Source organism: Megalops cyprinoides, chromosome 22, assembly GCF_013368585.1.
Source record: "Megalops cyprinoides isolate fMegCyp1 chromosome 22, fMegCyp1.pri, whole genome shotgun sequence".
NCBI lineage: Eukaryota > Metazoa > Chordata > Actinopteri > Elopiformes > Megalopidae > Megalops > Megalops cyprinoides.
Genome location: NC_050604.1, coordinates 16260556 through 16383830, shown reverse-complemented (window position 1 = coordinate 16383830; position 123275 = coordinate 16260556). Strand labels below are relative to the sequence as shown.

The 123275-nt window shown below is 40.9% G+C and overlaps 2 protein-coding genes across 11 annotated transcripts in view; one reads left to right on the top strand and one right to left on the bottom strand.

The window, feature by feature from the left end:
• Positions 1 to 8862: 8862 nt before the first annotated feature.
• On the bottom strand, positions 8863 to 68705 carry LOC118769340 (mineralocorticoid receptor-like). Its single transcript, XM_036516371.1, has 9 exons — positions 68329 to 68705; positions 64305 to 66068; positions 29398 to 29534; positions 21565 to 21681; positions 18688 to 19005; positions 17285 to 17429; positions 15187 to 15317; positions 10384 to 10541; positions 8863 to 9765 (listed from the first exon to the last, which is right to left on the bottom strand). The coding sequence occupies exons 2-9, from the start codon at positions 66047 to 66049 to the stop codon at positions 9610 to 9612; spliced, it is 2907 nt and encodes a 968-aa protein (XP_036372264.1). The 5' UTR covers positions 66050 to 66068; positions 68329 to 68705; the 3' UTR covers positions 8863 to 9609.
• A 37111-nt stretch (positions 68706 to 105816) lies between these two features.
• LOC118769437 (serine/threonine-protein kinase DCLK2-like) overlaps positions 105817 to 123275 on the top strand; it is a 53690-nt gene continuing 36231 nt past the window's right edge. For all 10 annotated transcript variants that reach the window (XM_036516530.1, XM_036516528.1, XM_036516533.1 and 7 more), the window contains exons 1-2: positions 105817 to 106982; positions 116567 to 116901. In XM_036516530.1, the coding sequence (XP_036372423.1) occupies positions 106580 to 106982; positions 116567 to 116901 (738 nt within the window). In that variant the 5' untranslated portion in view covers positions 105817 to 106579. The remainder of the gene's footprint in view (positions 106983 to 116566; positions 116902 to 123275) is intronic.

Here is a 123275-nt window from a genome sequence, read left to right as displayed (position 1 = left end):
ATGTTTGGAAGGCCTGCATGAGTTTAACCTTTGGTTATTTCGTTGATTCAGTGCACACATAATGTAGGAATGGCACAGAAATATACACAGTGTCTAATAATACAGTATATCTATTCTTCCAAATAAAGACACACTTCATCTATGTAAATAATAGTCAGGCTTGTGGTGTTCACTGCATCTGGTATAAGACTAGTTTAGTAGAAAAGTGATTAAATATATGATCCTGATTTGGCTCTGTTCAGGGATGCTGAACAGAGAACACTGTCCCAAAATGACTATAATTGGCAGAAGTATAATATTTAGTGTTTACACCCTGAAATTGACAGTTCTTCTAATTATTATTGTTTTGACACATTTTGTGAAACACGGTTTATCGGTCGTATTTCTGTATATTATATTGTCATATGAAAAATACCTCATATGCATAGTCTGCAAAAAGTCCTCCATTTTGTTTTAGGGGATATTTCATATTCGTACACTCACGTCACAAACCAAGACTCCGCTGCAATGTAAAGCAGCTTCAGAGCATCTGTTCTCTGTAATGTGTTTGTTTTCAAATGATACTGTGGTCTTTTAAAATGTCCATTGATTGATAACATTCAAAGAAAATATTGTATATGTTTTGGTTGTTTTGTTTATTTTTACCATATATCATAAAATTGATTCAACTTTCGGTATCTAATCTTTTTTTTTTAAGTTTTTTTTAAATTCTGAATGCTTTTTGTTTCTTAATATGTAACTACAAATAAAAAAATTATAATTTGTATGTGGGGTATTGTGAGTGCATTATTCTACAGAAATATTTCTAATTATATGTGACATCACTGGCAGCAGAAGAACATGGTAGAAGAATGGTAGTGCCAGAGCTTTATTCCAGACACTGAGCTCCTTCCCCTACAACAGCACACTGTGTCTGTAATGTAAACCGTACCACAAGGGGGAAGGACTGTTTCCTGTGCATGATAATCGGTAGGGGTAGAGACCATACTGTGACCAATAATACTGTTGCACTTATACCTCTCAGATAAAGTAATGAGGAAGATGGGCAATCTTATTAAACAACATGGCAATCACAGCATCCTCTGAGGGGATACAGGATCTTTGCCAGAGTTTGACAAGTCCATACTGTTCACCTACACACACTCCCAGCTTCCTGGGGGAGAGCTCAATACATGACATCATATGCCTTTTTGAATGCTTAAGCACCTTGATTGGTACTGGCCCACACCCAGAGAACTGACTGATGAGTTAAAATTCAAACTGCTTAAGATGACTGGTTACCAAACATCCAGTGCAGGAATTGAAACGTGTAAACTGTTCAACCTACACCTGATATACCTACATACCTGGTCCTGAGAATTAGCCAAGATATGCAGCAACACCTTTACAGCTCACAAACTATTGTAGTATAGGGACATCTTGCTAAAATGTACTTTATTCAAAAGACTAGTACCACAGCTCCTGATAAAAGGCTGGCTTCATGGGCTTCTTTTTCATCTGTTATCAAACTATTATTCCTTTTGCTTTGGTGTCAGTAACTCCTTTCCTGATGTAATCTAAGAAAGACATAATACCTGTGCTTTAGTCTGGATTCACTGTGAGTGGTCATATTGTTTTTTTGCTTAATGTATTATTCTCTTATGGTACTGTCTGTACTGTGAATGAAATTACAGAGCGGACAAGATTGTATCCTGAATAGTAATACAGGGGAGGCGAGACTGTTTGTCTGTACTGTGAATGTTAATACAGCAATGTCCTCTCAACAGAAATGAAGAGACAAACGAAGAAGTTTGTATTGCATCTCCCAAATTGGTCTGCAACTTATGTTTGTTTTAAATTCCTCTCTCGCACTTAAAATGCAGAGCACTCTTGTATTTTTAAGAATTACAAAATGACGCCATGAGAGGTCTGAGCAACCTTTAAGGTTGCGTTATTCTTTGAGACCTCAGTATTGAAGAAGCTCATTAATGACTTTATGACAATGCCTTTTTTGCTCATTTCAGTGACAGCTAACATTTACAGTCACTGAGCCGGCTCTTTAATAAGTGTTAACCTTTGTTGCCACACCGTGCACAAAATGGCAAGTGCAATTATTGGATGATGAGGGAATGTTTCTTATGCTGTTCACTGAACATTTCCCCTTGAGCTCAGAGCTACTTGTTTTGACTGGACCATGGTTTTCAGAAGTCTCTCCTCTCCACTGTTCCACTGTTACGATGTGAGTGGAATGTGGTCATCTCTGATGTCCTGAGTGACATGAGGTAATTTCCCTAATACAAGATTTACAGGTGCTTTGTAGAAGAGGAAGTTCATCATAGGTTGTATGTTAGTGTCTATCACATAGGCCTGTTGAGTGTTTTTGCTTGCTGTTGTGTGGTTCCAGAAACATTAAAGTCTGTTAAATACAGGAGGATGTAATCCCAAACCTACATTTCTCTCAGGGTCCTACTGGCATCATACTTGTTCCGACCATGTCTGAGCTCAACAGTTTGCCAGACAAAAAGATCAAATGTGTAAACAGACTGGGCTCAATTTGTGTAATTAATGTGCAACTGACCTCCAAGCCAGTGGACTGCAATGTGTTATGTAATAATTATGAAAAGGCTTCCACAGACAGCTAATATATTATATCTGACTGTGCTAAAAATAATCAGTGAGTTTGGATGGGCACTGGAGCTCATATCTGCTGCTGTAATGCACTTAGTTTATCATATGAGATACAGTTAATGAAATGGTCTAATGACTCTGATCATCAAACGTTCATCCTTGAAGTGCCAGGGCTGTGCTGTGGGTACTTATAAAGTTGTATTTGTGCAGGTATGTATAAAAAGATATATAGTTGATATGAAAAGGAGTAAGATGCTCCATATTTTGAACAGAATGAATGATTGTTTGCGAAATGATTTCAGATTTGAAATACTAGACCCCGGCAGTGTAAAAGCAGCCCTGGGCAATGCTAGCGAGAGAGGGCCTTATTGAAACCAGTACAGCGGCTGGATCCAGCTCCTGGCCAGCACACCCAGCTGCCCACAGCCTGGACCGAGGGATGTTTCTGACACATTTACAGTACACCTCTGCTGCACAGAGACTGTTTCATCCAAACAAATATCTGCAGCTTGGCATCAAACGGGAGTTTGGACTTGAAAGTGTGTGTGTGTGTGAATGCTTGATTTACAGCTCACAAGCCCTGGTGTGTGTGTTTTCCTCTGATTCATACCAAACCCCTTGGCTAGGTGTCTGCTCTCTTATGATAGTTTATTCCCTGTGCTGAACTTGACCACACCCTATCCCCTACAGGGCCTGAGACCCCTGCGGGGCCAGCAGTGTGAACACTGTGTGTGTGTGTGTGTGTGTGTGTGTGTGTGTGTGTGTGTGTAGGTGTGTGTGTGTGCTTGCGTGTGCGTGTGTGTGTGTGCGTGTGCGTGTGTGAGAGAAAGAGAGAGAGAGGGAGAGAAGGTGAGAGAGAGAAGGAGAGAGCAAGAGAGAGAGAGAGAGAGAGAGAGAGCGAGGCAGTACAGTGATAGTATTACAGCCCAGCCCTTATTGTGGTGCACTGTCACTCCTGCCCACACAGCCACCTGCAGTGTTTCCAGGCCGTGTTAAGGTAATGTTATCTGCTGTCCTTATATCATCATTATATGAAGCTTCAGATTCAGCTTCTAGGATATAAACCACTCTAAAAGAAATACAATCCCTATTCAAAAAACATTTACTTTTTGGGAATGTTTCCACTCCTGCCATTACTTACTTTTGCTTACATTTGAGAAGGAAAAACGATTATTTTCTTGGGTGACAGAGCGGCAAAGACCGGAATATTTCCACCTGACAAAAAAGGCCCCAGTTATTGAAGAATATAGTACTGGGAGAGGGGACAATAGAGCGGTCGGAAATGTGTGAACAGAAGCCATGGAATTGGATAGATCCAGTGGGTTCTGTTTATCTGGCCCTGATACACAGTGAAAACTCCCTGAAACCTGTGGGAGATTAGGGGCGAGATTGGAAGGAGGCCTGTAGATTTTAGAAAAGAGCAGCGGCACCGCAGTCTGCTCGGCCGTCTGGCAGGCAGGCAAATTCTGAGATTAGTCTCAGAGTGAAGATGAAGGTGACTTTCTCCGGAGAGGCTGATCAGCGCAGGAATCTCTCTCTCTCTTTCTGCCTCTCTCTTCCTGTAGAACCTCTCTCTTTTCCTGGCATCCTCTCGCTGTTATTCCAATTCTTTGTGCCGTCTCACCACCCACACTGTTTTTTCCAGCCCTGGTACTGTTGCAACTGGAAGACTTGTCTGCCAAAGCTACTGTAAGCCTCTTCGAACTCCTCTCTTCCACTACCCCCTCCAGCTGTAAAAAAAAAAAAAAAAAATCCTCTGCCTGCCTGTCTGATCCTCCTGTATGCTGGATTTTATCCAAAAATCCTCAAAATTCGAGGATATTCCTCTCTACGTGGATTTAGGGGTTTTTTTTTTTTGCTTGTTCATTTGTGTTTGATTTTTGTTTTTTAGGTCTTCAAACTAACATAACACAGTAATTTCTAATTCAAACTGCAGGTCCAAATGTCAGAGCTGTAACAGTGCTCAGAGCCGTGAGATTGAAACAAAAAAGTGATTTGCCATCCTTTGCACTGTCTTTACGCTGTAATTGAGAGGGAAAATAGTAGGTGCATAAATATAATGAGATATTGTTTATGGGAGTAATTGAGCAGATGTCTAGCTGCTGTGGTCAAGTTTCTTAGGTGTCTTCAAATATGTAGGTGACACTACCACTGATTTGTGTGTGTGGAAGGAATGCTATTGTAGTCTGGCTTCTTTCATATTCTGCTGATACTTTATCACTGTAGTCTGTGACATAGTGTTACTCTAAAGGTTATTTTTGTGAACAAATGCAACATTTTACTTATCAAACCCAACAATTAATATGCAGGATTTTTAACTGAATTAAGTCTATGTAGGATCGAAAAAGCAGAGCACCCAATGTTACCTATCTGAAAGCTATTTGAATGCATTGAGCTGCAAACCAGTTAATAACATGGACAGATGGCTGTGTGCCATTCAAAGACACTGTTTAACTGTGTAATGTAGCAGGAATGCTAGTTTGGCCACTAATAAACAGTATGAAATGCAACCAGTCAGGTGCATGTTAGTTAACTCCAGTGCTAGCCGGAGGAGCTGAGGTCATGTGATCCCCTCTGTGTTTGCCGGTCTGTCTCTTAGTGAACATGACTGCTAAAAAAAATATGGATAGATATTTCAACACAGCTGATTCAAATGATCAACTCCTTATGAACTCCTGAAACTGCTTAATAACAAACTGATCGTTTGAATCAGCTGTGTTGGAGCAGGGAGAGATCTAAAACATGCAGGGCATGGGGTCCTCCAGGAGAGGGTTGAGAAACACTGATTTAGAGGAATGCGAAGGGGAGCCTTCACACCTCCCTACAGAGTAAATGCTAATTGTGTGTTAATCATTTGTTAAATCTTCAAGGGCTCTTTTTCTTCAATCAAATTCCAACTGACCAATAGGAGATCTTATGTCATCAGCTTCATCAAATCTGTTAATTGTTCACGTTTGTAATTTGTCTGGGAACCAGCCTGTTGGTTAACAAGCCACACCTAATCGAAGGCTTATTTAATACAGGTGTGGCTGGAGAGCAAAGGGGAACTCATTTTGTTACTGCTGTCAGTTTATGTAGGCTGGTTTCTTTGTCTTTGTTGGGTTTTAAAATATTTTTTTAACCTCTTTTATTTTCTTCTTGTTTTATGTGAGAAGTGTTGGCCAGCTTCTCCACAATGAACCTTGCTGAAGTTCCCCCATGGCACAGAGAACTACTTATTTGATCTTAGGGGTGATACCAAGGGTCGCGGAAGCGTGTACCTTTTAGAGTGCAAATCTGGTTTAGTGCTGCATTAAAATGAGTGCAGTGTTGGTAAAGTTGTCAGATCAGATGTCTGTGTGTAGGAAGTGAAGGGGGTCAGTGGCTTGCGAGATACAGAAGTGTCAGAATCACACTGCATCGGTTCCAGTGACTGTACAGAATGAGGAAGGAGGAGAAGTGAGAAGACATTCGTTAAAGGATTTATTAGAATCCCTCCATATTTCTCCAAACACAGTTATGGCAATAATCTGCTGCAAGATATACAGTAAATTTTGTAGGAATGGTTTATGTTCTTTTGTTTTGTAACGAAGTATTAGGCTATTGCGTTGTAGATTGTAGCAGACACATATTGTACAAAGCATCGGATTAAAACAGCTTTAAAAACGAAGAGGAAATGTCAGGAATGTTAACGAGATATGGCTCAGATACTCTGGAGTTTTCATTCAAACACTGGAGAAATTGCATCAGCTCCATTTTTTTTAATCAAACAGAAGATCTAACAACATTCTATAATATCCGCTATCATGGGATGGTAGAGTTTGTAATGTGTTCATTGCACAGAGACAATGTGAGTTGTTAGTTCTCACACATTAAGTTGGTTTTTGTTCTTATAATGCACTGAAAAGTTAAGTTAAAGAGTAGGTCATCACTAATGCTACTTGTATTTTTGTTATTTTGAAATATGAAGAATTCATGAGCCGAGTGGAAGTACAGTTACCTCCCACTGTCTCTGAATAAAAACAAAAGCTTGGTATTCTTCAGTCAGCTCACACTGACATACTGCTGAATGCAGGAAGAATGTGAGTGTGGAACAAATGAAGAAAAAGATGTTTTTTTAAAGTTTATATTCCAATTAAAAGGTTGAACAATGTACCTTGGACAGACTGTAGGCGTGGATGCTGTACTGACAGGAAGAATCACTCTTCCTTGTTTACATTCTTGAAGATCCTTGGAGTATTTGCTCTACAGGGACATCCTATGACTGGCACATGACATTCACTGCAAAACAAGATTTTGCAAAATTCCTCTGCATGATCGCATCTGTTCCTTCAATATTCGCATATTCCACATTTGTTGAACTTGTGAAGCAAACCCATGAACAAACAACTGTTTTTGCAGTCAGGATTAACACATAATTGAATCCTGTTTAAAAGACTGGATTCCAGGACGACCTTAAGTGAGAGAATTGCTTTCAAAGCAGGGAAAAAAATTACATTTGCTTCAACTCAGTTAATCCATTGCATGGTGTCTACCTGTAGAACTCAAAGGCCTTTCAGATCTGCCATTGTTGACAATCACATTGAAATAAATTTAAGAGTACAAAATCATTTTAAAAAATCTTTTCGGTAACATTAACGCAGAAAAAAAAAAAGAAAAAAAATATCTTTAAAACGCTCAGGTAGTTTGGTGTAGGTCTGACAATATTTTGTACATTCATTTCTTTATCAAGACGTTCTGGTTGGCTATTCTCCTGCCTGGCATTACCTCTATAAAAGAAACAACCTGCTGGAACATTGTTATTAGAGGGAGACACACAAGCTGCAGTTATTCCAACAGCACATGTGAAGAGGAAACATTTACACTACTCAACATAAAGACTGTCTTACTTACAACAGATACTGTAAAATGGTAAATCATATCAGATAAAAAAGGCACAGTTTTCCCTTCTCCAGTACACTGTAAACATCTCTTAAATGTGCATGCATAAACGTTTCACTTTACAAAAAAGATCGTTTTTATACAAAGTACTTAAATATTGTTTCCAGCAAAATAGAATTCTTTCAAAAATACTTTCCCATTCTCGCTATGAACCATTGACATTTAGTCTTGTTTATATAAAAAAAAAAAAAGAAAAAAAAGAAACAAAAAAATGAACATCTTTACAGCTTATTTCAGGTCCTTCACAATTTACACACACGGCAATATATGAAACAACAAAAGACTGGAAAATAAATCCGTAAAAAACCTGGGGAAATGCCTCCTTATCTAATTTGTATTCTGTTGTCACTTTGTAATTTGCTGTGATGTCATATTCTGTACAGGTTTCTCAATACAAAGTGCTATGAAGTCTCCCTTCCCCTCCCCTCCACACTGTGGTTGTACATCAACCTCACATTAAAGCAACACTAATGCCTCAATAATCACATTTAACTCTTCTGTGCAAATTTAAGGTTGGCAGTGGGATAAACCCAATCCCATACAAACAGAGAGGAAAAAAATGCCCTGAAAAAAGAAAGCTGGTCAGCTTTGCTCTCTCTCTCTCAACAAAGCCCCACGTGGCCCTACTCCACACCTCTCCCAGATTGAGCACATAACAGTCTAACAGCCTTGCTCTCTCCCACTGGCCAGTAGGAAAGTAGTGTTCCACCGCTACTCAGTGGTCATTCATACATGATACATGAATGGACAAAAAATCACTGGGCATACCAGTGCTGTTGACCCAAATGGGAAAAAAGAACAATGTAAAATGCTAAAGGAACACTCAGGGTGGTTGACAGATCGGTTTGCAGTATTCATGTATAACAAGCTTCCTCTGTACAGTATCTAAAAGTGTTATTGAATTGATGCCATTTACAGATATCTGCCTAGTACATTGATATACATTTGTTTCATATAGCATGTATAATATAGACTACTTACATTGTTAACTTTTGTAGGTTCCAGTGTTGATGTCATGAATGTTACAACACATGTTCAACAGGTTTTTTGTCTTTTTTTTTTTTTACAAAAACAGTATTTCCACATGTGCAGAAGCCTTCATGTCTGCTTTGAGAAATTGAGCAACTTGTTATAAAATTTTGTCTGAACTGGTTTGACAAAAACATTACACTTATAGAAATGGTTCTTTCATTTCTTCTGGAACCTCAAAATAGTCTGTTTCTGTTTCACAGAGCACTGATTTTAACTCAATTCAACTGAATAATTGACCATATGACTACAAATGGTAAAAATAAATTGCTCTTGTAAGTATACACAGTATCGCAGTGAAAGAGATTAATTATAATACAGTCACATTTCATGTCAAAAGAAAAAGCCCAGTTGAATATCTCACTGAAACCAGCTGAGTTTTGCAACTTCTTTTGTCCTACTTTACAATTATATATGGTGCAGTATGCATATTTGTGCATCTCCAGCCTCTTTCTGTGACTGTCTCAATTAGAACACACAGCGTTAGTACCACTTTCCCCTTCCTCTGGTATGTATATGCTCTGTTTGCATATCACTAAAAGCTTGCATGTTGTATTTTCCTCATAAATGAAGTGTGTGTGTGTGTGTGTGTGTGTGTGTTTGTTTGTAGGCATGTATGTTCCAATAATACTCCTGTAGCCCTTACTCAGATGTTCTTGTCAGATGTACAAATGTCCTGTATTCGGTCTCACACATTAAAGTGCTACTGAATGCTTCTTACTGAAGAGTTTCTGTGGCATAGACATTTGAAGGCCATGTATAACAGCAATAAGCCACAGTGACCAGTGTCAGTTTCCATGGGTAATTAAGGGATATGTCTGTGTGTGTGTGTGTGTGTGTGTGTGTGTGTGTGTGTACATGCGTGACAGTCTGTGGTTGACATATCAAGCAAACGTATGGCTTTCCATCCATTTAAAACATTGCCATCTTTGGGGTCAGGGCGCTATGCTTCCAAGTGTTCTTCCCGAATCTGACCGGGCAACAGGGCGCGGGCAAGTGTGCGGCAGGGACCCAGGTCACGCTAAGAGTCCTCCTGCAAGCAGCTCCTCTCCATCACTGCTTGTGAAAGTAGAGCGTGTGGGTCAAACCCGACTCCACCTTTGGGATCTGGTCGCTGATGATCTCCACCAGCATCTCCGGGAACTCCACCTTCAGGGCCTGGGATTCGCGGAAGGTGTAGAAACAGAAGTCCAGGAGATTCCCCACCAGCTGCACGGAAGACATTACATCACATTACATTCATTTAACAGACGAGTGACAAAGTACAAAAAGAACAAGCAATCATTGTTAAATCTGAGCAGAGCAGTCCTTCCTTCTATGGTTAGTCATGTTACATGCCTTTTACTGACACCTGGGAGAGGTCAGTAAAGTAGCCTTCATACTCAGCCATGTACAGCTTTGTATATTTAAACGTACATTTACTTGATTGACTGCACAGCTAAGCATTTCATTCCATTGAAAGTTCACCTCTTACCTGGTTATATGTAATCATGCAGTTAGCTATCACACCATTTTGATCCAAGATGCCACTTTGATTTTTACCAATATACTAAAATTGTACATGGAATAATGAGTTAAAACATATTTGACAGATATATTGGCAAAAACAATTTACATCATTTGAAGGTAGACAGATTTTTGTAGTTTCATCCAGAAGGGACCTCAGACTAACTCCAAGGTCACGGTTTCTGATAACACATATCCTGGTATTTTGATGCGTCAGGATCCTGGTGCCTGACCGAGACACACAATGTGCCAGTCTGATTGACAGAGGGAGAAACTGAAGCCTCTTGCTCAGGGTTGTGGCTTGTCTGGCATGTCACTCACATCGTGCATGGCGTCCAGTAGTTTGGTCAGCTGGAAGAACCTGTGCCAGGTCTGGCCAGAGCTGCTGGTGGCCTTTGCCACGGACCGGCGCAGCTCCTTGATGTAGTTCATCCTCATCTCCTCGAACGCCGGCTGGTTCCTCAGACCCTCCTTGGGAACTGCAGAAGGCAGACACACATTTTTGTTTGGAATTAATACTTAATACAGTCATGATCACAGAGATAACAGTACTAGTCCTCAGGGTGTGAGGGTGAGAACAGACAGAGTGCTTAAACATGCACACAGAGGCCCCTCAGATTTATGTGCCAGATGAACTGCCATTTGCTGCTTTGAAGGACTTCTGAAACAAGTTGTCAGTGATGTCAGTTTTATAGATGGGAATGATGAATATGCAAGCTCTAAGAAACAACTGGTATTCTTTGGTTTAAAAAAAGAAACTTTGTAATTTATAGTTTTGGGGAAACATAATTTAAACAATAATACCACATAATGGACGCTAATGAAATGTGATGGACATATTTTTCCTAAAGCCAAGAAAATTCCAAAAAAATCATGTCATTCAAGAGACACGAAATTATATATTTATAGTATATATGTATAAAGATATATATATACAATCCTGGAATTGTATATATATCTATATGCCTCCTAGCATGGAACTAGAGATACTATAACTTCATGAATGGTTTGGAAGACAAATTTTTTATGTGCATTATATTCAGAAAATTTTATTAGTGATGTACATAGTGAACTATTGGCACTTTTGGAACAAAATTTGTCGGGTGGAGGAAAAATGTTACTTTGTCATAAACTTAATTTTACTCAGTTTCAAGTTGGTTTTTATGAAATTTATAAAATTTGTTTTTTTTTCTTAAGATTTTAGGATAGTAGGTGCACCTCATGCAAGGTATAACTGACTATGGAGAAAATGCTGAATTAATTTAGGAATGATGGCACATGGTATTGACAGGGCCTTGGCGCCGGGGCTAAGTGAGTGGTGAAATGATGGCACAGTTTCCTGTGGAAAGATTGTAATGGTCTTGCATGCCTCGGAGGGGAAAGCCAGACATCTCAACAACTTTCAGGCACAGAACTATTTAGGGAAGAAGCACATCTCTACTTTTACTTTTTATTTTATCTCTACTGAGATTTGCAACATCCACGGTGCAATTAGTTCACTCTTCAAAAGCTTTCAGAGTGAATAACAAAACTGTATGGTAACAGTCTGTTACATTCAGTTAGTCTGGAAGTGGGTTAGATCTGGTAAAAGACTTATCTCATTAACAACAACAGAAAGATATCTTACAGCAAGGCAGTTCAGAAAGGTAGGTCGCTACATCAGGATTGACATCAAATGGCTTATGACAAACAGTAATCATCATATACTGAAAAGGCCATCTGTTTTAAATCGGTTTAAAACCCGCAGGTTGGTCATTCATTTTAAATTTATAATGTTGGGGTTATAACTGCATATGCCATTATGACTTGACCAGCAAACCCTCTTCCTAGGACAATCATGGGCTAAGAACCCACAAGGGTCACCTGCTGTCACAAGTGGTGCGGCCCACTCCTGTTTGGTTAAAAAAATCACTTGAAGCATTTAGCCACAGACATACCCCTTTAGTGACCTAAACAACAGACATTTTTTTTAACGGAAGAGTCCTGTTATAAAGCGTCAGTTCTGTGAAGTCAAATATCGGAAAGCAAAACATGTTGTTGACATGGAAGTACAGTCGGGCCCATATGTGTCCTGCACACCTGGTGGAACGACTACAGAGTTCCGTGTTCTCATAAAAAAAAAAAAAAAAAAAAACACAGACAGTAACAATGACGCACTGCACGGCCAAGGGACAGGGAGAGTCGCAGCCAGCATGTGATGTCCTTGCCTTCACCCCGCTGTCTAGCCAGAATGTGCTAAACTCCAACACATCCGTGCCTTTGGTGCCCCCCTCTCTGACCCACATAGAGCTCATTAGACAGCAGCTGGCATTCCGGTCTGCCCTGTACAGAAAGTGGGGCCATTAAGTCTGGGTAATTGGTGTCATGGGAATGCTCTACCCTGCAGGTAGCAGAACAGTAGTGGTGGTATGTCCTAATGGTTAAGGAACTGGAATGATAACCAGAGGGATTCAGGTTTGAAAAGGTACATAGTTTGCAGTGGCTGAAATGGCAACCCACAGTATCCTCTTCACTTTTTGGATTCATGTTTGGAGTTATAGGTGCTTCAAAAGAATAGATACCTACTTTATATCCCATTGAGACTCAAAGGCATTTTAAATTTGACTGTTTGCAGACTTTCAGCTTCTAGCTCCATGGTGCTGAGAGGTTTTTGGTGTTGGTTCAAAGCACAATAAAAAAATAATATAACCAGTGAAAGTGCAACATCCAGCACATAACTGCCTGAGAAAGTTTAATCACCACACAGAAAGGAAGGGAGGAAAGTTACATATAGAACAAGAAAGGTTGCGTGTATAAAAATCGTTATTTCTTGTTTGCTTCAACAAAATCGTTCTCTAATGCCTGAAGGCCAAAAACCTTGAATCTTGAAAAGTGGTTCAGCTTGCGCTAAGCTGTTTGACCCTTCCTGTGTCGACACAATAATCCGTTTGAAAACTTACATTCCCCGCATCCTGCACGAAACATGCCTGACCTCTCATGGCCTCACTGTCTCCACATCCACACCAGGGTAAACACCTGGCTAACCCTCACTGCTGTTGTTTTTAACCATTGGAAATAAAGCATTTTCCTGAACAAAGCAGTTATTGTGAAACCTGCCAGGAACCAGAGTTCATTTACAGCAAAGTCACAGATATTATAACTGTTTGAGCCTCCTCTGAGTGACAATAGGACTAATGTTAGGGGCATGCTATTGCCAACAAGGAAGGAGCTGCTCATTCAACACCTCACTGTGTTTATTCTACAAAGTAATGAATATAGAATGGTAAAGATGATAATAGATGAAAGACAGATGTATTTTATGAGTCAACAGTGCTCCTTGGAAAAACTGAACATTTCTTTACTCGAGAAATATATCCAAAGCTTGGCTTGGCTTGTGCCTCAAAGTGACTATGATCCATTCCTCAGAAAGAGAAGCTGTTGTTACCAAACACTCATCACCAGGAAAAGGGGTTCCTACCAGAGAAATACATGATTCTCAGCCTTTGAGCTATGTTTAACCAGCTGTCACTCTCCCATGGTTTATGGTTTTTTATCACTAGTTACATGGCTTTAACTGTTGAACTGTCTGAAACCTGCATCATAATAAGTTATCCCTTTTGGCCTCATCTCCTGTGAAAAAGACATGCAAATACTGTAATCTCATCTGGGATGTCCTGGTAAAAATACAGGTCAAAAAATAAATAAATTACAGAATTTACAGAACTAACATTTATTAATATTGATGAGTGTGAATACAAAATTCTGAGCTGCAGATAACATAATGAAATTTGCGTTTACAGTGTGATGTTTCAGGAGAACACTGAGAATGTGTGTGTGTGAGACGCAAATATGTTCAGTGTATTAATATGTATGAAATATTCTTTCATACATATTAATATACAGTATACTGTCTTCATGGTGCATTTAGGCCTCTGGTCTGAGTGTGCTGTTCATCACTGCAGTGTCACTGTGAATCTCATCAAGCAGAGACACTTAGGGCAGACACGCTCCTGCATGTTGTACCAGCTGCATGCAAGCAAACCAACAGCAAACCTCTGGGTTTGGAAAGTTCCATAATTCTGACTTTTAGTCCTTTATACAGTTTGTTGTGTGGCTTGATGCTTTGGAGATGGTGAATTAATCCTCCAGGATTCTGGTTCTTAACATGACAAATTTGGTATCATTATGTTGTTGTTCTATCCATTTATCTCAGTAAATGGAATTATTAAGTATGGCAAATATGACACATCGGTATACTGTGTTTTTGCAGAATGTAAACATATAAGCAAGTAATTAGAAACATTTTTAAAGATCCTCCAGTAATGTCATTATTAATGCAAAAGAAATCAGCTCCTAAACGACTTTGGTGAAGTGGTCTCTGCAGTAGCTGTAGCAGTATCTTCACAGTCATCTCCCTTGCTTCAGTGTGGTCACTGATCAATTGTGTCACATGACCACTAAGGTCCAATCAACTGCACTATACGTACAAAATATGAGTGCTCATGATTACTATTGATCGGGAACAGTAAAAGTCAGTAGCAAGTAATATTATTCTCACATACACACATATGCATAGAGAGCTGTATAAACAGCAGGGTCCATTCTGGCTCAGAGCTCACTGAGAAAGCCGAAGCCTCTCTGCAAGAGCTGAGCATGCTCCGTGCAGAGGGCCTGACAGCTTTAATAAATATCTCTATAAATCACAGTGTGGTTCACAGAGGCCAAGGCCTGGACCACCTCTCCATTCTCTAAACACCTCCCACTGCTAGCCCGGCTCAGACTCCTTGTTCGGTTACTTTCAGCTGGATACCATCCTTTTGTCCTTGCTTTTCTCATCTCCCAAACAACATCATTACGCAGAGGAGATTACTGCCTGTCATTGTTCCAGCAACCTCCTCAACCCTCTGCGAGCAACACAGAAGGCAGTACATACAAGACTGCTCTTTGATCCGTAGGGCAGGTAGGGCTTTCAGAGCGGTGCAGTTGACTCTCCATTCTTTGTCAAGACCCCCCCCCCCCCCTCCCACCTCCCCCGGGCTAATAATGCGTGTTCACATTGCAGATAGTCTTTGAGAGGAGGTAATAACGCGTGTCCTTGTGGAGCGGGAGGGGATAAGACAGGGACGGCTCGCAGAGCTGCCTCACCTGTGCTCAGCAGCAGCAGGACCTTCATGGAGAGGAACTCCTCGTACGTCAGCTGCAGGCGGACAAACTCCTGGCTCACCTGCCGCATGCCCACGCACAGCTCGTACATGGCCGACTGCTGCATGCGCTGTCTGCGGGATCAAAAAGACAGTGATTACCGCACGGTTAACACATTACGCGGAGAGGGGACAGTGATTACAGGAGAGAGCGTTTCCTAACCCGTGCTCCTCGGAGCTGAAATTCACATATTAGAGTCATTTACTGGTTGTCAGGTGATCCGAAACCTAGTCATGCGAAAGACCTGGCAAACATGAAAACGTTAGGCCAAATCCCTCGAGAGAGTCAACAGATGAATCATATCACAGGAGATCTGAAAGTTTTCAAAGAGATCAGGGGAAAAACGCTAATGCTGAGAGTCAGTGGAAAGATGATATAAGTGATGTAAAGTGTCAGGGGACTGGTGGGTTTGGACCCACAGCTTTCAGTCCTCACAATGGCAACCACAAATAAATCAAATGCAAGCCCCGAAGCCCATCTTGAAAGGGCCCAGGCTTACATCTCAGGCCACAAACCACATCATTACAGACACAGCCACAGAAGAAGATACAGTACACAGGCTCTGTGTCTCATTCTGAAAGAATATTCAGGCTCTGTGTCTCATTCTGAAAGAATATTCAGTGTTCATGCTCTGGATCTTACACAGAAACAGTTTACATGGCCTGTGTCTCCTTCTAAGCGAGTAAACATGCTCCGTAGTTCACTCTGATACAGTGTAAATGTTCAGTGTAAACACAGGTTTTCTTTCCCACTCTGATACAGTACACAAGCTGTGTTTCTCACTCTTACATAGTGTACAGGCTCTGTTTCTCACTTGGATACAGTACACAGGTTCTGTTTCCCCCTCTGATGCAGTACACAGACTCTCTTTCATTCTAAGACAGTACACAGACTTTGCTCTGGGACAGTGCACTGCAGACAATAGGGGTGCTCCACTCTGTAAACAGCTGGGGTTTTTTTCTCAACAGATAGAAGGGGTGTACCACTATGAGGACAGCACGGTGTTCCACAGTAAATATCTATCTCGATAAATGACAAACACCTCTAGACCTCCTACCTCATACGTCATCCATGTGAGCTCAACAGCACCCCTTGTGACTGACGTGCAAGTAGTTGAAGTGTTCTACAGTTAGTGTCTGGGTGACCTTCATCAGGAAATGCAAGACCTCTTGACACATAAGGACATATTAGGTCATTTAAAGGCATGCATGTACTTAAATAACCTTTTTAATTTTAAAAGAGATAAAAATCTATGCAATAATGTACCGCATATAAATAGTCTTTACAGTAGAAATTTAAATAGTTAAAGATTTCTAAAAATATATATGTATATGACAGTCATTTGGTATTTTATTTATATACATATGTTACATATTCCAGAGGTATGTTTCTGTGAATTTTTATTTTATGTTTACCATGAACAAAATACCTATTTATTCACATAAGAGGCTATGTGTGTTCTTAATGAAACCCTTTCGAGTAAAATGAAAAGTGTTTAGATATAAACTGGGTGCAGTTCTATAAGTGACCTGCAGGGGCCAGTCTCTTCTTACATCCTTTCCTTCCTCATCAACTCAGCATGGCCCCATCACACATTCCCCAGTTTTCTCACAACGCCGCTGAACATGGCACACCTCCCCAGTGCTTTTCCTCTCCAAATGTATTACAGCGGATCACTCGCTCCATTTCCTTCACTTTCTGCTTTGATCACAGGCACATGATTGAGGAACAACGCCAGTGTGTGTAAATGCTTCCTCTTGGAAGAGAGTTCATTCAGGAACAATGGGCCCCGTTATGATGCCATAATCTTCGTAGTTGAAAAAAACAGCACTAAGATTCCAAGGAGCTTCAACTTCTCAGTATTCTCACACCTTCTGAATTCTGGCGTTCAAGTGACAGACTGGCAAATAGTTTCATGAATTACTCCAAGACTTGTGTAGTATGTGCAAATATTGATCCACATTACCGCGCAGAGCTGACTAGCTTTTTAAAATACGGTGAAATGTCTGAAATATGACGTGCTGTGTGCGTCACAACTTACTCGTTGAAGACGAGATCGGGAGCGAAGTAGAGCATCTGTCCGTTGGTGTGTTTGTAGGACCTCCAGCTGAGGGCAAAAGATGACAGGCACATCCAGGAGTACTGTATCAGGGTGATCTGATCCTCGATGGGCAGGCTTCTGAACCCTGGGGGAAGAGGCACAAAAAAGGGGCAAGAAGAGTTTGAAAACAGAGGTCTGGGGGGGGGGGGGGGGGGGCAGTGTTGGTGACATGGAACCTTGAGACTCATTTCTGAGTCCAAACATAAGAGAAAGCAGGAGCGTGAGCGCTCCCTCATTTCCAATGGGAGTGACTTCACTTACGCATTACTTACATTGGAAAATGGCCAGAGGCATTCTAATCTGTTTATGCACTGTAAACTGCTGCGGCGACTGTTAAGACCTGGTTTTACATGATCCCCCTCCAGGGCTACATCTATCATCCCGTTGTCTGCATTGCAACATGAAATACAATTTAGGGCCGATAACTCACCCAAACCATGAAATGTTTCACATGTGATATCATTAACACCGTGCCCTTAGTTTAATGTTGTACAGCCCCAGTACTCAAAATTCACTCCCTGTAGTTTTGAAGAGCAATCTGAATAAATTCAAGTGAATCCCATTTTATTGCCAAATGACCTTTTCTTGAAATAAGAGAAGGCAGATAAATGTTATATGCTTGCATTTAAGGGAAAGAGTAAAAGTTTCAGATGAGTCATGGAGTTCCAGCTCTGTCTGGGCCGCTCACAGCAGGTATAAAGTCCTTCCACACCTACAGCAGCCTAGGCTAAATTCATTTGAAATTAACTTTGCTCTCTGCAATATGAACACCGTAGGCTGAAGACATGGTGCTTCTGACTTTAGCTAGATATATTTTCTGACCTGCTGTTGCCATGGTCTATTTATACAACCGGATAGAGCTAGCAATCACTGTGAAAAGTACTACATATTTATGATAAAGAACATTGGACCTCTAAGAAAAATGGAACAGAAAATGTCCATAGGATTTAAAATTTAGGAACTAATAAAACTTAATTTTCATGTGTGGACATATTTCTGCAGTCTGGTGCCTTAACTAAATACTGTATACTGTTGCTGTAGTAGGTTCAATTTTTCCTTAAAAAATTAAAAAGAGAGATAGAAATAGTTTTACCATTGGATTCAATTGATTGGATTCAAAAGGAATATGATACAAGAACTGCATGACGTATTTTTGGTTTAACAGATATCTGCTGATATATGACAGAGAACTGCTGGAAGACAGGGCTTTTACATCTATGGTTTTTCATACATTTTTTGCTGAATGCATACAATCTATCACAATTTAATGACCCACACAGGGCCTGGTCACTGAGAAAATTCCACGAAAAAATGCATCACACCTCAGTGAACCGAACTCTGACCTGGAAGTACTTTGGCCCACTTGACGACTCGGATCATCTGCTTGCCGGCGAGCTGGTTGAGGCTGGACAGGAGGTGGTCGGTGGTGTCGGGCTGCGTGTTGTCGTAGCCGGCGTACACCACCTCCGGCTCGATGAGCTCCAGGACACTGCAGATGGACGGGGACAGGAATGGCGTGACGCTGGGTATGTGGGGGACCAGGGCGGCGGCGGCGCTCAGCTCCTTCTCGGAAGCCAGGTACACCTGGCCTTCCTTGGAGCCCTGCAGAGACGTCTCCTCGTTCACTCCTTTCAACTTCCCCAGCTTTTTGGACTTTCGAGCTGCAAGATCAAAACACACAGACATGTTGTGCTGAGCCCAAAATAGAAGGAAAGGACCAAATTCAAAACTTGTCTCAGAAGCAACCCCCCCCCCCCTTTTAACAGTAAAGATGCTGTGAAAATATCCTTATGTATTTACATAATGCCAGTTTTCCAAAATGTTTTCATATGACCTAACAGTGACCTAACTATGAAACGTCTGCTAAATTGCAAATATTACAAAACTGAGTTTAACATTTGACTGAAGAAAGGTATACATGTAAAAAAACATGTTTATAATGTATAAAATGTTGAGTAGTATTTGTAGAATTTCTAGAAAAAACACAGATGTTTCATTGATACATTTGTCTTGAAAACATTTCTGAATGCTTACATTTCTATGTAGTTAGCACTTAAGATTAGATTAGACAGATCAGAGACTTGTAGACATGTACAAGCAACATGACAATCAAAAGAAGAACAGCCTTTTCAACATGCCGCCCTTGATTAAAATGTGATCCTGTAACACTGAGAATTATTAGAATAGATATTATTAATAGATATTATTCTAATATCTTAGAATTATTTTATTTTTTTGACAAACATTGCTCTATGTAAATCCCCACTGTGTGCTAAATACAGAGAAAATCAGACATGGATTAAATGTCATTATCAAATGGGTTTCCTTGGAGATAAATACGCTTAACTACACATTTTTGCAGATATGGAACAGCCTAACTTAAATTAAAGTCTACAGAACTGCAAAATTAAACCCCATGTATCCTCTATGACATTCTCAGAAATTACATTTCTAAGAGGTGATGAAAGTGAATTGAAATAAAATAAGACAAAACTTTAACAATAGCAAAAATTCAGCGTTTGCAGTATATGTGCAGGTTTTCAAAGGTAACTGTAACTAATATTCGTGTAGTGTTTTACCTCATCAGAGGGTTTCAGAGAAAACACAGCCAACCTGAGGCAGTAAATAGAGATTGCTGGGAGCTCAGACAGAGTTGGGATTTTACAACAAGAGACGGTAAAGCTGGTCAGATATGGCCAGATACGTGGAGTTGAGCAAAGGCCCATGGTTACGAAGCTTGTGGAAGGGCCAGCAACTCCTGCTTAAAAGTAAATGTTTGTTATTTTTTACATTTTTTTAATCTGTTTCCATTAGCAGCAGTTAATGTTTGTCTCTTCATCGCCTTCAACCACTGACTAAAGGCTCCAAAATTTAGAGACACGTCCTTTTTTCTGTATTAACTTCTCCAGACCCATGTCGGTTGTTTCCACCTGCGGGCCCTGTCAGTGGAGCTGTGTTTACGACAGGATGGGTCCTGTTTGTGTGACACAACAGAGCCTCTAAAAGAGTGTATCCAGTGGAAATGTTCCACAGAACTCTTTCTGCCTGGCCTCCATTGATGTGGCGGGCTGATGTCAACTGAATCCTCTAGAACCCTTCCAAAACTGAATGGCACACACTGAGCCAACTGTAACCTTGGGCACAGGCTGTGTTCCGAGTTCTGGTCCACAGCCTTTAGAACTCATCATATATTCCACACAGGTGTGCCTGACAGCAGAGCTCTCTCATGTCCACCCTCCCAGAGTTAAATTCTATTCAGTACAGTTGTTTATACATATTATATGAATACATGTACGTATGTATGCATGTGCATCTGTTTTCATAATATAAATACATATATTGTGCTGTTTTGCACGCTACACTGATTACAATCACACTTTGCCTCTGAATTCCACTTCCAATGACTGTAGCAGTAGCAGTTCTGCAGCATGAAAGCACAACTTCTCTGTTGCTGATTGGTTACTGATCATGTCTTTGTGCTTTCCCTCTCAGGCGAAGTCATCTGTGTTAAGCGTTAGTGAACCTGAATGAACTTCTGCTTGAATGTAAACATGATATCATGTTTAGATATCATTTAGATATCATTTACTATAATGGAGGGGGAAATGCTGTGATAAGCCAGCTTGCATACTTTAACTTGCTCAGGTTTTTTTTTTTTTTTTTGTACAGTTCTGTTTTTCGACTGTACATTGCACATGAAAACAGTCTTTGCAGAGACGCGTATCCAGGAACGCAGATGCAAAGACAGATGCAAAATGGCATTTGTGAAAGTGCTGGCTGCAGTAACACCTGCCTTCGTGTCTCGTTCAGTGAACTCTGCAGCTGTGAGAGGAACGCAACCAAATATATTGTGAAGACACCATCAGATCGGATAGAGGAGCTTTGGTGAAATGTTGTGACTCAGACATAAACAGGCCAGGCCACAGTCACACACGTTTTATCTCATTCCCTGTGAAGTTGCACCAAACCAAAAATCCATACTCCGACCTGATCCATCTGTCCTTCCAATTCCTGAGACACACGGTCCAAACCCGTAAGTCAAATGGACTACATGAATATAGATCGTATCTGTATTAGTTCGATGGATCCCATTTCCTGTCTCTCTGGTCCCTTGTTGTCTGTTCTGTGTTATTGAATTCAGATGTTGACAGAGAGCACACTGCAGCTGTATGCTGGTGTGTTTTTGACGGATGGGCAGAAGGTGTTGTTGACTCCCATACCTCCGAGATTCATTCCTGCCTGAAGACACTTGCGGACTCGGCAAGCCGGGCAGTTTTTCCTCCGAATTTTGTCAATGATGCAGTCGTTCCGTCCGGCGCAAAGGTAGTTGTGCTGACCTGTAACGAGGCAGAAGGATGTCAGCATTGTGAGAGCCAGGCTCAGACACACGGCCTGCTGTGAAAGGCACAATAACAGCGGAGCAGAGAAATTACATGTCTATCAGTGAACAACGGCAAACTCCAAAAGAGAACACGTTTAAATATTTACAACACTGCAGCAACCTCAGGGGGTCAGTCGTGATGGTAAGAGTGAACCCTGGCCTCCAGAGTAATAATGTTACTTCATTGCTCAAAGGATTCACTTCCATGGTACTGCTGTATACAGCTGCTACAGGCCTTGTGCATGCTAGTTCATTCCCCCCTTTAAAAACAGGCTGCTTCTCTTCATGATCTTTGCCTATTTCAGTGACAATGACACATGAAGCACAAATCATGCATTAAAATATAACTAAACATCATGTGTAAAACTGTATTTATAAATTACCAAAACTGTTGTGTTATCCTATACCCTGACGTACCCATTTTAACCCATAGTACTATTTACGGAAATCAGCAGTAATACTGTTGAGGGTTAATGGGAAAAGTTATGTGGGAAATGCTGTCTTTGTCAGGGGTGGTCCGCCCTCCTGCACATTCTGTGTTCCTGTTCCCTCTCGCTTCCTTTTCCACCTTTGTGGGTGGCTGAAGGAATGGAAGAAACTGCAGAGGAGGTTTACCTTTCAGCCATTAGGATGTACACAGCATATGCATCATTTCTCCTGGTTTGTTTTCACAGAGACTCTTTGAAACGAATCACTGAATGACGATGAACAAAGACAATACTTTACTTTACTATGACTATAGTACAAGGCATTCTGAACAGTTACCCTAAGAAATTTGTGTGCTTCAGTGGCAGATTATGAGTGAGACGCTGAAGAGGACAAGAGGGTACCTTAAATTTATGTTTCTTGAAACTGTATCCCTTCTTGATGATTAACAAGCTTTCCAATTTAATCATTTTAATAAGTTTACCCATAATCAGCTCGTTCCTCTTCTGTTTGTCTGAAGTGACAATGTTTCTTTGTTCAGTTCACATAAAATCATAAAATATGGCAAGGCCGTTGTTGCACTGAATATTTTTGTCACAGCAAAGAAAACAGATCAGTTTTAAATTAATGCCAGCACGTTAGCCCTCTCAAGCAGAGTGTATACACAGGTATAAAAATAACAGTCTCGTTCTCGAAACCCCAAAACCTTTTGATTAATTTTTTTCCCCTCATTGCTTCTTTTAGGAACATGTTTGCTTTGTTGTGTTCAGTGAGTCTCTGCCAGCTCTCCTCTCTGACTGTTTATTCTGCTAACGGCTTTTTCCTATTGTGCTCTTCAGAGGCGCTCTGAGACAAATGGGGAAAAAAAAGCAGAGGGATTAATTAACTTAATTAACCACAGAAGCTAAAAACAAAGTTCCACTTTGGGACATCATTCTGACCCAAAAAAAAAGAGGTAAGATACAAAAGCTTTTTTTTTTAATTTTGACCATTTTTAATTATGTGTGCATGAAATGTGAAGACACAATTAAGTGAAACGCAGTCAGCTTCTGATGGATGATAACATCTCCTAAAACTGGAAAGCTAGACAAAATCACAAAGAACAATCAAAAACAGGTTCAGGTCCCACTTCTTGCTCACGGGCTTATATTGACGTGGTGATTGATATATGGGGATTGACATTGTGACAATAATTGTAATGAGCTGAGAACGACTGGCACGCCACCTACCCGAAAGCTAATGAAACAAGCTCTCGTTTGAGGCCCGTTGTACGGCTGTAGCCCTGCAGGACAGAGAGCTACACGCCCACATTCTCTCGGAGCCAGGACTGACCTCAGGACAGCGAGCCGCACGCCCACACTCTGCTGGAGCCAGGGCTACGCGTCTCCATCAAACACTGGGTCTTTCTCTGCGCGTTCGGAACCCGCAGAGTTCAGACGAATTTCACGAGAGCAGCGGCGGAGGAGAGCGCAGAGATTCGGGGAATCATTCTCTGGGTTTAACTGAAACAGGCTGCGTCTGGAGGCAGGCGAAGGCTGTTTGGTAAGGACGAGCGCGCGCCGCGTCCGTCTGTCTGACGGGGGGCTGGCGAGAGCCAAGGGCCAGCAGGAGGAACAGTCAGAGCTCAGACGCTATTTCTGTCCGAGTCACATGACCGTTACATAAGGCCATTTTTCCTGCTCTAAAAAACATTAAACTGCAACACAGGAAACACAACGCAGCCCCGCGTTCTGATCAAGAGCAAAGTCAATGGAGATAAATCTGCAACCTCTCTGAAGAGTCCCCCTCCTTCCCCTCAATCTGGTTAATTATTGTCAGCAACAATTGTACACTCATGCATCATCAAACTTCCTGTGTGTGTGTGTGCGCGCGCGCGTGTGTGTGTGTGTGTTTGTGTGTGTCTGTTTTTCACAACGTTTGCTCAACATTTGTTCACAGAGGGTGAACTCACTGATAAGGGGTAGCTTTTCCCCGGATTACTCATGTGCATTTCATATGGATTGGGAAACTATTTGTTATGAGTTCTTTGTAAAAATGCTTGTTTGCGGTGTACTCACCCCCCCCACACACACACCTCCCACCCCCACCCCCAATCCCCACACACACATAACCTTTCATAACCACAAGTCAGACATTGCTCAACTTGATTACACATAGCATTAATGGGAAGTTAAGACAATTACCCATTACTCTTTCAATACATATGTACACTTTTTCATAATTTAAACATCACAAGAAAAAAACTGAAAATCTTATGTAATTTTTGAAACTCTGATTAATCTGAAATAAATCAGTCTGCAGTCTCAATTCTACAAAAAAGTGTGTTGATCCAGTGAACTCGGAGTGCACGTTTGCACTTTCCTGAATGGACCGATGACTCCTTCTACCCAGTAACATCAGCCTCTGGCAATCGAACGCAGAGATAGAGAAGAGAAGATTAGAGAAAGAGAAAATTCTCAGAATAAGAAATCCTTTTGGAACACAAATACAAGACTTCAGTGTTCTGACTACAACATTCAGTGCTCCCTGGTGAAGCTGGGACTGCCACATGTAATGATCTGCCAAAACACAGCGTCTTTTTGGGCTGCGCCGGCCTTTGCAGAATCATGAACTCACTTTTCATACTCCGGCCTGGCTCCCATTTCATGAAAATATCTTTTCGCATTTTTCATATTGTTCCCCAATATTTATCTTAATTTTACATCTTGGTAAAGCGCTGTCCTTGAAAATGTTGTGATAGTCCCATTGTAATTATTCCACCATACAAACAACAGAATCCAAGGTTTTTTTTTTCCTCTCCCATAAAAGATTCAAGAAGATGGAGAGGTTGGAAATGAAATACAACTGTAAGGTCATATAATACATATGTGGCTCACATTGCATTCCTGAGTCATCGTTGCTGGTGTTAGGTAAAATACGAGCTGCTTTCCGATTCTGTGATTAACAAGAGAATTGGAGAAACAAAAGAGCCTCGGCTTGACATCAAAGGAAACTGACTTCTGTACACTGAGGATTCATGGATTTTCAATGGTGTGTTTTTCCACTCCGCAGATGTAAACACCTCTCCCTTGAAAACTCCCCAGCAGCTGCATCCACAGATCCACCGAGGTTCAAATGCAGTTTTCATAATTCAACATCAAACCAGCAGAATAAATCATTTCAGAAAGTTGGATATTTCCTCATTGTATCAGGGTCAGTTCTGCTGCTTGTTTTGTATTACCTTGCTGAGGTAGATATTTATCTAGCTTTTATCTATGTATCTAGCTTACAACATCAGTATCAGTGGACTTAATACAGAACAAACCACATCAGGGTCTTGTGTGTCTATGTATCTGCATCTATAACCCTGTCTTACCTAATGAATAACTGTTTGTCTGAGGCTTCCCGCCTACTGTCCAACATCACCTCCTCCTCAAGAAAATATTCATTTAAAAGCCGTATCACAACTTACCAACACACAAGCTAATGGTATTACAGGTGAAAGACAACTGTAATTACATATTGGATGTAAAGATCAAGCCCAAACTGCCAGTCATGAGCCTAAAGCAACTTCCCTTTAACACACAATCTACTTTCCAAATGTCTCTTATATTATATATACCATATTTTCATTCATCTTTCATATCCATGGTCTTCTGAGTAGCTCAGTGGTGAAGACGTTCACCCTGAACACAAGCTGAGCTCCATGGTGCAGGCTTGATCCCAGCTTGCAGCAGGCTTGATCTCAACCAATGATGGCCAGGAGCCCACAGTGGTGGAACAAACTGGTTTAATTTCGCCAGGAATAGGGCTGGGTTTGCCAGTAAGGGCTGCTCATCTCACTGATCTCAGGCATCCTATGATTCATCAGGTTTCTATGAAATGCTGTGATGTCAAAAGAGTAACGCATGTACATGAATTGCAACAGGGGAACAAAGACCCAAACATCCTTTTAGGACATGAATCTGCTGTTATTGGGAAACCATCAAAAAAGAGCTTTATCAATTGGAAAACAATCTAGGATTCAAATTCATATTTTATGACACATTCCACAGCAGAAGCATTAACCGGATTTGCAAAGAGGAGTGAGAACTACAGCAACAAAAACAACTGTATTGCCATTAAAATCAACCTACAGTTGAGAACAACACCTCTCAGCTCACGGCAGTGTGGTGTGCTGGTAAGGCCCAAGGCTTACAACCCAGAGGTTGCAGGGTTGAATCTCAGGTTGAGCACTGCTGTTGTGCCCCAGAACATGGTGCTCATCCAGAACTGCTTCAGTAAATACTCAGCTATATAAATTGACAATATGTAAGCTATACAAATCACTGTGTATGTACAAACATGTCTGTGAAGCAAATACAGTTAATGTAAAAAGTTCTATTACACACAATGTCAGAAAACTGATATGCCGTGTCAGACAACTCACTTATAACATATACTCACATATAACATAGCATCAGATACCCTCCATCTCATTTGCTTAAACACAAAGGCACATCCTCTCAGCATTCTTACATTTTGCATTGATGTCAAAGAACAGTTATCACCTAGGAGGCGTAAGAGATCACAGATAATTAAAACATTAGTGCCTGGGGCGTGAGTGACACAGGTCAGATCAGGCCAGGGAGAATTAAGGACACCGTTAATCTGTCTCACCATATTGTAATCACCGTCCAAACTACTCTTTCTACTCCCACGGCACTTCCATCTAGGGGATGCTGCAGTGAGATTTGGAGGTCTTCAGGCGAAGGCATGCCTGGGCAAGCCTTCAGGAAGCACTGTGATGGAGTCTGGAGCTCCTGGCATCTCTGGGTGAGAGACCGTTCGACCAAAAGAAGGGCTGGCACCATCAGGGTTTTACCCAATGGCATGGACACAGAGTAAAGAAGGCTGCTTTCTCATGCTGGGAGTTCCCCTGATGTTCACTGGGTGGTGGATACAGGAGGCATCACATACACACAGACATTATTCCCTCTGGTGTGGTACTCCTGATGGAGTGCAAGTGTCCAAAAACTATACTTTTTAATTTGAAGAGTGAAAATGAAAAGAAATACGGGGCAGCAGTGTGGTGTGGTGGTAAGGAGCAAGGCTCACAACTGAAAGGTTGCTGGTTTGAGTCCCTGCTGGGGCACTGCTATTGTACCCTTGGGCAAGGTACTTATCCCACCACTGCCTCAGTAAATATCTAGCTGTATAGCTGGATAGTGTATCAAAACTGTAACCACGCTGTAAACTGCTCTGGATAAGAGCTAAATGATAATAATGCAATGAAATGTAAATATCACATCACTTTTCAAAAAATGGCTGGTAACAGCATGTGCTATGGTAACAGCTTCTACCTGTACAGAAGACGCCACAAGGATCTCTGCCCCCACAATGACATTTGCTTTCGACAGACTATTAATGCCATTAATAGATATGGTAACCAAAGGGGTAAACATGGAACATGAAGTTCACACGCCAACTGCCGATTCAGCTTGCTCTCTTCTTGATTGAGATCTCAGTGGCTAAGCGTAGCTGAGCATGACTGTCAGTACCTGGACAGATGATGCTCAGGGAAATCTAACTGCTGTCGAAAGTGATGCTGGTTAGCTAGTAGGTCATTCTTCCTTAGCTGTCAAATGACTCCTTTGTACAACTGCAGTGATGAGGACACTGAACTGCAGGCTATGTGATCATTCAAATGAGAATTTTAATTGAGGTCCAGAGTAACTCTGGTCATTAAAAATCCCACGGTGCGTATGCTGCAAGAGTAAGTGCATTCTGCGTCCTGGCCAAATTCCAAACTCAGCTCACTAAAACAGACTTCTTATTCCTTTCCTACAGTTGAATGGTTGCATATTCCCTTGAACCGCCCACCCTGAACCCCCGGGTAGTTGCTGAAAAAGACAAAATGACTCCTCAGTGGACCTGACTGGTTAATTCGGGGAAAACAAATAATAAAGAGCAGGGAGGTTTTTTGACATTGTAATTTGTCTGAGTCAGTATATTGCTAGGCCTTCCTTCTTTGGAGGGAGCAAAAATAGCTCTTTCCCCCGGAGAGGACAACGCCAACAGAAATTAAGCAATAGCTGTGCTAATTCCCACCTGTATCCTTGGCTGTGTCCTGCAGTCTCCTCTCATATATCATGGACTGAACACTTTTTTTACCACAGAAAGGAGGAAGCAGATTGTCAACTAATGTCCCTCCTGAACTCCAGATCTCAGTGCTGACTCATCGCTTTAGAAGCAAAACCACTCTATCTCTCCCTCTCTCTCTTAACCTATCTCACCTCACCATCCTTCCATCTATCTCTATCTTTTTTTCATACTTCCGTCACTGCTGCTGTACTGAGGTCAGCTGAGGTAGCCGAGCCAACAGTATGCATCACTTCTACTGTACAGTCTACACAATACCGTAGGTTTAGGGTTCAGAGTAGATTGTATCTCAGTGTCCATGGATAGCGGTAAGCCCGTAAGTACATCTTTATAAAGGACAGAATACTATGGCATGCCTAGTAACTTACTTAGAAATAATAAATTGTTCTATGTTATGAGTGCACAAGCCATCTGTCATTGAAGCAGAGGGAAGATTACAGAACGTTAATAACCAGAGAGGCTTCTGGTCTCTGAAGTGAAGTGCTCAAAACTGACATCATCCCAAAAAAAAAAAGTTAAGCTTTTTCTTCACTTTTTATCACATGAAAATCACACTGCTATTGGTGATATTATGCCAGATTTGTGAATTATTTCACAATATTTGTTTTTTTTTCAAGCTGCTAATGAGCTTCAATATTTATCCACACGTATGAACTAAAATATAGCTCAGGCATTATTATTTGGAGACAGACATAGCTAATTATGACCTAGCTAATCTTTATAGCTAACTATCAGATCCACACCTAGCATTACTGGTCTGTCCGACATATGGACTGAACTTGGACTGTCTTTATGACCAGTGTAGCATTATTTTGTAAGACTACGAGTTAAATACAGATTCAGTTTTATGTACAGCAGTGTAACATAGTGATAAGGAGCATGACTCACAACAGAAAGATTGCTGGTTTGATCCCCCACTGGGGCACTGCTGCTGTACCCTTGGGCAAGGTAGTTAACCCCGGATTGCCTCAGTAAATATCCAGCTATATAAATGGGTAACATGTAAAAAATTGTAACCTATATAAATCATTCTGGATAAAAGTGTTTGCTAAAATGCCAATAATGTACATTATCTGTAAATGCCTGCTAGCTATGAGCAGTGTTTAAACAGAATATAAATACATACCTTCCACGGCTCTTTTGAAGAAGACCTTGCAGCTGCCACAGGTTACAACTCCATAGTGACACCCTGACGCCTCGTCTCCGCACACCAAACACACTTTGGCTGAAGAGGAGCCGATGGATGTGTGCCTTAAAGATGTGCTGGAAAGACAACACAGGGCCACAATTCAGACTTTCAGACACACAATCTCCCAAGGAAGATAAAAAGAGCCACTAAATATTGATCTTCAAGCATTTCAGCAGCTCCATGATTTAAGGTGCCTGAGACCTTAAAAGTTGTGAGACGTTGACAATTTAACTATATACAGAAACACTGCAATAAGGTCATCTGTCGGGAACAAAATATCACCAGAAGCTTCTCTTATGAGTTTTGAAAGGAGACATTCTTAAACCCTTACACAAATATTTGAGCATAATCTTCCAGGCTGAAACAGAGGAAAACAGAAAATAGAAACCCTTTTATTTTATTTATGCCTTTCTCCACCCTGATTGCTAGAAGTATCTATAACATCTTGATACAATAACTTTGACTGACTTGACAGCTCAGACTGAATTGGTCCCTGTGTTTGGATAACTATTTGCCTTGATGTTACTTCTGCCATTACTAACGAGTCTCCTAACGAGAATCCAATGTTAGAGATATCACTGTGTGAGAGGTAACACAGTCAGGGAGATAACATTGTCAGCGTGAGATAACACTGTGTGAATGATAAATGACTGTGAGAGATAACACAGTTGACAGCACAGTGCGAGATAAAACAGTGAGATACAAGGCACAGTTTGAGAGTACAAGTCAATGTAGCTTAAAGGTGCACACTGGAAGAAATAACAACACGTGAGAGATAAGTGTGAGATCTACTGCACAGTAAGAAATAACAGAGTATAAATTACAGTGTAACGCAACACACAGTGAGAAATGGTGTAGAGTGAGAGATAACACCGTGGAAGAAGTAACAGATTATTTAGTCTGAGAGTTGATACAGTGTGAGAGACGCAGAATGATTGATAGCACAGTGCATCACTGTTGCTTCAGTGGTTAATGAGGCACTCCACGCTGTGGAGGATGGATTATATTGAGAGCTGAATACAGAGCATTTATCACCTGAGTGTTGAGGTTGTGTTTTCCGTGTGTATCATTAACCACAGAGTGTCCAATGAGCATCCATTCCCGCTCAAGGACCCTGCTTCTCTATTCCTCTGAACTGTGAAGGCCTCTGGATTATACGTGAATATGAAGGCTGTAGGCAGCCTATATGAATATAATAAAATGGAAAACTGTGCTATTAATGACTTTAATGGAGGTTCAATTGTTAGCTTGAATAGCTTTCCATCAGTAATTAACAGCAAAATCACAAAGGCTTTTAGCACTTCTGCAGCGGTAAAGAGAGGGAGGGAGATATCCTTTGCGTGACATGCCCTCCAGCTGAAACACAAATAGTAGAAAATGGACCATGCGCTCCAGATAGCTTGTCTGATTCAGCAGAAAACAGCCTAAACCTGACACACTTTCAGGGGAGCATGCACAAGGATACCTTTTCTGATGACTGAAAGTGACCCTTTCCAAAGACACAGAGAGCATAATTTCACCTGCATGAAAAAAAAAAAACTTGCTCTGACTGTATATCTCTACACCAGCTTAATTCATTAATAGGTGTTATTCTAAAACCAAACCATTCATTTATCAATATTGCTGATGTGCACATAATTAATGTAAAAGCGACGGCTTATGAGTGGATGTGGCATTGTGGGAAGGCTGGCTGATTGCCATAAACTGGAACGAGGGGTTCATCTAAAATTACTGCTAAGTTGCACCCTCTTGTCAGTCAAACGATCACCTTTCCTGGGTCCTGTCACTGCATCCTTTTCAGCTCTGAGAGGAATTACTGTAGAACAAAGCTGAATTTCGCAGCACGAAAACGGCTTGCTTCCGCCTACTCCACACTAGCGTATGAAGAGGACACAGCATTTGGAAGGCAAAGAATTCAGTACCTAAAGTAAGACCCGTCTCACATGGTACACAGCCACAGAGCAGACACACCCTTTCGTTGTCTGTTTCGAATGCTCTCAGTGATGCATTGTATGAACCAGGGTCTGCAGCCTACCTATACTGCATAGATCCCCTCTCAACTACTTTTTGATTATTATCAAAAAATCTGTAACATGCAATCTGGACCCCAACCAACTCTGCTACCCCTGTGATCTCTCTTAAGTATATAGTCAGTATGCAGGGTTAGTCTGGCTAGCAATAATCTACAGATCTGCTGGGCTTGTTTTGTCTTCTATCTCTCTTCTTTAGGGTCATTAGCAAAAACAAGCCATTCAGTCGATAACACTGGCTGATGGGTCTGTTTAGGATGCTGTATCCATCCCTCTTTAACCAGACTGTCTGCTCCCAAAAGCACATTCCCCTCAAAATGTGACCCCACTGATCTAGCAACAGTTCGGATGCAGTCTGGAGGCCAACGGGGCGTAATTCTACTGCATCCATCTAAAACACAATCACATCCTGTTGCCTGGCAAAGACCTTGGTTAAGTGTATACCCTGCGTGCCTGTCAGAAGGAGGTCATGTTACAGCACCCTGTGCCTTCAGCACCTCACATCTCATTCCAGTTAAACTCTACAGCCGGCTCTACAGCCGGCACTGTTTCAAACTCTCAGCTTCAACAATTAAGGTGACTTTTGTGAGCGAATCCTTAACCTGGAGAATAGAGAGAACCTTGAACACATGCAGGTCCACACGGAGGATGTGGACAAGAAGAGGAACTCACACCTTCGAAAGATGTCTAGTGCTAGCAATAGATGTTAATTCCAATTATCTTTCTCTTTCGTAGTAAAGATGGACAGCGGCGCTGGCCTTCAGATGTGTCCTACTCTAGCCAGCTCTGGAGCTGTCCGTGAGAGAATGTCAACAAGCTCCAACCACTATCCACTAACCAATTTAATCCAATTTAATAGGGAAAGAATACAAAGTTAAGTTTATCTCTGGAAACTTTTTGTACAGATCTCAAAGGGGGTTTGTTTAGATTCATTGTTCATCTAATTAGAACCACACTGCGCTGTATGCGATACCAATGTTTGGGTAAACTCAGCTGCAGTAACTAACAGTGATCCACAGCACGCCGATGCACACATATGCCAAATCCTGCAAACTTCCTGTGAAATGAGTACCTGTGAAAACAAGTCAAATCCCTGTTCCCACGCCTCTTCTCACCTCCTTGATTTTGTTCATGGAGCACTTGTTCCAAACTCGGGGGAATTGCACAGGTAGTGTTATCAAAGGTGTGCTTTCTTTTATGTATCGCTCGGGGCAGCAGTATCATTGTTTACGTGCCCTTTCATCTTAGGGAATGCTGTTCAAACAGAACAAAATAAAACCAGTAACACTTTATTTCACAAGACCTCTGCAGAGAGCTGGAGTAAAAGTAACTTTCTAACTTAGGTACCACAAATTTAAGATATTGCTTTCCATATCAGTTTGGCCTCAAGAGATTACTAGCTTTCCCTGGTGTAATTTGGTGTTCACACTGGCAGCAAAAAGAAAGTGACCCTCCACATTTTGATATACACATATATTAGAGGAAATGTTTTTTATTCACAGTACCCATGTGAGTTTGAGTCCATTCCTTAGAGATTAGTGTGGACAGAAACCTTCAGAGGCATGGGATCGTTATACCTGTACAGAATCCATTTGAGTACATCAGTGCTAAGACAAAAAGGAATCATCTCAATCCAGCTTCACTCCTCATCTAGTGTGCTTCATCCCGAATGCCCTCATACCTTAGCCTATGGGGTATTACTTCACACACAGGCATCCCATAGGTATTTGTCTAAACAGTGCTGTCTGAACCTCACATTCATGCACCATCCTCCTAAATAGGCACACCTTAGTGTAGAAATAAAACGGTTGTCGTACTTTCCGAGTATGAAAATGAATGCAGGCTTCAGACTTTGTTTCGCTGTTTCACAAATAGGTTCTTTAATACAGTAAAGGAACTGTACTAAAGAAGACAAGCACCTAATGCATACTGGCAGGGCACCTATGACCATTCATTTGTCACTCCACTTTTAAGAATCATCCACATTTTTGAATCAACATCAGATATAATTAAAAGCACAATGCATAATGTATGTAGACATAAACAAAAGTGCTGATAATGCATGCATCTATTCTTGCAAAAGCTAACCAGCTAGCCACTTTGTCCAGCCATGGCTGCCTCTGTTCAATGTGCAGCTCATTGCTAAAATGACATAGCTACATTATATTTACAGCAAATACTGGGTAATGATTATGCTGACTGCCACTAAGCATAAAAGGACAGCTATCGAATTTCCAAACAAATCGCCAGCACCTCATCTAGACATAGGAGTTCAGGATGAGGTCAAACCGGACGACACCGTGTGAGATGGAGTCTGTTTGGCTGAGGTATGAAGAATGAAGCAGAACAGGATGATGGCACTCAAAAGGATGTCTTTCAGCTGAGGTACGAAAATCCTCGGAATGAGACCGTAACGGATAAAGAATGAAGCCGAGTAGGACAGCGGCATGTTAAACGAAGCCTTTTTGCTGAAGGTTTTCGGGCTTTTCTGCACTTGCTTGACAATGTGCTGAAATGGACAGCACAGTGCTGTCAGTGTGGAAGCCCTGTTGAAGAGAAGGGAACTGATATTATGAGCTGACATTATGAGGAACCCGACTTAAATCCCATTGAAAGCCTGAGATGGGCCAAACTTCAGCCATCGAACCCCGGGGAGCCTGAACTACAGAAAACACCACACGGGAAGAATGTCCAGCAACAGGCATAGTATCAGTGTCCGAGACCATGATCAAGCAATTATTTTCAGGCGAGGAATTCTTTCTGGCCGCCGACGTATTAAAATTAGAGACACTCTAAACATGTGTGTTTACTGTGGGGCAGATGTTCTGCTTCACTAGAACACATGGCTTATATTTGGCTCATGGTCTATATTAGATGTTGCAGCGGGAGCATTTTCCACATAGTTTGGATTCTGCACCTCACAGCTGTCCGAAGAGTGCTGTATCAGCACATACTCTGTACAGTTGAGTAAGGGAGGGAGGACAGTAATACACTGGTGGCAAAACTGGAAACCAGCTACATTCTCTCTCCAGCACATCAGGGTTACATTTACTGAAAGTACAGGACCAAGGCTGTACTTGCTGAAAGTAAACAACCATGGTTATAGTTGCTGAACATACAAGTCCCAGGTTCTGGTTACTGAAAGTACAGGACCATGGCTGTTGTGACTGAAAGTACAGGATCATGGGTGTAGTTGTTGAACATACGAGACCATAGTTGTAGCTGCTGAACACAGAGAACCACGGCTTTACTTTCTGAACGCACAGGAACAGGGTTGTGGCTTCGGAGCGCTCATGATTAGGGTTGCTGTTTTTGGCCCAGCTTGGTTCCCAACCTCATTAAGTCAATCTGGTCCACAGTGGTGAACAAACACTGAGAAAATGGGACTGCGCCAGGGGTCAGAGCAGGGGGTCATATGAACTCCCGAGGAGATGTGGGAATGCTTGGGGCGGAAACAGACCCCAAACCGCTCTGTATAGAATCAATGCATTAAGAACTTTCACAGGGCCAACGCTGTTTGTAAAAATAACTTGGAAAGACGGCGAAGAGGGGCATACACAGCCCTGTAAAATAATCAATACCACAGAACAGCACCAGAACTGATGCGATTCTGATGAGAGAGCATGAGCAACAGCAACAACAACAAAACAACTCCCACACAGATCAACATCAGCTGTTGCTGGTCGGGTAGCTGCATTTCAAAAGGAGTGGATCCCCTTCCAGTGCATTTTAACTGAACTTACTGTACGTTATATAAAAGAAACTGTACTCGTTTTGAGGAATGCGGTAAACATGATCCAATGGCACTCACAATCATACAAAGACAAAAAGAAGCATTTAAGCAAGACAGCTCCTCTGCTGTATCCCACTACAAACTGTTGCTTAACAATCAGTGCCATCAGACATCCACTATCTGAGAAAAAAAGTTTCAGTTTCATCACACTTAACTCTGATGGCACCTTTTCAAAGCTGAACATATTCATTATATCCATGACATGTTGCCTATTACTGGATTTTTAGCTTGCAGTCATTTCTGACAACATAAAAGACCTCACTGGTTGCATCCATAATTACCGGGTAAATAAAGGAAAAGCGCCCCGATTTGTAAAGTTGGCACATTTTGACGATTTATACCCTGAGATACAGCAGACATCCTCCATGCAGTGAGCCCTGGGGACATGGGGTGACACACAGTAGAGGGTGTAGTCTGCTGGCAAGCCTACGAGGGAGGAAACCAGAGAGTAAACAGCACGGCCCCTCACTCTCCCCTGGATCCAGCTGCCATTTGTCCTTGTTTTCAAAATGCAACGCAAGTGTCACCATTTTTTTTTTGTTTGGATTTTTTTTCCACCCCACATACACAGGTTTGCAAGTTCAGCAATCACCAAACTTCAACAAAATTGTGAAAAAGGAACATTCACATTTATTTGTCAAAGTAAATGCAACTGTAACCAACAAAATGTGCGTATTTTAAGTTGTTCTTTAACTGAAGATTTGGTCAGTATTAAAAAAAACCATTCGAGCAGCAGAGAACTCCCTTTCATTTCTCAGTTCGATGCGTGATGCTTTGATGGGCGAGAGTTACCCATTTCTCCCTTCCAATGAATGCGTACTTGATTTCAAACTCCCTGAAACAAGTCAGTACTTTAGCTTTCTCAGTGCGAGTTCTCTAAACATTCAAGTAGCTGGAACAGACTTATCAAGCCATTTATGTTTTTACAGGTTATGATTTCTTAAGATCTTGACTGTAACAGAGCCCTTTGCTAACATTGCTCCTCCTCACCCTTGTATGAGAACCTCCCTCCAACCTAACTAGACTATATAATTGGCTAGCTTTAATGCAAGCAAATTCAATAAGGTCTCTTTGATGTTTATTCACAGTATAGTAAGGGTAAGGGAAAGCACACATGTATAAACCTGGGGTTGAACTGAGTTCAAACTTTTGAGTTGAAACTGAGTATCTGTCTACTGCTGGGTGTCTCAATACGTAATACTCAAGGAGTGTGATTCTTTGTGTTTGCAAATGTTATTACTTTATGCAAAATATGTGTTTTGTACTAACAGTTCTTAAAACCCACCCTACTTCTACTTTGGCCCAAACACGTTTTTGTTGCCTTCCTTGAGGCGAAGTCTGGGGATCCCCACTGTTTTCTGTTAATTTGAACTTCCTTCCAGGCATCACCATAATAGCCCAATGCCCCAAACATTATTTTGACACACTGTAGTTATGCATGTCACATCAGATAACATCTGCATCTCACGTCATTTCAGCTTGCATGGTGCATTGGTGGAACAGGGTGAAAATGACATCTTTGGTACACAACAAAAGAATGTACTGCAATCACAGCAGAACATAGGTGCTTAGATGAACTTTTGCCAAGTTTCAGTGCAGAAGTGTAACCTGTACAAAATACATTGTGGAAAAAGTACAGTAGTCTATAATAACCAACGGCCGCAGGAGAGATTTTCTACTCTAATGCTCTTCAGAATGGATTATACAGTTGTAATGAGATAGTGTAAACATTATCTCCACACAAAATCACAGACCCACAATATTAGGTTCCCGGGCCAACATTGGAGACCACAGGGGGCGGAGGTCTCCTTCAGCCCCAGTAATGAAGGTGACCCTTGCTAGGGGTCATCTGCAAAGTGCTTGAGTAAACAATAAATCACACGCATTTCACAAAGGTTTAGATTACTGTTGCTTCACTACAGGTGCCAGCCTGCCTCATGTCTCCACAGGTAAAGGGCTCTCTCTAGAGGGTACAGGAAGGACATCCACAGTACTCATCATCATGTAAATATTGCAGAATACAATGAAAATTCTCTGAAAGCTAATGAATACTGTATATGTCAATGCTATGTACACATCTGTGTCCCTCACCCCAAGGACTATATGGCCTTCTTTTGTGTATAACTGAGAGTATATTACTAAGCCAAATACAGGTCTCACTATCTGTATTTGCTATGCCTCCAAAATGCTAGAAACACTGCATATGTGTATAATGTAGTTGTGACTTCAGTATGCAGTGTACTGAAAAATATCTCTTATGAAGGTTATAATGTGCAACGATATGGCAAATGGTAAACTACTTATGATTACTTTAAATTCAAGAAAGAGGGATGGCGATTGTCTATGATTATGATTGTCTCGATGATTATTATATTCTTCACTGTTTCTTGCAGTTTCCTCTTTTAAACTCTGCCTGACCTCTTAGAAAATGGAATTTTATGGACAATGTGCTGCTTCTGTAAACGGCACCCTCTGCACTAGAAGGACAAGTTGCTGTCACAGGACCCATCAAGGCCCACCTTTAACACCCACCCCCTACAAGCGGGACCGTTAAAGACAGGTACAAGAGTGAACAAAAGTGCCATTAAAAGTTTGTTGTGATGGTGAACTGAGAACATCCAGGAACAAAGATGTTCTATAATACTGCGTAAAAAGCAGCATCATCTTGTTTCTGTTACGTATTCTAAATTAAGTGACTTAATATGCCTGGTGGAAGTTCAGAGATACTACAAATACAAGCTGCTGAGATCCTTTCCCTAGAAAATGAGAATCTTTTGCTTAGAAAAATGTGATTTTGAAATATGCGATAGGGGATCAAATTTCCCCTGAGCTTACACTCAGTCTTCTTTGGGTTTATGTGCAGTGCACTGTGCCTTTGACCTCCTCAAGCTAAGTTCAATATTAAGTTGCACCTCAAAGAAATCCCTTAGATACAAACTTCTGGGCAGAGTCGAATTGTTCTTGAGCTTCTGAGGTACTCCATCTGGACAGCTGACAATATTTGTGTTTACTGTGATGACTGGCTGATCAGTTCATGAACCTCCTCTATGTTTAGTCAGCATCTTCCTGGAATTAGCCATCATAGGAAACAAAAAGGCCTGGACAACAAAGCTCAGTCAAGACCAGCTGGCACTTTGATTCATTTGTTCATGAGTACACTGCTGGACATTGGATTTGCTTCCAGATAGAGGAAGAGCCAGACCAAACTAGACAGTTGTGTCACACAAGACAGAGGTTAACTACACAGGGGGCACAAAATACCAAGCACACAAGTTAATCGTATCTTCCTTCTGAATAAGCAGTGTTCCACGATAACCACGTGAATAATTAACCTGATTGGCAGAGCAGGGAACCAAAACACAGAGGGGCCGTTACCCAGATCTCTGAATAACATTCCACGCTAATTGCCCTAATCTGGATCAGCGGAATTTACCTGAGCAAAAACAGACCTGCGTCTGAGCTTTGTAGGTAAATCTCTGCCATTAAAGCCCAGATTCTTAGCTTTCGGTGACACGGGGGTGAACTTTTGAACTCGCTTCCCCCCTCCTTCAAAGCCCTTAGACTCTGGGACAGTGGTGTGACACGCAGCGGCAGTTCAGTGGAGACAGATTGGCCTGGATTCTGCGGCGACCTCCAGAACCGGATTACAGCGGCTGGGGCAAACAAGAGTGATAAATCCCTCTAGAGTGAGATTAACTTCGAAGGATAACTCCAGAGTCCCCGTGACCCAGCCCTCTCTCCACAAACTCTGAGCCCCCAGTCCTGCGGCAGGCTAATCCAAGTCTGTGCCACGTCCCCTGCAGATTTACATCTGACTATTTTAATATGCATCCGGAACGTGTGATAAATTGCTGCTGATGTGACACAACCTCAGTATATGTGCACAATACCACCCCCACCCCCTAATTCATGAGGACATTTCCACTGGATGTTTATTCTATAGAACAATACACTGTGGGTTCAGATGGGGTCACTCTCTTTGAATGTCCCTGACAGATGGATATACCAGTGAGTAGCTGCATTAACAGGATGTGAGAATATGGATGCCCATGAAGATGTGTGTGTATGTATGATACAGACAGACATCTGGAGGGAAACCACTCAGATAAAGATAATCTAGGGTCACACGAATGAAGTATCTAAGAGTTCCTTGCCTTCTGTGGAAACAACACAGGAAGTAGTACAATGCTACTCTCTATTGTTGTAAAAATCCACTGTACACAATCGTAGCCAAACAGACAACCAGAGTACCAGGGAGCAGATATCTGATTAATGAGTGGTTAGAGAGCAATGGCCATCTCAACCAGCACTCCCACGGCACACATCGACGCGTGATAAGTGCAGTGCATTAACCTTCATATTCTTTCACTACTATTGGAGTTTGGGCTGCACTGCATTGTTGAGAATATGTTCCTCATCATCTTTTTTAAACCTCTCAATGCATAGTGATAGTGACAGTAAACTCCTTAAGGGAGGTGATCTTTCATGTAATGACAGTATGTATTGCATTTGTGTCAAATTAGATCACAGCTTTTGCTTTTCCATGGAACTGTTTTTTTTTTTGTGCGCAGAATCCCGCTCTACCCATTTTCACTCCATTGAAAGAAAACAAGGTATGCAATGCAAATGACTGATAAACCCGGTCATGGTACCCTCTTCTTTTTGGAAAGAAGTCACTTTTAGGGAGGTTTAATATTTATCCTCTGTTTTACTTTGGTCATTTTGGTCAAATGGGTCATTTGTTTTTGTCCAGCAGTCTGAGAATCATCCATTATTTTGAGAATAGTTCCCCTTAAATGAAATGTATGCCAGCATTTAAAGATGCAATGGTAACCATGAATAAACACTCATGCAAAGGAACTAAAGTGGAGGAGAAAGGTGTTAGGCAAACAGCTGAGCATTCAGTTCAGTTATGCACTGAGCAGTTACATGTACACGCAAATCTCACCATTGACACTTTTTAACAGTACCAAGCGGTCCTACAAAAAGTGTATATTGCATCCACAGTTGATGGCTGAGTGGCTCACAGAAGTCACAGAGTCTGAAACCACAGCCCCAAGGAACGGCCCCTGAGTGTGGAGTGACAGCCAAACCATGCCTGGCAGAGCCAACAGGCTCCACACATGGACCTCACTGCTGTTTAGGTTTCCACTCAGAGTTTATTTAACATGTTCCCCACAGAGGATGAAATATCACCCTGCTGCCCGGCAAGGACCATCCAACAGCCACTTAATCTCTTATACCATTGCCCAACACTCCAACTCAACATCACAGCAATGCGCTAATGAGCAAATGACAAGTCTTGAACAACTTACTGTTGTTTTAGGTATGCGGCTGTCAAAAATGTGAGGTCTGAGCACTGTCTTTTTTCAATGTGAAAACTGAGTTTGGAGCGAGGGAGGAAAATGATGACCAGTGACTATGTGACCGTGTGTATCATCATAAGCTCATAGGAAAAAACTGGTGGTTCAGGACCAGAACAGCACAATCTCAAAGCTTGTTTGGGATATGTACTGTGGGTGCAGAACTTGTGTGTAGCTGGTAAACTTTAACCAGCATTGTTTCTATTTTGGGCATTAGTCATAAAAATGACAAAATATTTTTTACTGATGACTTTATACCGGGGCTGTCATTTTTTTTTCTCCTATTTGCAAACCCCAAAATGCATTACTCCATTCTTTATGTTACATTTCCAAACACAGTCAGTTCATTGACTGAACGACTGAATGCAGTCTGAAACACTCTTCCTTAGACTTAATACATAAACTGAGAGGGCAGAATTAGAAGGGCAGAGACACAGTTTGATTTTCAGCCATATTCATTATCAGCATCTGGCTTTCCTTGATGGTAAAATTGAAGATTTTGGCTGCAAACACAAAATGATCCAAAGCACAGATACGGCATAAAATGAGACCGAGGACATTGCCTGTCTTACCATTTTCTAATTTGGTTTGAGCATATATTAGGATTTTTGGACCATGTGGTCACTGTATGAACAATACAGCACCTGCCACAGAGCCACAATACAATGAGAAACAGACAGAAACACTGAAAATATACAGTTCTACACAGTCGATGATGATGTGCTCCACAAATGCTCTCCTTTAGCCAGACAGTCAAAGTGTGGTTTAATACTTTCTTGTAGTAAGTGTGATAAATATGAGTAACCAATTTAAATAAATAAAAGCAGCAAGATTTTGAAAAACTGAAACTGGTATGATCAAGTCGGTTCACCAACATCAACCCCATTTGCTTAGAAAACAGTTCACACGTTGTGTTTGAAATTACAAAAAGGTTTTTTCTGGTAGTCAAAGCTTGAAAGAGAGGTTCAGTCACTGATGTGGTCACATTTCAGAGCAGACATTCACATTCAGATGCCACATTTCTGTAGTCTAATTTTTAAGCCTCGTTGCCTTTTGCCTTCTTTATGACTTCAGTTCAAATGCCTGCTGTTAGAAAAAATCAGAAAGTCATGGAAATGATAAATAAGGTAAACATGAAAATTTGAATAAGAATTACTGCACAAATCAAACTAAGAGGATATGCAATACATCAATGATCAATATAAAAAATATAACTAATAACTTAAACTTTAAGAGCCATTTATGTTATAACCTGAATTTCCGTTACTCTTCTCTCAGACTGGGGAACAGAAGAGAATTAATTTCAGTGTGAGAGAGAGAATGCACACACACACACACACACACACACACACACACACACACACACACACACACACACACACACAGACGCGTGCACGCGCGCATAGCCTCAACCATGAATAAATCACACCTTCTGTTCACACAGAGGTCCTGCTGATCCTACTGTATTTCCAGCTCACCATGGTCACCGCGATTTACTGAATGTAAAATAGCAGGGGGAACAGGAGGCATGGTTATGCAACAGAAGAGACCACACCCAAGCAATGATTTCCAGTTTAGTCGAACTGCACCATCCTCAGCTGATCTCCCTTGCTTTGCATCATTTTTGGTTTACATCACATCACACTCAATGAGCCCTAGTGTCAGGCTTTACAGTAGAGGATGTACAGTTATCCAAATTAAAACTGAAATGAATTTAAGAGGGCTTAGAATTACCTGTACACTCTCCATCTGAGTCTAATATTTTACCATTGTATATCTTTTTCTCACAAGCCAGACGTTTGTTTGCGGGTGCACATAAGTCTTTGGTATAAAATGGTCACACACTTTGTTTTAGTACATACAATACACACCAGCCTACTTTAACGGACCTGTAAAGCAGCCTACTGATGGAATACGATAGAATCACATTCATTCATTATTATTTTTTTTTTCTCTTTATGCAACCCTGTTTTGGAATCACCACTTTTATACTGGGATCATCTCACTCTGACAACCTCTGACCTATAGCAGGAACTCTGATGAGATGAATGCAATCATCCCATACACTCGCAGGCCACCAAAAGCTATTTGTCATAATTACAAGTCACACAACATGCTACAGTGAAGTGGGAGCTCATTGGAGGATGGACAAGTGGACCATGGCTGACCTACTCACCCCCATCCCCGGGAGAAAGCAGCCAATAGGCTATGTCCCATTACTGTGGACTCCTAGTCATTGTCAAATGATGACATGGTTGGGATCAAACCCAGGCATGAGCTCCTTAACCACTGGGCTACTTAGGCACTCCTCATAAAATCACATTCATGAAGGTCAATGACTCTATAAACCAATTAAAAAATACTTTCCATAGCAATATTCTATAATTGGTTGAAGTTGGTGAGTCACTCATGGCACAAGATAGCTCCACCCCTTTGGGGGCAAACAAAAATTTAAACCCAATGGCTCCAAATTCAAATGTCACCATAGATTCCACGGACTTTAAAGGAGGTTCTAGTGGAAAAATAGCAACATGAGCCTTTTGATGGCTCATGACAACCAGATGATTTGATCATACATAACCAAAATCAGGGAATCATGGACTCTTGGTCATTTTAAAAAGTCTTTGTTCAGGAGTATTTCGGTCTCTGATGAGACTTTAAGTGTGTAAAAACATGACGCCACCAGATATTGTTTACATAACAAAGCATTTTCCGTTGAAAAGAGGATGCTTTGTTTGAAAGAAAAGCCACTTGAAGATTCTTTCTTTCATTCTTTTGTATGTCGCATTATTGTTTCAGCTGCATGTAGAGCACTCTGTTGCCAATGAGCGGCTTCATCACAGAAAAATAACAGACATAATTATGAAATATAACAATACCAAAGGCGCAGTGGGAGGGCTACAAACCCCTCAGATACAAAAGAGCCATCACAGGGAAGAGGCCTTAGTGTAACATCCTATGCTGTGCTGTGCAACTTCTTCAGCTGCCCACATCATGTATATTTGGGGGAAAAATCTGCATTTTTATAAGTTAAATCTGCAAGTTGAAGATTAGAATCCTCTAAATAGCAGCTACATTATTGAAATATTGAGTCTATGAGAAAACTGTATTACAGCATGCTGCAATCATATGCAACACAAAACCCTGGCTCTTTTTAAGATATTTTTTTCTGCCTGTCGTCCTTAGCTTCTGAGAGAGAAACTGTCAACATATTACTAAGAATGGAAGGTTATCTTCTCAGCTTCTCTGGCCTCACACTAAGGCCTACATATACAATCTGACTGCTGTTACCAGCACAAATCATATGGGCTGTCCATCTCTATGTAAAAAGGTTGTGTCTGATCTTTGTCCATCTTTGGAAGGGCATTGGATTTCACACAGACATAGCAGCGTGAACTTGCTTCCACGTCAACTACATCCCATGCCTCTTAGCGAAAGCTTTCAGTATCAGTCAAGGAGCCTGCTGCAGTAATATGCCTTCCATACCAAGGGACACTTTCCACTGACTTTGGAAAGATGTACAGTCAGAGGTGTCTGCAAGGCATTCTTCTGTCTACAAGATCATCCAGCTTGCTGCAATATCTTTAACATCGCTTGGTGATTTCTACCCTACCAGAGTAGGAATCCACAGGACTACCCTAAAATCAAGTATACTTCACGGCGCCAGCATGGAAATGCACTACCATAATCACAGCTATTTTTTATGAAATACTGCATACAAATCTTGGTGTAGGAGCCCTGTAAGACACACACGGACACTGTGGCTACATTGGCACCAGACACACTCAGTGAACAGCCCTGATGAAATCGCACTGGATTGGGAACGGACCCTAATATGAGATTAACGATGTTGCCATGATCCAGAAGTCGCAAGAGTGGCATACTTCTTCTGTAGCATCGGCACTGTTTGACGCATGAGGATCCACACTGAGGTAATTGCCTCTTAAATATCAACACCCCGAGCTTGTAGGCAAATAAGGCTTTGGCACTGTCTTTTGTAATTCTCCACTGGCACTACACATTTCAGCTGAGCATTCTGGAATCCGATTTAAAGGAGGCCATATGAAGCTCCATGACAAAACAGAGACCATGAAGAAGCAATTTGTGTGACTGGTGGGCTGAGATGAAAAAACAGGGAAAAAAATACTTGATACTACTAGGAGTTGATACTACTTCCACTTTTTCTTGCTTTCCTCTCACCCATGTCTCTCCACCTCCACTTCCTATCTGTCCATCCATTGAGGGTCATCTCCCCTTTCCTAGTTATACTATATGTCCTGATGGTTCCTATTAGTTCCTATAGTGGTCAAAAAAGTCTCCAGATTTGCTAAATAAAGACATAGCTATGGTAAATCAATCAGTTGCAGCTGGTATTAATACAAATTACTAAAACAATGGACCAAGAGAGAGCTCAATCTGAATCTTAATCTTAATTTATATATATAATATATATAAATTAAACATGTGTGTGTCTGTGTGTATATATATATATATATATATATATATATGTATATATATATTACACACACTAGTATTAGACCCTCTTTTTCACTAAAAATTAAGAGGTTAAACATTTTTTTTTCCATCTCTGTGTTTTTCTCAGCATTTTCCAAATCTTTTTCTTATAATGCCCCCCAAGTGTGAAATTAACTGCCCACTAACATTACAACTGCACTGTCTTCATACACATAGATTTCCATAATATAACCTCAAAAGGGCAGAGAAGTGTAAACATCGAATTCAGATTTGTGTCATGTACAGGAAATTTCACTTGGGGAGTAGCAAATTTGATTGGAAAGTGAAATGGCGCAAGGACGGATAGAGCAGCCCCAGGGCCTACTTTGAGAAGCCCCGATTTAAACAATAATCATTTCCCCTGCTGTCTATTTCTTTCTCCAATTCTTGCCTCATTTAATGGATTCAATTTACCTGACACTATCTTTTTAATAACACAGATGATTTTTCTTTAAATAACTCTTGCTTTCCTGAAAAGTAATTGCTCCTTGGTTTGTTTATAAACTGAGACATTTTAAATGGCTGGCCCATTAAATGTAATTCAGTTTCTTATTTCATTCAAATGTCCTTTTTATTCTACATTTTGTTTCATGCATTGTACGCCACCCTAGAGAACGCTTTCAGCTGAATGACCCAGGTTCAGTCTAAAGAGATATGCTTTGACATGCACGTTGAATCACACAATTAAGCAAGGTTTTTTTGTAATCACACACCTTTTTATACAATATTAATTTGATTTCAGTGGCCACCAAACTGTGTCGAAGGAAAAAGGAAAAATTTCAGTACCAATATTTCCTTATGGCACTAAAAGAGTCAAGTTCAACTCCAAACTCTGAAGCCAGATGCTTACTGTTATTCTCTGCAAGTTATTCTTTAAGTGTTGCCAAAAAATGTTTTTGGTACACTGATCAAAAAAGACGACAGACGAAAAAGATAATACGTATTGTTATACTTTTTATTTATTCAGAGTGAATGTTTTTCCAGTGCTGATATTGTCAGATTAAAACAAATCAGGCATGATGTGGAGTTGTGTGGATCAGTGTCTTTCACAGTATAAACAGTCAATGCAACTAAGTAAAAGTCATCATGGAAATTATAATTATGCAGAAAGACCAATATCCAGACAAAATCTCTTTTAATATACTTTTTAAATGTCGGACCTGTACTGAGCAACTGTCAAATAATCTGCCGTTCACCTGTTTCACCTTATTCACCTATAAACTGCTGTCTGTTACTCATTCCACCAAGAAAAAAAAACAAAAAAAACAAAACTACCCCCAATTCAAAACCAAACCACTATAAAAATATGTCAAAAATATGTAAAAATTCTTTAAGGTAAAATAGGGATATATAAGATAACAGAGCAAGGAAAAAAGCCTTATATTTTCATACAATATACTAAGAATTTTAAGTAGCTTTCATTTCTCTTCAGTACATCAAAAGCTTGGCCAGCTGCAATGTGCTTTGTCCACAAAATTCTACACAACACAAGGTTTAAGGAAGTGCTGTTCTTATACTTCAAAAACACTGTGAGCTCAACAGTCAGTGACATTAAACAACTAGAATCTAATTTGTATTGAAAATAAGAAAAGAAGATATTAGTTCATGGAAAAAATCCTTCAGTTTATTGTACCAACCAATTAAATGTTGTGCGTTCGCATATAAATATGAAGTATATTGTTACAGGAAATATACTGACTGCAAACTATTTGTAAATAAATCAGATCTGACAGGTTACCAGTTCTAGTCAGCCTGTCATTGGTTTGTGTACTAAGACATACAGATATGCACAAAATTTAAAGAAAAGCCCATGTGTGGATTGGCTATCTCTTCTCAGCCTAAAATACTTCTCTCATGTAAAATACATAACACAACATTGCAATACAGCAGTCACTATCTTTTCTTAGATCAAGTATCTGACAGGTTATCAAAGCGTACACAGCTCCTGCTGTGATCTTGCTTCCTCTGCGTCGCGGTAAGGTCTGAAAAATCAAAGCACTGTCAGGGATACTCACCCTCTGCTGTGACCACGCTGATCTAATTAACCTTTTCCACACACCCGTAAACACCCCTCTCGCACCCAAAGTAATCTGTTTCCATCTCGCCTATTGTGCCAGGCTACGAGATTGAGACTGTCAGGTTCCAGGTATGAACCTTGAATGTATATATGTTGCAGACATACCAGTTAACGTGCATTATCTAAATAGCTGCCTGTGATGAATGACTGTCCTTCTACAGTATCTCAAATACTATGCCACTAGCACATGAAAACAGCAGTGGACCACATGTACCAACGACCTTGTTTGATACAAAGATGGCACTACATAAACACAATCATCAGTATCCCAAATGTTATTTCACAATAACGGTTCAACTGCTTCAAGGCACTCAAACAACTGACTGCCTTGGGAAAAAAAAAAGGGAGGTGGGTCACTTTAAGAGGGGCAGCACAGGATGTTATTGAGTTCATACTGCTAAGGAGTGCTCTTTAGTGCAGACAGAAGGCCAGGCTAAAGAAAGCCCCTAGGCAGTAATGTGATTATTGAGTAATCTGAAAACAAACCAACAAAGACGCCAGCCGCAGGCTCAATGCTGAACATTTTCAATACATAAACAAATAAACCGAAGACACATGAAAAGCCCCAATCTTTCATTGCAAATACACACAGTGATTTCTTTTCATTAATTGGCTATCCTTCAGTGATTGAGAGCTCAGGTTTTCTTTTTTTTTCTTTTTGCAAGCAGAGACATTGCTCACTGTTTGACTATAATCACAATTAAAACTATTTTAAGGCTGATGTAATCCAAGGCCCCTTTCTCTCCGACCGGTTAGCTGCATTACCTCTGACGTGCTTGCAATGGCTTTACAGTATCGCGGGCTATTTATCACATGCTAACAGGATTTGGAATCTAAATGCAACTTAATTGCTGGATGGATTAACCCTTCTGCAGTATTATCAGCCATAGGGTCAGTTTACAGTGAGTCACTTAATAAATCACTTAATTGTAATACGGCAAACCAGGCCAGACCTGCCATAACAGAAAATGAACTCGCTTGCCTTTACACATTCAGTATTGTATACATGAATTAGCTCTCTCATCAACCCACCTCATAACCTCTCATTAACCCACTAAAATGTATGTGCACTCCTACCAGCTGCATTGCTGGTAACAAAATAAAACACTGCTTTCTTACATTATAATCATAATTACTAAAACACTACGCCTTATGAATGGTGCTCAGCATGACTGCATTCTGAATCCACATTTCAGCTATGCTGAAGGGAGGAGCATTTTACAACGGCTGTCCTCTGGGACACCGACGACAGAGTGAAAGGCCCTCATCTGGTTCATCACTGACCATTTCCCAACCTCAGCAGGCGCCTCCTCCCATTGAGCCCTCGGGCTCTCAGTCAGTTCACACCCCTCCTTCCTGACCGCTAGTACACCCGTCAGTCTCCCCTGGGCAAACACACCAAGAGCAGAAATCATTCAGCGCCTCTGGTGAGGGCTGAATCACGCCACACGTTTCCTTTCCTGGGGATACCTCCCATCACTGCTGTAATCCGTAAACTTCCTCACAAGTCAATACCAGCGTAGGAAATGGAATAATACAGGATTAGATCCAATGTGACACCGTGTAGACAGGACATGGAACACTTCCATACCTGGGGCTTTACCATGCCAGTGTGTAAGCAGATGAGTGGCATAAGCCCTGGGTGTAGCGAAGGGCGAGAGCAGTCACCCCACCCGGCCTCAAACCCGGGTCTACTGGGTGCCAAACTTGCAGCTTGACCGCAACGCCAAAGAGCCAGGCTCGTTGGTATGGCAGTCAGAGCGCATACTCAATTGTAGTGACAGCACTCTGTCACACTCAGTCTTCACGCATCATTGCAGACACACACATACACACACCCACACACAAGACATGCACACACACGCACATACACACATAAGATGCTGTGGTAACTAACTGTGGGTCTATTTCATCAAAATGTTTGTAGATTTGCATATTTTGTTCTTAGGAGTTTATATGAAAAAGTCGGATTCAAGAAATCTGAAAAACACCCATTTTTGTATTCATTTGTATGATGATGAATCCCAACTGTTCTTAAATTGGATGCTTGTACATGTTATCTGTAATTAGCATACTTAGCATGAGCAGCAAATGCCCCAACAATCCCATATAAAGACATTCTGACTTCCAAGTCGTAGGTGTAGCCAAAATGCTGCCAGAAGGTAAAAAAAGAAAATAATTCCTCTGATTCAGAGATGTAAACAATTCTGACAGAGGTGGATAAAAGAAAAAAAAACATATTTTTTGTAGTGTGAGCAGTGGAGTGTCTGGGACCTCAGTAAATCACTGGTCAAAATAGATTTAAGATTCAAAAAACTTTATTGGCTATCACATAATGATAGAAAATTGTCTTGGGTTATGGGCTCACAAACAACATAAAAACATACACCAATGAAAAACTCACATAAATTTACATTAAAACAAAAACACTTCCATAAATAAGTAAATATATAGTAAAAATAAGCATGTCTTTGACTGCAATGTCTAAATAAATCACTTTTTGAACCAAAGCTTGTCCTTACGGTATCTTGTCTAACAATAATTTCTGTATCTGACACATACAAAGTATGTGGGGGCTTAGATTAAAAGTCTAAATCAGGGGTGACAAGGAGCATTATTACATGTAATTCATACCTTGACTCAAAGATGCTCAGTTAATTCAAAGGGAGTCTGAACTGAAGACCTGTTCTCTGGAGTGTTTCACACATAGGGCCCATTGTTGTTCATCTAATGGTGAACAAATGCCATGTTTCTTAACCATACTGTGTAGGATAAAACAGGCCGATGTGAACTTCTGCACTTCTCAGCTGTCTATAAAAGCATGCCACCTGCCATATCCAAACACATCCCCCAGCCTTTTAGCACACCGATTGTGCACTCCAACACTGAGCGAGTGAGAATATGTAATTGGTTGTATGCAACCTCCCATGGAGTCTGAAGGTTGCCAAGCAGTGTCATCAGCCAGGATTTTGGTACTTTACTATGTATAAAAGAGAATGTCACTGATGAAGGTCACTTGACCAAATCTTTTTCTTTCCAATCCCTACATTTAACTTATTTCTTTTTGTGGCATTATTTAGCCCCAGATAATAATGGTATGTGGGTTTACTGTTGAAACACTTTGCCTAATTTTCGGGCATTCAGCTATACAAGGTTCTCTGGCATTGGCTCCAATTCTTTGGGAGAACGCTCTCACATAGCTTACATGACTCCCAAACCGAAGCTTGCCTGTAAAAATTTAATCATGATGGCCAACGTTGTCACACTGTGTTCACATACCAGAATTGTAAAGCTCAAGAGACTTCAGGGCAGGTCCATGGGTTAGTGACTAAGCGCTGACTGGATTTCCATCCTAGCAGGGTGTAAACCGTCAAGCGAAGCGACACAAATCAAACCAGGCTGGGTGAGTACATTACAGGGAAAGAAGTCTCGTGGTTACAGCAGGGGTGGTGTGGAAAACACCATTGACTATTATGGAATGTGACTCCCTTTTATCCGCCAAAAATCGGCCATTGTTGTGGAAGGCATCTGAGGATAGGGGACAAATACTGCACCGCCCTCCCGCGCCATCCCCCTCAGATGGGGCCATAAGGTTGGCAGAGGGAGGGGCAAAAATGAAACATTCACTGCTGCCCCAGGGAGCAAAGCAACATGGGAAGGTTACATCTGCACGCTTTGCCTTTCACAGCAAGTGGACTAGAGTGACGTTATTGCCGATGCCCCGCAGCAGAGAGTTCATCTGAGAAAACGTCCCCTGTGTTCCTGTACTGTATAGCCTTCAGCACGACTTTAGGGTCACGGCGATCCAAAAATACACCGACGTCCTTTTTCTGCTTTCCAAAATAAGAAATGTACAGTCATGTCTCCTTGCCAGGACTAAAGCGCTGTGTGTTGCTTGCTGTTTGTGTAAACATCTCTCTGAGGTTTTGGGTGGCAGCCTGTTCCACAATCCCGCTCGCGTCTGGGTGCCCACAGGCACCCTTTTAGGCAGTCCCAGAGTTGACTGGATGCAGATGGTCACGAAATGATTACTGGCAAGTATGCTCTAAATAAAAGCATCATTCCTCTTCTGATGTCAAGAAGAAGGATCTTAGTTTGGTTACCTGCAAGGCTATACCACCAGTATCATACACTGTTCCTAGACCACCGCTTACTACAGGGGCAAAATTAGGTTCAACACTGCAGTGTTAACATGTTCTGGCACACCGGTTCATCAAAACCCACATCCAACTACTTGCAATTCAGATGCTGAGATCTTTAGAAATAATGGCACCATCTAGGTTCATGCATAATTACATGAAGAGGAAATAACCTATGCCTCATCATGGGTGAAATCCTGACATCCGCAGACGAACAGTTTAAGAGCCTGTGCAGCTTGGCAAAAACAACAAAATGTAGATTTACTTCAAATATGTATCTGCGGTCTTGAGTGAAGCAGGTTGCCAGTAACCAAAAGCAGTGGGTACATTGACTGACATGTCTTGTGTTGATTCGCTGTGGTCCAAAGCAGACCACAGGGCATCAAGAGAGGGCCACACAGGAAACAGACCTGAGTGGATCACAGAAGGAGGGAACAGCCTCGCAAGGGCCTGCACATTTGCATGTTACTGTGACATATAGCAGGCACTACAGTTACTGCCCAAAGTCAACACCAGCTGGAGGGCTCACACCAGGCCGGTGACAGGGAGGAAACTAAACACACGCGGAGCTGACATGCTAAGCCTGTTAGCGACTGTCAAAACACGGAAGAGGTTGGATTTCAAGAGAAATAAATTGACAAAGTGCATGTGAACGCTCAACCTACAGCGCTAACGGACTTAAGTCTGTGAGGCACGTTTCAATGAGCGACCCGTCTCTGCTGTTGCGCTTATGGTGGGGTGTCCTCCGCTGTAAACGGGACCACTGTGGGACACCCAGAGGACTGTGCGTGCCCTGATTTTACGCCTCATTAACCTTGGGTGGGGACGCTGGAAACTTAAACCCAACCCTCACCTGCTCTCTGGATTCTGAGCTCCCATTCATACTTGTTCCTAATGATCACCAGGACTGAAGTCCGCCCATCCCCATCACCTCCCCACCCCTGCACCCCCCCACCCCCCCCCCACCCGCCTCCCCACTCCACCAGCCTCACCCCTGCTCTCCCCCTCAGCTCTCTTTCTCAGGGCCAGCTTTCACACTCTGCATTACCTGGCTCCTGAAGCAGCTGCTTTGGTGGTCTATTTCACTGGCGCCTTTAAAGGTTTTGGCAAGCAGACTACAGTCATTTAAAAAACATTAACATGGAAGGTGGTTATTATCTATTTTTGTGTGGGGTTTTTTGTATCAGTGAGAGCTGAATGAACATTGATACCCCTTTCACTAACTGTCAGAACAGTGTTGGGCCTATATAGGCTGGAACCTGGCTGGCCTGGGCTGACAAGGCTTGGTTAGTTTTCCATAGCTGGCTGGAACTAGGCTGGAATACGTCAAACACATTACAATAGATAGAGAGGTGTGCTCCCATACTTATACTGGTAAGCAGAAGAAAATTCTTAAGATACGTTTCACTAACCTACATGAAAAATCATAACAGTCCCCTCTATTTTGCATTACTCCTATTTAGATGGGCACAACTTACTTATGAACGCTGTCCTATGAATTTACATGGTTAGATAGTTAAAGCTAGCTAACTGCTAGCTTCTGGTAATGTAACAGAATGCAGGTTCAAGATACAATTACTTTTTTGCTCTGTGAGTGGATGTCTAAAATTAGTGACACAGGGATACATGACTTTGCCTGATGGAGCTTGTGCAGCTGGACTTTCACATTTGTGTTGGCGTAGCTTTCTGAAGGCCTTAATTGAAACAAGAGAAATAAGACACACATGTTGGGAGTGTGTAAGAGTGCAGGAATGAAGAGAACTCTCCAGGCATCTGAAACACTTCAGACGAAGCCAGGAAACAACAGGCCATCTGCAAAAAACGTACGCGATGTTCTTATGAATGAAACGCTCAAATCCAGGACGGGGCTTTAAAATTAAAATTTGCGATTAACTCAACCTTCAAAGCAGAGAAAGTGTGCCTCCAGACGCGTGAAATGCTAAATAAAGCACAAGTCTTTAATGTGAAGGTGATAGCACTTTCATTAGCTTATCCAATTATTGAAAATACCCTTATCGTCAGGAGAGCGAATGTAAACTGACAGTTGGTCTGCACAGGGCGAGAGCAATGCCTGATGCTGCACTGGCAGCATATCGATCAGACAGAACATTCGCATTTCAGCGAGGAGGGAGCCATTACTACCACAAATTAGCACAATGTGTCAGAAACATCCACGACAGCTGTATGTGGTCTAATGTCCTTATCAGCGGCCCGCTGAGTGCATATTTTATGGCTGAATGAGACCTTTCCTTGCATTCCAACCTGTCCATTGACCGTTCGCTGGCTCAGGCGGAAAAGAATGTGGAGCATTATTCCAACTATCTATAAAAAAAACACAAAATTCTCACTCCAGATGTGTTCCCCATTGATGCTTTAAGCCTGGATTTAATGACTATTTGCATTAAGACTTTTACACCAGTTATTACATAAAATTACATTAGATACTAGACATGTGGGTTTCTTGTAGTTTTATTTAATTTTTATGGAGAGGCAGCACTCTCATTCTCTCAAAGTCATCTCCTCGTGTTTATTTGTGATCACTCTAATTATTTATTAATAAATAAGGGGAAACTTTGGAGAAACTGGTGATTACCAGTGAGACTGAACATGTATGTGCTCCTATGGTCCAAGTTTCATAGTTAAATAAAAGTCTCAAGCAGCATTCATGTTATGAAATAAATGAAGGCAATGCTTAAAGTCATGGAAATAAGAAATGGCACAGCACAGTAAGAGTGTGTCAAGGAAAAAAAAAAATAACGAGAATATTAAAAATGTAAAACCTTAATTACAAAGTGATTCCAGAAATCGCTCACTCCCACAGCCTGGTAAAAGTATGCCGTAGCTTGGGTAGATTTGTGGTGATGAGACAGATGCAGCTGGTTAAAAAAAAAAAAAACACAGGCAGACAGTCTACTTTAGAGCAGAGTTGGGACTTCTGATGGCGTCAGACGCAGTAAAACTGAGGGAACACAAACCTGTGCAGTTTTCTGGCTGTAGCCTATGTGTGGAGTAACACGTCTACCAGCTCCGTCAGCGGGAGACACAAACCTCCCTACAGCTGAGCGAGCACCAGGGCTGAACCCCATCTCCGTTCAGCTGACGCGGTGAGGTTCTGAGCTCAAACTCAACTGAGCTCAGAACACTACGTTATTTTTGCATTACATTACATTACCGCTTCTGTATCGTTTCCACCTCTGTACTGAGCCACCTCTTTAAAACGGCCACAGAGACAGGGGGGCAAAATAGCACTAACACCCATACCTTTCACCACACTAGCCCCTGCGGACCTCAACAAAAGGGACACAGGAAAGCTTGCCGTGACAAATCCAAATAATATATCCTGTAATGACTTTCAGTAGACATTTTGGCTCAAAATGGCACAAAAAAACTTTTATTCAGCAATATATATTCCTGTTTTACGCGTTTTGTCTTCTGTCAACAAGTCCATATGATACAGTATGTACCTTTTCTGTGGGCCGTCATTGGTTATCTTCTCTGTTTACCCATTGGGTCAGTGTGTCATTGTACTGTACACCCTGAGGCAAGTGCACTGAAGACGTGCTTGGTAACCTCACTGTACACTGTGTTGTTGGAAACCGGTATTTCAGTTCACTCAGCACAACTCAAGACCAGACAAAGCCCAGAATCTCAGTTCTCTTGTTATATACAAAACTGTAGAGAGAGGCCCCGTGACATTTTTAGGCCATATTCAATACCAATATAGTTTCTAGAATATTTCTGTGCATTACCTGCGATGCAATGTAACAAATGAGAGTTAGTCTGTATTGCAGTCCACAGCTCCCTACTCCTGCAAGCCTAAGCTCCTTCACTGATCTTTGGGGCAGAACTATTGGTAATTTTATCAGGCATTTTCCGATAATTATGAGCAATGTCATATTTATTTCAACTGTTTGCCACAGTTTTATATTTATATATATTTTCTATTCATTTTAAGATGACAATGTCAAAATACTACCTAAGTCTCCTAATAAGTGCTCCATTTTGACTTCCAGTCTCCAACTCAGGTACCCAATCAAGGATTTTATGGAAACCATGCACAAAAGGTCTCCTCACCATTCCCCAGAACCCCTTGCTCTCCATGTTAAAATGTCAAACAGGATCACACATGATTTTGGTATTTTTCACTTACAGGCTCTTGGTCCTTGCACATTAACAATTTTCCTTCAACTAAGTGCCTTCTGTGCCTCATGCAACTTCTTTGCATAATAGATTGTCTTACTTAGATCTTACTGTATATTAGCTCATTGATAGTAATAATATGATCACTTGAAATGTCAATTTCTCCACATTTCAATGAAAGGATATTTAGCAGTATTTCTTAAATTTCATAGTCCTACATCATAGTTCTATACTCTTCATACCGGTGAACATCCACCCACTCACCAAGAACTGCTTCATAAGAAATATTTCCAGTCTGTTGGATCATAAATCACATTGCATCTTGTCTGACATGCTTTTGCTAATGGAAGCTAGTTCTGCTGTCAGTGAATCCCAGCCTCTCCTGAAATATAGGCCAACCGGTTTCTGAATAAACATTTCAGAAGTATCACTGATAACACTAAATAAACATGGGCAATCTTGACATTCTGTATTTGTTCACTCACGTGCACCCCACGGAAAATCATCACTGAAGAAATTCAATAAACATATTACATTGATCTCAAGTCAGAACACGCATCTGCAAACAGTATATCAGATAATGCATATCAATTACCACTTTCATTGTTAGATAACCTTTGGGATACAGCCAGTAAAAATGTACCTTTGTTTTCACAAAAGTAGCAATTAACTCAGTAAGACCTAATTGGTCCAATCCAGGGTATTTGATTGGAGAAAAAAATGCACACACAGAGACCCCCATGAACTCAGTTTTATCCTGTACTGGGTTATTATTATGTGCGATGGTCTGTACTGACAACGTACATTACCACAATGTATTTTTCTTTCATTCTCAGTGCTTACAGTGCTACCATAAGAGAACATGGTGATGGAAAAATACGATTATGAAATGGTGCAAAGATATAAATGCCTTTTCCAAACAAGACACTTAAGTTCAGCCTCTACACTACTCCATCTGCCCATTGAGCATCTATAGCCTTGCGTTTGCAATCTTGCTTTATCATTGCTGTAAGTAAATTTCTGTTGATTATGAGCGTAATTAGTGATAATTATGCTGCAGTAATCACATTTTGTGAAGTACATGCATAATGTACAGTACGTTACAAACAGGACAAGGAACAAGTAACATAAAAGGAAGAAGAAAAAAGGTTCATAAAAGACCCCACAAATGGCTTTTTACATCTTTAGTAAAGAGTATTAAATAACCAAATGCACCTTTCACAGCATTATCAAGTCATCAATGGGTTAAATGTACAGGAATAACAGGGTAGGGTAGCACAGACATAGAAACATGCAGGGATTTTAGGTAAAATGATAAGCGCACAGCAGGGTGTAACCTAAATCTAAACCCCTGGGTAAGAGCAGTTATAAAACAAATCTGATTGTTGGTACTGTCTAAAAACCATCCAATTAAATGCAGTTTTTAGGCTGATTAGTCGCTGTTGAAGTTCTAGTCCCTCAGTGCTCGAGTGGTGCATTCTTGAGCTGCACGACAAAGGGGGGGAACGGCCTCCCATCATGTGGAGACTGGTCAGCACCGCCTAACGGGGGCACAGACTGGCTGAGACTCACAGAGAAGGTGCCCGCTCCATCCTGTTCCAGTAACTGCACCTGGATGCGACAGGCCAGGGCAGCTCCACTACCAGGCACAATGAAGTTGCACGTGTTCCTAAAGTGGTACGAGGAAATCTGTGGCACTGTGGCATGCTCATGTTCTTTTTGTCAAACGCTGTTCCAGGAGTTCAAATGAGGACAGACTTTTTTTTTTTTACCCAGCATTCATTGCCAGTTTTGTTGGTGTGCCCAGAGGCACTGACATGTGTGTCTGTGCATGCCTGTTTGTGTACGCGCGTGTGTGTGTGTGTGTGTGTGTGTGTGTGTGTGTGTGTGTGTGTGTGTGGGGGGGGGGGGGGGGGGGGGGGGGGTCCTCAGACTCAATCAAAATAAAAGGATTATATATTGATTTATGCATTGGATATGTTTAGAAAACAAGCTTTATTAGAGAACCTGTGAACAAGTCATTGCTTGCCTTATGTGGGGGAGGCCTTCTACCACTTCCTTACATGTGACTTACAAAGGAAAGGTGGCCCTTACCTGTAATACAATACTCTTAAGACAAACATTGAAAATGAATCTGTTGTGTCAACAGATCATGAGCAATATGGAAATCCTTGAAATGTAGTATATTTAGCATGTACTATATGCTGCATCCAGTTATGTGATTTTGTTTTGTCTTGAATGAAACAAGAACACACTTGAATGAAAGCAATCTCTTCTGAGTTACAGTGATCTCTTTTTTGTAAATGTATTCCAAAATACTTAATTTTTTATTGTTTGAAATAGCAGCAAGATAAATTACCATATACACATAAGTAGTACTGAGTACACACAAGTTGCTAAGAACAATAAAAACTGAAAAATCCTTCTGACATACTTGAAGAGCCTAAAACCTAAAGGCTGAAGAGACCACTTTTGTCTGAGTGTTAATTTTCTTGCACAAAGTGTATTCCAGGGAAACAGACCAACAAAAAATTTTCATCTACCTGAAGAGTCTGATAGCTATTACAACGAAAAGCTACTCGAAAACAGAACATGACCACAGGCCTCAGTGCAAGCATTTACAAGCAGCTTGTCAGGTTTAACACGACTACGACCAAGGTGGCCTCTACCCAAACTGTACATCGCTTAACGTGTGAGAGCAATACACTGAGACGTAAATCACATGCTTTGGGAAGCCCGGACTAATCTTTCTCACTCTCTCGGCACCCATAAATCAAACAGAATAGGCCTCGCAACAACCTGGGCTGTCAGTCCTCACGTAGCAGCCCCCTTCCTCCTCAGAGTGCATATTCCCAGCATGACTGTGCATGGGGCCTCCTCAGTCCGATCAAGCTTCTCACAATCAGGCCACGCTTTTAAATTCCAGGTGAGTGTCAACCCGGCGGAGGGCACTCTCAGAACCCCTGCACGCAAAACCCGCGCTACGCAGGCCGAACGCACGCAGGCTTGGATTTAATTGGATATTTGTATCCAGTGGTGTATGACTTAATCAAATCAATGCCATCCATTAATTCAGAATAAGAACATACAATTAAGTGCCTATTAGTGTTCCGGCAGGAATATGCGCGTTGATCCCAGTGTAGAACATTGTGTTGGCAGGGGTCCAGTTACAAGTGTTCTTTCCTCCCGAACTGATTCTCCCTCATGGCCTCCTCAGCAGCTGAACCTGAGACAGGGCAGGTGCACTGCTCTGTAGAGGTTCCAGAACTTTCCAAACCCATCACAACTGACTTAATGAGTGAATACATTTACAATGACCTGCCCCTTATTTAAATTATGCGTATGATATATTAGCATAAAAGCATAAAAATACATTTTAGTTTGAGTCAAATGGCCTGCATGTTCACAGACCAGTGCAATGTTTTTTTGATTAGTGTGAATGTCTGGGGAAAGGGAGTTATTCTATGTTTCTCAAACCCCTCTCAGCTCGCAATTTGGGAACCACCGTCCTATACCCACTGCTGAGCCATGTGTTATGAGGGGCCGTTTAGGAAATACAGTATATGTGAAACGCTCATATAGACACATGTGAAATTCATTCACACATATATACTTATGAAATGTTCGTACAGATATACATGAAACGGGCACATTCATACATATGAAACGCTTCACACGCGCATCCATTTCAGTATAACGGGAAGGCATTTCTGCATATCCGGAAGGCATTTCAGTATAACCGGAAGGCATCTCAGTAAGGCATTCTTCCAACCGTCACGCTTGATCGCAGTTCTGGCTAAAACTGTGCATTCATGAACTTTCTTCTTTTATCTTTTACTCCAGTCATAGCTATGTGTTAGGGTAATGAGGAAGACGTGACACAGTTCTTCGCTGATGCACTGCGTTGCGTTGAGGCAGTACAGAGGGAGAGGGACGATGTTGCCCTTGGAAGACTATACAGAGAGCTGGATGACCACACTTGGACTGTGTGCGCATTTTTAAGTGCTTAGTCCCGAGGAGCCTAGACACAGAGCCAACAAAACTGCTGCTTCATAATGCCACTACAATCTTCACCAAGGCACATTTATACAATTGAAAAACATGAATCAACTTCAAAATCCAAACTTGGCAACTCAGTTACTTCATCTTCTATTTCTCACTTTGAAGATACAGAGTACAAGTTATCTAAAAGCAGTAACCTGGTTCAGGACAGTGCCTACTGTTAAAAGACCCACTCACAGTAATTTTGTACTTGAGGATCTGAGAATGGAAAATTACTGTACTTCTCTTGGTGTCAATGTTCAACGATAACCAAAAAAAATCCTATCAGACAGAGCAGCTCACCTGTCCTGAAGGGTACTTTTTTTTTTTTTTTACAACCCACCAATTTCGCTTCAGACTACACAATTTATTTCGAGAACCCTCTGTCTAAAAATACACAGAAAAACACTGAAAAGTTTTGTTAACAGTTTCTGTGTAAATATGCAGAGCTAACCAGTTTCAAGACTCTGTAATGAATAGCCTAAATAACATTCAGGCCCTAATGAGAAAGCATTCTTTCATGAAAAAAAAACTTCAACAGTGCACTCCAGTGTTCAGCAGAATCACTGTCTAAATAGGGTACAACAAGATGTTGGCAGCAAGCACATAAGTCATTTAGAACACAAAAGTAGGTCATGTGGTAATCATTTCTCATTTTATCGTCACTTTGTTGATATTCCATTTAAATGTGTCTGCGGGACAATAATAGCCAATTTTTTTTCCTCCTGCTGCAGGACGGTTTTAACTAATGTACAGCCACTTATTTTTAATGTTTGGCAAAAATGAACAATATTACAGCTTGTTCAACCGGCAATTTGTGAGATGCAGCTGAGCAAAACTAGTGCATTCAGCTGACCACCTGTTCTCTCCCTGCAATGGAGTATGATTTCTGGAGAATAAATTTGGCCTCAGCAGATGTTTTTGCATTTAAATTAGAGTCGAACAGCACTTGCACGGGAGCCAGCTCGCATTGTGTAATCCGGATACCTTAGCTATACAGCCTCTTTTAATTAAAAACATTCCCTCGTTTACAGGCCCACCACAGGCAAACACAGGCAGAGCCAGCATTTCACTCACTCAGCCGCTCAGGCCGTGGCAGGAGCCAAGATTTCAGTTCTACTCTTATGTAATGTACTGTATCGCTGATCGCAGGATATTGAGTGTATGACTGTTAGGGCCCCCGAGTTTAACCAACAGCTCGTCAGACAGGCCAAAAGGACAGTCCCAAGATGGTGGAGTTGACACCAGTAGCTGATGAGGTCACAGGTTCACAGACGCTGCTCAATGTCAATCCTGATAGCCCTTCATGGCATTCCGCCACACCATCTCGACCGTCATCCTGTCTGACACTACGATAAGCTGGATCTTATTAGGACAACATCCCTCTCACCATATGGCTGTATGGAGACAGTGGTGTCATTTCCCTGCTCGGGTAGCTACAGTCTGGATATGAATTTCTTTTTCCCTGATTATTGGCTACACATGTTTTCCAGTCAGTTAGTTACTGACTTAAACACAATGAAATCATGCAAACATTATATAAGAAAATTCAATCTACTTGTGAAATACCCTAGGGCTAATTATTTTTGCAATAGCGTAGTGAGCAAAAGGGAAATTGATTTCATTTTTCCATGAAGCAGCATTATTCATGTGGGTCAAATGAGGCAAATAATTTAGACAAGAGAGATTAAATGAAGGGATGACAATAAAATTAAGATGTCTGTTGACCTATGCGCTTAATTTACTCTGAAAAAACCACAGTAATCTGCTGATTAATGTCTCAGTTTCATCAATAAAATGAAAATTCCTCTGGCGTATATATATTTATACATAGATATTACCCATATAATCTGGGTACCAAAGTATTACGGAACATGTTCAGAAGGCAGGGGGGCTAAGCCAAATTCAAAGCAGCTCAACAAAAACGCCAAAGCTGAAACAGCTGTGAAACAATTACCCTTTTCTGCATGGACATAAAAATAATGTATAAATCCACAAGAATGAACATCTCTGAGTTTTTCTGTTGTTAAACACTTGCCACTCAGCCTCTTCTGTGACCCCCATCCCTAATAATAACGAGGAAAAACACTAAAAAAAAAAAAAAAAAAAAAAACCTTTTTCCCATAGCTGACACAAACAGCAATCAAAAATCAAACAGTGAAAAATCATCAACTAAATGGTTTCATTGTTCTACTAACTGTTCAACTCAATCTATTGATTGGCTGGCATTGTGGCATACTTAGGCAGTATTGTGGTTAATCTGGTGACAGTGTTGTGTATTGGTTTACAAATCGTCCTAGCAACTAGAAGGCTGCAGGTTTGATTTGGTGATGAGGCACTGCTGTGGTACCTATAACCAAGATACACAAATGGAATTGCTTTGGGTATTTACCCAGCTTTGTGAAAGGATAACCTGTAAAGTGTTATGCTATACAAGTCTAACTGGGAGGTGGAAGATGACTTAAGATGACCTAAATGTTCCAAGTAAGTTAACCTATGTTAAGATAAGGCCAATAGCAGGTTGGGGAGAACCTAGAGACGTGCCAGCCATAGGGTCATGGCTGCTGCCCTTGGCCCAGTTTCACTGACACATAGCCTGGCCATGCTGTTGAGAATGAAAGTGTGCATATTTGTTGAGGCTGTAGCGGTGAATTGGGTTGGGAGGTGAGCAATAATTAGCTAAACCTCACTGCGCAGGATGACTGTTATTGTCTTCTCTGGAACAGCAACAGACCAAACATCACAGAAAAAAAGATCACATGTACTACTCCTCTCCAAGCAGCTAACTTTTATCCATGTCTGGTAGGCCATGAGAAGCTTGTGGCTTTGTTAAATGTTTTCTGCATGTTGTCAAAAAATGCATTGTAAATTTAAACCCTGCCCAAAATAACTTTTGACTCTCTAATCATATTTATCAGGGCATTAAGAGCCAAGCCCTCCGATATATTAAAACATGGCAGTAACTGTATATGGATGAAATCCAAAAATGAAAAGATAAGTTCTACTGTAAGTACAGTCATACTTCCTAACCGGATTACTGTGGGGGAGGTTTCTCTGATGACCTCTTTCACTTTAACAGTAAAAACAGATCTTTAAAGACCACGGTCAAGGCTGTTGACTGGTATTAGTTGTTTTTCCTGGATCACAGTGAATTCTTTTGGAATTTAGCATGCAACTAGGCCATCTAAATGCAGTCTGAAAAAAACACTGTATCAAAGTTGCACAGATTGACCTCTTTTAAAGAAACAGAAATTTAAAGCCACAGAAGCCTGGTGAAGTTCCAGAAAGTACCTGTTTACTCCCACAAAATCATGTGACCTATGAGTAATAGTTAATTTATGACACTTTCAAAATTGAGAGACCTCATAAAAAAGATATTTACATGACAAAGTCTCTGCTGGATGTATTTATCATAATGCAATAAAGTAGGTATTGAGCATACACGGTCTCCTGATAAGAGATAGACTTTGGCTCCCTGCTATGGTACAGTAAACGTAATTGTTTACAGTCAGTGTCAGGATCTTGTGTTTCCAGGACAAAGGCACAGTCGTCCTCTCATAGTTGCTGATCTCTGTGTCCCTGTTCCTGCTTCCTGGGTTTCCACACCCAACTGAAATTCTCCCTAATATACTCTAAATGCATGTTTATGAGAGCACACATGCACACCTACTCTGTATACGATCATACTTTTTTTTTTTTTTAGCACATTGTCACACAGAATATTTTTAAAAATAAGCAGTAGCCCAGGGCAACATGACTCAACAGCCTGAAATGACAAAACTAATCCTTGGAATAAATGTCTCCAAATCCAAGGTTTTGGTTTGTTAACGAACAATTTTTACTGCTAAAAGTTTTATTAAAGTCTGCATGAATATCTCCATTCTTTTGATTTGGAAACAAAAAAAAAACCTAGTGAAGATTAGGCACATTGAATAGATTTCAACCCACACCAGGACAAATTAGCATAGCTTTACACTAAGTAGGTTTGCACAGATTAAGGGGAATCAAAACAATATCCATTAAAAGTGGGAAAAATCGAAAATGTAAGTTTCCATTAGATTCACACCCTCCTTTCCCCTGTGATGGGTCATTAACAAAGACTAATAAGATCTGAACAGATGTTATTCTCATACCTGTCTGGTAGAAGACACCAATGACTTGATTTGGCATCAAATATTTCCCTATTAAACATGGATTTATGATCTCATTCCAGGTGGGCAACCAATTTATGTGTCAGTGATGAAACTGTCTAAGTGATACTATATTGTCAACCATACTGAATACCACCCTACAGAATATTTGCTGCTATATGAAAAGCTGACAAGAGTACTTCACAAATCCATACATGTTGGTTCACTAAAACAAACATTTTACGTTGTTCCTGACTTCTTCCCCAAGAGGACTGACACCTTCATGCAGTCTTTCCATGGAGTAACCATAATTCACATCCTGGAAACCATCTTGAAACAATCAGTTTTTTTTTTTTTTTTTTTTATTACACCAAGTACAAAAAAATCAGCTGCCACTATTTATTTCCTTCTCCAGGGTGGAACCGCACATTCTGTGGCAACCTTCAACACACAGCACTCACAATGTGACCTCTTCACATGCAATACCCACAATGCACTCATAGGCCTCTTTTGTACACACACTACTCACTCGCAATATCCCCTTTTCATACACAATACCAACAGCGTCACCTGTTAGTGCACAGCACTCACAAAGTCAGGCCCTCCTGCTTCTTACCTCGACATGGTCTCTGCAGTACAGCTCTGACCCACGTAACCCTCTCCCCTGGATGACAGAGAGCCCTGCGACAGGCCCGGGCGAGGCTTCCATGTCTCCATTAGCGCCGTAACAGGAGAAATTAGATTTAACAAGGGGTTCGTCTGGTCCTTCACGTCGTGCCGCGAAAAAGACATTGTTCCTTGTGCTCCGATCTGGTAATGAAATGAATGTCCACCTGAATTAACACCAACAATGGCTGACGTCGGCACGCAGTTATTCTCTTGGTAATAGCAGCCATCGTTCAACTCCTGCTTAATCCCCTTAGGCAGGACACTGTTGGGAAACACACCAGGTTCGTAGTTGCCATTCATGGAGGAAACAGGGGGTCCTAATATCCCAGAAAGGCTATATTCATCTATGTTATCCCTCAGGGACAAGTATGTAGTCTCTGTCACAGGAAAGAGATTCAAAGCGTGCTGCTGCCCGTTGTATGGAGGATTCAGACAAGTTGCGTCTTTGTTTGATTCGGTTTTTATCTGGGCGGGAAAGACTGCGCCAGGGGCATTTCTGTGCTCCGAGCCCAGACACATGCTCCTTATGTCAGGATCTGGCTCACTTTTTATGTACTTAATTGTGCCCAGTGGATCCAGGCCCACACTGTACATCTCCCTGTCCTCGCTCTCGACCTTTGGGAAGTTGAAGCCTTTGAAATCTCGGCCTTTGTCCCCCGGACTGACACTGTTGCTCTGGACCAAGCCTTGCGCGCCATCGGGGTTAGACACGGGGAACCCCGAGTTTGGGGGGCTCGACATGGCTGCGGTGTTGACAGCCGCGGGGCTGGTGATTGACGCTTGGATGCCGCTGCTGTTATTGTTGCCAGCAGGGCTGGACACCGACAATCTCAGGTTAGCATTGCAGCAGGGCGGAGACCTGACGCTGCCCATGCTCTGGGGACTGGAGATAGGGGACCTCAGAATATTGAGAGGACTCGTCAGCGGGGAGCCCATGGCGCTGGTGTTTGTGGGGCTGCAGCCGGCGGGGTGTCTGGGCTGAACGCGAGAGATGGCGCACGCCGTTGGCGCTTGATTGTTCGGGCTGCTCCCAGACGGACAGGCTTTCCCAAAGTACGAGGGGCTGGTGGTGGACGACGCCAAGCTGGTAGGGCTAGAGAGGGAGCTGTTGGAGTCTTGAGGACTGCAGGAGGCCGGCGTGGCCAAAGCACCCGATCCCTGCAGTGTGCCAGGGGAACCCTTCACTGGAGCCTTCGACGGACAGGACATCGCAGGGCAAGACACAGAGGGAGATTTCAGCTTTGGACTGCCCGCTGCCACAGATGGGTCACCCTCCATGAGTGGGCCAGTGCTGGCATACAGGTTCCCAGGGCTGCAGTGCCCTCCATGGGAACCCTGCTGACTAAAGCCATAGTCTGCCTCTCTAGCTGCATTCATATACAAGCCCATCGACTCGGCCACCGTTTTGGAAAGCTCTGTTTCCAACTTCCCCGGACTGTTAAAAATCGGGAGGGCGAGCTGTTGACTGTGGTTCAGACAGAGAGAGGACTCCTTGATCTTGTCTCCGTTGTTCTCCTTGAAGCTGGCTGCTGCACTGGGCCCACAGCTGATGTTCACACTGTCCATTAAAACATTGCTGTTGGTCTGATTTGGCTCCTCCACGAAACAGCAGAACTCCGTGTTAGGCATGTGTGCCCACCTATGCTCCATGTCTGAGCCCTCAATGAAGCTTTGGTATCTCTTTGTTTCCATGACTGGATCATTGATACACCTGAATGACGGGGGTACAAAGGAAAATAAAATTCATATTGCACACTTAAATAATTTATCTTTAATATTTTGATGGTCACATTTTTTTAAGCCTAGCAATGAAAAGTGAAAACCATACAATACTGAATGACAAAGTTGTTCATAAAAGCTAGACATTTGACGCATTTAAAATGAAGGCAAAATATTCAAACTAGGTCGAATATATACCCAAATATACAGGATTTATGAACCAATTAAATATTCTCAAAGTCTTTGTTAGAAAATGTAATAATATATTATCCATTCCCAAAAACAGCCATGTATTTAATAATGGGCTTCAAAATGTTTTGTCCATTTATGAGTGGAAAATATTTCATGTCAAGAAATATACATTATGGTACATGCATAAAGAAAGCAAGTTCAGCTATACTTGAGTATACTGAATCATAAGAGCTGCTGAAATTTAAAGAACTTCTTTTATAGTTCTCTTTCTTGTAGTCTTCATGTTATAAAATAACTGTGTATAAACTTTACTAACCTTATGATCTGAATAGAATGAACATACTTCCACATCATCACAAAAAAAACACTTTGTTAAGAGGTAAATAAATGATTGCCATATTAAAAATTAAAGATATTTTCCATTTGTGTTCACAAGAAAGCTTGCAAACAGGGCTACAGTACATCAAATGGAAGCAAAGACGCAGGCTAATGGACCAAGAGGAGATCCAGGGTGAGACTCAGTCTAACAGAGGGAGACAAACACTGGCACCTTGGGACCAGTAAAAAAAAAAAAACACATTTTTATTTGAGGCAACACACAAATCACTAAATCACTGACTATCTCTCTCAAACTGTTCTTGGTAGAGTGATGCTGTATTGGTTCCCAAAGGTGACTTTTATTTGTATTGAGTGCATTTAATTATACCTGCTGTACCCATGAAGAAAGAGTGGATATTGACTGAGACTTGTTTGACGGAGTCACATTGACTGAGACTTGTTTTGAACAGTAGTTCTTTTTTAAAATATTTTCAGCATGGGTTATTTGGATTTGTTTTATAATATTACGTAATACCCCCCCCCCCCACTCCACAGTGAAAACGATAGTGTTGCTTTAAATTTTAAAACGACATCACGTGGCTTTGTAGCGTTCTCGTTTTACCCCACCTCTTGTTTGCAACCATTGGACAAAAAGAGACGCTCAGCTTGAAAACTTCATCACGCCACCTACGGATTGGTTTGATTACTCTGTCATTCGTGCACTTATTGGTACTGCAGTCAAAACATAACTACGACGTCCCATGAAATTATAAAATTCGCAAGACTACAGATTACCCCGGAGAAAAAAAACTGTTAATGTGCAACAGGATACTTATGCCCAGTACGTGACAAGTACTGTCATAAAACACGACAAGTTCACTTTTAGTAAGCAGCAAATGAGCTTGGCCAAAATTCAAGTTTGCATGGCTTTGGGCTAGAGAAAAGTGTTCAAAAATAGGTAACTCATCAGATTTTCAACGACCTACATTATCTTGTTTTACAATGGGAGCAAATAATTCAATAGCAAACTGCAAGATTGCGATATCTGTTCAACAACACACAGCAGTGGTATCGTTGAACATAAAACGACCGCGACTTGGGGGAAAGTACTTGGAATATTGTATCCTTTTCAGCAACACCGTTTCATGTCAAATTTTCGACCGAGAGATTGACACTGAACGCCGTTATTGAGCTTTGATGAGAGTGTAACCACAAGGACGCTTCAGACTGCCTCTCCTAATGGGGTAAATTGTTATTAACTTGACGATCTATTAAGTAAACATCAATTAACTTGGATACAATATCTAAATATATCTTAAAACAAATATAATTAAATGAACAGACAGAGGTTAAAGCAGGTACATACAGAAACTGAAACTTGTTAAATAGTTGGAGCATCCTTTTCAGAACTGTATATTAAATTATTGCTGTCGTTGCTGTTCAAAGTGTTACATTGTAGTGCTTTCACATATTTTTATTAACTATATTAGTAGGCCTATTATGTGGAACGTAGCATATACGTTATGATTTCATATTTATCCCTGAGCGCTTTACGATACCCCTGGAGTAGTTCAAAGTGAATATTGCTCCTTTGATTACACTCATAGCAAGCAGTGGGCTTAATAAAAGCTAATAATAACTCGTTCCATTTTAAATTTGATGTAACTGACGTGATCCAAAGTACTCAATTAACTATAACTGATTGGAGGATACTACCTCAGGCCAACATTTTGAGTCCTTACCTGAATTACGACATCCAATTTAGTCAGGTGGCAGTGTTGCTGGGCAGCAATAATCCAAAAAAAAGATAAAAGGGACGGTAACAAACAGATAAATATTTTTTCCTTATTATATTCCCAGTGTTGCGACAGCTATTCACTTCTGCCATACATCCAGTAGTTTCAGTTCTGACAGCTTAAAGCGCAAAAGTGTACAGCTGCGTTTGTCAGTCGTAATCCTCCAAAGCACGGTGCTGTTTTAACTCCACGACACACACACCGACGATTGAGACAGCTCTCTGTGTGTTTTTACATTCGGTCCATATTACCGCAGATTTCCGATTCTGCTGCTTCCCGACAGAAGACTGTTAATAAAAGCGAAGGAGTCAGACAGACTTGCTGCGAGACGTCATTCTGTGCACATGGACCCTCCTACTGCAACGAGTGCAATACAAACTCAGGGGATGGGAAGGGGAGGAGGGGGGGTTCGTTTGTCGGCTGCTGCACAGAGGTACGCCACAGCAAACCTTTGGAAGTAGGACAGGGCATTCTAATTAAGCAGGTGTTCAGACGACTGTTTCAGACAAAGCCATATAAACTAGGAGGGAAATATATTAACAAAGAAATGAACTTGCTGAAACCGAGCTGAACGGCAATACGCGGTAGCTTTAAACGATGAGATTCATTAACGATGATCGAACTGTTAACTACGATATACAATAACGTACACAGTGGGATCAAAGCTATTAGATAATGTGCACCACTTGTATTATTTGTTACTGTTGAACTGTTAGACTGATAATGTTATAATGATTGTTTCATATAAGCAATGACATCTATTAATACTGCAATGCAGCATGGTTGATAATCAAGACTAGTGTCTGTCATCGTTTAATCATGGTTTTGAATATTTATGTTGGGGTTTGATACCTTTGACATGTAGAACCTGAAAGGTCCTCGAAGTATGGTATAATATGACATAGGTGGTATGGCTCTGAACTACCTCCTGAAAGTATTACAAATCTCTGTAGGCTACTTCTTAGAGTACATGTTGTACTTTTAGCTATTGTTTGTATTTTTAAGGAAAATTATTAATTCATATCACATCATACTATTGTATGATATACACTGTTCATATATATGATGATATATGTTAATTTATGTCATGACAGTCTTACTTATGCATATTGAAGGTAGCCGGCAAGAACATTACAATTATCATTGTATAATTCATTTTATTGCTGCAAATAATTTTGGTATATCCTGGTTATTGTCAGCTGACTAAAGTGAACCATCAAATGGCATCGTGTTCCAAGATCAAACAGATGTGGATGTCTCATTTGTTTAATAAATTAAATGTATCAATATTTAAAAAAAAAAAACACATACAGACCCCAGAACATTAGGCTACAAATGAATAGATTTTGTTGCACGTTTTACACAAAATCAAAATAAGCATTTATTACCTGCACATTTTTAAAACTGTATGTTCTTTTTAAAAAAGGCAGAAATGTTTCTGCTGGTCTTGGTTCAAAAGTGCATGCTGCTGCATTGTACTGAATAGATTTCACTGGGTCTGTAACTTCCAGGCGAACTTTTTAAAGTGATATTACATCTTTAATACATCTTTAATAAATTGGTTACCTGTGGTTTAATTATACCGTTACGGAGAGCACTTTTATAATTACATAATTATTTCCAAGCATAATAATGTAGAACTCTGACCTCTCTGTTTACCCAGTTAACCAAAATTTATGAAGCGTACACATAATCTACTGTAACGACTCGACTGTGGAGAATCAGTCCACTAGGGGGCGCTATATTTCTGCATCTGCACTGAATATTGAAGAAACACTTGGGAGCTGAATCATAAGAGTGACATCACAACTTAACGTCACTATACCTCTTACTTTCCTCTTAAGTCCCCGCAGGCTAGTGATACTGAACCAATGTCCAGTACAGAGGCACTCCACTGTATTGCACTGACATCAGTAAAAAAATAATGTGTTTGTTGACATTCCACACACAGCCAGAGGAATGGGAAACAATTGTGATGCTGAGATTTGTTTCCATGTTGGTTCTAAATAAACCGAGTGTGGCCTAAAATTGCACAGTCATTGTGAGGGCTGTTCAATCCTCCCTCTGCGATTTTTGCAAATTTTGACTAATACATTTTAGCAAATTTGACTTTGTTTTCTTACTCATGGACAGTTTGAGTTCAGCAGCCTCAGAGACGAAAGAAAGTGTTTGTGAATGCAGGAAAATGGGGGGCACGCTCTTAAATTCTTTAGTCCAAATGAGCAAAAATGATTTGTCAATACTAAATGACACATCACCTAAACATCAAAAAATTCATGATACAGATCAATGGCAAGGAGAAAAAAATCTTTTTGATCATTGTTGGAAATTCTTTCAGCAAACATGAAACAAAAGAAGTTCACAGAACACATTTGGTGTTGTGTCTTATCTATTTGATCGGTTTTTGTAAATGTGAATAAAATATAACTGAATATTGTATTCTTGAAATCAATGACACCTGGCTGAAATCTCTATGAATTACCACTGGCCACAGCTCCTCATGTGGAAAGGTTTCCACTCAGCCTGGCCATGTCTCTGTCCTGTCCACCTCCTTAGGCCCAAGGGCTATCTACTTTGATTTACATTTACATTTATTCATTTAGCAGACGCTTTTATCCAAAGCGACTTACATAGGTTACAGTTCTTTACAATGTTATCCATTTATACAGCTGGATATTTACTGAGGCAATTGTGGGTTAAGTACCTTTCCCAAGGGTACAGCAGCAGTGTCCCAGCGGGGATCGAACCGGCAACCTTTCGGTTACGAGTCCTGCTCCTTAACCACTAAGCTACGCTGCCGCCCGTGATGAACCGTAAATTGATGAACTTCAATTTAACAGTACCCTAAAAGTCAAGACCTGGCAATGATAGGTGGTAGTAGTTTAAACCATGACAGGTTTTCAGAACCAACAGCTGACTGACTCACCACCTTACTTCCAACGGGTACACTCCTGATTACTTACATGTCAAGTGTAATGGCTTTTAACACAGTAAATTGGACTGTGCTGAAACTCTTTTTAACACGGCCTATTTTCTTCTGCCCGCATATAATCATGTGCCTTGAATGTCCTTGTTCTCTCTCCAAATGATTTCAATGCAGCCATCCAAAAGGGTTAAAGTCCTTGTTAGCCTTGCGGTCTCTCTCCACCCACTCAGTGTCTGTTTAGATGTTGCAGTGGTCTGATTCACTGCATGCTGTTTCCAGTTCATTTGTATATAATCTTACTCTTTAATTAAGTGTAAAACAAATGTTTTTTTTTTTCTTCTTTTTTTCCAGCAGGACCCAGCGGATCCAGGATTCCTGAAGCTGAAAATAACTGTAGTGAGAGGGAGGCAGCTGCTGTAGGAGCCCAGACCTGCAGCGATGCCTCTCATTCATGCTGTTTAAAAGAGCATGAAATTCTCTCCCACGGAGACGATAACCATGGCTCTGTGCCTCGGCCAGGCACTTATCTCTCATCTATCTGACAAGTGACTCCCAGCTCATCCACTTTAACGGGACGCTGTGGTGTTTTCACTGTGATTACTCCAATGGGAAATGGTCATTTCAGACTTTCAACATTTAAAAATTGACAATACAGATGTTTGATACTCAGCATAAATGGATTTGTTTGTATGTCATGCAGGTAATTTTAGCAAGTGGATGTACACATCAGATTGCATGTATGTATTGCATATGCTGCCAGCATTAGGCAGTAGAAATAGTCTGCTCCACAGCAGAAATATTTTGTCGAAAAAGCAGTCCTAGGTATTAAGATAAATATGACTTTTAAATGGACATGTTACTTAAAATACAAAATCTTACTGTTGCAATTTATGATTTCAAATTACAAATTACCACACAATTATGCTACTGAAGTATTCTACGTACCAGTCATTATTTTCTTCAACCTTTTTTAGGTGACTGAAGCCCCTGGCATCATCCCTCACTGTGTGTGGGATCATCCCTTACATTGTCTGATCATCATTACGCTGTGATGTTGTCTTAATCACAGCTCAGACAGCCAGATAAAACAGAAGAACAGCAACTGATAGCAAATGATACTCTGTTCATGCTGGCTACACATCAGTGGGAACCATGTCTACATACAAACAGACAAAATGTGTTCTTTGTTTGAAAGCATTCTTCATACAATGCGTCACCTTGCCTCACAGCTACAATTATGGCAACAGTAATTCTTTTATTTTTATACCAGAATGTACAGTCCTCCACCAACTCTGAGAAAATTGCTTCGTGGATTTGTCAGTTTAATTGTCCAGATAGAGGGTAAGAGCACATTTAGAGGGGGGAAAAAGGTCCTGTATGATTTCAGCACTTTGGACAGCTCTGTGGGCAGTGTTTGTTGAATGGGAACATTGTTGCATACCTATGTACGTGGGCTGTGTACAATTTTAAATGGGATTATATTTTAGACATTTTAAAGAGGATTAAAATGATCAAGACACGTTTTTGGGAATCAAGGATGAAGATCCCTTGTTGAAAGGCAAAATCTTGTACTGGATTTTCTTTTCTGTTTTCAATTACAGCTAACAATATTAGAATTTCCATGGAATCCTTTGTAAGCAGTTAAGCCAATGTTACTGACTCACACATTCATAAATTAATAATAATTCTTTCAGAATGTTTATATGAAGTCAATCAAATGAGTAATAGCAATTGCACAAATAATATTAATCAATTTTAGATACACATAGCTTTAAAAACTTCATCTCACTATTTCATGAGGAATTTGTCAAGGTAAAGGTACCTTTAGTCCATAGCTTTTTTGAGCCTTTCTGAAGTTGCATTTAGGATAGGGTCGAGGTTACCCCCTCACTGTTAGCTCTTGTTCTGGCATTATCAGGTGTCTCTGTGAGAGTGGAAGTGAAGGAGGAGTCTTGCAGTACTGCTACTAATGCGGTTATGGGGTTATCCTGTCACTCAGAGACACATTTGAGTCAGGTTTGGAATCCCCCAGAACAGGGTCTGATGACAGCAATGGTGGCTATGATGACTGCATGTGTTTGAAGCAGTTGTGTGCTATACAAGGAAATGGTAGAACAGAAGTATGGTGCAGTCGAAATGGCACAGGACCGGGTGAATCTCTACTTAAGGCTCAAGTCCCAGGTGCCTTATTTGCTTTTTACGCTTGAGTTAGATTCTTAAGCTGAATTTCTTAAGTAAGTAAACATGTATACTATAGGAAACGTAAGCAATAAAAGTTGCCCTGGATACAGTTGCGCAAATAAGCAATGTAGCAATCCAACACACACACACACACACACACACACACACACACACACACACACAAACACACACACACACACACACACCCCATATATATATACACTCTTCGCTTGCTTGGAGATGCAGTGTTGACCATCTGTTCTGTAACAGGTGACTGTTAGGCCATTTTTATCTACAAAGTATAATGGTAATTTATTCTACCTGCTCCCTCACAACTGAGACAGTTCTCTGCTAAAAGAAGGTAATACCATGATTTCCCACAGTCCTCTTCACCAGGCCTGAGACCCTGTAAAACATTAGCTTGACTGCTCTCATTTCCTGTTGTGATGATGGTGGATAAAACTCTATGGCAGATTTTATAAATCTTCTCCTTGGCTGGGCCCACCCCCCCAGGCCCCTGAGATTTCTACAGGAAGGATTTATTTCATAGATTGAGGGAAATCAAAACAAACTATGGCTGATGCTTTAGCACCGAAATTCTTACCTCGTACAGAAAGAGATTAGCTACATTAATTCCCAGTGGGATTTGATGCAGATAAAGCAGTGCTAACCTGCAATGAGAGCGTGGAGTAACACATTTCAGTGAATCCTGTTGATCATAAAACCTCACAAAATGCATATTCATTGGGGACACAGTGTGTAAAATGTAGTCTGAATTTTAATCTGCCAATTATCATGTTCCCCTTAATTGATGAATTATGTGATGTTAGGTGAAAGGATATCAAATTAGTTTTTTTTTTTTTATTTAAATCAAACAGTCTCTTCCAGCACACATGGTCTGCAGCCTTGTCACTTCTGAATGCCAAGAAAAATACATAGGCATACGGGAAAGTGTGAGCTATCGAAAAACCTCTTTGAAAATAAAAAAACTCTTTTACTCTACATTTCATTACACAGTGTCAGTTGTACACAACTCTGTTAATAAAGGTTGGCCATTTCCGCCCCTGTTGTAAGGAGTTGTGTTGCACTAGCATTAAAATAATGTTTAAATAAAATAAAATGTTAAAATAATGATAAAAAATCATTTATTACATTATAAAATAAAATAACATAATAAAAATAAATAAAAATATAAAATAAATATAAAAATAAAATGATGCAAATATTGTTTAATACAGAAGGAGGATATGAGCTTCACTTCATGCTGGCATCCGGGCTGATCTAAAGTGCTACAGCAATAAAAAATCAAAATAAAATGGCAAAAAACAGACAGACAGCTGATTGAGGGCTGATTCTATTAACTGCCAACCATTTGGCCATAAAGATATCCAAAATAAAAAAAAATAATAAAACTACACATATAGTTACAGGCACTTCCATTAAGACTTAAATGAACATATCCATGAATAATATTATTATTTACATAGAAGCTATTTGTTTCACATAGATTAAAAGAATGAAATATTTCGTAAAGTTGTTTGCAATGCTGTTTTAAATTGATCACTAGCTCAAGTCCATTCTTAAGCATAAGATAAAAAAAAAATCTTACTATCACATGACCTCTGTTTGGTAGCTGGTGCTAATGCCACGTTCATACCTTGTTTTTGAGGTAGCATTATTATCATACTACCCTATATCATATTTTAGACAGATATACTGTATGTCATGTTAATATATAGTAAACACACATCACACACACACAGACACACACACACACACACACCCAACATGTACACAAACACAGATCCTGAGCTGACCTTGTCTGAGCCGAGCTCTGGTGCAGGGACTGTCAGACAAATTGGGCCAGTCAGTCTGTGATGTAACAGTGAGGCAGAAACAGGCTGATTTGCAATAGCAGTAGGGGAGGGGAGATTAGAATAACCACCCACAGCTTCTAACCACCCACAGCATTTTCCTTTTAGTTTTCGTGCAATAGTTATGTCTTTATTAGAAATAATGATAAGGTCTGAACTGTTTTTAATTGGCTTTGTGATGCACCCCACTGTGACAGTAGTACTTCCAGTGTTACCTTCTGAAGTGCAGTGAGGTACAATGTGCAATAGTGCACTGAACAGAGTATAAAGTACAACAAAGACTTTCAAAGTTATGGTTAGGACCCAGGACTGGTTCCAGAGCTGTCAGTCACTCAGTCTTGTTGGGATGTTCATTAAAAAAGAATATTTTTCGATAATAACAAAAAAAAACAATGCTGTTATATTACTTGGCTTGCAATAGATATTGTCACAGAGACAATATTATAATACAATGTAATATGTTTACTGATATTTCCCTGATTGAGATAATTATGTGGCACAAATCCTGATTGTATAATTAACACAGGCCTTATAGTATCAGCAAACAATATTCCTAAACACTGGCAATAAAAATACATTAAGTAACAGAAATTGATAAAGAAAAAAATAACTGTATGTGACATACAGTTAAGATAAATGTTGATACAGATATTATCTGTGTAGTGGTAATCTCCAGTATTTAATATTGATACGACTTCTTGATTTACAGGTGGAGTTAATTGCTTATTAGCTGTTCAAACATTACAGTTGTTTACATACAAGACTTTTAAAAAATCTAATTCATCTTTTAAATTAAGTTGTTAGTTGTTAAGATTTAAGGGAGATGATTAATGTCCCACTGGTCCACATGGAGGAACACTTTATCATGTCCTAAGGAAAACGATGAACAGTGACAAACAGCGTGCCAGAAACCATAAACTATCAGGTTCTGTTGGGAAATTTGTGCCTCCACTTTAATGGGGCCAGTGTAGTCATACACTCTCATAGCTTCACACTCACCGCAAGATAAGAATACGCTTTAGTTAGGATTCTAGTAAAACAGTCTCTCTTATCTCTTCATACTTAGAATTTGATCTAAACCAGTCATAACCTGAATGGAGAGGATCTGGCCCTTGACCTAGCAATCCGCTAGCAGAGAGAGGAGTCTCTCTAGTGAGTAGGGTTCCCTTATGACTCTCCAGCTCTAATTTGGATAAGTTCTCTCCCCTACAATGTCACAGCTGGCTTGCTCACTAGGGAGACTGAAGGTTTTAATGACTTCAGCGTCCCCCTTCTCCAAATGAACTGAACACGCTCTCTATCAGAGACCACCTGTTATAAGAATAATTCCAATATCTGATATCGTGGTAGTCTCATATTTCACTCGGCCTCTGTCATTATTATTTTTGTTTGGTGCAGTACAACGCTTGATCAAAAAATATCATGACCAAAATATTAATGACACAGTCTTTGAGGACCAAAGATTGCATCCACGGTGCATCGGATTCAAAAACATGAAGGCCTACTGCAAACTTGAAACTGAAAAGTGAAAAGTGAAAAACCCTAGAAACAAATCTGTCCTTAACAGGTAAAAAAAAAAGGTTCATTTATTGATACATACATAGTACCTCTGAGAAACTATACTCCATATCCAACAAAGTGGGGCCGACACATGGCTTGTTAAGAGGAATAGCTATGGTGGTTTGATAAAAAAAGTTGATGTTAAACATCAAGGACTGACGTGAGTGTCATGATTAATTTTGCAGATAACACTCTCAGACATGTCAGTGGTAATTAATCAGGCCTGTTACATAAGGAGCCATACTGTGTGTCAGGGTGGGTGGCATCTGATTGGCCCCTGCTCTGAATCACGCCTGTGAGCTGAGATCTGTTTTGGCCTGAGCGGAATGAAACATTTCAACATAACTCGTGTTGTTTGAGTGAATTATGTCACCCGTTTCAACTTTTCCTTTATTAGGATGAGTGTCCATAACCGTTGTCTGATTGTCAATTTTAAAAAAAAAGTGAAAAATAAAACATTAACTTGAATCCAAAATTTGCCCGTGTTCCTTTGTATTCTTCTATTTTCCCTAGATTCAGACCTAAGTGATTGACCGTTGTGATAGTCAACTCATGTAATTTCAGCAAAAATAAGGAGGCATGTCTAGTAAAAACTGGATAAACCATTTTTCAGGAGCACCATAATGTGACTGCCAAAACAATGTACACTTTGATTTTCTTGAGTGTCAGAGCCTTTTTATTTTCAAAGGAAGTAAATATTACTGTAACAACAGAAACTGCGATGTTTATACTAATGTCTGTAGAAGGCTGAAGTTTTTAAATGTAAACAACTGTCCTATAGAGAGACTCACTTACGCATTCTAAAATGCCATGACTGCTGAGGAGAAATTTTACAGTATTTGCTTCAAAATGATGAATGAACTGCTTTGGAAAAATAAAAATAATCCTTTGACCCAAATAATTTTAAAGACATCTGCCTCATTTTTAATATAGAGGTAGATGTGCACTATATTCAGTTCACCACAAATGGCTGCTCATTTAGCATGCAGCCAGAGAATGGCATGTAAACTACATGAGGAAAGATGACAGATCCAGTTGTTTGCATCAATCGATGTTTGGTGATAGATTATATGAATACATGCAATTTGACTGGGAAAAAAGAGAATGTTAACACAAGCAAGCTCTTTCAATTGCCTTCAATGAAAAAGTGACAGACCCTGCACTAGTGTCCTGCACTGGTTGTGTCTTACAAATGCAGACCTTTTCTGGGAGCTGATGGATGTCCCACAGTATGTCAAGAGATATAAAACTGTCCTCCCCCCTTGACAATAGCTTGCTGCCCTAGAGAAGCAAAAATACTTAACCTTAGCATTGCAAGGGGAGTTATTAATATAATACTATGGCATGATTTCCAATAAAATACATGACACATACAATATCCTTATACATTGTGATATATTTACAGTAATATCCCTAACAGAAATGGTACAAGTCCAGATTTTATGATGACTAATGCACTAGGGCGTAGTGATGTGATGGATATTCCATAACTGTGGCAATTGTTAAAAAAAAAAACATGAAATAACAGACAGCGATTAAAAATAAATTACTGTATAATTCATAAACACTGAATCAGATTTTATCTGCTTAATGATGAGACAAACAACTGCATCACACAAGGAGCAGCTGAGGACATAATTCTAGGTCAGAAAGCAGAAATTAGGACAGCCAGGCTCTGAGGAGCTTGCCTTTAGCGCTGTCATATTTTAGTGACTTAAGCATTTAAGAGAACACTACAGTCCTCTCTGAATAAAAATGCCTTGTTTGAAGATGCATGAAGGAATTAATCTATGGTTCAAAACAAAACAAATACATTATGTGCATCTGTTAATAATACACTACTGGTAAAAGAGGAAGAAATAAATGAAGAAAACATGTCTATATACAGTCAGGTTCTTTTCCAGTTTTGCACAGGACAAATAATAAAAATAAGTGAAAGCTATAAACACGTAAGACACTTAAGATAAATGTTTTGGCCAGAGATGTGTTCTACAGGCGCATAGTTTTTGTTTGTGGGGATCATATAAAGTTCACCCCCAAGCCCTGTATCAATAAAATAATTTCAAAAATGTATTTTGAAAATTGAATTGGCCTCACATTACATTATGAATTATATAAATGTAAATGCTGCCAGATTGCAAACTTCATATCAATATTTAATCTCAAAATCACTATATTAATACATCATGGATTAGGAGTCATGTTGCTGAGGTTTCATGAGGTTTGATGGCCAAGTTTTGCATAAACTGCCTGTGGTTAACTCAGAACCAAAAAGACTGCATTCATAACTGGCCAGTATGGTGGAAAGGCAAAAAGAGGCCCTCCAGCATTATTGCTTTCAGTGGGCAAAATAAACAAGCAAACCCACAAACACACAGAGTAAATAATATATAACCTGTTGTTATATAAGAACGATTATGTTAATCAGTGGCTTACTTAATGTTGCATAACTGGCATCCAAAACACATTCCCAACTTTTTCATTATTCATACAGTAACTGTGCACTCCATCTGGAACGTGGCAGACGCGTCTGCTTTCCTGGCATTTCTGTGGAGCAAAACTGCCTGTGTGAAATTACAGGAACTACGATATTTGGCCAAAGTGTAAATCAGTCTGGCAAATGCAGTCATTTTCTTCACTTTTTTTCCCAGCTGTTGCCCATTACTTTTCCTTTAAAACTTACAGTCTATAATAATAACAAACTTCATTCCATCTAGTGCTTTTGAAGCGATAAGATCTCACTATGCTTTACAACGCCGTAAGAGACAATATAAGGGGAGATAAAAATAATCAACCGAGAGGAATGAAGAAGGCAGAAAATAGAAACCCGAAGCAGTAATCAAACAGATAACAGGTAATTAGCAGCTACTCAGAACAATAAACCAAAAAGCTATTTTTAAAACTCTTTTAGCTTGAATTTAAAGGTAGACACAGATTTGGCACTTCTGATAGACAGCTATTCCATCGCATAGCGGCAGAAAGTAGGCTGCGATATAGGGGGCAGCCCAGTCACTCACTGGACCTAGATAATAGGATGCAACGTTCGGCAGGTCAAAATCAGAGCACTGCATACAGTTCACAATGCATTTCAGGGGAAAATGCATTTTTTGTGGCTCAGATGTTCAACTATACCCATGATTGTTTATGGACAAGATATAGCCTGTTTTTTTTCCACTTAACATCTTGTGATTCAGTTCAGTCTTTCTCGTAACCAATCCATGGGTCCCAACCAAACGTTGGGGTTTACCACCAGCTAAGATGATGTGGAGTATTCTGAAATCAATGCGAGACGTAATGTGCAGGAAATCGACCTATTTTAAGGTTGGGGTAACGTGGTCTATGTTTCGATCTTTTAGCCAGTGTCTTTGCTGCAGGGTTTTGAACATACTGTAGCCTTTTTGTTTTGTGCATTCAGACAAAGCAGAGAGCAGGGCATTGCAATGGTGAAGTCTGAGGGAAAACAGCGCTGAGAAGTTTCTAAGGAGCAGGTCTAGCTTTTGTAATAACAGCGCTGACCCAGCTTATTGGAGGCCCGGCACTCGTATTAGTCTGCTGGCTCTACAGAGTAAACAATGCCGGACCCTTTCCTTTTCCCATCACCCCGTGCTTAATGCAGGAGGGATTTTTCTATCACTCTGAATTATGCTTGCAGGTTATTGCAGCAGTGTTCTGGTGCAGACCATCAGTTACAGACAAGTGGACGCATGAGGCACTTAAGAACAGTCAAGCATTTGGATAGAGAGTGTGTAACACATCGTAACCAGGGGGAAGGGATGATTTGTCTGTATAATTACACCTGCATAACTCTGTTACCACTCTATTTCTCATTAGTTACTACTGTATATGCCTGTTATATATACTCATTCCTACAGCAATTGCATTATTTTTTTTACTGCCATAAGGTGAGCTTCAGTGTTGATTAACCTTTCGTTACACAGGTATTCTGTTAACCCTCTTTACAAAAAGAAAAGAATTTTTGACCAGCCTGAGTGGCCTGCAATAAGTTTAGAACAATGGATGCATGGATATTACTTTCTGTGATGTTATAGTGATGTGACATGGTGTCTGATAATAAGATGCCATTTTGTTAGCATGCTATCCTTACCTCAGAGTATATTATTGCTAAATTCCAGTGCTTCTTTGTTTATTAATGCTAAGGTAAAACTGTGTCTATTTTACAGAAATAACCTCCTGTAGCTAAGCCATTGGAAGACCTTCTGTATGTTAGACTGCGCTGTGAGGGTCTCATTGACCCTCATCACTCAAGCGTTCCCTGCCAACGGGTATGGCCCACACTACCACGGCTGGGCAGTAGGGAAGCCGTGAAAAGACAGGGCTGCTAATATTTAACCTGCCTCCCCAACATGTCAGCGTTATGAGCCTCAAGTGCCAGACAGCACCTTCTGTTCCAAAAAGAGCCCTTGGCCTGTAAACAACTCCATTTTAAATGTGAGATTCACAACACTGCTTTTTAATAAAAGATTTTGTTTTTCAGGTGAGGTTTCTTCATGCACAGAGAGGAAGTGTGTTTAACTGAGGAGCCGCTTTGTATGTGAGAGGTAGAATTTTTGTTGTGTTCAGGGTATGTTTTTTATTTGGCTCTGGAACTTTCTAGATGTGTTTTTTTGTAAGACATTGATCCTATAAAGAAACAGCGTAAACTTAACCTGAAGAAAAAAGAAATGAACTTCACAAGTATAAGAAGGAAATGGAGCAAATGAACACAAGTGCAGGATATTAATTGCATTAAAAGGATTACATATGCTTGATTTTTGAAGAACTTGATGCATTAAATTCAATACTTAAAATGTTAAGAGTCAGCAAACATAGAATAAGTAAGTCATCAAAATTTTATAAACATCTTTAACTTATTTGGAGATCTAATAAAAATGTAATACTCTTTACATGATGAAATATGGCCTCAGGGAGGTGATCTGAGTTTAACTTTCTGAGTTTAAATAAAAGCGGCCTGAGAGCAGAGCAGCAGCTCCAGATGCAGAATGGTATGATAACTTCAAGAAAAGTCTCCAAATATGAACTGTTTAACAAACTGCCTCTGCAAACAGGACCCTGAGGCCAAGTGAAACCGAGAGGCTCAGGGCCTACTAAGCAACTGTAGAACTGAGACATTTTTAGAGGAACTTTTTTTTTACATTTTGTTAACTACAAAAACCATCCCAATGAGAATTTAAGTACAGGTATGTCAGAATGAGTAGCATGGTGTTACCGTTAAAGCGGAGCATGGTACATTGGAACATACAATATCATTTTCAGCATAAGAACATAAATTATATAACAGCAAACATTTCCCGTAGAATTTTTATGAGATTGTTTCCTCTTCTCAATTTGTAGTGTTTATAGAATACAGAACAACAAGCCTGGTTAATTTTCCACAAAGTGACCTGAATACAATAAGCCTCATTAAAGAAGTCATGAATTATTTAAAGCATGCAAGAAAGAGGGCAGTATGAAAATAATGTTAAATATAGCGTTAGTAATTCACTCTCCTGCAGATTGAAAACGTGCCGTGTTGAATTGTAATTCATTAATATGCATATTTAACTGTGTGTAAGCGCACACCTCAATACAAATGCTTTGTACTCATAATTGATTCATGTTAACAAGTATGCATAAGACACATACTCTGTCTTGGAATGATAATTTTATGAAACCTAATAAATATTTACATATTCATTTGAATGTGCATTTTTTATTTAGTCTTTACTTTCTCTTACCTTTTTTATTTCCAACAATAAACCACCGTGGTACACAATCGAAGTGCAAAGTTGCATTTTTCAAAAACTAACTAACTGTAATATTGTTAGAATTCACAATGGAATAAACGTGGCAAAATCTTTAAATAACCCGACGGTATAGAAGTGCCAAACTGAGAAACTGCTTTCATTATGTTTCTTCCTGAGGCTCTGGAGCTCTGAACATTTTCTCAGAGCTCTCTCTCCGAGATGCGGACGAGCCCTGCCAGAAAAAACAGGCGCCGCTCCAGTGAAAAATGCCTTTGATCCATTAAAAGCTTGCATTCCTCGCCGGCCTGCCTGAAAGCTGGGCGAGGGGTGTGCGCTCTCTGCGCCAGCCTTGAGCCCTGCTATAAACCATGGTCATCGCCATTTAACACAGCGATACAGCTCTGCCCTGGCCCACAACCACCATATCCATCAGCGTTTGATTGGCCGGATTTATGTGCTCTTCGGGCATTAAACTGAACATCATTTGAGAGAGAGGCAGAAAAACAGATGAACCAGTGGGAGCCTCTTATGTCAAAAAAAAAAAATAACCCACACCAGACCAGTGTTTCTCAACTCTGATTCTGGGGGACCCGCTGTGTGTGCTTTTTTTCCTTCCAGCTCAGTTCTCCTTAACTGATAACTGGCTGATTAAACTGTTAACTGATAACTGGATACTGATCTGCATTGCTCAACTAGTTTCTGCTGTGAGCTCATTATTACAGACATGGTTTGTTAAACCTGTGTTTGTTCAGACAATTGCAAGTATATGTCCCTGGAAGTGTTTTTCTGTTTTCCTGAGTACCTTAATGAAGTTGGTCTGACTGGCAGGTATTCTACTTCACTGATGAAGGGTAAATTGTTGTAATAAAGCAAGGTCTTCAGCTCTATTGTTTAAAAGCAAGTTATGGTGGTTAAGGGGGGCCTGCCAAGTTCATTTAACAAATTGAACAACTTAGAAAGCTTAAAAGGGACAGCTGGCCTGTATTTTAGCTAAATTATTTTGAGTAAAAATGTTTTTGATATTTGATCAGATATTGTTGATGCAGCTGGAGGTAAAAAAAAAACAGCACACATTGCATGTCTCCAGGATCCAAGCTGATATGCACTGCATTAAGCAATCTCAAATCTGGATCAGTATTCAATTAACGCCTTAATCAATCCTAATTAAGAGAGCTCAGCAGGAAGGAAAATCAGCATACATTGAGAGTCCCCAGGACTAGGTCTGTGAAGCTCTGGTTTAGCCTACATGTTCAGATGACAAAAAGTTGTTTCAATGGCTGTTTGTCTGTGTCACAAAATGTTCTTTTGCCCTTTTCAACTACAGAGTACAGTTCTATGAAGATCTACAGACATCGAACTGTGTAAACAGACAAAAGAAAACTGTAATGCTTATGGGGGCTATGGATATCTCACCCCATGGGTTCCAACAAAGATAATGACTACAGAAAAATTATGAGTGGATGTAAAGAGTTTGATTAGGAATGTGGACGATACAGGTGGCCAGCTTGCAATGCAGTCATGCAGGGTTTGCATGACCATGCTCTTAACGGAAGGGAAAGAGTTAAACAGCTAAAGCTGTCAATGGAATGCAGTTAATCATGGAATGCAAACCCAGAGTACTTTGGCTGAATAAGTACGATAATTGACAGGTCGCCCACAGAGAATTAAGATTACAAAGACAGGCAGGAGGTAAGAAAAAGACATAGAATTCTAAAGCATCAGGGTTAGGGCATGTGTTTCCTGGGGTGGACATCGTACATGGGCAGCAGAGAATTGATTTCATCATATGAGACTGAGGGACTGGTAGAACTGCATGTGCAGGTGGAATGTTTCCTTGGGGCCATCCTGGTTATTGTGTTGGCATCATTTTGAACAGAGTGTGAACTCTAGGGGTTTGATAGATGGGTATAGTCCATCTGCTGGCCACTTTTGTGCTATAAGCAAAACCAGCAACCCAGCAAATGACATCACAGTATCTCGCTCTGCACCTGCATAGTCAGTATTTACATGCTCTCTCTGCTGCACAGTCCCAAACGCTAACTCCCAGAGTCACATTCTTAAAAAAAAGAATACATCTTCTCCATGTCAAACAATGAGGCTCAAACTCAATTTATGAATCAATAACCACAGACACCCCTGTAATCCTGTAAAATGTTTTCAAAACTGGAACAATGTTCGGTCTCATGAAAAAGGCTGATTGGTCTTTTTGAACTTTTGTGTAAAAACTATAAATTACAGGCATTAAATCCAGCCTGGGTGCTGCTGGGGTTGTTATAAAGACGTACCCTTCACAGTCTGATGCCTGTCGATGGTCATCGCTGACATGCTGTGAATGATGACCTCATCAGAGAGTTGGCACAGGAGAGAATGGATTGTTAGGTTGTCACCATGTCCAACATTTATATCTCAAACTATCCTGAAGGCGGAACTGCATGGGAGAACACAGCATCCCTTCTTTCACTCAAAACTGTGGCCTATTTCATCATCTAATTACTGCATCCGTTGAGCCCTACAGGGTATATACACTGCTGGAGTTTTTTCCCTAAATGCTTTTCTTCAGAAAATCATTCTCATATCAGAATTGTCCAACCCACCAACTGGCTGAAAAGTAGCAAACAGTAGACATGTCGGGATGCACTCAGTCATGGTTGTTTGCTGAAGAGTAACGGCATACTGCTTTTTAACCGTAAAATAACCATTGTCACAAACACGCAGGGACAATGTGAGATTAGAAAACATAATATGTAAAAATGGAATACACCAATTTACACATGGCATCATTTCCAAAGGACGTCATTACATATTTGGTAGAAAGTTTTGTGTAAAAAAACCAGAGCAGCTGTATAGTAGTACAAACAAACACCCCATCAAGCTCATTGGATCCACATGGCAAATCTGACTGCACATAATCTCTGTGGATGTAATATAATAAAAATTTTGCATGGTTGGACACTTTGATTAAGGTTTTTCATCTTTATTTTACTAATAATAGTGAATACAAAACTGAACATAAAACAAAATTTTTCAAGGCACATTAAATGTTGCTTGCATTATTGTGACTGCATTGACTTACTGTAGGTAGGATGAACCTGTCAGAATTATGTTTTATGGAATCATGAGTTCTTCCTTACTGTCCTTTACAGTCCCTGTTGATGTTGTTAGCGATTTCTTTCCTACATTCTTAAACCCTTATCCTCCATTCCTGTTGCTTGCTCAATATTTATGTTTAACTGTAAATTTTATTATTATAAATATGTCAATACCTAATAAAACCTTAGGATTTATGCTTCACTGGCCTATAAAATGTCATTTTTGTCAATGTCCTGCTTACCAGACTGTGAAATTACTTCCTTTAGTCAAAATGTGAATTAACTAGGTGTGACTAATGCAGTAAAGACTTTTATATATAGTGTGTTTAAATGATGATGTTTTCAAATTCTTGGTGCAGTGCTTGTTTCTTCTGTGGTGAATTACAACACAAGGATTTATTCACACAAGAGTTTGGGATTTTCCTAACTCTTTTACCCTCGGGAAACTCTTACCTCCTCCTGAAAACACTGTGATTCCTGTAAGAGCCAGACGTAACCATGAAGACAGCAAATATCTGTGAAATACGACAGGAATGTGAATGTACCCTACTGATAATGAGAACAATTTATCCAATATTTATTTGGCAATTAACTATTAATGCAACAGACAATTTTTTTGCATTATTTCACTTAACCAGGGTGAAGGTCGAATTTTAATGCATACACTCAAATTTGTTTCTCATTATATTTTTACTGATTTGTCACACATTCACAGAATCATATTAATACAGTATATTTGGTGAAATAAAGTACCCATGTGATATTACCTCTCTTGTATATGACATATCTCTACAAATAATTTCCTGTATTCCTCAAAAAGCACAAGAGTGCTGGCACAAAACAAAGTGATGTATATTTTCAATGGCCAGATACAGTTTATAGTACTGCTAATAATAATAATATTAAGGAAGGTATTCCCCCTGGTTTGTTTTTCATTGATTTGTTCTCTTTCTGAAAATGCTTTTGGAGTATACAGCACACTAAGCCAACCCGTTACATATATCCACAGCAAACTCCACATACACAATTTCCTCTGGTTCCTAGACGGACTATGGACTATAAGATGTTACTACTTCTGAGCTGATTAAATGAATCCAAGAGGGACAGGAAAAATCTTTATTGGCAATTAGGACTTTTAATTAACTGAACATGAAAAAGCAAATTTATCCATTCGATTGCCACCCAGCAGATGTGACCAATGCCGTGTTATTGCAAACTGCATTTTCTTGAGATCCCTATTTCCTTGACACAGTTGTGCAGATGAGAGAGGTCTATTCATATTCAAACATAATTATCATGGAAGATGAAGCTGATTCCAATGAAATAACATAGCAAGTGCCAAGATATTTCTCAAGTAATTAACATGTAAAACCCTACTACAAACTTAACAGGTGGACACAGAAAATTAACAGGTAGCTATTGGATAAAGTCCAAGTACGATGCATCTGAAGAATTATGGGTAATTGCTTAGAACACAGATCAAGCACAAAGATTCTTACAGTATCATGTAAACAGTAATTATTTGTAGCAGTGATGATCTCACTATAGCATTAGTCAATAGTTTTGTAGTAATTACTTGAGATACATACCAACTGTTATCTGGTACTTGGTCCCAGTAAATATATTAGTAACTGTATTGGTTTTACAAAGAAATTATTATTACTTTGATTGGTTTCATCAGAGTTTCCATGGATTTTCTTGGTAAATACTAGGTAAATAGTGAACTGTAAAATAAAGTGCTTCTGGCACATTTTGACTGAAATGAAGCCACATACAGTACAGTGCTATTCTGAAAAGCAGCATGTGTTGGAAAGCACTGTCATGACAATGGCCAAGTAAGAATGCCTCAGTATTGAATTGCTATACTTTTTCAGCTTTAACTCTGATCACTTAAGACATCAGTCTTTGTTTGGAATTTCTATTCTTATATGCTGTAAAGTCAGAGTCTGAGTGACCTGGAAAATGAGTGATCTTAATCACAAAATTAACAATTTACGGGGAGATCTGAGGCAAGTGTCTGTCTAAAGTAACAACTGGCCACCGAAGCTTTTATTTTTCATTGATCAAATACAAAGTGTATGGACTTTACGTAATCTGATAAGATCTTGTAAAGAACAATACGATTGAAAACATATGGGTAATATTTTTTCTTCTTCAAAGTATAATATAAAAATGTAAAAAAAAAAAAATAAAAAAATTTCTCTGCAAGAGGTTCTCTGCAAACCATTTGATTCTCTTTGCTCATTTGACCCACAGACTGTGGAAACCATACCCCTCAGAACTGCCTTTAACATAAGAACCATCTGCAACTCCTACTTCCACATTAGGGGTTGCAATTTATTGCCGTACCCCATGGCCCCACCTCTTTCTGGTACATGGCTGTTGCCCCTCCCATCGGCCCCAAAATAGTTGCTGTCACTTGTCTGATTTCTTCCAAGGTGCTTCAATACAGTGATTAAAAAATATTGTGCACCAGCATAATATCTTTTTATGCACGGTGTCCAATCAGCTAATACACAGGACGTGAAGGGGTATGACCTTAATTAACCATGACGTTTGCAATGGTTTGGCTGCACTTATGAACATGATTCATTGAGTCATTCATAATCGGCATATTAACATTGCAAATCTCCTTGATTGTTCTTGTTGAAAGCCCACACAAGGACAAGCTGAGACCCGCGATTATAATGCAGCAGATAGAGGGTCTGTCATAGAGCACAGTGTGCCCACCCAGCCAACTGTAACACGCGCTGCAACCAATGGACCAGTGTCCCTGTTTCAGTGCCCTGATGGCCCTGCGTAGCAGTGCACACACACAGGTAAGCTACAGCATGGGTTATGGGCAATTATGCTAATTATGCTAATTATGTTCATGAAAACAACTTAATGCATCGTGAAGAACGTGAAGTTGATGTATGGTCAGGTAGACAAGTGCATAAAAGATCGCTGCAGGTGATTTATTTATTTATTTAATTTCTCTCAGATTTGTTCTTAATTTGGAGTGTCTGTTAATTTAATGCTTTTTTTGTAAATAAAAGCCTTAAAAATTGTCATAGCTGAATTTATAAATGTACTCTCATAACTGTACAACTCAGAATCATTTCAGGCAAATTCTCGTTATTTGTATCAATTACGTTCTGCACAGAGCGGTTCAGCTGTTTTTGGATGAAATGAAGCAAATAATGAAGCAAAGGGCATGGAAGAGGGCAGTCATAGAGTTCTGCTGGAGCATGGGGGGAAATGAGCTGGGCCATGGGCTCTCAGATCTGCCATTGTGAACCTCTAACTGCTCCGGACCAGTTTCCTGGTGGTGAGTCAAATCTATGAGCAGAAGGAAGTCGTATTTCCTGTCAGTAATGCAAACATGGCCGGAGGGCAGTAGAACTGGAGGGCAGCCTATAATAATTCACAAAGAGGCAGGAGCAACCTTTGTCTGCCCTTGGCCGATAGTGATTCAGTTCCCTTGTGGTCTGGTGGAGCATTTGTTCTCATGCTGTTTGGGTACAGGTAACAAATTCAATTTACATTACTCAACTGACTGAAATTATAGCTTTTTAAGGCGTGATAGTCCAATGAATGAAAGTAGACTAGTAAATTTCTTGATATTTTTACCATGTGGTCAAAAAATTACAGAAGAAATATCGATTTTTATATATCAGTTTATATATAAGTTTTTTACTCATTGGGTGAGAGGCAACAAATTATAATTATTTACACATTATAATTATTTATAGCTGTTTTATTTATAAGTAATTATAATTGTTAAACAGTAATTATTTGACTGTTCTTCTGCATGCTATTCAAAGACATTGAACAAAGGATTATGTTAGTAAAGTTAGTAGTGACCCTGCATTAAAATTGTTTGTTTGAAGGTCAGGGAAGTAACTCGCCCATTCACCTCTCTGTTACCGCGTGAGATGGAGTGGGCTGTTTCCATGGCACCCTGCAGAAGTGTAGGAGCTGGTTCCTGGTTCCTTAAATAGACACCGGGATTGTTTAAACAGATAAATGGAAAGCTGGCAGATCTCCAGGAGCCCCAGTGATGCCTGGGATATTAAGACACCACAGTTAGAGACCAGGCCGCTGGGATGGAATAAGTCCAGAAGGCTCTACGGCACATCCCTGATTAGCAGCTCTCACCAGACTTTCACACTAATTGTCATCATCTCAGGCAGAGTCAGTTTCCGCTAGAAATCGAGTTAAGGGCCAATCAGAAGGAGCGCCGGAGCAGGTTCATCCTTTATTTTAACTGACAGCAGATGAGCCCTGCATTGCTGCTATTCTCATTTTAATAGTTTATTCTACAGTTTAATTGACCTAAACTGATGCTCTGTTTCATGCTATCAGAGGTGCCTATATAAACATTTTCTTTTTGAAGGATGCATGCATTTCAAGCTGTACTTAGATACATGCTATATCTCTGTTACTGATAAATGTAAGGTTAAATGCTCTTTATATTTCAGTCTGAGGCATATTTTATGAGATGCTGTGTAACAAACCTCTGGCTATGAAAGGAAATGCCATGAAAACAGCCACCTCCAGTGTCCCGCAAGCACATCTCTTTTCTGAGGGACTGCCAGCATGTGGTAGCCTTTTCCTGGCTGGTTGCTGAAGCTAAGTGAGGCAGTCCTTGGATAGTATATGGATGAAAAACCTGCTGGCAAAACCAGAGAGCTGCTGTTGTTGCCTTGGTTGGCCAGAGGAGGGCAGTCCTCTCTCCGTACCAAGGGGAGAATTAATTCCCCAGTGCAGTGATGGGGAGACAGTGCTACAGGAGACATCCTTCAGATGAAAGATAATTACATTAAACTGATGTCCTAGCGCATTGTGGTCATCGGGGATCTCACAGTGTTGACTGCAAACATCATAGGGTTACCTGGTGTTCTGGCAAAATTCCCAGCCTGACTGTCTCAGCTTGGGCATCAACTCAGCCAATAGATTTACTGCTTTTCCATTTCAAGTGAGAACAAAAAAATTGTGCCATTCATCACTGAGGTGAGCGCTACACATTGTTGGTAGCTGGAGCTGAGTCACCTCTGACCTCACTGTAAAAAGCACTTTGGGATCTATGAGACATTCTATAGGAATACATCCTAACAATAACAATGTTTAGTTTAATGTGCAATGTTTAGTTTAATTAATTTCTCAAGGTTAAGAAGCACAAGGTGGCAATATTATATCTAGACCAAAGGCTAATCAGCTCAGCGCTGTTCAAGTTCCTCTTCACCTGTAGAAGTAAACTGTTTTCATAACTGCTTTACCAATAGTAACATCTGCACCACATAATGGCATGAGGACATGATCTCAGGCCAAGGACAACACTGAATGCACCACTTACATCAGGGCAGTAGTGTAGCATAGTGGTTAAGGAGCAGGTTAAGGAGTGGTTAAGGTTGGTGGTTTGATTCCCCACGGGGACACTGCTGCTCTACCTTTGGGCAAGGCACTTAACCCGCAATTGCCTCGATAAATATCTGCCTGTATAAAATGGATAACATTGTAAAAACCTGTAATTGATGTAACTTCTTCTGGATAAGAGCGTCTGCTAAATGCCAATAATGTAATGTATACAATAAGAACACAAATCACAGTTTGAAACAACAATAGGTTGAAATCCATTGCATTCAGCAATGGCACAGATCAGGATTTGCTTCTACAAACTGAAAAAATGGTGCTAGTGTGAGATAACATACCTAACAAAATTATTGTTAAAGTGATGATGGCATGAATGCTAAAAAGATTGCTGCTGATCATATCCTGCAATGTCTGAAGATAGCTGAAAAATCTTCAAGTAGTGTTTTCAGTATCCATGGACTGTGGAGAATAATACCCTTGTACATTTCACCATTACCAAAACTAACTGAATGAGAACTCTTAGCTCAGCTACCCCTATGTGACATCTAGTTTAAATGTACTGTGACACAAGAGAAGCCAGAGATACTGAAGGAAAGAAAAGACAATACAAAGGGCAAAGCAAATGACATTTAAAGGTACAGTGCAAAGGAGAGGCACCTGGCCTGTAATTTGGATGTGAATGATTCATTACTGACGCTTCCACATACGTGACCTGCCATGATACATTTCCTTCCACCCTGGCAGATCACATTTTTCTCCACAAGCATTAAATCCTGAAAGAGTTTGTGCCTTCCCTCATTTTATGCTGTGAGATTTATGGTGGCGAAACCTAGCATAAGCCATCATTTTCCTTAAATATGATCCTAAATATGAGCAAACCGTACATTTTCACTGTCCAAGATTTCCATCTGACATGTTATTGTAGGTTCAATTACATGTGTTGAAATGCTGGTTAAGCATAACATTTTATTTGTTTTTTTTTAGTATAAAATATACTTTTAAAAAGATATTACAGCACAGTGTTTTCATTTCTTATGTGGGAAAACCTCACAATGTCTAAAGGCCTGCTGGCAAACACGGAAAAGAAAGCAATGTAACTGGATAAGCTTTTACATACAGCCAGATTATGGATTTTTAATGTTTGGCCAATTCTAAAATCCATAAACTGTTGGTAGAATGTGAAAGCATATGTTGCAATATTCAAGTTTGTTCAGATATTGAGACCAATATAAATGAAACAAAATGTTTAATCACAGTGACTGCAGTAACCTGAAAGGAAGAATGTAAATTAATGGTTTAAAATTTGAAAAAATTGTTACATAATCCTCTGATGATTGATAAAAATTTGTAATAAATTATTAATAAATAAATAATAAAGTTATTATTGTGTAATGAAATACAATTTTAAATTATGTCATGCTAATTCATCTTTGTAATATACAAATAATGAAATGTATTAATCAAAAGCTACACTGATGGGAGCAATCACTTACATTTTGTATCACTGTTGTACACAAGTCATTAACATTATCCGAAGATTGACGTATTATAACATGGACAACATTAAATATCTTTGCTTTCTAAATCATTTAAAGCATGATGAGTTTGAGAAATAAACCCAATGCTGAACTGCTGATGGCATACAGCTGAGCATACACCTTTTAAAGAATTTCAAGTGGCACATTTCACTTCGACATACACCTTCTGAAAAATTAGAACATTTTGAAAAAAAGTAGAGCATTTCACTATTGTATGTATTTATTTAATGTCTGATTAAAGTGCAAAGCAAGAGTTAAACAAAATGCCAGTTTTGTCTTAGATGAAGATAATGTGCTAAAGGTAAAAGCCAAGAGTCAGGCTGAGTCCCTCATTAGCTCTCATTATGGCTTTAAGATTGTATGATCATTTGTTATCCCACTTTCTGGCAACTCAGCTTTGAGGAGCTTTGACTTTGACATAAGGAAAATCTGCCACCCATCAAAGACTGAGCTGTCACATTATTGTGGAAAGCAGCTAGCAGTCTGCAAGGTCATATCTCTTAAAAATAAGTACAAATACTCACAATGCTGCAATTTTTATTGTTGTAGAAGAGGTGTTGATTACTTCTTCCACAATCAGACATATATCAGTATACGAGCCAATTTTTATTTGATGTTTTTTGGGACATATTGCAGTGGAGTGTCTTTGAGATAGCTATTTGGATTTATGTGAAAGCACTGAGATTTCATGTACCACCCATTACGTTCTCAATTTTTGTAACTCAAAGATACAGAGAAATGGTGACAAATCAGGATTCTAAGTGGCGGGTTTGAAATGGATTGCAGAACGCCTCAGGCAAATGAATCTGTCATTTCAAATTATTCAGTTCTTCCTGTTTGTCACTGTTCGATTCAATTTTTTTCATTGTATGCATGTCACTTAATCATATTTCTGAAATTTGGCTGTATTTGGATGTATTTCTAGAAGCGGTGCTGCTCTGACTGGATGGCTTCACATATTAACTTCTGAATATCCCAATCCACCTCTGATTTACCCCAATACAGTAACAATGAACAGTGAAGCATGGTGCAGAAATGTGCTCAGAAGAGATACTAAAAAAAACCCCACCAACATAACCTGTGAATATGTTGCTTTTCCAAACGCTGGCGAAGTCAGTGGTTGGAGGAGTAGAGAGGAACGATTCTTCTTCCAGGGCAACTGGCACCTCTTCTTCCAGTCTCTTCTGACCAAGATAAGCAGGAGTTACAATCACAACAAGACTAAACCACCAGAGCTGTAAATCACAGTGATTTGGTGAGGAATGTGCTGGTCCATGCAGTTTTCGCCTATCACATTACATATACTCCTTCTTTACAAAAAAAATGAAATAAATATAACTTAAACCACAGTAACAACAGACTTCCCTGGTTATGTCTCAGTGGAGCACTCATTAATATTAGTCTGCTCTCCACTGAAGAAGTTTTTTCCTTCTCCGTGGCACTGCTGCGGCCCTGGGCTGCCTGTACAGATGGGTGGTGTCAGCTGCTGGGATGGAAGGTATAATATTAAGGCCTGTTGACACAATAAATGCCGGTTCTGTAGGATCCATCCACGGCCTCCAAGTTAAACACCAAATTAAGCTAAATGACTTGGGACAAGCCAAGTCTGTGCAACTCGATGCCAGGGGAAGCTGCCGGAATTTCAGAGGCAGCTCATTATTTAAGTCTGCTGGACTTCTTTCACACACGGCCCACATGTAGTTCCAGCAAAATAAATGTTAATAATGTAAATTGTATTTCCAGGACCCTGGACAGCTCTGAGCGCAGTGGGAACACCCCTCTCATTTTCGTGATTGTGTATGTGCATACATGTGTGTGTGTGTGTTTCCTTGCATGGCCACGCACATGTACGTCTCCAATGTGATATTAATGCATGCAACTGCACTAGAGGTAGTACAGGCCTTAGAGTTCGCTCAGTATTTGCTGAAAATACGTGATAAATGAAAACCCAATGTGAAATTTCCACCTAGTGTTTGAGACTGTTCCTCATCCCAACTGCATTGTTGTCTGTCCCTAAGTGTAGCAAACCTACAGGAACTAATAGCAATGCCATTTACCAAGCATCCCCCTCTTGTGGCTTAATCTGATTCAATGGTGGGTGTATTCAACCGATGCCATAGTCTTCTTTCTTTCTTATCCTAGGGAGCAGTAGCAATCAGGGAAATCTCAACAGCTTGATGACTTGCCTTGCCTATACAATAAAATAAGTGAGAAAATACTGAGTCCTCAAACAAAAGAAGTTTTTAATTCCTCAGTTTAGGGAGAGGTATGTTTTTTGATTGATAAATGAATAAGCATTCAGTTTTCAGAACATTCAGGTCTCTCACCAGAGAGGAAGCCACCTCCCACTGAGGCTGAACATTTTCAATAATAATAATAATAATAATAATAATAATAATAATAATAATAATAATTTTTCTGCTGATCTTTTCTTCCTTTTCAGGTAGTTTATTTTCAGCCAATCATAAAGTTACACTTTTAAAACCGGTGGTCTATGTTTATAGACCAATAGTTGAGTCATGTGGTTCACTGTCTGTGTTGTCTGCATTAAGGAACACTTTGCATTGTAATGTGTACTACTAACACCCTTCATTCACACGACTTAGACTAAATCCATATCAATAAATCAGTCCATGACATGTCATGAAAGTGTCAAGACTGGGGGTACGTGTCTCCCTGCTCGAAGGACTCTATGAATGTACTGTATATAATCTACACATGCAATTGCTAATGCACTAAACAGTTCACTCTTCTGAGGCTAAATAAAGTGAACATATTTTCAACATATTTCACTGCTCAACATTCTTGCTTCAGGTCAGCAGCTTAAGGTCAGAACCACCAGTGGTTCATTTGACTTGCGGCTGGCATGTCCGATCGCATTCATGCAGAGCGATCGCATTCATGCAGAGCGATCGCATTCATGCAATTAATAGGCAAGAAGTGTTCTGATCAATGCTGAGAAAGGCCATCTGCCCCAATTAGGAGCCATGCGGAATTCGGGATGATGCTGAAGTCATTTCTACCTTATCGTCGTGGGGGTGTCTGTGTGGACAAGGCCAGAACAGCATGAGAGGCAGAAACGAAACCTCCAATCCAATCACTCCAATTTTCAAGTCTCACACCGCATCACATCCTCTGCTATCCTGGTGTGGAAAATGTAGCCCAACTGAGCAGAGCGTGCTGGAAATGACAAATCGGAGAGGCTCAGCGGCATCTACTGAAACAAGTTTTAGGGGCCTACAGAAGCATGCGACAACAGGTAATTTTCTGATGCCCTCAGTCACTGAGAGGTCTACAAAATCACACCAGTGGGTGACAACCCCACAGCCACGCATCTTATAGGTTCATTCATTTTTTATTAAATTCGTGTTGAAATGCTTATGGCACATGAATATTTAGCAAATTAATTCACAACACATTGTCAGTCTGGGACGTCTAGGACATTTCATTTATTTATTGTATTCATTTGGCAGATGGTTGCTATCCAGCAACTCATGAGGCCATCATGGCAAGCTAAATTAAATGCATTACACAGCAGCAACAAGAACATAAGTACTGAACAGTCAGAAACAGTGACTGGACATCAAGTTTAAAAACAGTGCGTCAGTAGAGGTATTACCATACACACAGCGCAACAAGTGCAACATAACCTTATCTCATAGTGTTTGCATGGAAACAAGCATACAGCATGAATGTGGTGCGTACACCGAAGTGTTTAAAATTGTAACTGCCAGATTCATGCTCTATAGACAGGGATATGAGGAAAGGCTGTTCCGGTCCAATTATGAAATTATCAAAAAAAAAAAAAAAACACAGAATAGGTTATTGCGTCTCAATGTTTCCCATGAACCCACTCTGCACCAGCTCTGTGTATCTGAACCCCCCCCCCCCCCCAACTCCCCAACCCCCAACAGCAGAGGAGCAGCATCACCTCTATCATTATGAAATGGATGATAGATTATCAGCCCTCTGCCACAGCCCTCCCTGTTCCTCTAATGCAGAGACATCTGAGCTTTACAAGAGGAAGCCCACAAACATGAATCACTCCTCAGCCCGCACAGCATTCCGCCCCAGACTAATTACATAATTATGGCATTTCTGTTCCAATCATTCATGAGTAGGGAAAAAGTGGAGACTGGAGTGTGACGTGAGCAATAGTTCAATGGGCATAATTTCATTCAAATTCACTTCAACCAGTTGATCTGAAGTCTGTTTATTCTCCTTTTTTAAAAAAAAAAAAAACACTAAAATATAAATGACATCCACGTCTTTCTTCAGAGAGAGAGGAGAACAAAGTTCATTCAGAAATGTGAAAGTTCTGTACATTCAGTCCAAAGCAGTGTCCTCAAAGCATTGTACAACTGGCTGAATGAACCTTCACTGAATTATTCTGACTGTGAGCTCAGAGGAGCAGATCAGAAGTGTGGCATCTGCAGTCAGGGCTGGAGTTTTGAATCTTATGGTCTTCTTCAATACAGCATGAACTTTCTATTTCACAGGGAAAAAAATGTGTCTAGACATATCCCTCAACTGGGTGACTGGCTTTAAACTGAAGTCGCTTTTGACTTCCCCGGGAGGCAGGCCATATGTCACGCACCACTTTCACACTCGTGTAAGGAACATATCACCTGAGGCTACTTTCAATATTACAGATGGAATAATTCCCAGACGCAACTCAAAAACATCGTCCACCTAGATGCAAGATCACACATCCCCGTCATATTTCATCTTGTGGGTAACATTACCCTCAAGATGCTCTCGGTTCTTTGATTAATACTGACAGATAAAGTATGGACATTATGGAAGATTACAGATTTGGCTAAATATGAGTTAAGTGTTGACACTATCCCCAAGTAAATGTTTAACATTGCTCCATTTTATCACATCTTAAAAAGCTGTAAAGGATGACATTGTCATTTATGAGCTGGCAGTGTACCTACTTGTCACAATGTGTGCAGTGTTAAAAGACAGAGCAGGTGCCGTTTAGAGGCTGCGGCTACTCTGCCAGATTCCCTTAATGACTCATTTTCACCATCTAGTGGTAAAATGAAGCTACTGCCTTTATCATGGGGGAGCTCCTCACTTAGAGAGTGAGTGAGCAGTTGAGTACCACTCCCAGGATTGCTACCGTAGATCACAGCCAAAAGCAACTTTGGTGTTAATATGGAGCAGTGAGCAGCTTGCAACATGGCAAGGGACATCCAAGAGGTGGTTGATGTGTCACTGGCTGCCAGGGTATCACTGGTCCCACGGTGATGAATAGTCAATCAAAGACATCCTGTTGTAGTGTGCAGAGGCCATGGTGAATAACCCTCCTGCAGGGCCCAGTGATATGCATGCAGCACGGCTTTACTGCTAACTGGCCAGGAGACTTAATAACAATAAAATACAAAGCTGCGTGTTACAGATTTATGGAGGATATCAAAACATTTTACGAGAGCAGCTTTACGGCCACCTTCAGACTTTGGCAATGCAAAAGCATGGCAGTCCAAAACAAAACATTAATATCCCTCTGCAGACTGCTGCGCCCCTTATTAAATAAATACTGCAGCTATTGAGGACCATTTGCTTGACTCCGGTTTGAAAAATGTAGTACAAAAATATATAAACTTTGTAAATACTTATAGATACATGGACAAAAAAGGATACAACTGACATGTTTAACATACGATGCAGCCATTTACAAAAATGTCTGATTCTGTTGTTTTGTGAAACAGAAAATCCAGAAATTTTCTCAGTCACAGTAAAAAATAATCGCAAATAAGGTAAGATGACATTACAATAGCAGAGAAAAGCACAAAACATGTTTCATTCCAGATCTTACCCCAGTTTAAAGATGTGGTGACACATAATGGAATAAAATGAAATATCTGTGTGTGTATGTGTGTGTGTGTGTGTGTGTGTGTGTCTGTCTGTCTGTCTGTGTGAATAATGTATATGTGATGGATGTATGCATGGGATATGTATGCAATGGCATGTCTTTATTCATATGTGTGTAATAAATATGTTATAGATTGTGCTTGTATGCGCAGTTGCACTCACTGTATGCCCATTTGTCACTTTATTCCTACACGCTCAGTTTCACACTCTGTCACCAGGCAGCAGTGACAGTGTACGATGGCATTAATCTGTCAGACAGAGGGACAGGTTTCCTAGCAACCGCGGAAACGATCGTTTCAGGCATTGAGTGGAACAGCCATCCAGGTGATCCCATTTGGGCAAACTCGATTCTGGACAGCATTTGGCGCGCCGAAGATCTGCTGTTTCCATGTGCTCTGTCTTAATAGGTGAAGTATGGGGAAAAGAGCAAAACCATTATTTCTGTTTTACCGAGGGCAACCCCTGCAGCCGGTGTGGCTTTTAAGACTCACGTGCGAATGTGCTCCTTGCAGTCAAGCTTCCAGACGGTTTGTGTGGCATAGCCCCTTCAATCCACCAAATGTTTGCCAGCTGTAAAATATGCCAGCAAGAAATGTGTGCATTGTCACTATGGCACAAGCTGAAGAAACTAATCAACAGCGCCATCTGTTGGCCACAATTAGACAACTCTTGCCTCAGGTCCTGGTTTATATTAATGGTCTGTAACACTCATGTGTGACTTATGTAGCTACAGTAAATAAAATGCAGTCTGTGGTTTAATCAGCACCATAAAAGGCTTTTAAAGAAGGACTGAGCACCTCATTTCTCTATATAAGATAAGATGCTAAGATGGTAACGTGGGACGGGGAGGGATGCTGTTGATCTATCACATTTCTTTTAAATAATCTATAAATGTGCTACTGATAACCTGCAGAAAATGAAGTGAAGTGAAGTCTAACATGATGAGATCCTGCATCATTGCATCAGAGGGCAGTCAGGAACAACATGGGGAGAAATGTTACAAGCCTCTACAGATCCACCCCTGTATCATTCCTGCTGGGTCCTGCTACAGACACAAGGGGCTGGGGTCCTGCTCTATCTCAGGGGATTTAGAGTCAGTATAGCAACTGCTAACTGACTCTCTATAATACCTGTAAAAAGCTAATAGTAGTCAAGCCACATGCCCAGTGACTCCTCCATCAGAACAGATGCATGCTACCTAGAGTGACTAATGATTAAAAGTTAGGTTATTTATACAGTATGTGTCACTGCTAAGATGTTTTCATTTTAGCACTGATTTTCAGTTTGATGCATATGCACTATAATTCTGGCTGCAGTGTATCTGTCATTGTCTTCCCCGTCTCATTGCTTCTGTGATATGCATACTTTGTGCCGTATTACTTTGTCAGTCACTCCGCATAAGAGCATCTGTCAAATAAATAAATACATGTATGACAAGTGAAGAAATAAAGAATAAAGTATTACTATGGTTACATAAATGGAAGCGCAAAATCCATTTCGTCTTACGTTAGACAATATTAAATGGCTCTCTTCTCTAATCACTTTTGCAAACCTATTAGACACAAACATAAATGAGCATATAGAAAATGCTCTTGCAGAGGGAAGTTGTTCATTAAAACACATGTAACAAGCACAGCAAGAGTGGATGACTGCTCATTATGGGAGTAAGTTGAGACTCACCATCAACTTTATTCAAGGGTCAGTATGACATTACATTACATTATTGGCATTTAACAGACACCTCTTATGCAGGGTGACTTACATAGGTTACAATTTTTACATGTGACCCATTTATATAGCTGGATATTTACTGAGGTAGTTGTGGGTTACCAGTGTTTTCCTCCCAGGAGAGTCCTTCAGGACGGTCAATGCAGCCAGCAAGGGGACTGATGGTAACTATTAGGCTTCTATATTCCCAATACAATGTGTGTCATTCCTAATTAATCCTTCTGACAGATACCTTGGCCCTCCAGCAATAAATTATTAAAATGACCAATGATATGTGTCTCATATGATTAAATTGTTTGTGTGTCTGAACTTTCTGTTCCTTATGTTTATTTGAATGACATCTATTTTTCAATAAAGAAAAAATTACAGTATACATGGGAAGCAGTAAAAACAACATGAAGGCCCAAAGCCTAAAAACAGGACTGAGTTGGTTAAAGAAGGCAGCATGGTTTTGCAAATGCAGCCCCCAGGGGCTGTGTGAAGCACTGCTGTTTGTGTCACCTTTAGCCACATCCATCCTTAAAAGGCAGCTGGTTTCCCTATTTCCCATCCATTCTGCCTGTGTTTAACGTAAAACATTTGTACTTTTCCAGTTGTATTTTTTCATGCCCCATTTCCATCTACAGACATTTTAAGCTTCCTAACCCAGCGTTTACGTTACTGCCTCTTCACAGAGAGCGACTTCACCTGAGGTGCCACTCCAGCAGACTTGTCTCTCGGGATTAGAGCCGGTCCCAGAGCTGCGCTGCACCTCCAGGGTAGACCGGGCCTCCCTCTCCTAATGGAATGTGAGAGATTTGGGTCATGGGAAATGCGGCTCTCTCTGACTCCCCCCCACACACACAGAACCAGAGGTCACCAGCTATAATTCAATTAGCCTTGATAGCGGGGAGAGCAGAATTATTTCTGACACCGAATCAGGACACTGACCCACATCGCGTGGGACGTGTTACAGAAGTCTTTGATCATGCAGAGGTCTGGAACCCCGTGGTTAATTTGAGGAGGGGGGTTTGGTCCCAGCTCTGAGATCACAGAGGAACACTGGAAAAAGGGATAAGCATTAACAGCATAAGAGTATTTACCCCCTGCTCCTGTATAACCATTGTCTGTCTCCAACATATTGCAACAAACAAGTCTCAAAGAGACTGTGGAAAATAAATTACTTTTGTAATTTGTCCTGTCACAACATCACTTCAAGGACTGTTTGTTTTGAACTAGAGTCCTTTTCAATTGGAAACTGATTTGCGGTACATATCACGTCAAGATTTTCTGTTGGGCTACAAATCCGCTAATACATTTCAGATTGATGAAAAGGTTCACAAAGAAGTCATCCATATAGCTTCTTTATCACCTGAAATTTCTCAGTCGCAAACAATTCTTGATTTAATTATAAATATATACCTTAATAACATATTGCTGTGTAAATAAAGTGATCAAATTCTCCGTTTTTTTTTTTTGGTCCTTGACCTATATATGGTTGGTGCACATGCAGTATTTTGCCACTAGATGGCATTCATACACAACACACTTGGCATCAGTGTTACATCATATGTACTGTACTGCTAAAGGTCACAAACCTTCACCTGCATATGCTTATCTGATGTCAGCATTCAGGGCAAAGAGGTTGCCACAGTAATGTGCAGCTGCCACGAGCTGCCAGGAATGAAATTAAATTATCTTTACATTAACGGTCAGACATGTTCTCTCACAGCAGAATGTATTGATTCCTGGAGATGAAAGATGATGTCAGAGATATAATCAATTGCACAGACTTCTTCAGGCATGAAAACTACAGTACAAAGCGTGGGCAGATTATTGGAGACTGCATAAATTTAATTGAGGACACTGGCAGCCACATATTAATGCTGATATGATTTATTGAGGATGCCTGAATGGTTGAAGGTACTGTAGCAGACAGAATTGAAATGGCAAAAGGAAATTGCCTGAGGTCACAAAATGGGTGTCAGGACTTACGGTTTGTAACAGACAGACAAAGGCTCTGGCATCGCCCACTTACCGTTTGACAATTCAGCCGCTGACAGCTCATTCACTAATCTCCCAGTTTTCTGCACACGTTTGACAGATATACATTTTAATGACCCATGCTTCGGTCTATTTATAATCCATGGCTATACTAGTGTAACTAATGATATAATGCTGAGTCATGATTAAACTCAGTGATATTACAGCCCAAAATATCTCGCGGGACTGTTTTCAGAGGCAGTGCATTGTTAAGAACAAGCTTCCCAGACTTTGTTTTTGTCATTCACAGGATAATTATTTTTAATTACACATATTAAGCCAAACCAACGCTGCAAGTTTTCATGTATCAGCTGTCTCTGCCTGTGAATAATGTTAAATTTGCATGTAGACACGCAGAGACTAATTTTGGAGAGGATCTCATGCTCTTTGCAGCTAAGCATATTGGTCATTGGTGTGTTTGGTTGAAGGGGAGAGAAGTGCTAATACCTTAATATCTGCATTCCTGATACAGAGCGAGAGGGGCTATCACCCAGAGCCTGCATAAGGACAGGAGAGGCACCAATGTCTATGACCACAGGCCAGTCTTAATGAGTACACGGTAGGGCCCTCTGAGACTCACTTAATTGGTGTAGATTCAATTATTTATGTTCCTCTTGTACATCCATAAACCTTGCTACACTCTGTGTGGAACTGTTTGGTTACCCAGACCTGTTAATGGAGTGTTGCTAACATCACAGAGATCAGTGGAGTGAAACCCTAGCTGGAGAGGAGTGTCCTGGGCAGCTCTCCGATGAAACTATCCTGTTTGATATCCTCCATGACGTCACCAGTCTCCAAAGCTTATGTGTATTGTGCATTCATACAGCATCACCAGTTAGTTTCTATACATGGATGACTCATTACATGCAAATAAAATATATAATGTATGTGAGGGGAACGCTGCACGTTTTAAAAGCAATCATACTGAGAAGTGACATGTGTTTCTGGAAATTTGCTCCTCTGTGTATGACTGAACCCTCATCCTTGAGTAAGGTACTTAACCCAGAACTGCCTCAGTAAATATTCAGCTGTATAAATGGACAACATGAACAAAATAAACTCTGACCTATGTAAGTCACTCTGGATAATAATGCCTGCTGAATGACAGTAATGCAATGCACTGTAACAAACATCGCCACCTCTGTCTTCTGTTCCCACACATCCATTCTCAGGATTTCCGATAAAACCCTCCTCTTCCTGTGTCCAAACAACTAGAGCTGGCTGTTCAATCAACAGCCCAACCTCTGACCCCTAACCCTCCACACACCCCCCCCCCCCCCCTTTCCTCTGCAATGCAGCACCTGCTGTCTAACTGTGCAGCAGCACGCCATATCTGTGGGTCAGGGGGAAACCGAATCTTAATCCTCAGACGCTGTTTCTCAGTTCCCTATACAGCGTCACTTAGTGCCTGCTGGCTACGAGATCGTGCTGAGGCAATGATATGAAAACTTAATGACCGTTTGACAAGCTGCCCTCGGCCTTAATATGTTTTATTAATGTCTTTCACACTGCAATTGTTCGATGGTGGGACTTCTTCCTTCTTCCTGGTCTGGACACATGATTTAGGTTCCTCTATATGTCAGTAACAGGCCACACAGCACTTGCAGGCAGGCCAAAAGGAAGCAATCCTGTCTCTCTCTCTCTTTCTCTCGATTTGTCTGTTTCCCCCCATTTTCTGGAAAAGAGTCTGTCCTGGTGTGATCTGCCCCTTTGTTCTTCTTTGCAGGATTTCCTCTCCCTTGAGCATTTTTTGTCATTTGTTTCTTTTGGGATGAAATATTCAACAGGCTCAGGGACTTAACATGACAAAGGAAGAGATGATTGATTTTAGCCTGTCCCATCTAGCTGCTCTCATGGTTATTCCATTGTAGGGAACCTCTCATGGCCTAGACTGTATTGATATACTGCAGCTGGTTTGTAAAACAACACACATCTATAAATTGGTATACAGAAGGCTGTGGTATAATCAGTGCTTACATGGACAACAAAAAGGAAGAGGCCAACACATATCAGTACTGATTCCATTTGGTTCTCCTCCTACATCCAGGCATTGTTCAATATTAAAGGATGTCCCAGAACGGTTGTTTACTTAAAACATTGTTTTCATAACCCTTGTCCTGGATTACTTCAAAATCCTTTTCTATTGGTGATGGTTGTGTTGATATTTTTATCCCACTGGACTGAGTGGCTGCTTTTAAATATATAAACAATAAATTATTAGTCACATAAATGAATCTATCTAGGGGCAGTACAGATTACAGTATTATCCCCTTACAGTGACACTGACATCTATTGCAAGTCTGTAGAAGTATGCAGTCTTTTCCTCCTAGGGTATACAGTACTATCCAGTTAACAGTGACCCCTTTTCTGTCAGACATTAGCAATGCACAGATTAGCTCCATGAACTCATAATAGCATTGTCAGTCACTGGGAAGGTCAAAAGATGTAGAATGGAGTTAACTTGAACTGATATCCTTAATAATGTCAATAACAGTGATTCATTCTGAAATTATTTTGTTGGTTTGAATACAGGGAATGCTGAGTTAGAGCGTACAGTTTCATTTTGCGTTAGTCATACAGCACAGGAAATGTTACGTCTGAACAGTGATGAAAACACACAGGTATGAGGAATCCTCACTCCCCAGCACAACTTTAGCCATCTTAAGATTTCATTTAGCAGCCCTGCCTTACTCTGTAATTCTACATGCGCTGTCTCCATACACAGCACTCCTGTGTTCCTGAATAAGTTGTTATTTGTGTGATAAAGTGCTCTGGTGTGCTTCTCATGTTCCCTTCATTTCCCAAGTCATTTGCAGTCTGTAAGGATTCCATTTATCACTGTGCTCCCAGGAGAGGAGAGGTCAAGTGAGTGTTGGAATGAGTAACTCTCCAGGAAATACCATGAAAAAAAAGAGACATCCCTGTGTGACTGCAGGGTGACTGTGTGACACTTCCTCTAAGGCATGTGCAGCTCAAACTTTTTTTGCCTCTGGTTTTATGGTTCTGTTTTTCTGTTTTCTTCATGAGTATGGGGTGGGGGTGGGGGGGGGGGGGGGGGGGGGGGGCATTGAATGAAATCACTTTCAGGAATGGGCATTGACTATTTTAAAAATGCTTTTACTGTCATGTAACAATATGTTCCTTTTTTGTAATAGGGTGCTGTAAAATATTGACAACCGTTTTTGTCTGTAATGCTGTTATGGATTTGCTTTTTTTTGTCACAAAATCAAATTTAGAACACGGAGAAGAAAATTAAGTGTTCTTGTTTGCACTGGTTTTCAGTGCAAACAATGCCCCACTTCAAACTGAAATTGAATCACCGACAGTGTTGCACATAGTACTGTAACCAGGAAGGCAGAAATTTTGAGTTTAAAGTGGGGTGGTACGGAAAATACCCGGGTCCAAAAAGTGCTGGCTGAACAAAGACCGCCGAGAACTTTGTCGGTTTAGGACCCAGCAGAAAAGCTCGCAGCCTCTCGTTGCGTTGGCTGAGATGACAGTTTCTCGTGCCGTAGCGTACGGCTGGGAGGTCGCCAGTTTGAAAGGGGAGGTTCGCATTTTCTGCTGCGGACATGCGGCTTTCATAGAAACTCTGGATTTGGATATCAGTATACACGCCGCCTGAATGCAGTGCTGTTCTTTCAAATGCCATTTTGAAAGTGATGCTTGCTCTTTATAGCTGAAAGTATTAGTATTTTAGGAGTTCGGGAGTTTTGCTGAGAGACTGCACCTACCGCAAAACAACAGCGAGCTTAGCTATCAATCTGGACGGCTTTCTCAAACGACCTGGGTTCATTTTCCGATGACTATCATTCTAACTTCACTGAGGATATTTTTTGTGGAGTGCAGTATTGTTTTTTCTTTATTTTGCCATCCTCTCCGTTTAAACAGTAACATTGCGGAGTTAATGTTGGTTGGTTTGTGAAGATACGGTCGGATCCCATAGATAGTCACGCGTTTCACGTTTCAGTTTTTTATCGGAGTTCTCCAGGGGTGTTGTAATATTATTGTATATGATTGTATTTCATATCAGAGATCAATTGATATCGATGCAGTTTGATATATGCTTCGATATAAAGACTGATGAAAGTAACGATACGTTTGGTGGGCGGAAAGTCTGCGTGAACACATCCGTCGCAGCTGTAGCTGATCGAATAGATTTTGCCTAGCCTCTATCATCAGAGAAAGCTGCTGACAAAAGGGATTACCCGGGATCATTGAGAAAATAGTGAAGTCTGCGTCTTATATATTAGCCCACGACAAACGGGTGTCTTCATTAACAATACCAACAACAACAACAATGTCTGTCAATAAGAGTATTGAATGGGAACATTTTGAGGAGCGGGACAAGACCCATCGCTCATCTCGGGGGTCCGGTTCGGGTTCCCAGTCCGGTTCACGGGGAAACGGTCTGGTTCCCAGTCCGGCCCACAGTGCCCACTGTAGCTTCTACCGCACGCGTACGCTGCAGTCGCTCACTTCCGAGAAGAAAGCCAAAAAAGTTAGATTCTACCGAAATGGAGATAAATATTTCAAAGGCTTGGTGTACGCGGTGTCCAGTGACCGTTTCAGGTCTCTTGATGCTCTGCTGATGGAACTGACCAGGTCCCTGTCGGACAATGTGAACCTTCCACAAGGAGTCCGGAGTATATACACGGTGGACGGGACCAGGAAGATCACAAGCTTGGACGAGCTTGTGGAAGGTAAAGCCACTCGGAACACGACTCTCGCTCACAGCTATACGTTAGCACACGGATGAATGGTCAAATGCATGGATGGACGAATTCATTGATTGATTAAACAAATTACCTAATTAACCCCTCTGTACAGACCACGCAGATGTGCCAGTATAAACATTTAAGTCCCTTCACTAGTCGAACATTTACTCCTTTCTCGCTGATTCATCTAAATGCCACGAGCATGTACGAGTAGGTTTTAAACACGCAAACACTGCTGTTGTCAGAAAGTATTAACACATCAAGCAGCAGCGTGGACCGCAACACGGAGTGGATGATCTGTGAAGGCAGTGCAGTCTGGACAGTGGAACAGTAAGCAAGCAGATGCGCTCTTATGAAAGCTGAAGTACGTCATTGTGTATGCCATTATATTTCTATGTCATTTGCAGCATGTATTCCAAATAACCCGTAGAGTAGCCCATGAACTTTGTCACTCAGAGCTGTCAAGTACATTCCCAAACACTTGGCACCCTGTGACGTGCTTTCTTGAGTAACGACGTGGAAGCGTAGGTTTCCTAGGTGATGCTGTAGGGTCAGGAAATGCGCTGGATAAAGTCGGATGAATTCAGTTTTTTTTTTTGTTCAGTTACAGTCAGTGTTCCTGCAAATAGTAGTTCAGATTTGGCTGTTAAGACGACTGTGGCTTTAAAATGAGACTTAGGAACAGACAAACATCTCTGCCCATCTTTTACCTTTTCATTTTCTATATAAGCACAAGAATAACAGACAGTGATGTGTTACTGCATGACCACAGTATTTGCTTATCAAGATTGCTATGGTCAAGCAGTAACACAACATCACTGTCTGTTGTAGGAGACACCGTTCAGATACTTAGCAAGGCATGTCTGTTAGCAGTGTTGGGGAGTAACTAGTTACATGTAATGGCGTTATGTAATTAAATTACAAAATGTACAAAATGTAATTGTAATCGATTACAGTGACTGGGAAAAATACGTAATTAAATTACAGTTACTAATCAAAATGTTGAGTTTTTGAGTTCAAAATTTTGAGTGCAACACCATCAAGAGTAGGATGGCTTACAGGGAGCTGTCTCTACGTCTAGACAGGCTCCATTCATTTGGCAGTATGCGCTCAAATTTTGAGCGTTGTTTTTGATTGGTTCTCTTGTTTGAATTTGCACCGCCTCTTGTCTGCCAATCAAATCAATGCGCATTGCTCTAAGCAACTTGAGTCTGCCATGCCTGCGACCAGCCAACCATGCCAAGGCGAGTGGCCATGTCGTTGGACAAGAACGCATTTCACTGCTGGAAATTCAACAATATTTTCCTTCTGAAATCAGAAAAGGGCTCTAACATTACTGTACAGTGTAAAGCTTGTTTACCAGCAGTGAAAATGCTGTCAACATCGAAATGCTCGATGTCAAACCTGAAGGAACATCTACAGGTAAGTTAACGTAACCGCAATCAGCCACATATAATGAAGTACCTCCCGCCCCACCATGTTATTTATATGTGTTCAAGATGTAATGTAGCTCTATATTTTGCTCAGCGCCTCTTGTCTGCCAATCAAATCAATGCGCATTGCTCTAAGCAACTTGAGTCTGCCATGCCTGCGACCAGCCAACCATGCCAAGGCGAGTGGCCATGTCGTTGGACAAGAACGCATTTCACTGCTGGAAATTCAACAATATTTTCCTTCTGAAATCAGAAAAGGGCTCTAACATTACTGTACAGTGTAAAGCTTGTTTACCAGCAGTGAAAATGCTGTCAACATCGAAATGCTCGATGTCAAACCTGAAGGAACATCTACAGGTAAGTTAACGTAACCGCAATCAGCCACATATAATGAAGTACCTCCCGCCCCACCATGTTATTTATATGTGTTCAAGATGTAATGTAGCTCTATATTTTGCTCAGTGCCCATCCAGTAAGCTACATATTTATGTTTAATCTCCATTCATGACAAATTAATTGCTAGCTAACTAACAGACGCCTTTTGCATAGCCGCACCTCCATTGATGAATCCGTTGATAGAAAATCTTAGCTAATGCTTGGTCCTCCTTGAATAGTGGTAGCCTATGTGAGATCTAATAACACTCACTAACATAATTCAGCATTGTGTTTTCATTAAATATTAACTTGGAGAGGTCATTAGGTTGTGAAATTTCTACAGGGCACCAACAGACTATATTAATGATAATTAAAATTGTGAGCAGTACCCAGCCGAATTGATAGTTCTGTCATCACTCAGCATGGTGTTGACCTGAATGTAGACTTGGTTTGAGGTTATGGTTACATTTTTCCTTTACTGCATTAAGTTTGTTGTTTGTGATCTACATACTTTACATTTGTTTTGGTGGTTGTGCTTTAAAATCAAAACATTCCAATCTTAATTCAAGTTATATTGAAGAACTTTTGATAAAGGTTTGACAGAAATCAGTGTTGGAATACTGTTGTGAAGTTTACACTGCCTGGTTTAAATGTATGTTTTTAGGACTTTTCAGCTTTATAACCCAGGTTAAAACATTTGTTAAAAAGTAATCAAAAAGTAATCAAATGTAATACGTTACATTACTTTGATGAAGTAATTAAATTAGTTACATTACTTTATTGCATTACATTTTTACTATATTACATTACATTTTAATAGGGTAACTAGTAATCTGTAACCTATTACATTTCAAAAGTAACCTTCCCAACACTGTCTGTTAGTACCCCCAGTAACAGTAATACTAAGAATAGAAGTAGGTGCTAATTTGCATGTAAACATTTTTTTTTTCAGTTTGACTTTGTCTAAGATTATTTTCCAGAGGAAATAAGTAGGGATTTTGTGTTGGATCACCTCCTACCGGTTCATTACACTCCTGGGATGAAACAGTGATTAACTTATGCTAATATGACTTTCACTTACTCTTGGGGTTTTCGTAGTAATGTCCGCTCATATGCACCACACTGCTTAGCAGTCAGCAGGCGGTGGTGTACATGGTGTCTCTGTAAGTACTTCTTCATCTTGAAGCTTACTCCCACAGTCTGCTGTCTGACCTCTGCAATCCTCTTTCACTTAGCAAGGTTAGAACCATGCCAGACAGCTAATGCTGTCTATTTTCATAGGCTTTGGTCGTATATCCATCTTTCCTATTCAAAATTTGGCCCTGGTTTTTCTGCCCTGGCCTCAGAGACGTTGGGCTGCATTTAGGTCAGTGTCCATAGAGGAGAGGTGGATTGCATTGCCTATGGTTGGGAGGCCTGTGGAGGAGCTCTTCTGGAAGGTAGAATCTGTGAATGTGTCACTCATGCCCATACATTCTCACTTCCTACATGTGCTATACACAGATCCACAGATTCCCACCAATCCTTTCTGTCTCCTGGGCCCAAAAGGAAGCCAGTAAAACACCTTCCATAAATGCCTGAAAGCTTCCTGCAGTGTCATTACAGGGCCCTGGAACTGAACAATGCAGACAGGAGTAAAATATGATAAGAAACAGCATCTAAAGCAGCCAGCTTGAAAATGGATACTGACTGTATTTATGTATGATGTATTTATTTTTGCTCAAGTTATGGTTTGCCTCTCATTAACACCATGGTGGTTTAATTCCCTGGGGAAGATGTAGTTGTCCTCTTCAACATCTCAGGCAGTTTAGGGATATGTAGTGGGAAATAAATGTTGACGGATAAACATTTAGTTTGTAAGAGTTTTGTTTTACAAACATGTGGAAGAAGTGCGGGAAGTAATACAGCAAATGCCTTGACCACATTGGTGTCTGTAGGGCTGTGAGTGATCGCAAGTGTGACATGTGACCTTAGACTTTTAACTCTGAGTTAAGTGGGCTTTGATAGGGAGCTGAGATTATCTCAGATGGCTCCTTTTTTCTGTACAGCAGTGAAGGAAAGCATCAACAGATATTATTCATTTATAAGAACATAAGAAATTCAGTTATGTTATGAAGAATTTCAGCTGAAATAGGTTTTTCATCAGTCTCAAGATCTTGAATACTCTATCAGTCTCTACTTCTATGAATCTCAATAACTCTTCCATACATTTATAATTGTCTGAGTGAGTATCTCCTAGGTTCAGTGTGAAGTTTACTTCAGTTATTTATCCATGGATTTCTGTTTTTTTTTTTGGTAGTCTACTGTATTAATCCCTTTTAAAAATTAAAACAATTCCCCCGAGTCTCAAGAAAGACTGAAAAGATTATATATTAAGTCTCTTCACAATTTATATTTCACCTGGAACTTGTCTTGTTGCTCCTCTCTGTCCTTTTTAAGCTTTTGTTTTCTTATAGTGTGATATCCAGAATATGACACTGCTCTAAGTAATATATAATATTAAGATAACTTCCTTTGATTTGTCCTCCATATGTGTGTTATATATACTGGCATCTTGGTAGATTCTTGGCATTTTCTTGTTTTACTCTAAATCTAGGTCCAGATCTACTTGGTTCACAATATCCAAGAGCTTGTGTTGAAGTTGTCAGCATCCCAGCATATGTTATTTGCATGGATACCCCCCCCCCCCTAGTGCAGTTTCTGTCCTTTCTGATCAGGTCATACCCAAACATTTTGTACTTATATCCTTTTTTCAGTCATGTCTCTGTAAATCCAGCTATACAATAGCCCCTTGTTATCAATTGAACGTGTGTCTCTGAAATGTAATTTCTAAAATGGAATTTAAAAGATGTGCTACCTGAACTGTGTTCTCCATCACCTGTCCTGTCCCTGTTCCTGATTGCACCAAGCCACCCCCAAAAACATTACTGGAGATGCCCTCATGGCTGTTATTAGGAGTAACCCTGACAACTACCATCAGGGCAGACTATATTACTCTATCTTAAACCCAATTTAAGATCACTGCCCCCCAGCTCCTTATTATGTTATTCTCTAAATTATCCTCAGCTACTGTAAGCATATAGACAGACCCATCGTCATCCCAGGGATTTTAGCAGAAGCCACAGCTCCTTCGACTGACAAATATCACTATTTGAAAACAAATCCCTCAAAACACCCTGCTAAGGTTTGCTAACTAATGTCAAGAAAATAGTTGGACGTGCAGCTAAGAACCTTGTGCATGATGTAGCACAGGGAGAGTCAGCGCGTATAAGAATGCAGCTGAGCTGTCTTGGAATGGAATACTGAGAGAGAACTGTGAGGCTGAACACCAGCGTCTTGTCTTTGTTTACTCAGGCATTAAATAGGCTGGAGGGAAATTACCCCAGAACTGCAGAGTTCAGCAGCTGCCTGAATCAATGCAAACCGCTAGGGCCTTCAGACAGACGAGAGGGGACAGGCTATTCGCAGTATTTTAGGGGCCAGAATTCATTTTAATACATGGCTTTGTTTTAAGTTTGAGTTTACTTCATTTCACAGTTTTATAATATGATAATAGTTATAATAAATGCACGAGCCAGAGGTTGGAGCCATGTGTCAGTTAACTTCATGAAGGATAATACAAAATGTCGAAAAATGTGTTTCCATCGTGGCTCTCTTACAAGGGAGGTTGGGTTTGAAAGCATGAACAGTATGTCATGGTCAGAATTTGCAGGTTAAAATACAGAAACGAAATGGTAAACGATTTACAATCATTTGCATCCATAGCAACAGAATAAATAAAAAAATCTTAAAACCTTTTACAGTCTGTGAACTAAAATGTGTGAAGAACCATGGAATTAGAAATGCAGACAAAACTGAAATGGAGATAATGGGATGTGTTTTACAATTATAATAACTTAATGCACATCTGTACATCTGTGTGGCGGTGTGTGAATACTGCACTGTCAATGACCTGAATTACGCCTCCTTTGAGAACGTCCAGGAAGACCACGGAGTGAGCTAAATTTGTTTAAGGGTGAATAAATGGAGCATCTGGACCGCTGTCCTAATAAAGCACGCTCACTGGAGAGTGTCCGTGACCAGTACATGACTAACACCTGAGACCGGGCTCTCCAGGCTGTCCTCCTACAGGAAATGCAGTGTCGCTTTAGAACATCTTGGACATTTAATGACAGTTCCCAGTTAATTTGTGTCACCGCTTGTCACCAGCCGGGGCCCAAGGCTAAACCCACGCAGCTGGAGCTAGCCTTATTAATTAGCGGTTTGTTAATTGAGGGCCTAATAAAGGCTGCCGTCGTGGGAGTTTAACTGTCTCCCAGCCGTCTCTTTGTCTGCGATATGTAGATGAACAGTGTCATAAATACAGACAGGATGACCCTGTTCTGGATGGAGAGTGGAATGGAAACACCTGAGACTGGCACGTGGGCAACAATGGGGAGTTTTTATGTGGATGGGTTCAGATTCTCCGTTCCTGCCAAAATAGAATCATGTTTTTGTTTGTTTGTATTCATTGTTGGATCATACCATCAAGAACAAGGTCATGCTTGTGCTTCTAAAAGTATGTGTTTGTTAGGCCTTTTAGGACTCAGATTTGATAAAGTATGTTTCCTTCAGATGTGGAGTTTATGAAAATGCACCAAATTATTTTATCATTATTTAACATTTAAACACTGTAGTACCCTATCAGGAATATGATAAAAGAGATATGTAATGTATTTGGCTTTGGTATTGTGAGTAGGCTTCATTGGTTTGTCGACTGATGGTGTATTTTGCAGATATCCAACATCAGCAAGAAGTTTCCAATGAAAATCAAAGCTTTTTTATGACTTCACATTTTGGTGACACCGAGGAAATTGAGGTCAATATCAGATGTTCAGTTCAGCACCACGGACAGCTCTCTCCTTTTTGTAGGAAGTGGTAGTAGGAACATCACTCAAGGCCATAAAACAAAATGAATCATATTGGTTCGTTGCATGTGTTGGCCTGTGTGTGCTGTTGTAGATCTGTGTTTGTGTGTAATTTCTCACTGAAATCCAGCTGTCTTTTAGGATTCGGTTGCATTGAGGTGATGTTTGTCCCGTACTCATTCACCATGAGCAGAAGTAACTGGTAAAAGCTCAGTCGATTCATTGAATCCTCATTTCATTCCACGGCAGACAACCCATTCAAAGCAAATCATTTTCGCACAATTAGACGCTCATTATTTGTGACGCCGGCTTATCTTGAATTTGAGTTATATGTGAGGAAAAACAAAGGCTTCAGGCACCCTGAACATGTGTGAGTCATTGTCTTGGAAACAAAGACATGTACGCTTTGTTCTTTGTCCTTCCATTGTTTTTCACAAAATGTGTGGCCTTTAAGAAAAGCCCTGCGTTCTGTGATGCAGCTGTGCAGTTTGTCTCTGTCACGGCAAAACTGATGGGCAGAGTGGGCAGAAACTTTTTCTTGTGCCGATTCTCAGATGGTTATATATTACATATATATGGTTCATATATATTTAATGCTATACCAGTAACATAGATGCAAAAGCAGTGGCGTTGTTAGTACCGATCATTCGGGGCTATAGCCCCGAGTACTGTCGCCCTGAAAAACGAGGTGTTTATAGTAAAACAACAGAGAGACTGTGTAACAGAGCGGAAATTGACTTGCAGCGTCCGAAGGTGTGATAATATTTATTTATTATAAAGGAAGATATAACCTCCCCAACCTACCGATGCCGATCTCCCTTCAAAAAGAAAAAAAAAAAAAAAAGACAAGCCCCGGGCAAACTTGACTTAGCCCCGAATCTTTTCATTAGCTACAAACGCCCCTGTGCAAAAGTAAATGCTATTGATAATTTTAGCCTGTGCAGTTCTTAAATTCTATTATGACAAAGTCTGCCATGCCAGAAGAACAAAGCGTTTTTGTCTTTGTGTCATTTCAGAACGTAATTCTACTCTCTTGGAATAGAAGGCATTGTCATGGACAGCTGTAGTCATAGCCATCAGTGGGTGTTTTTGAAAACCAGTGTGCCATCTTTTTTAGTGTTGGGCCTGGTTTTATTTTCTACTGGAATCTCTACTTTTCTGTGGGGAATTATCAGGACGGTCTCGCTGAATCTGGTTCCTTTTCCCAGATAGCTGTGACCCATGTGCTAGAGAGTTGTGTAGTTGTTTAACCCCTGAGAGTTAAAAGCCAGTTCACTTCTCCAGCACCCCTCACCCAAAGTAGACAGACAGGATGGGTACTTTACACACCTTTTAACTCCTTGTATCACATTGCTCTTTCCTTGCTTTACGTAACTTACTGCTGTTGCACGGCTGTAACAGGACTGATTCAAAGGTCCATGTAGCTTTATGCGGATAGCTTTGCAGCAGTACAAAAATTAAAACATCTTCAGTGAAATCTGCTGAACCTAAAATCTCCTGAACAAATTCTGTAGAATCCTGGCCGGGTCTGCGCTGTTCTTCCTGCACTACTGATCGTATCAGGAAAGGAAGTTCACGTGTTAAACAATAATGTTCAGAAACAATAGCCAGGCCCTGCTTCCTGCTTTTGCTACATTTTCATTCAGTGCTTTTAGTTTTTTTCATCTCTGTCATATTTTAGCATGCACTCACTAGGAGTTACAATAAAATACCAGAGGAAACAAAAATATTTAGCTTTGGATTTGTCCGGTGGTGAAACTGGGGAGCACACAGAGAGGCCTGGTGTACTGAAGTCCTGAATAGGCCTTTTATCCTGGAGGACATTAATGCAGCGTCTCTGTCAGCGTGCAAAAGCTCTGTGGCTGGGGAGCTCAGTGTTCTGCTGAAAACACAGAACTGAAAACCAGGTTATTTAGCTTTGCAGTGAGACCGAAAAAGATTTTGATTTTGAACGCAATATTTGTTTGTTATTATTACAGTTTATTATTAATGGAATGACAGTAAGAATGCTTTAAGAAGTAGAGAAAAATAACCGAAGTCAGCCATAATTCCCCTTAAAAATAACCCTTTTATGACAGAGTGGTACCAGTGTGATGAAAATGTGCTTCAATAGACCTTCAATAGTGCACACAGGAAAAGCAATTTAAGTCAACCTTGACTGCAAATCTCGGTGCAGGTTTCTTGTGTCTTTGGGGCGGATCAGTTCCAGCTTATCATTGTGTCATTTGAGCTCACTTTACCTGCACAATCAATCGGGAGTTACCCAGCAGGTGATCATTTATGATTTATGATCTGTATGCTCAGTAGGCCGTAAGGTAACCCCCGCAGAATGATATCTGGATTATCTAAGCAGAACGAAGGACACTTTGCAGGATCAGGGGTCGTTGGAGAGATTGGTGGCACGGTTTTGTTCACTTGAAGGGTTAAAGTGCTTGGGTTTAATCTCCGCCCTGCGGAGCGGAAGGCCAGAGGTATCAGCGTGCCAGCCTGCTGCATTATTGACAGCTGCTGGTTATCAGCCAGCTCGGTGACCTGCTCAGTCAGGTCAGAGGCGTTGAGGAAGGCCCTTCTTGTGCGGTCAGTGTAGGGGCAGCAGTCTAACATAGTGGTATGGAGCAGAACGCATAACTGAAAGCTTGCTCTTGCACTGCTGTAGTACCCTTGGGCAAGGTACCTAACCCAAAATTGTCTCAGTAAATATCCAGCTGCATAAAAGAATAACATGTAAAAACTGTAATCTATGTAAGTCACTCTGGATAAGAACGTCTGCTAAACGCCAATAGTGTAATGTAATGTAATGTCATTTCCTGGGGAAGGTGACCATTCTCCCATCTCCCCCCTCCCCCCTCTGCAGGCGAGAGCTACGTGTGCGCCTCCAACGAGCCCTACCGCAAGGTGGACTACACCAAGAACGTCAACCCCAACTGGTCGGTGAACGTGAAGGCGGGCGCCTCGCGCTCTCTCTCCTCGCTCATCCCGCTGAAGAGCGAGCTGCGCGAGAACAAGGACTTCATCAAGCCCAAGCTGGTGACGGTCATCCGCAGCGGCGTCAAGCCCCGCAAGGCCGTGCGCATCCTGCTCAACAAGAAGACGGCCCACTCCTTCGAGCAGGTGCTGACCGACATCACCGACGCCATCAAGCTGGACTCCGGGGTGGTCAAGCGGCTCTACACGCTGGACGGCAAACAGGTGAGTGTTGCCCTTTACAGTGAGTGGCGGAGGCAGGATGGCAGACCCAGGGTATGCCTGTTCTGTGGGTGGCAGGCATACTCTGGTATGGAAGGTGTGGAGGTAGGATGGCAGACCCAGGGTATGCCTGTTCTGTGGGTAGCAGGCATACTCTGGAATGGAGGGTGTGGAGGCAGGATGGCAGACCCAGGGTATGCCTGTTCTGTGGGTAGCAGGCATACTCTGGAATGGAGGGTGTGGAGGCAGGATGGCAGACCCAGGGTATGCCTGTTCTGTGGGTGGCAGGCATACTCTGGAATGGAGGGTGTGGAGGCAGGATGGCAGACCCAGGGTATGCCTGTTCTGTGGGTGGCAGGCATACTCTGGAATGGAGGGTGTGGAGGCAGGATGGCAGTCCCATGGTGTGCCTGTTCTGTGGGTAGCAGGCATACTCTGGTATGGAGGGTGTGGAGGCAGGATGGCAGACCCAGGGTATGCCTGTTCTGTGGGTAGCAGGCATACTCTGGTATGGAGGGTGTGGAGGCAGGATGGCAGTCCCAGGGTATGCCTGTTCTGTGGGTAGCAGGCATACTCTGGTATGGAGGGTGTGGAGGCAGGATGGCAGTCCCATGGTATGCCTGTTCTGTGGGTGGCAGCACAGCACGCTGATTAGGGAGCTAGACCTGCTGCCAGAAGTTTGCTGGCTCAAAACCAAGTGGGATGCTGCCATTGTTCTCATTGATCTGCATTGTTCTACAGTTATTTGCTGGTGGGTTAGAACAAAAAAAGCATCATTTAGATGTGGCAACTACAAAACTGTTACTACTGTGAAACAACTACAAAGCAGGCTTGTGAGCAAGTGTGCCTGACAAAGAATACTGCGTAGGGCATTCATGGTAGTATCAGTATGCTTTCATGAAATTGTGTGTGATTTCATTCTATATTCTAAGTAGTGTGATGCAACATTAATTGTGAGGTCTGGCATGGTTATGTTTGCTAAATTTAGTGCTGTAGCAGGGTTATACTGTTTCAGGGCTGAGCACATTAGTGTTAGCTGTTGTTCTTCAGAGGATTCAGCTATAAATACTTCATTGAAATGGATTTCAAACATACTTCCTAGAACTCATGTCTGATTGCTTTGCTGTGTATGTCGTGGTCATCTATACAAAAATAGATTATCTAGAATAGAAAATGTGGTTTTGAAAAAAGATGTCATCTTTGAGGATCCTTTGATTATTTCACAGGCTTTATCTTGCTTTGCAGTGCCATTGAATGTAGGCAGTGTTGTTGATTGGCAGGATGAATATTGTTGAAAGAAAGGAGAGAGCTGTTTAAATGTGAAAAGGATTCTTTTGAATCTGTGGGGGGGGGGGGGGGGGGGGGTTCACAGATGTGCTGGAAAGCGAAAACTCACTGGCTGTGTTCTACAGTAACTGATGGCAATCACGGATGGTGATTCAATAAAAGCGGCTGAAAGTACTGAAAGAATACACTTGGATAAGCCTCCCTAGGTGCCCTTGAATCCTTCACTTTCAGGGTGAATACCGCACAGCAGGTGCTGGACAAGAGACAGTCATGATTCCAAGTTCCCCCTGTCCTGAAGAATCAGCTATATGGCCGTAAACACAATTGACCCTTATTTCCTGTCCAGCCACAGGAATCTTCACAGACAGGCCAAAGAAATGACTCACGAAAAATAATGAGCCACATCCGCTCAGGCATAGCTTTCCAACAGAGCTCCTTTCAGATGGAGTGCCGAGGAGTAGAGGGGGCCTGAATAATTCCCTCTCAGATGCTGCCCGGGACAAAGGTGCAAGGCCTGGGCAGATCCACGGGCACATCCGCTGCTGTGGCCCACGCGGAACCGGGCCCGGTGAACGAAGCCCGTTTCGCACAGGGGCTGACTTTGTTTATGTTTACTGCCTGGAACCGAGAGAGCGTGGAGACTGAATTTACCAGAGAATCCTCCTAAAAGACTAACACATAGCTGATATCTCTTCTGATGTTCTTGGTGCTACCTTCACTGGAGTCAGAAATTACAGGCCTGAATGGGTAAAAATAATTTATCCTGCATTATTGAAAATGCTGTTTTGAATAGTTGTGTCATTGGGTTGTATATATATATATACATATAACATATGTTAAACAAACATACCGTAAAACTTCCCATAAACACTGAGGCATTTATTTGCTTTAATTACTTAACTTTGCCGCCTTTTATTGGAGACTCGGCGATAATAAGAGACCTGCTTTTATTTCACCTAAAGCCCTCAGGCTTCTGCAAGTTATTGGTAGTTGAACTGACCAGGAAAATTCACCATGTTCTTTTCCCCAAGTAGCCTACTTAACAAACATTATACAGCGCGCTTTGGTAGCAAGTCAAACAGGAATCACTAATAAAGTAAGTTAAACATTGTCATTGCAACCTATGATTGGAAAGCACAGTTTGTAAGAATAGCAGTGTCACTGATGAACATGCATAAGTTCACAAATTGAATTCACTAAAACAACCTCATTTAACCGACTGCATTTTATAGTCATGAAAAATAAATACAATTTTCCCCGGCGTTTATTTGAGGCAGGCGTTTATTTTTAGAAAGGGTCGCGCATATCAGCGATTATAAGAGGCCTGCGTTTATTGGAGACTCGCCTGTTATTGGAAGTTTTACGGTATGTAATATGAATGTATGTGTGTGTGTGTGTCCTGGGTATTCACTGATGGAGGCTGTCAGACTCCAGCTTTAGCTTCACCCCAGAGAAAAGACATCTTTCTCTTTGAAATCTGTGATTTGAGAATGAGGAGTTTGGTCCATGGAATCACAGAGATGGACAGGCCTGAAGGAAATTATTACTGCCCCTGGTACAGAAACAGATGAAAATATTTAAAAAAAAAACAAAAAAAAAACAAAAACACAGACACTGCAAGATCCCCTGTCACCACATGAACGTAATGGTTTCCCTCGAAGGCCAGCCGCAATGTAACACTTGCAATGTAACACTTTACATTTTATTTTTTTAACACTTAACAATTTACAAATGTTACACTACGCACACAAAATGTGCGTAGTGTAAGAGGTGTCTCTGTCATAACCCAATGTATCTTCTCTTTAGCCATTTGTGCAGTAAGGTCTCTGTGGTGGGGGAGGGTCTGACTTGTTTCTCCATCAGTGACTGTGATGTCCCTGCTGTGTCATTTCGCTGCCCTCTAAAATCTCTGCTTGAGGGGGACGTGTTAATGGAAGGGTAAAATGATGACAATGCAATGACCGTGGCTCTTCCACCCGCCTGAGCACTGGGAAACACACCCCCTTTTAAAAGGGAAATGTCTCTCTGCGTTTTACCACTTCCTCATGCATGGATGACTCTGCAGGAGAAATAAAAAAGCCTGGAGAATCCTGTCTTGTTTTGGGATATTGAGTTGTGTTTTCTTTGGGGATTTGCCGCCGCAGTGGCTAATCACAGCGAGAACTACGGGCTTTTCTTCTGCATGGATTTTCCCTGGGATTCCATAGGGAAGTCTCAGTGCCTGATTTTGTGACCTTGTAATCGTTTCAGTTAATTGAGGAAATATGAATGCATTGTTTCAATTCAATGAGTTGATGTGAATGAGGCTTGCTTTTATACATTTCTACTCCTTAATAAATGAGTGCCATCCATGCAGGAAGTTTGTGTAAAATCTCGGTAAGTGATGCATAGAAGCAGGCATCGTAACCCCCTGAATTCTGACATTTTTTAATATCCTAAAAATGTATGTGGGCGGACCCCCAAAACGGGAGGAATATCTTAAATGCGTTTCTTGAATAGAGAAGATGGAAGGGTTTGACTGATTCGATACTTTGCCCTGGGAGAGAGAGCTTGAAGCTGTGTGTGTTTTTCGTTTGAAAGGACAGATGAATGTTCTGCAGTCAGGTGAGGCCCATAACACCTATCCGCCATCTGAGTGTCAGCAGTGAGAGAGTGCTGCTGGTATGTGTTCTCTGTGACTCTTATTGCACTGAGCGCATTCTTGCAGGTGGCGCCCCGGCGCCGTGAGAGCTTTACCGTCTGCTGCTTTCAGGCATTAAACATGCATGCTGGGAAACCGAGAACAGGTTACTTCCATTTCCAAAATGGGAGAAGAGGCGCAAAAGAAGTTCTCTGCACAATGTTAGGCTGTTCCTTTGGGACAGTGTGTGGAAACGCTGTGCTGGAACCTCGAGCACAGCCACATTTGGCTCTTTGCTGTACACGTCACACCTGTCGGACCGTCTGTCTGTACTAGTGTCAAAGATGTATCACTAGTTGTTTTGGTTGAAGGGATGAGGGTCTCTGATTGCAGTTGTTTGTGTCTGACCTCTGAGAGAGCCTCATAAATGGACAGAAGTGTACCAAAGCGGTAAGGAGCAGGACTCCTAACTGAAAGCTTGCCCGGGTTGATTCCCCGTTGCGGCTCTGCATTTATACCCTTTGGCAAGGTGCTTAACCACAAATTGCCTCAGTAAATATCCAGCTGTATAAATGGGTTACATGTAAAAAAAAAAAAAAAAATTGTAACCTCTGTAAGTTGGTCTGGATAAAATGTAGTGTAGTGTGAACAGTGCCTGAACCCATGACCAAGGAGTGGTCAGAGCCGTGTGGATTAGCCTGAGTTGAGTGTCTAAAGGTGACACACCTCAGGAGCAGGGTGGAGAACGTGATGAACATGCTGCTCTCCCCCATCTCCATTGGTCTTACTTCCTGTACACGGTCCGCCCAGGGAAGCCGTCAGCCGTGGCTTAATGAACTGGCCCATTAGGTGATTTATAATCAACACAAACACTCTACTGAGTCTAATCACCATGAGAAAGAGTGGGGCTGGACCTCACTGTAGATGTTCTACATCCTATTTGAAGGCATCAAGTGGCAATGTTTTTAAACTAATGACCTGGGAGAAAATTTATATCTCACTCGTTAGACATGGGTAAATGTGAGAGGTTAATGCAGATGTTTACATTGTGGGTGTAATAAAAACCAGCACAGAGAAAGTGAGCTGTCTTGCAGGAAGTAGAACTCTCTCCCAGGGAAATGGCGCTCTCACTGGGGAATGGAGCTCTCTCACAGAGAAAATGAGCTCTCACAGAATAATGGAACTCTCTCACAGGGAAATTATTTTCTCTCAAAACGGCCCTCTTTTACTGAGGGGTAGAGAGAGGTCTGTGCTGCATCTCCTTCAGGTCTAAGCCACGTTGTGAAATGGAGGTCTCTTACAGCACAACACTGCCCAGTAACAAAGGATGGACACAGAGCTCACTAATCAAGGTGCGACAAGTGACAGTTGCTGTTTGTAGCACTCTTAGTATTTTTATGATATGTGTTAGAAAAGGGTGGGGATTAGATGAAAGTGCTGCATCGGGTGTGGTGCCGTGTCCGTATCTGTGGAATCTGCTTCAGCTGTCGAGGAATTGCAATGGGATTATCTAAATCTGTCTGTCCGCCTGCTGCTGCTGCAACCCCACCCCGCTTGCCCTGTGGGGATAGTGTCAGGCAGCATGCGTCTATGGTAAGGGATAGGTTGGGTAGTGACAGGCAGATACCTCACTGTTAAGGGAGAGGTTGGCCAGCAGAAAGCCCACTCGAAAGGGAGAGGTGGGATAGCAAATTCCTCCCTGGTAAGGGAGAGGTTGGGTGGTAGATAAGTCACCGGTAAAGAAGAGGTTGGATCTATATCTGGTCTCTTAGTGTTGGTCACCCTGCTCTTCCCCAAGGCAGTTCAGTTTGGTGGGCCTCTGGTCTCATCTGAGTAATTTAATTCTAGGGAAGTGTGCACTGTGTCTCAGGAGAGTGTAGAATACAGCCACGTTGGTTGTGGCACGATGGTGATGAGGGCATTTCTGTTAACCAGAATGACATTTGACATTACCTCACAGGCAGAGGGAGGAGGTTCACAAGGATCCAGCAGGATTGAGGAGAATTTTACTAAACGCATTTGCTCTTGGTCCCCATATTTGTAAATCTGATGAGAGTTTCTCATTATCACACAGGAAAAAATGATAATCCACCATGGCTACCTACCTCCTGCCCAATCGTCAGCCTATTAACTGTAATCCAAAATTTAACTCCAACACAGTTAATCTCACCATAAATATTGTAATCCAAAACACTTCATTTGAGGTCATTCAGTCTTTGACTGGCAGCACTTTGCTTGCGCTAAGATTATAACCTCTATCAAATCATAGGCCTGTTTAATCCCAAACAAATCACAAAAGTCAATCACTGGTGCTGTGTGGCGGTCGTGTCTATGATGTCTATAAAAAGCGAATCCGTTAATGCTGAGCTGCTGGAAGAGCGCTAACAGGCTAACAGTGGACAGGAAGGACGTTTGATTTCTGCGTGCCATCTGCTCCTCAGCAGTCAAATCACAGGCCTTGGCGTCGGTC

What these genes read in the sequence shown, in the direction of transcription:
- LOC118769340 (XM_036516371.1), bottom strand. Translation starts at nt 66,049, where the DNA reads ATGGAAACAAAGAGATACCAAAGCTTCATTGAGGGCTCAGACATGGAG. An exon ending in ACTGCAGAGACCATGTCGAG is followed by an intron (nt 29,535 to 64,304) that starts GTAAGAAGCAGG and finishes TTGTCTTTCCAG; the next exon opens with CACATCTTTAAGGCACACAT. An exon ending in TACTGGACGCCATGCACGAT is followed by an intron (nt 9,766 to 10,383) that starts GTGAGTGACATG and finishes TCTTCCGTGCAG; the next exon opens with CTGGTGGGGAATCTCCTGGA.